This window comes from Ambystoma mexicanum, chromosome 4q (genome assembly GCF_040938575.1).
Source record: "Ambystoma mexicanum isolate Mex_15411 chromosome 4q, UKY_AmexF1_1, whole genome shotgun sequence".
In the NCBI taxonomy this organism is placed as follows: domain Eukaryota; kingdom Metazoa; phylum Chordata; class Amphibia; order Caudata; family Ambystomatidae; genus Ambystoma; species Ambystoma mexicanum.
This window is the reverse complement of record NC_090928.1, coordinates 1,016,763,781-1,016,907,959: the sequence shown is the minus strand read 5'-3', so window position 1 is coordinate 1,016,907,959 and position 144,179 is coordinate 1,016,763,781.

Below are 144,179 nucleotides of genomic sequence, written 5' to 3'. Positions count from 1 at the left end.
CCTGAAACCAGACATCCACAACAAGAAGTGCATATTGGTCACACACTCCATTCACCCAGGTACCACCCACAGGGTGTACCCACAATATACAGTCACTGGGAAGGCTCCAGCCAGTCTGGCCTGGACTTCACAACAACACCATATATGGAGTTTCCACCCAACAGCCAGTCAGGGGGAAGGGACAGAGTCAGGGATTCCCAGGACTTTGGGAAAACAAGGTAACAGACATTAGAAAGCAAGAGGCTACAGCGGCCATCTTGTTTCCTATCAGGAATCAACTGATTCCAATGGCAGGGCCTGGGTATCCCAAAATGGAGGATACTCGGAGCACCTGTCAAATTCAGCATGGAGCTGCCACCAGCCCGTACCCTGCTCTGTGGGCCACACACATGTGCCCGAAAACATACACTAGGGGCACAGGGTTGTAACCCCACCCATGAGTGCCATAAGGGTATCCCATGGGTCTGTTAACCAAAACCAAAAGAGAGAGCGGCACCAACAGGAGTCCCACATGAACTCCTTCGCAGAAAACACGACAGAACACATGATAAAAGGCAGTAAAGGACAAGGATACAGAGGCTCTGTCCCTGCGATGCATTTCCAGCATCACAATCCTTCTCTTTGAGTCACTTCGTTCTGCCATCCCCACTGCCATGCTGGGGAACATTAACCTTCCCAAGCCCCCTGCAGCCACCGGACTTGAACCTAACTCTCTTGTATCTGACTGACCACTCCCTCTATGACCGGCCTACCCATTCTTCTGGGAAGTCTCTTGACCTTACCTTTCTCTCTAATTCACTCTCCCTCTCTAACCTGTACATTGACCCCTCTATCTCCGATAACTACATTTTTCAGTCAGTGCCTCCACCTTAATTTCCTCATCCCCCCTTTTCAATGACTAAGTGGAACTTCAGGCAGAACTTTCTTTCACCTTACTTTGATGTTGTAGGAATTCACTTCAGCTTTTTTCCCCTATTCATGCCTCTTCATTTGACTGTGCTTAATATGACTTTCAGTTATGACTCTATTTGACCAACACTATCCTGCTAACACATTCACACTTTCCTTTACCCATCCTCAACCTGCATCACCTAAGTAATTCAGACCTTCAAAACCAACATGCACCATGACCTACGATGCTGGGACAAATTACAGACACCTACCCACCACTTAGCTTACGCAAATTCCTCTGCTGCCATAACCTCTGCATTGGACGAAAACGTTAATCTACCCTCCAATCTATGCTCACTCCTTCGAAGCCAAAATTCCTCTCTTTCTCCTAATGGATTTGAGCACTACTTTTTCCTCTAAAATTCATGAAAATCTAGCAGTCCTCCTCTTTCTACCTCTCCAACCCTCCTTCTGTCCCCCACCTCTCCCCACCTCTTCTACTCTCAACTACTTCTCTCCTACCTCTCCTATTTAACTTGCTCCCATCCTTTGCAGTGCTAACCCATCTTGTGCTCCTATCAAACCTTTTACTCTCCAAATGGTCAAGGATTAAGTCTTAATCACTTGCCCTCCCATTAAAAGATTAGCAGCCCAGCTAAGACATTCTGATCCGGTTCCACTGCAATGCATCCGCTGTTATAAAAAAAATGCAAACAATAAGCCTATAACGGCTATGATGATGGCTGCTGATATTGTTCTATAGTTATGAAAGCTATGCAGAGAAGTGCAGGTAGCTTTCCAAACTTCCCTTCTGTGTGCAACATAACTGCCCAGATGCTCTGCCGAGGGAGTGGGTGGAGGTTGGTGATAGGAATCCATGTTTATTTGGAATTAAAATAAGGCTCCAGGCAGTAAATCAACTCCACCTCCACCAAATATATATTATCACCTCGGGTCGGGTCCTGCAGCCAATCAGGTTGCTCGGTTTGTGGGCGGATTTGCAATATCCATGCCCATTTTCTGTGCAACCTGGAGCATGTTTGCACCAGCCCCTGCCATTTTACCCCACATCCTTCTCCTGTCTCTGTCCTCCCTCCTGTCTCTGTCTGTCCTTTCACCCACCACTCTTCCCCACTGTACTTACCTTATTCCTCTGGCGTCAGTGCCACCAACGCTGCCACATCCCACCATCATGGAAATGGAAGAGAGGCACCGCACAGAGTCCCATCTTCCATCTCCACGGAGGCCATCTTAGGTAAGTATTTTGTTCGAATGAACGGGATGCCACAGGCACATTCCATTCATTCAAACAAAATAGATTGCTTTCAGAACCCAGGTTTTTTTTATTGAAAAACCCATGGTGCTAATAGCAATAAAACAGGTTCCTACGTTTTCATCCTGATTATTTTAGACGTTGACATTTTCACTGTGGGGTTTTCACCATGTTCGTTTTCACCACCATTCTTTTGTAAAGGGGGTTTCCCCCAAGCCACTTTTAACTCACACTGCCACTCCCTTATCCCCTACCCCAAACACGCAACACATTTATATATTTTAAACAGAAATCCCACAAAAACGGCCACGGTGAAAACACCACGGTGAAAAAGACAATGGGCCTCATTACGAGTTGGGCGCATAGGGATACCGGGCACCGGTAAGGACACCAGTGCCGGTAATCCCTTTGCGCCCTATTCTGAGTTCCCTTAGCGGGTCCCTTCCTTAACGCCTGGTCTTACCAGGCGTTATGGATGGGACCCGTTAAGGGACTTTAGAGCTAATAACGGTACCACAATTTGCGGTACCGTTATTAGCGCCTTCCCATTGAGCCCTATGGGGGCACAAATGGGAATGGGGAATGGCTTTTTCAATGGGGACTTACCGGTCCCGCAAAGGTCGGAATAGACCGGTAAGTCCCCATTGAACGAGGGCGGACTCGGTACCGGTATTGGAGGTAGCCATGGCGCTAATAGCGCCATGATTACCTCCATACTCGGAATGAGGCCCAATGTTTGAAATACCTGCGATGAAAACACAGTATGAAATAAAACCTGATATGGTCTGCTGGATTGGGTGATAATGGCACAGGGGACCATCGTTAAGGACCCTGCAGTGCTCAGGCCTATAACTTGGGCCGGGCCTATGACTTAGGCGGGCCATTAACACCCTGCATGCCAGATCAGGTTTTGTTGCTATATTATTGCCTTAGAAAATGCAGTGGTTTCCCGTGGGCCTATCCTACTATATAATACAGGCATTGAGAAGCAGGGGCTTTTTTGTTTTACCTTTCATGCATTGTTGATTTTTTTTTAAAATCTTCACCTGATGCTGTTCAAATGTTTACTGCTCATGTTTTTTACAGTGGCATTTACACCCATATGACTTATGTGACTGTATTTTTAATTGTGCTGCTCTGAGACAAGGTACATGACGACCCCTTATGAAAAAAACAAGCATTGAGAAAAATGAAAGCAATTCTCAGTGGCGCAACAACAGAATTATTATAGTGATGATAGTGAAAATAAATCTGAGAAAAACAATGGGCTTCTGAATACATGATTTGGAAAGGATATGTTGTGTTCCGTAGTCTCACCAATATGCAGCATTGTTCTGCTTAGCGGTGAGACTTGGTAACACACTCCTAAAGGAAATACGAACAGTAGATCACCTGTAATTCAGGAAACTGTTAAAAACATTTTTACTGCCAAAACCTCCAACACAATAAGAAACTCCAAAACTGGGTCACCCAGAGAAATGAAACACTTAACCTCAAACATCATAAAATAAGACTAACCCAACGGATCAACACAACACACAGAAAAAGATACAGACAAACCCCCACTAATCCTACTAAAAACTCTCTAATGCTCGCTTACCTACCACCCAACACTGAAGAAACAAGACAAATACCTTCTCCAAAAAAACAAAACCCCTGCCGACTACCAGCACTCTACTGACTCTCCACCACACCCAAGATGCACATAAAACACCCACATACAACCACCCACTAAACGCCACACAATGTCGATCAACAAAAAGCATACCAAAACACAGTGACCGGTTTTTCCGAAATGAAGCCACCAACAGCACATCAAATCTTTCTTGTGCTTTTCCCTCTCAATCCCACTAACCCACCCAACTCCCCTTCATTTTCAAATCCGCCTGGGTAGGTGGAGACCACAGAAGATTGCTGTGGTGTGTGGCACAAATCACAATACAATAGCATAACAAGCTTAAAATATGAAGCTTCAGTTAACACAGAATTACTAATTACTGAATACATTTGCTACAAACAGGTATTTGGAAACTGGATTAAACTACTTATGAGCGACAGCACCGGCAAAAAAAAACCAAGTACACTTGTACTGGCTTCAAAAATACCAATTGTAACCAATTGCTTCATTTAGGCATCAATAAATTAATCACGTACATTAGAAACCAGTTGCAAAATGAAAAATTCAAACACTGATATTTTGTAAATAAGAATATAGGTGTGCGATTATAGATTGCATGATATCCAGGGGGAAGAGTTTCCTTTCTTTAATGATTTTTGTAACACTACATGGCGCAATTATGTGATTGCTGCATGCTGTATGGTTCTAGGAAGTGCAGGCTGGCATGCAATGGAAACCAAGGGGAATAAAAGCAATACAAACCATGACGGTACTATCAACCAGTGAAATTGGAGTGATGAGACTCGACCTCGGTATCCAAAAACACCACTGACAGATAAAAACCGTCAGCAAGATAAAGGCAGAGGTGCACCCTTTGCAGGACCTGGTGTGCTTGGCACTTGCATACGCCTCCTACCTGAGCTTTTTGCCAACAGTAGCGACATAAATGGCATTAGAAACCAGGGGCCTGATTTACAAAAATGTTTTCAATGGGACTTTCCCATGTTAAAACATTTTTGCATATAAGACACCAGTTCCATAATGTTCCAGTATGCATGCACTCATACATTGTAAAGGGTGAAAAACAGCATGGCAGTGATATGGGGCAGACTTAGGGGCGGATTCATGGAATTTAGTGCAGAAATCATGCAAGGACTGCATACAGAATTGCATGCTGCATCATTTATGAAATTGTTTGCGGAAAGTAACCGTATTCACAATTCACGGTTGGAATGCCCCTGACATGCCCACATGTGTTGGATGTCCTGACCCACGTTTGAGCTATCATGCTGCAACATTTGGTGCTGTGGGCTTAGAAAATCCAAGATGGCCAAAAAGCCCCCATGTGCGCCAGAATCCAGGAGAACCACGCAGTTTGTGCACACACCAAAAGGGTTGCCTAACTTGCCACCCATTTTTGCCGATGTTATGGGCACAGAAGGGCACTGCCTAAAACCACCATTGGGCTACACACAGTAGCCTGAAACCATTGCAAAAGGGGCAATGCTGATTGCCAAAAGCAACACACAACTATTGGGAATTCATTCCTTCAACGGGCACAAAATTATTTTACTGCAGAACCACACCAGTGCCATGTGCTGAACCTGGATAATATACTTCCATATAAAATCTCTTGTTTGGAATGCATTCATTCAAGACTGATCCAAAAAATGGACGCAGTACCGATAAATACCTCAAGGCGGCGCTAACGGTCTAAACTCTGACAGGGAAACTGCATGTCAGGAGTTGCAGGAGAGGCCTTTACATCAAAGGCTGGGAGTTAATTAAAATCTTAACCACATGCTGTTCCCAGAAGACAATCTGATTTAATTAACAGGCCAAAAGGCTGGGAACCCTTCTCACCTCAGGAAGCCCAGGAAACCACATGGTCATACTAACCAAATGCAAAGTGGCTCCCTGGTCTGCTGACCTCAGCCTTCCAGGGACCACACAATAGGCTCTTGCACTTGAATAGAATATGCTGATGTTGACTGTTGACTGTACACAAAGAGCTCCCAGCAGAAGAGACATGTGATCACTGACCCACCCAAGTCTTGGAGGCGGACTCCAACACTCTGAGAACTGAATTGAAAGCAAAATATATATTTTCCAGAAACACTGATAACTCTTGGTAACCGGATGACAGAAATGTGAAATGTGGGGAACCTTAAAATGGAAACTTTGCCTACAAGTCAAGCCCACATTCTAATTTGTGTGATGTTCTGGGGCAAAACCCTGCTATTTATTGACACCACAGACACTGTAATTAAGCTAGACAAATGGAAAGTTACTGAGATATGTGTAGTAGGAGGGTGTATATGTGTATCAATTTTAATGAAGAACCAAGGTTGCATAACCCACTAAAATCGAAAATAAGTTGCCATTTTTGAATGCAAGCCCTCAGGAAGAGCAGATTTGGGACAGAGACTACCTCATGTGATAGGTAATATGTACATGCAATGACAAACCACTATGTATTTGAGAAATGTGTATTTTGATCAAATATAGATTTGTGTGCAATTTGACAGGGGAGTGTCCTTTCTGCAGGCCATATAATGACATCGCTCTGACACTCCACTCCCCCAATCAAGAGAGAAAGGAAAGCTTGACCAATGATAAATTGAGAGAGGGGCTGGCTTAGTGATGCTGCGCACACACCCACTTTCAAAACATATAAAAGGAACATTGAAACCCAGGTGGAGACATTGAAAATCCATTTGCTGCAACGCGCTCTGCCGGACCACACAACATCCAGAAGGCACCAGATCCAACACTTAGACTTTAAAACTCCAAAGAACTTGATCCAGAACTCAAAGTAAGGGCCTAAACCCACAGACTGAGAACTCTTCTCAGCAGGCCTCAGCACCCAGCAAACCTAACCAACTATCAACAGCCAGGCGAGCTGTTTGAATTCCCTGCCTAGAACATTGCCGGGACTGGTAGCAGTGTCCAGGAGCCGTGCAGATCAGCGCTGTGTCCGGTGAAAGCGGGACCAGGAGCCGTGCAGACCGGTGCTAGACCAGACCAGCAGAACCCAAGATCCAGGAGCAGTGCCGGTGACCCAGAAAGCAGCGCTGTACTCGGAACCGGAAACCAGATCACTGTGAAGTGCTGTGTGCAGTGACAAAGTCACCTTCCTGTCCAAAATCTCTTGTGAGTACTCAGCAAAACTTAGAACATATCCCTTAGTTTAATATAATATAATTCAATCTATTTAACCTAAGTAGAACTGTCACCTGTCATTTTCTAGCTGCAAGCTGTAACCTGTCGCTTTGAACTTTTAAAATTTCAAATCCGAAAAACAACCTTCACAAAATCGTCCATAACTCCGTAACCGTTTGTGTTAGGAACTTGATTTAACGTTCCTCTGAAAAGCTTAGAATCAAGGCTTTCCAGAGAACCGACTTCCTACTCCTTATAGTGCCTCCGTAATCACGATTCACGCACTCACGAATTTTACTGCGATTTGCGATTTGGCCTGATTTCAGCCACCTGTAAAAATCAGCAGCTTTTGCCTGAACTGTTAAAATTTCATTTGCCTCCTAAGAACCATCCCTGAATCATTGCTAGAGTGAGCCTGAACTAATATTAACTAGATACCACTCTCCCTGAACCTCCTGAAGGGAATTAAAAGCATTTTCAGCATATTTCTCACTGCATTGTCACCATATTCAAAGCATTTTGCCTATGTTTCAAAACTCCTATCTGTTGTATAAGCTGCTGGGGGGGAATAGAACTGAATTCTTTTTGATTGCATTCCTAAGAACTCTGTGCTCTCATCTTCATCTCCTTACATTGCATAAAGGGGGGGGGTGAATTGTCCAAGAAAGTGATTACATTGTCTTTTGCTGAAATCCTATCAAGTTATTTTCTGTACTGCATTTTCATTCCACATTGCATCTATTTGAAACCATAAAAGTATTGTTGCTATCTTATCCATCCTATAGCCACTCATCATTGATTATAAAGAAGTGTGCTAGTGCCAGACTATCCATTATTGATTACTGCTCAGATTAAGTGTGATATTCAATTATTAATTAATTATAAAAGTATGTAAACTGCCAGATCAGCTACCTTTGCATGCTCCCCCAGGTGCAAATACACAGGCCCTCATTACAAGTCAGGCGTTAAGGGCTTAACGGCACCATCGGTGCCGTTAACCCTTAACGCCTGATTAAGAGGTCCTGGGTTTTAACGCCTGCTTTTTACAGGTGTTAAAAGCCATGCCGCAAAGTGACCTTGGTGCTAAGTACGGTGCCGCAATTTGCGGCACCGTACTTAGCGCCTTTCCCCATTCCCATTATGCCCTATGGGGCAAAAATGGGAATGGGGAAGGGCAAATGGTGAATGGGGAATTACCGCCCCACTCACCTTGGAATGGGGCGGTAATTCCGCCATCCACCATGCCGGAGTCCGGCATGGACCATGGTGCTAATATCACCATGGTCCACCGCCTGACTTGTAATGAGGGCCACACACTCTTCAAACAGTGCATGGTGTCCCCCGTAAGCAGTCCTGCAAATCGGGGATTCTGCGCGGCACCCCGACAACATGCATATGAAAGGTGGCGGATCCTATGCATGACTTGCATGGGCGTTTCTCAGCTGAGACATTGCGCAATCATTTCCATGAATATGTCTCTTGCCACGCAATAGTGGGAGTGCGAGGGACTGTCTGCAGGCTGTTCCTCAGAACACCCATTTCTTCGCAAGTTAGTTCCCATTTTTTTTGTTCTACCACCTTCCCATCCCTCTTCGCAGGCCATGCCCACCCTCTGCTCGGAGTTTTGCACAAGGGCCTCGAAGGCTCACACAGGCATGCCAGGCAAACACGAAATCCACACAAGCCCAGGTAAAGTGCTGTGCATTCGATTCCATGAATCAACAGAGTTGTGCGTGCAAGTTGGGAGCAAGTAGCCTATTTTCTGTGCAATAAATTCCACTAATCCGCCCCTTACAGTATACTGACAGTCACTGTGTTTCAAAGAGAGTTTATGCTTTCCTCCAGTGCTTGCCCACACACGGCTTTGGTGCAAGTAGGCAAATCAGAATGATTTGCTGCCTAGGGCTGGAACATCCCAGGCATGAGCATGCCAACTACGCATGTGTGAGGTACATTTCTGTGGACCTTAATTTACCTCAGAAAATTGTAATAGGGAGACTTTTAGGCATTGGATATTTGTTATTTTGTGCATGCTTGTGTTAAGGACAAATGTGCAACAAGAACAGCCAGGCCCGCCTCATTCACCCCTCCTGTGTTGATGACACTGTGGAGGGGTTGTCCCTTGGCCAGGCAATAGCAACTACGGATCCACAAGAATTAGAGGGTCTGCACTCCGGGAGGCCTGCGCATGATTCATGCTCCACAGTCACCAAAGGACGAAGGTAGCAGTATGATAGAGGGATATGTACACCTCTAATCAAAGTATCACACTGTTGCTCAAGCCGGCTGCCTACAAATATCAAGAAAGAGCCTGTGTTTTTTACTATTCTTTTTAAAAACCAACAAAAACTGCACGCTTTGTCTTGCTTAGAATGCAAACGTTCCTGTCGCAAGATACAAGTATTTTCTCAAACCTAAAATTATCAATTGACGTCAGTAACTCAATTTATGTTTAGTTTTGGGAGAATTGGACATTTATTGACAGCATGCATACTCAGATGTATAACTGTATCAAACAATGAATAACAGCAGCTGAGGTTAACAGTGATGTATAACCCAGAGGAGAGATTAAAGACATCTCGAGTTGGCTCATTTCTGTGATATGTTCAGCCAGTTTTATTTCTTAGGCTCCAATCAAATTGCATTTTGGTGGCTAGCTTTTATAGTAGGAAAATTAAAACTGCAAAAGATTTGAAAATGATGTGAGCTAACAAAAGCTCAGTATTTTCAAAGCATCTCAATCCTTACCAAGAACAATATTAGATAAATATCAGTATGTAAAACTGATGCCACTCCGCAGCACTTTAAGTGGGTTGGTCCTCCAGTTCCATACTTGCAGAATTCTGGAATATTCAGGAACGAAGGATGGGGAACCGTTGGCCATTTTTATGTTCAATGCAAAATAGGGACTCATTTGAGAAATTAATACATGCTTTGTCCCCAACAGCTTTACACTAACTGTACATGTTTGGGACACATTGGCCTTTCACATTTTGTCAGATCTAGCTTAGTCAAAGTTTCTGCTTTAGGAGTCAGCCCCCTCCAGCCAACACAGAAAATCTATAGGTTGGCCTCCATGCAAGGACTACTAGCATAGCCCTTTCAAGACTACAATGCAAACAACTTTTTGTGTTGGTGCACAACTAAAGTCCCAGTGAGAACATGTGTAATCTGAAACCTACACAATTCCAAACTCTGCAATCAGAAAAACGGGCTCACAGCCAGGTTTCCTTACTTGACAGATACATGTGATCCTGGTAAAATCCTTCTACCTAAATGGGTCTAATTTTGTTTGGCTGCCCACGTTGGGATCACCAGGACACAGTGTTAAGAAAGGCTCAAGTACACCAATAAAGAGAAAAACTCATTAACAGAGTAACCCCACGTGCATGAGAAAACCTAGCTTTATTCAGATGCAAACGGCCGCTGAGAGAGAATGCAAAGGGCAATCTCAATATGGTGTTAGGAACAAGGTTTGAAAGTAAAATAAATGTCATAGCTAAAGTCATAGTTAGTAATTATCATAAAAACCTCTGCTGTCTCATTTAATTGGTTAGTAGCATTTTAAACATATTATCTCTAAGTGAACCTTTTACTATTGGTTCTTTCACAACTAATAACTCCTCCAAGATACATCCTTCTACAAATGATATATTTCAATCTAACATGCCATTGGTTGCAGCTTTTCTACACTAGTCGATAAGTAAAACATTGTTTAATTTGTTAGTTATTTGTTTATTCGGCCGGTGCTGTGGGATATATTGACCCACTTGATGGCATTGCCCACATCACTAAGCTGCATTTGCACAGAAACCACCTGGTTGCGCTGGCTCCTGTGCACACCCGGACCTCAAAACTGCGTTTTGGCAAGCAACAAAAAGATGGCTGCACCATCCTGCCTAGCCCACTTCAGGCAAGATGGAACAAGGGGATACACTGAAAGAGTATGCCAGTGTGTCCTGAACCATAGAAATGAAATCAATTGAAAAGGTAGCACTGCTTTGCAGAAAACCCAAACTTCCCCTTCAAAATGAAACATTTTCACCCTTTAGAAATGCTGCTTTGACATTAATTCATCCAGTTCATTTAGAAACCATTGTGATTAATAAGGCCCTGCCCTGCCCATGCATATCCCCACTGTCCCTCAGCAAAACCAAGCCTTATTCCAGAATGACAGGCTGTGCCAGCCAAAACCAGAAAACCAACAAAAGCTGTACTGCATCAAACACGGAAAAGCGCTTAATTTTGGCTAAAAAGTGTCAAACTCACTGTTTAAAAAGGAATCAGAGCTGTATGTACACATGTCAAGTTTATGGAGACATTTGCCTTGTCCAGACTGTTGTGTAAACCATGTTGGAACGGCAGTTGCCAAACCAAATTTCAAGGAAGAAATGCTATCAGTTTTCACACGTGTAAAAATGTGTTTTGCTAACTGTAAGACAAGCCTATTTTAAAAGTTAACTGTTGAAGGGAAGCCTGCCAGTACCTAGCAATGTGAAGGGGTTTGTGGCTGGTGATAATACACACATAGGCTATGTTTATTCCACATGTTTGTTTTAATTCAAGACTCAAAATAAGAAAATAAAGATTAAGACACATGTGTTGAGTTTGCAAGCTCCAAGAAAAAAAAACAGTTATTCAAGGGCAACCCCTGAAACTTCCCCCAAGGGGAAGGGGACTCTCATAAAAACTCCCAGCAGATACTGGCAACCCTCTGATGATTATGGGGTTGAACAGACTTTTGTCTCTGCTGGGACCCAAACAATGGAGCACTAAGGGAAGGAAGCCAGAGGTGTGAAGAGGGCAATATAACTCCAGTCAAGGGAGATGCCTCCACCCTGCTCTAAAGGAAATGGCAGTTGGCAGCAGTTGAAGTTAAAGAAAAAAATTGACCCAGGAACTAAGAGACTGCTATTTGTCCACAAAGACTATTTCAGAAATACACTTTAAAGACATTTATCTCTGCAGCAGGACTTTGGAAAAATGTAAATATTTCACTGTTTGGAAATAATTCTGTGTGCTTTCTTTTAAAACCTAGTAGAACTCATTGCAGCATGGGGAACAGAAGTTACAAAATATGGCAGATTCCAAGGAAAGTATCAATGTTGAAAACATAACCTTTTGTACATACTACCCTGGGGATAATTCACATCTGTGTATAAAATTGTGTAATTTTAGGCAAAATCTTTCATGTTTAAAATTACCAAAATGTATCTGAAAGGCGAAACAAGGTCGCACAGACTGGAGGATTGGACTGATATGTGCTGCACATAATATGTAATCTGTGTGTATCATTTGACAAGTGATTACAATTGTAGAAAATGTATGTTTTTTGAAAAATCGGATTTTCAGTAAAGTAAATGTGGGAGTTTCTGGACATTGTAAACCTCTCCTCATAGAACTGACATCATTGCCTTAGAAATCCAACCAGTGGAGAGCAAGGCGGGGATTAGCACCCCTGCCCAATCCAAGTAGTTTAGGGACATGCGTAGTTAACCTTGCCCAGCCTATACTTTGATGATGTCATTTTACACTATAATTAAGGGCCCCTGACACAGACACACACCCACACACACTCTTCTTTCCTGCGCTGGTGTCCTGTTCATGATTCATCTATCCAGATTCCAAATCCCAACTACAAGGCCAAGCATTGCTGATCCTGCTCCAGCAAGGCCTAAAATATTAAAAACCCATTCATTTCCCAGTAACAAGGGGAAAACTGTGGTACTTTTGGCATCTTGATCCAGCTTGGCTTGCCGCCACTCACTGCATGCTGCTGCCACCCTGCTACCCTGGCGACCTGTATTATCCAATGAATTGCCAGTCCAGAAGTGCTATATGGTAACCAGTCCCTGCCCAGCTTATCCTGTCCCGCTGATTTTGTCCGGCTGTCCTTTGTTAGACCAGATCTGTGTGGTGACCAGAGCGCTGACTGTCCATAATCCAAAAATGAAAAAGTGGACTGTTAGTATCAATAGGAACCATAGAAAACCATAGTATACCTTGCCTTGCCCATAGTTACCCTCTCTAAGTAATTTTATCCATATCCTCATACCTTATAATATTGCCACAATCATTCTTGACACCTTGTCATTGATTCCTTGCATTAGCGCCATCTCTGTCGTCATTCTGTCTTGTGTAAATCCTAAACTATCAATCCTATTTCGAGTGATCGGATTGGTTTCGTCAGGGTGGGCACTGGGGAACTAGGGTTGAATTCGCGAATCAACCCAGGAGCTTACTGTGTTCTTCTTTGGTATTCTAGCCTGAATGCTCTAGTATAGAGTAAAACTGTTCTTGTCAAAACTGATTTCCTTTCCTTTTTCACTGCTTTATTTTACTCAAAACGTACCTCATTATATCTTCTATAACTCACTCAATTTACCAGCTAGAGACCTAATTTCACTTCCATATTTTACCTCTGATATATAGCTACACGCCAACATAAAATCTGATTTACCATATTTCACCCGTTTTTATTAAAAAACGCTTTTGTAAATTCAGGCGGGAATTGCAAAATCTTATTTATTAAAATTTCTCAAAGTACATGCTTCTTCTCACATAGCACAGTCTTAATAAATTGCTTGCACTTTACTCACTCTCCTCTCCCACCTTCCATTACCCTCCCTCTAAACGACCCTTCCCATGTGGCCACAATAGGAACAACAATTCAACAATGCAATGCATGTGTGCTCATGGGCTACTTTGGCATAAATGTCCTCCACATTCTGCTAATATTCCAAGATGTCGATGAACTTATAAGGTCCTCCATTAGGCCTCCCACTATGTGTTAACTTATTAGGGACACCTCAGGTTCTAGCTTTTGAGGCTGGCTTTACCTTTCCATGCTAATCCTGACATATTTCCGTAGGAAAGTGGACCATTCCATTTCTCTGGATCGCTGTGTATCATTTTCCATCTCATATATTTCCCTAGCCTTCCACAACCACAATTTCTCCCCAGGGATCCCTTTTGCAACCTATAGCGACTCATGCTCTATCTGGAAGAAGAGAGAAGTGCACCATATGAGGAAGGCAATTCCACCTCTCCACTCTTACCTCTATACCAAACAGCAGCAACAACGGGCCTCATTCTCTGTCAATCCCATCTAGGAGTTTAATCCAACCAAGCACCCCTTTCGAAAAACACTGAATCCTAGGGCAGTTCCACCACACATGCCAGTATTTGGCCAATTCTACACATCCTCACCAACACTTTGGGTTCACCCCCGAGTACATTTCCAAAAAGGTGGACTAGGTCATACTGACATCTGTGTTACAGTTTCATCTCATGCAGTTTATATTGGCATGCTATAGATGTCTTTTGAGCATTCAAGCATAGAGCCCTCCATTTTTGGTCATCTAGCTCCAGCTCAAAATCTTGCACCAACATGCACTTGAAGTATTTGACCCTCCTCCCCATTCCTTGCAACAGAGATATGTATATAGTTGTGATCAGACACGTTGTTCCACTGTTATCATTAAGGATACATTTGGTTTCCGTGAGTTCATTTTCCAGCACCGTTTTTCACTTTTTAAACTACATTTTCCAATTTCTTACAGCTATTTACTTAAGAGTCTGGGTAAATTTTGTTTAGTTAGTAATATGCTGCTACGTAGGAGATAGCAAGACATGCAGCAATTTACCACACTTCATGAATATGCCCTTCCATACTTGACATTTGTGAGTTTGTGGTACAACTGGATAGTGACAGTCATGTTGTGCATGAGAGATGTGAAAAGTAGTGTGTCCCTCATATGAATGTGCAGAACAGCATAGCTGCTCAGTAATTTAAAACTGAAGTTCAAGCTCTAAGTCCATTCACTTCTTGGCCGCTTTGCTCAATTGTCAAACAGGAAGTGGTACTGTTTACAGAAATACTGTATGGCAGCCCTAGGTGAGTTTATCATAGCAGCCCTTCTGGGAAGCCCAAATATCACTCCCATTAAAAGATTAGCAGCCCAGCTAAGACATTCTGATCCTGTTCCACTGCAATGCATCCGCTGTTATAAAAACATGTAAACAATAAGCCTATAACACCTATGATGATGGCTGCTGATATTGTTCTATAGTTATGAAAGCTATGTAGAGAAGTGCAGGTAGCTTTCCCAACTTCCCTTCGGTGTGCAATATAACTGCCCAGATGCTCTGCCGAGGGGATGGGTGGGGGTTGGAGATAGGAATCCATGTTTATTTGCAATTAAAAAAGGCTTCAGGCAGCAAGTCAACTGTTAATGACTTCAATTCAGCAATCCCACTAAGTCAGTGCCTCCTCTGGGACGCCCATGGGAAGCCCTTATTTATATATTTTGATGACAAGTTATACTCTGGATGATAAACCCTTATATAACGCCCCTCTCTGACCTCACTGAGCCAATAAGTAGGTGTTTTTTGCAATTGAAAAGATTTATTGGAAAAATTAAACAATATATATATATATATATCACACTTTTATAATAAATTAATATTTGATATCACACTTAAGAATATGACAGTGATCAACAATGGATAATATTACAATTGTACGCTTATTTAATTACTTTGGAGTTGGTATAGGAAGGAAAAGGTAACTGAGAATGCGTTTATGGTTTCAAGCAAAAACAATGATGGAAAGAATGCAGTACAGAAGTAAACTGATAGGGTTTCACAAGAGATAATATGTTCCCTTTTCCCCTGGTGGCAATTCACTCCCCCCCCCCTTATGCAATATAAAAAGATGGAAAGGAGAGCACATAGTTCTCAGGAATACAATAAAATGTAGTTTGGTTCCCCCTAGCAAGCTTAGATCACAGGGATGATTTTAAAACACAGGCAAAATACTTTAAATGTGATTTGTAAAGAAGGGAAACATATGCTAAAAATGATTTTAATTCCCTGTAGGAGGTTCAGGGTAGGTGACAGCTACTTTGAATTAGTTCAGGTCAACCTAACAATGATTAATGAGGGATTATCAGGTTGAAACGAATTTCAGCAATGAAAGCCAAAGCAGCTATTTTGACAGAAAACAAAATTGTGCGAAATGACAATTCGCTGCAATTTTTCCGAATGCGTCGAGCGCGATTACGAAAAAACTATAGGGAGTAGTAAGTTGGGGCTTTTTGGAAAGCTTAGATTCTTAGCTTTAAAATGAAAGTTAAATCTCGTTCCTAGCACATGCGGTTCCAAAGATACGGACGATTTTGTGAAGGTAGTTTTTCAGAAATGAAATAATCATTCAAAATGGTAAAATTACACTTTTACAGGTTTAAAATCGGAGATGGGACACAAGATTCTATGATGCAGTTCTGGACAGGTTAAAATGGTTTGAATCAGATTATTTTAAACTAAGAGATTTGTTTGCAAAGTTCTGGCTGAGTACTCACCCTATAAATTTGAAATAGGCCATCAAGGTCTGATCAGGTTTGGACTGGACTCCTGGCGGGTGGTTCTGAAGTCACAGCTCCCTGGGTCAGCTCTGCTGTGCACTTCACAGCAGTCTGGTCTCTGGTTCTGTCAAAAGTTCTTGGCACTGCAGAGCGGTCTGGTCTCTGGTTCTGCTGGTCTGGATCAAGTGGATTCTGGATATAGCACTGCTTTCTGGGTACTGGCACAGGGTTCTAACCAGAATCAAACAGCTCAGCCCAGCTGCTTGAATAATTTGACAAAAGATTTTGAGGCCTGCTGAAAAAGTTCTGAAGTCTGGATTCTAAGTTCTGGAGATGGTCCTTCTGGGTATTGTCTGGTCCGGCAAAATGCTTCGCAAGAAAATGGAAAGTGAGTGTGTTGCCTGTCCAAAGCAGTCTCTTTTTATGTGTTTTGAAAATGAGTGTGTGCGTAGGCATAACTAAGCCTGCCCCTCACAACTTATCATTGGCCAAGCTCTCCTCTCTCCCTTGATTGGGGGAAGGAATGGAGCATAAACAGGCATCAATTTTATGGCATACAGAAAGAACACTCCCCTTGTCAATTTGCACACAAATCTATTTTTGATCCAAATACATATTTATCTATGTACCATTTTTCTAATATTATATGTCCAGTTAACATGTTTTCTGTAGCACCAAATCATCCGATCCCGGTCTTTGTAAGATGTTGTGTCCACTTATGACAGAATTCTGCCCTTTTCATCAAGAACACAACCTCTAAACTTTTCCAGAATTTACACAAACATGCACAAGGAATATGGGCATCAGATGATAAAGTGTCAGATTTTTAACATACAGACATTCGGATTAATACCTTATTTTCCGCTACTACCCCCAGAACATACCACAGAGTCCTAACACCTCTTAAAATGTGCACAGACAAGAATAATGATATTAATTATATAATTTTGACAAGTCCGTACTATGAATTATCCATCTTTTTAAAATTATGCTTTGACCCAGAGGGGTGTGGTTTCCCAAAGCACATGGTGGAATTTCTGGTTTATCCACTTCCTCCAACTTAGGTTGCTCACAGAGGCACTGCTCCTCCCAGTTTCTCCCAAGAGGAAGCCATTTACGACACCCCCTAATTTAACATTTGCCTGAGCCAAGGAAAGCTCATTGTTCTGTTTCCCTGCTCCCATGTGCTCCTCCCCTGATTCAATCAGAGAGGTGTAATCTCCTTTTGGTGGGAAGAGCAGAAGGCAGCCAGGCCTGCGAATGCAGTGGCTGGGCTAGTTTCAACTCCTGTCGGGGGTAGTTGCCGGGCAGAATTCAATCTCTTCAAGCCACTCTTCAGCCAAATGTCACTTTTGTTCCCAGTTTTCTTCATTCAAATCAAACTTACAATTTTTACACATGCAGCTAGAACGCTGATTCTAAGTTCAAAACTATGACATTTAAACAGTTGCAACCTATGTGACACTCAAAGTAGGTCACTCATTTATTTTAAACATTTCGATTTAAGTGGCTTTAAGTCCAATTTCACTTCAGCTGCTGACATCCACACCTCAGCCAGTTTTGTTATAAACATTGTTTTAGGCTCTTCATCTTTTCAGATTTTGTATGCACACAATACTACATTTTGCCAAATGTCTGCTGGTGTTCAGTGAGATTTTTGAATATCTTGCAATGTTTAAAATAGGCATTTTTAACTTGCATTTCAGAGAAACAAAGGTGATTTCAAAGGGCTTTTTTTTAGCTAACAGGCACTGCTGTTTTTCCTTTGGCACCACGTTTCACTCATGGCGCTTCTGGCCCATCACGCTCGCACCGGCGGGTGGTGGGTCAGGCGGCCATTTTGGTGTGCACAAAACTGTGCGGTTTTCCTGGATTCTGGTGCAAATGTGGGCTTTTTGGCCATCTTGGATTTTCTAAGCCCACAGCACCAAATGTCGCAGCATAATAGTTCAAACGTGCATCAAGACACCCAACAAGCCCCCGCCCGACTGCACTTTGATTTCGAGTCGAGGGGGAGTCGGGTGCAAAGGATGTTTTGATCCACGCGCTGGTATGTCCGCATCATCTTCTTCCGATTCCGCAGATGGCACAGTTCAGCATCTTTCCTTCATCAGGGTCCATCGATCAGTTCTCCTTGCCGGTCCTGATGGGAGTATTGGGCGGTACCCCGGGCCACTCGGATCTTTGCTCTCGTCCCCGGGTCGTCCTCCTTGGTCAGTCTCCATGGTTTCATCTCTCCTAAAATGACAAAGCAAAGCGGCAATACCTATTCATAGACATTTCTCCCCCACTATTGATATAGTGGGGTGCACATATACATGTTATACATCAGGAAACATTTGCATTCAAGAATCATAGAATTTTATAGTCTATATGTGGAATATTTTAGGGTTGGAACTGTATTACTCTTGAGCGGCCCCCTCTAGGATTGCAGAGGACTCCTCCAGTTGCTGCCGAGTGTGCCTGGGATGGCAACACTTTAGCTGATTTATATGGACCCACTTGCCTTCCCCTTCCGCCAAACTACCCATGGGGATGCGCATCTTGTAAGCGACTGGGGAGATCTTGTCTACAATTTCAAAAGGTCCCTTCCATGTAGGCAGACATTTTCGCTGTTTGGCCTGGTTCCTCTGGAAATTGTATAGATAGGCCCGGTCTCCCACATTGTCTTCTTTCATGGTGGTTTTCAAATTGTAATGCGTCTTCATGCTATCAGCTGATCTTTCTAGATTCCGCTGAACATAGGCAAAAGCATGTTGAAGGTGTTTCCTTAAATTCTCCACATGCTCATGAGTTGTGGAGACATTTATTAATGTCTGCTCTTGGGTCCTGTAGAGCAAATGCTGGGGAAGCACCATCTTGCGTCCAGTCATCAGCTCAAATGGTGACATTTTAGTTGCAGATAAAGGGGTAGATCCGATGGCCATTAGGACCAGAGGTAATCGGATATCCCAACTTGGCCCACAATCTGCCACAAAATTTTTTAAGATGCTCACAATGGTTCTGTTGTATCTCTCCACTGCACCAGAAGAGGCCAGCCGGTAAGCAATATGTAGCTTCCTTTTAACCCCCAGTATCTCCCACATCTTAAACATTACTTCGCTGGTAAAATGGCTACATCTGTCTGACTCAATCCTTTGCGGCAGATCAAAACGCAAAAAGATGTGGTTGATCATCAGGGCAGCTGCTGTTTCTGCCTTGCAGTTTGGGGCTGGGAGACATTCCACCCATTTAGTAAAAAAGCATGTCACCGTCAACATGTACTTATTTCCCCTAGAGGAGCGAATCACGGGGCCTATGAAGTCGATTTGCAAATCTGACCATGGCAGTGTCATCCCCCTCTTTTGGAGAGGTGCACGGTGTGTGAGGGATGTTGGCTGAAATTGTGCACACACAAGACACCCCTTCAAGTATTGGTCGAGGTCCTGCCCCATGTGTGGCCAGTATGCAACCTCTTTTAAGATCTCAAGTGTTGTGTGAAACCCCCTATGAACGGCGGTGGCAGCATCATGGGCGTGACTTAACATCAGGCTTCGGAATGAGGTAGGGACCACCCACTGATCATGGCCAGCTTGGGATTTCCTTACCAACAAACCGTCTTGGATTCGGGGTCTCTTTACTTCATTGTGCAGTTGAAAGATCATTGTGAGCATTTGGGAACTAGTGATATCAGTGACCTGGATTTCCCCCAACAGGGACTCAATCTCTATTAGATTCCCTTGGATGGCCCGGTTTTGGTCAGTTGATCAGCTAAGTCATTTCCAGCTTTGTCTGGTCCCTCTACTTTGGAATGACCCTTGATCTTTTTCCAGTAGATGGTCATCTCGTTCGAGGTGACCAGATCATCAATGTTTTGAATTAAATTCCCATATTTCAAGGGTTTGTTATTAGCACATAACATGCCTCTTGTATTCCAATTAACCAAGTGCTCCACGAACCCGTTCCATACATAATCTGAATCTGAGATTATGACCAGTTCGTGGAGATGATGTTGGAAAGCAGTGAGGATGGCTTGATGCACAGCCATCAACTCTGCCACCTGACTACTTCAGGGACCATTTTTGTTCCCAGCGGAGGGTTCTGGGGACTCATTCACCCATGCATTCCCTACGCCAGCCACCAGTTCTTTTTCCCCGTTGTTGTCAACATGGTAAGAGCATCCATCCACATAGACAGTGGGCATTCCCTCACACTTGTCTTCTTCAAAGACTTTGTGAGAGGAATAAAGGTATGCATCCATGTTGTCCTTGATTTTTAGACTTTTGTCCTCGAGAAAGTTTTCTCTGGCACAATCATGCAAGTCAGCCAGACCTTGCGCGAGGGGACTCTTCTTGTTTTGGCCATATCGGACCTCCACAGGAAAGCCTTGCATTGACAAAATCCAGGAAGTAATTCGGGAATTATTCACATTTCCAGCCCGGATTCTGTCACTTTGGAGATATTGCAGAGGCTGGTGTGGAGTCTCCACTATGATGTGTTCCCCCTGGATAAACGGGCGGTAATTCTCCAATGCCCACCCAGTTGCCAGGAGTGCCTTCTCACACACGTTGAATATTTCCTCCACAGAGGATAAAGTTTTACTCGCATAGGAGATTACTTTATTGACCATGTCATGCTTTTGATATAATACTGCAGTCAAGCATGTATTAGAGAACCCTGTCTCCAGGAAAAACTCCTTGTTTCTGACAGGGTAAGCTAGGCAGGGCGTTTGTGAGAGGCTTCCTTTGAGCTGTTTTACTGCCTCGGATTGTTCTGGACCCCATTCCCACTTGACCCCCCCCCCTTCAAGAGATGAATCAGGGGTCTGGTGATCTCTGCTTAGCCCTCAATGAACTTTCTGCTGTAATTAGTCAGTCCAAGGAGGCTCCTTAGTTCCCGCAAAGTTGTGGGGCCTTTCAGTTTCTGAAGTGCTTCCACTTTCTTTTCCTGGGGACAGAGACCCTGAGGAGTAATCTTATGCCCAAAGAAATTGACACGGGTTCTACACCACTGTGCTTTCTGAAAGGAAAGTTTTGCTCCGGCGGCCCTCAACTGTGTCAGAACATAACAGATCTCCACTATGTGTTCCTCCACAGATGAACTTTTGATGAGGACATCATCTACATAAGCCAGGTTACCTCTTGCACCCAGGTCGGGCATGGCCTTATGTAGGAAAATGTTGAATTCATTGCCGGAGTTGAGGTAACCGAAGGGAGTCCGGATCCATGTCTACTGCTGGCCCCCAAAGGTAAAAGCCAGCTTGTATTGGTCCTCCCTATTGACAGGCACGGTCCAGTATCCATTGGTCAGGTCTATTGCAGTGAATACCTGTGACCCCTGGATCTGGGCCAGCCCTTGGTCAATGTAGGGAAGAGGCCATTGGGAAGAATGGACCCGTTTGTTGAGCTCCCTAAGGTCGGCGCAGAGTCTCCACTGGCCGTTTGGCTTCAATATTCCCAGCACTGGATTATTGAAGGTGCTGTGTACAGGACGGATTATTCCCCGGGACTCAAGGTTCTTAATTATTTCAGTAAGGAACTCCATGGATGCGAGAGGCAAGCGATATTGTTTTACAAACACTGCAGTCATGCCAGGGTCCGTGGGAATTATTGTTGTGTGGATATCGGTACGGCCACAGTCATATGAGTCTACCGCAAAGAGATCTTGAAAATCCAAGAAAACTTGTTTTAACTTCTGCTTCTGTTCCAGAGTCACACAGGCATCAGCTAGGTTGACTCTCTCTTCCACCATGTGCCTGAAGCCTGGAAAGACTTCTGGTTTTGCTATCTCAGCGGCCTCCTCCAGCTGGGTGGAGAAGTCCCTGGTCAGAGTGCTGATTTGGACTGGAGGCTTCAGGTGGGAAAGGCAGCCCTCATGGACCTGGAAAATCACCTCATCCCTTCTGAAGTCACAAGTCACATCTTCCTTACCATAAGGGCAGGAAGTGTACACCACGAAGTTCCCCCTATGCCGGGTAAAGATCCTGTCTGGTGTAGTATTGTCATCACTGTCACTGTCAAAACAGTCCTTGGGGATTGGTCCTAACAGTTAATTTCCTAAATCAATGGAGAAATGTCGGTCATCAACCGCCATTCCAATAATGGTGCCTGCAGCTAGAGTAATATTCTTTAAGTCGCTGTTATTCACCTCTATTGGAATGGTGTCATGTTCTATGTTGACTAATGGTGTTGGGTTTACCCCCAACCCTTGCTGTTGGAGAGAAGCATTTAGATGAATATAAGCATCAGGGTTTTTTAATTTTTGTCCTCTTTTAACATTCACTTACACAGAGAATTGCCGGGTCCTTTCTGGGATGGTGACTTCCTCTTTAATCTGAATTTCAACTACATAGGGTAGCAATTGAGCTGACCTAAATGCTTTTTCTGGATCATCAAAGCCCATAGGATTATCCGCTAATCGGGACCAAGCTTTAAAGTTCATTAGGTCCAAATTAATGACAAATCGATTGAGAATGTCACTGCCTAAGTAAAAGGTGGCAGTGACATCTCGCACGACCCAACAATTATGGACTATGCTCTTGTTGCCAATGGAGATTTTGAGCATACACCTGCTTGGCAGGAGATGTTTCGAATTGGGTGTTTCCAGATCCATTTCCCATTTGTCTATCAGTTTCAATGTGGGAATGGTTGGATCTTTTGGGAGTTGGCGGAACATGGCTTCGCTGATGAAGCTCTTACCGTTGTTCACACACACTCGGGTGAGAACAGAGTCCTTCCCATCATTTAACTGAACAGGGATGAACAACTGCTCTCCAATTTGCTGAACATCAGCCAGGCTCTGAGCTGATTTCACATCTTTCTGGACTATCGGAGTGGGGATGACTGATTGTGGATTAGTAAAGAATTTCAGAGTGTTTCCTTCCAGTGTGGAATACCACCTTAACCTGGAGGGAAGGTTGATTTTCAGAAATAGAGAGGACCCCCCATCACCAGTCTGTTGTCGTACTGCTATTACTGTCACATCTGGAATTTGGTTGTTCTGGAAGTGAAATTCTACTTGGTCAGATTTTTGTTCAACCATGTGGCAGGTGCCGTTTAAACTAACATGGTTGACGCTCTGTTTTAATTTTATTGGTCGGCTAGTCTGGGTCCAGAGGACCTTGTTTACAGAATCTATTGGGGGTGACAACCTTCTCAGGAGGTCATTCCCTAGTAAACAAGGGGTGCCGTCTGGAGTCACTACTATGACCGGGTGTTTCACCTTGTGTCGCCCAATTTTGATGTCCAAATCTGCAGCCCCTTTGACGGGAATTTCCTCCCCGTCAAAGTTCCGAAGTTGTCCAGGAAGCGAGGTGAGAGGAATTTGGTAATTCTCCCCCCTTCCTAAATTTAGCTCATCAAAGGCCCTTTTGGACAGAAGAGTAGCTTGGGATCCAGTGTCCACCAGTGCCAAAATTGTACCCTGCCCGTGTACTTGTACCGGGGCATAGTATCTTCCCTCCTTCTCCTCAAGGGGGCATAGATAATGCACATTTTGGACAACTGGTGGGCTAATTTTCTGGTTTTGGACATTGAGAGAGAAGAGATTTGGGCAAAATTCTGTGGAGAGTCTCGGGAATCTGAAAGAAAAAGTTGGAAACTGGATATGGTTTTGGGTTCCCATGGTTCGGTTCTGGGCCGCCCCCCCCCTTTTTGGAGGTAACCACCAGGATGGGTTTGGACCAGGGGTTTTTGGTATTGTTGGTTCTGGGATAGGATGATGGGCGGCGACAGCTCGATCCCCACATCTACCCAGTCTATTGATGGGGTATTGGGTTCCCCTGGTTCCGGTTCTGGGCTGCCCCACCTTTTTGGAGGCAGTCACCAGGATGGGTTTGAATCAGGGGTTTTCGATATTGTTGGTTCTGGGATAGAATGATGAGCGGCGACAGCTTAATCCCCACATCTACCCAGTCTGGGTTGGAATCCCTTGGGACCCATTTTTCCTTGGGAGGTGTTCCCCCATCTCTGAAGGAGAAGATCCTTTTCCCAGGATCCTCTGAGGATCCCTCTCCCTCAAATTGGAAGACCTGTACCTCCTCCACAAAATGGGTCTGTTTGGGTCCTTTGTTTCTCCTACCTCCTCTCCGCTCGTTGGGTGGCAGACTTTCAGGGGTAGGAGATTTTGTTTCCGGTTCCTGGGTTTCCAGGGGCTGTTTACAAGTGGGGAAGGAAGCTTCCTCCAAGGATTTACACCCCCCTTCCCCTTGTGCCTCCTCCCTGGGAACTGGTGGGTTATCGGGGTGCTGCCCCCGTCATTGTTCTGGAGCACCAGGCCCAGAGTTTGGTGCATTCTGTGCCGGCATGCCCATCTGAGGGTTCTGCTGAGCCCTCAGCACGCGACCCAGCTCCTTTGCCAGATTTTGGACCTGGCGCTCTAACTGTGAAACCCGCTCAGGCTGACACGGGGTTCTGTTTTCTCCCCTGGGCTGATCCCGGGAAGGGTAGCTATCCCTTCTCTGGTAGTACCCCGGTGTCATGATGCCTACCCCCAGAGCACCAGGCCAGACCCAGCACCCCCGGAAGCAGGCATCATGCCCTCGGGTAAAAGCCCAGCGGCCCCTTTATAGGGGCTCTTTGATCTCAGTCCTGGCGCCTTTGGCGCCAGGCTCATGTTGGACATCAGTCCTGGCGCCATAGACGCCAGGCTCATAAAGGGAGGTGTTTTTTGCACTTACCTGATGCAGACCATGCTGCACGCTTCAGGCCTCTCTGAGACCTGAAAGGGACTATTTTTTCATAGGGACTATTTTTTCACTTGGGCGTGGCCAGGGAATGATACATACCTAGTTGGGGAAGGATACATACCTGGAACGTCTTTGGAGGCTATTTAAGCCACGCCCAGACAGCAGCTCATGCTTTGCGTTGTTCTACTTCCTGCAGCTTAACGCTCACCGTGTCTGCTCCTGCTCCTGGACTCCAGCCACGCCGCCTCGAACCTGGAAGACCTGCAAGGAAGGAAGAGAAGAGAAAGGTGAAAACCAAGGACTATTTCAAACTTCTTACCTGCATCCGGAATCTTCTCGCCAGCATCCCTGAAGAAAGACTTCCATTTAAAAGCATCGCGTTGCTCGCTGCAGCGCCACGCTTCACTCACCTGTCCTCGAGACATCTCCCGGCTCCATCGCGGATGTCAGCATCGGACGCCACACCTCTGCACCTAGGGGAGAGAGGAAGAAACAAAAGGTGAGCAGAAGGAACACAGAAGGAAAGCTTGATTAACAGCCATAATACTTACCGGCTTTTCTTCCACATTTCGGGTCGGCGCCGCCCTGTTGCCAGGTACCGTACCCTGGCCCCTATGGGGAAAGGACAAGAGACATTTCTGGGGAATGATAAGGACATTTAGAGGGATCGCCCTCATCACTACTCACCTCGGCAGTTTAACCCCTCGACGCATCGCCTTCATTCTGCACCTGAAATGAAGGACAGATCACAGGTTAGAAAGACAACATAAAGGGGGCCTCACTTGAACTTTGAACTTTCATACTTATGGCGCATCGCTCAGGAAAGTCAAGTGGATTTTGCCAGCGCCATTCTGAAAGCCAGTGAAGTAACTGGACGAACGCGTGCCCCTGCACCAGAAGCAGGATGGAGAGTTCATCCTTCCAAACCATAAGGTGAGCTTAAACCGGGGTTTGGAGGAAGTTAGAGAGGAACGAAGGGGGAAAGGGGGGAGCTAGCACACTATTCTGCAGACTGTTAATCCCCTTTCTCATCTGCAGAAGGATATTCCTATGGGCCAGGCAAGCACGATTTGGAGGTCCTGTCCAATCGGTGTTCCGGGTCCTGCGCATCACGCTAGAAGATGCCACAGCAATCCAGACTAGACCAGCGCCCCCGTGGGAACCAGGTGAGCGTTACAGAACGCGAAGCCTTCCTACAAATTCCCACCCAGGCGCTATGGAAACTTCCGAAACTGACCAGTTGGCCCAATTACTGGGGGAATTACGGGCCGAAGTACATGCCGCTCGTCAAGAGACTAGTGCCGTCAGGAGGGAAGTGATTGTAATAAAGGATAGAGCTGATGACCTGGCTAGACAGCTTTTGCAAGGTCAAGATGGACAAACTCCTTTACCCGGTTCCGGGGGAACCCCACTCCTGTGGTTTCCAGTAACCCGGTGCAGATTAATCTACCTGGAAACATGCCGCTGGCCCCATCTGAACGCTTTGCTGGGGACCCCAAACGATTTGCCGTATTCATGAATCAGTGTCGTTTGCACTTCCTATGCAGACCTGGGGCCTTCCCTAATGATCAGACCAAGGTAGCCTTTGTGTTGTCATATCTCAGCGGCTGTGCTGCCGATTGGTCAGTCCCACTGGTAACTCAAGATGACCCGATTCTTCATGATTTTCAAGGATTTCAAAAAGCATGGAAAGGTTATTTGCTCTACACTCCCAGGGACAGGCTCTGGATGACGAACTTCTATCTCTGCGACAGGGCAATCAAGACTTTCTATCCTACATTGCAACCTTCAATAGACTAATTGTAGAAACTGGTTGGCCAGAGGATAAAAGAATCACGTTATTCTATCGAGGTCTACGCGGAGAACTTAAAGATGCACTGAATATATAGACTTAGTGGTCCAATTGGATCACAGGCTGCAAAACAGAAAAGCAGATCGGTCCAATTTTGAAACCCGGGTGTTGGCCAAGACCCACGCTAACCCCAAGGGGGCTGATGGCTCGGAGCCTATGCAAATCGGAGGGGTTAAAGGACCCCTAACTCAAAAAGAACGGGAAAGAAGACGACAGATGCAATTATGCCTTTATTGTGGGTCCTCTGGACACTTTCTACGAGATTGCCCGGTTAAGCCGCCAAGAAGGTGGTAGGAGCCGCTGATAAAATCCATGGAAACTCTGTATCGGGAAACGACCACGCCCGGCAAGCGTAGGGGTCCGCTTGCCGAGCTTGAAAACTAACTCTCAGACCTCGCATTTCATTGTGCCAATGGTCCTCATAGATCCGGAACAGCCTAAACGGTTGCATGCGATAAAGGCATACATCGACAGCGGGGCTATAGGAAACTATGTGGATCGAGAATTGGTCTCTAGGATAAACCTCCCTCTGCGTCCTAAAACCAACAAAGATGTCATCACCACAGTAGATGGAACCGAAATTGCCTCTGGACCGGTAACACATTCCACAGCTGAGGTGACACTTGTAGATCTGGATGGCCATCGGGAGGCAGTTGTGTTTGATGTAATCAAGGCTCCACAGTTTCAGCTTATTCTCGGAATCCCTTGGTTAGAGACACATAATCCTCCAATTGATTGGCAAGCGAAGAGAATAACCTTCCCGGATTGTGCACAAACCTGCTACCCAGAAAATCCAAAGATTAATCTAGCATCAGTAACCTCTGTCCCCGTGCATCTACCTCCAGAGTACAAGACTTTCAGGACGTCTTTCAAAAGGAACAGGCCAACACGTTACCTCCCCACAGATCGTACGATTGCCAAATCGATCTGGTGCCCGGTGCACAACCCCCTTGTAGCAGGATTTACCCCCTTACTGAACCAGAGAATCTGCATTTGAGACAATATTTAGATCAATACCTCGCCAATGGTTTCATTCGCCCGTCAAAGACCCCGGCATCCTCAGCTTTATTCATCGTGCCTAAAAAAGAAGGCGACCTTAGAACTTGTATCGATTACCGCGCATTGAACCAGATAACTGTTAAAAATCGTTACCCTCTGACTCTGATCCCTGAACTCCTTGACCAGGTGAAGGACGCTTGCGTATACACCAAGTTAGATCTCCGGGGGGCTTATCATCTGGTACGAGTAAAAGAAGGCGATGAATGGAAAACGGCTTTCTGTACAAAATATGGACTATTCGAATACCAGGTGATGCCTTTCGGGTTGTGCAACACGCCTGCAGCCTTCCAATTCTTCATGAACGATGTCCTTCGGGAACTCATCGATGTCTGTGTTGTCGTGTATATCGATGACATTCTTGTGTACTCCTCTTCGGAATCTGATCACAGAAAGCATGTCAGGGCCGTCCTAGAGAAACTGCACCAGCACAAACTGTTTGCCAAGCTGGAAAAATGTGTTTTCCATACCACCGAGGTTGAGTTTCTCGGATTCATCCTGACACCTAAAGGGGTCCGAATGGATTCACGGAAAGTGGATGCCATCCTCAAATGGCCATCACCTAGTTCGGTGAAAGGTGTCCAAAGCATGCTTGGTTTTGCCAACTTTTATCCAGGTTTATCCCGGAGTTTTCACGTGTGGTGCAACCCATCACTGCACTCTTGCGAAAAAATAAACGTTTTGAATGGACCGAGGAAGCCGAACAGGTCTTTCAGGAGTTGAAAGCTAAGTTCACGTCCGCACCTATTTTGAAGCACCCGCGTCCCGATCTCTATATAGTCGAAACTACGCGTCCAGCTTAGCCATGGAAGCTGTCCTGTCTCAGAGAGACCCTGAAACCAATCAACTGCAACCCGTAGCATTTTGGTCCAGAAAGTTCTCACCGCCGGAGATCAATTATGCAATCACCGATAAGGAACTATTATCCATTAAGTCCGCCTTTAAGGCTTGGCGGCATTATCTCCTCGGCGCCCGGCATACCATCACCGTGATCACTGATCACCGAAATTTACAATATTTAAAAACTGCCAAGGCTCAATCGTCTCAACAGCTCCGATGGGCTTTGTTCTTTGCTGAGTTCGATTTTGTAATCACCTACCGCGTCGGCTATAAGAATGGTAAGGCGGACGCTCTATCCCGAATTGGAATAGAAGAGATAGACACAAACTCAGAACCTGTGCTGATAATTCCTGAACAAAGAATTTTGGGGATAACCACTTTACAAACCCTTGAAGACATTCAAGCACGAGTGAAACAATTCCTGGACTCTTCAGCCTTGCAGGATTGGATCAAAAGGGGGTCTAACTTTTCAGTCAAGGATGGCTTACCTTACTTCCAAGGACACTTATTTTTTGCCAGAAAAGGAATTGCAAGAACTGGTCATTTCCCGTCATCATGATACCCTGATGGAAGGACATCCTGGCATTGCCAAAACAGAGGAAAAGGTTAAACGACAATTCTGGTGGCCTTCCTGGCGAAAGGATATTAAATCTTTCGTGATGTCCTGTGGAGTTTGTGCCCAAAACAAAGGTCAAAAGACAAGACCCGCCGGTCTTCTTCAGCCCTTAGACATCCCACCAGCACCTTGGCACACCCTGTCACTAGATTTTATCATGGACCTGCCCTCTTGTAATGGTTACAATACTATTCTGGTCGTGGTGGATTTATTTTCCAAAATGGCCCACTTTATTCCGTTGAAAGGATTACCTTCAGCATTTGTTCTTGCCAAGGAATTCCTCGAAAATATCATCCGTTTGCATGGATTCCCGTCCATACTAGTCTCCGATCGGGGAAGCCAGTTTATTTCTCATTTTTGGAAAAAGTGTTGTCAACTGGCACAAATCGACGTAAAACTCTCGACCAGCCACCACCCACAGACCGATGGTCAGACGTAGAGAACGAACCAGACCCTTGAACAATATCTACGATGTATGTTGCACCAATCGGAGGGTAATTGGAAGGACATTTTATGGGTGGCTGAATATGCATACAATAACTCGATACACTCTGGAACTGGTCAGAGCCCCTTTTATACCATATATGGACATCACCCTCGTACTTCAGACTTGGACTCACCTCTGAGCCTTAAAATGCCCGCAGTGGACCATTTGCATTCTACGATTACTCAAGCCTTCAAGGATGCAACTGCACATTTGCAACATGCGAAAGGGAAATACAAAAAGAATGCGGATCTGCATCGAAGAGAGCCGCCTCCATACCAAATAGGGGATCAAGTATGGTTGGCTACCAAACACCTATCACTCAAGGGGCCTCGAACTTTTAATCCAAGGTATTTAGGCCCTTACTCGATCAAAGCTATAATCAACCCAGTGGCAGTCAAGCTCGATCTACCAGCTAACATGCGGATTCACCCCGTTTTTCATGTGTCACTTTTGAAACCAGTGCACCCAGGAACCAGATTAACAAAGCCACCAGAACCGATTCAGATAGATGGGGAGCCTGAATTCGAGGTGAAGAACATTTTGGATTCTAAGATCTCAAAATCAAAACTTTTCTATCTAATTGATTGGAAAGGGTACAGGCCTCAGGAAAGGTCTTGGGAACCCAGAGATCACGTACATGCACCTCGGCTGGTAAAAAGGTTCCATCGGAATTTCCCAAACAAACCGAAGCCTCCAGAAAGAACGACCTTGGGAGGGGCCTTGGGGGGGAGTGCTGTCATGATGCCTACTCCCGGAGCACCAGGCCAGGCCCAGCACCCCCGGAAGCAGGCATCATGCCCTCGGGTAAAAGCCCAGCGGCCCCTTATAGGGGCTCTTTGGACTCAGTCCTGGCGCCTTTGGCGCCAGGCTCATGTTGGACATCAGTCCTGGCGCCATAGGCGCCAGGCTCATAAAGGGAGGTGTTTTGTGCACTTACCTGATGCAGACCATGCTGCACGCTTCAGGCCTCCCTGAGACCTGAAAGGGACTATTTTTTCATAGGGACTATTTTTTCACTCAGGCGTGGCCAGGGAAGGATACATACCTAGTTGGGGAAGGACACATACCTGGGACTTCTTTGGAGGCTATTTAAGCCACGCCCAGACAGCAGCTCATGCTTCGCATTGTTCTGCTTCCTGCAGCTTAACGCTCACCGTGTCTGCTCCTGCTCCTGGACTCCAGCCACGCCCGCCTTGAACCTGGAAGACCTGCAAGGAAGGAAGAGAAGAGAAAGGTGAAAACCAAGGACTATTTCAAACTTCTTACCTGCATCCGGAATCTTCTCGCCAGCATCCCTGAAGAAAGACTTCCATTTAAAAGCTTGCGTTGGTCGCTGCAGCGCCACGCTTCACTCACCTGTCCTCGAGATATCTCCCGGCTCCATCACGGCTGTCAGCATCGGACGCCATATCTCTGCACCTTGGGGAGAGAGGAAGAAACAAAAGGTGAGCAGAAGGAACACAGAAGGAAAGCCTAATTAACAGCCATAATACTTACCGGCTTTTCTTCCACATTTCGGGCCGGCGCCGCCCTGTTGGCAGGTACCGTACCCCGGCCCCTATGGGGAAAGGACAAGAGACATTTCTGGGGAATGATAAGGACATTTAGAGGGATCGCAGGGATTCTCATCTGCAGAAGGATATTCCTACGGGCCAGGCAACCACGATTTGGAGGTCCTGTCCAATCGGTGTTCCGGGTCCTGCGAATCACGCTAGAAGAGGCCACAGCAATCCAGACTAGACCAGCGCCTCCGTGGGAACCAGGTGAGCGTTACACCCGGGTTGGAAAGATTTGGGTACCCCTCCACCCCTGGCCTCCCCTCTCCCGGATTAGGTTGTCTGGACTCAGCAAAGTGGGGAAAGAAGGATGGATGATTTTGGGGCTGGAAGTTGGGTGGATACCTGGGGAACAAGTTCTGCCCAGGGTTTGGGGGGAATTTCTGCCCTCCTGTTGGAAGTTAGGAGGGAAGTTCCCCGGGTCAGGTGCTTGGCTGGATCCCCCCCCCTTGGGCTGGAGGAGTCCACACATAACCCAGGATGGGTCTGTTCCCCTTGTAGCGGGGACTTACATAGTCAGGGGAGCGAGGGACCCCATTTGTGGGATTACCTCCTTGACTCCCTGTCTGTGACTGGCCTGAGGGCCTTCTGGGATGTGAATTATTCGGTGCAGGCAGGTTTTTAGGCCCCCCATCCTCAAATCTAAAATGGGGGCAACCTTTACCTCTGCCACCTTAGCAGCAGCAGGGGTGCTGTTGGTTTTGGGGTTTTTGGGCTGATTCTTATTTTCCACAGGTTTCTGCACCTCATAGATGTGGGTGGCTTGCTCAATGACCCAGTCTAAATATCTTTTCTCGTGAAAGTCTCTCACGAGCTGGGTCATTATATATTTGGGTAAGGCATGGAAAAACGTATTAACAAATTCTTTACTATCCGTGCGTACCCTTTTTGTAGTCTGTGCAAAAGCACACTTTAACTCCTGCACAAATTCTTGTGGGGCCTGATCCTTCCCACATTGCAAATGGTAGGCTGCCTTGCAAGCATCTTGGAGATTTCTGTGAACAGAAAAATGTTTCAAGATGGCCGCCCTGTAGGTGGACCATCTTGAATGATTTTGGTCCTCCAGCCCCGCAAAGAAACTGGAGTATTCTGGGGAGAATGTCCATTTGACATACTGAATGCAGCTACTGCTGTCCTTCAAATGGAAAGTCTCCATCATTTGCTCATAAAGCTCCAAGTGTTCCCAAACAGAATACTTGCCGTTCTTGTGGTAAGGCGTGATAACACTCCTTATTGCCTTGATCTGCTTTAAGGGGTCCTTAAGCAAGGCCCTTTTTGCCTTATTGGCCTTATTGGTTCGGGTAACCCTGGTCCACTCATCCTCTGACTCAGAGGCACTGCTCCCAGAGGTGCCCGTCTGATCTTCCAGGTTTTCCCGGATTCTGCGAGCCTGGGAATGGCTGGCAGAATGTGGGGACCTAGTCTCCTGTGTCCTGGGCCGCTCAGAGGAGTCTTCAGATCCCTCCTTGCTGCCAGGATTTGATGGGTACCCCCCCACCCACTAACCTAACTGGGCAGGGTTTTTTAAGATGCCCTTATTGGGACTACTTTCCTGGGGTTCCCCACTAAATTGCACTGTGCTTGGGTGCTCATACCCGGATGCCCGCCCATCCATTCCTGGGAGGTACTGGCCTATGAACCCCATACTTTTGGCTGGATAGTAATCTGCCCTCCCTGTGGCCCTGTGCTCATGTGCGCCTGGGGACATGGGGTGGCAGAGTCCAAGGACTGGGAGAGATGAAGGCCTCTGGTACTAGGGCTACTGAGGTTATGCTCAGGTGTTTCCCTTTCCCAGCGAACATCATCTTTGTCAGCCCCTGCTTCCTGTTGCAATGCAAGAGCCTGTGCTTTCAGTTCCTCAGTTAAGGCCTTACTAGACTCTATCAGTCTCTCCTGCATGGCTACCTGTTGCTGGAGCCTATCATTGTGCTCACAGAGAGCCTAATTTTCTCTCTGCGCTTCCTGGTTGGTCCTGGAATACTAGGCCAGACTTTGCTGCAGGAGGGTTACCAGCTGAGTCCCATCCCTACTGGCCTGTTCCTTTCTTGTCAGAGCATCTTCCACCCTCCTGGTGTGCTGTAGCAAGACCTGATGTTCTTTTTGGAGGTCACCCCGCCCCTGGAGGGCCATGTGATTTTCTTCAATTTTTTCTTTTAATTGGCAGACTTCCTGGCCTAAGGTGTCCCTTTTCTGACTAAGAGCCTGCATCTGTGCCGCCAGGTCGTCCCTCTGCCTTTGCAGGGCACAAGCTCTCTGGCGCTCCTGATCAAACTCTGCCTGGGTATTCAGGTCTTTAAGGATCAGTTTGTTGCTCTCTGTCTTCTCCCCATCTAGGTGGCTTTGCAGGGTGACTACCTGCTCTGAGCATGCCCTATTGAAGTCCAGTTGTTGCTCCAGCTTTTTCTGGCTCTGCAGTAGGGCGATCAAACCTTCTTGGTACTCCTTCTGCAAGGCCAGGAATCTGGTATCCTGGTCTGACTTTTCCTGTTGCAGGATACCCATATCCTCTTTTATCTTAATGATATACTGCCTACTATCATTTTCTGACTCCTGGCTCCTCTGCAGCCTCTGCTCGGAAGAGACCAGGTCAGATTGGGCCTTCTCTCATGCCATCAGTTGCCTATTTGCCAGATCTTGGCCTTCAGCACATTTGTCCTGTATGGCTCCCATATATAAATATAAATATGCCGCTACCCTGGCAATCTTGTTGTGCTAATCCTTGACCTTAGGGGCCATATATAGTTCACTCAGGGCCGCATGTAAGGGACCCTGATCTCTCCATTTATCTGACCCTGTTTCAGTGATCTGGGGTGCGATTGCCTGCAACCAGACCGCCTGGTCCTGATGAGCCCACTAACCTCTCGCAAATAGCTTATGTAAGAGGTGTTCTCTGGCTATTTTGATATCTACCAAGGTCGTCATTCTGGAAATTGATTTCCTTCCTGACTTACAGAAGTTTGTATATTATTTTGGAAAACAGACCGTTTCCTTAGAGCGTTCCTTTGAGGGGTGTTTTTATAGTGTAACACGGCATGGTGATCCAACAGGATTTTTGTATCCTGTCAGTTAGCACACTGTATCAAGCTGCACAAGTGATAGATCTAATCCAGAATCACCGGCTCGAGCCCCTAATCTGTTAATGACTTCAATTCAGCAATCCCACTAAGTCAGTGCCTCCTCTGGGACGCCAAAGAAAGCCCTTATTTATATATTCTGATGACAAGTTATACTCTGGATGATAAACCCTTATATAACTCCCCTCTCTTTGAATCCCCCTGACCTCACTGAGTCAAGAAGTAGGTGTGGTTTGCAATTTAAAAGATTTATTGGAAAAATTAAACAATATATATATATCACACTTTTATAATAAATTAATATTTAATATCACCCATTAGAATATGATAGTGATCAACAATGGATAATATTACAATTGTATGCTTATTTAATTACTTAGGAGTTGGTATAGGAAGGAAAAGGTAACTGAGAATGCTTTTATTGTTTCAAGGAAAAACAATGATGGAAAGAATGCCGTACAGAAGTAAATTGATAGGGTTTCACAAGAGATAATATGTTCCCTTTTCCCCTGGTGGCAATTCACCCCCCCCTCATGCAATATAAAAAGATGGAAAGGAAAGCACACAGTTCTCAGGAAAACAATCAAATGTAGTTCGGTTCCCCCTAGCAAGCTTAGATCACAGGGATGATTTTAAAACACAAACAAAATACTTTAAATGTGATTTGCAAAGAAGGGTAACATATGCTAAAAATGATTTTAATTCCTTGTAGGAGGTTCATGGTAGGTGACAGCTACTTTGAATTAGTTCAGGTCAACCTCACAATGATTAATGAGGGATTATCAGGTTGCAACGAATTTCAGCAATGCAAGCCAAAGCAGCTATTTTGACAGAAAACGAAATTGAGCGAAATGACAATTCGCTGCAATTTTTCCGAATGCGTTGAGCCCGATTACGGAAAAACTATAAGGAGTAGAAAGCTCAGATTCTTAGCTTTAAAATGAAATTTAAATCTCGTTCCTAGCACACGCGGTTCCAAAGATACGGACGATTTGGTGAAGCTAGTTTTTCAGAAATGAAATAATGATTCAAAATGGCAAAATGACACTTTTACAGGTTTAAAATCGGAGATTCTTAGCTTTAAAATGAAAGTTAAATCTTGTTCCTAGCACACGCGGTTCCAAAGATACGGACGATTTTGTGAAGCTAGTTTTTCAGAAATTAAATAATGATTCAAAATGGTAAAATGACACTTTTACAGGTTTAAAATCTGAGAAGGGACACACGATTCTATGATGCAGTTCTGGACAGGTTAAAATGGTTTGAATCAGATTATTTTAAACTAAGAGATTTGTTTGCACAGTTCTGGCTGAGTATTCACACTATAAATTTGAAATAGGCCGTCAAGGTCTGATCAGGTTTGGACTGGACTCCTGGCGGTTGGTTCTGAAGTCACAGCTCTCTGGGCCAGCTCTGCTCTGCACTTCACAGCGGTCTGGTCTCTGGTTCTGGCAAAAGTTCTTGGCACTGCAGAGCGGTCTGGTCTCTGGTTCTGTTGGTCTGGATCAAGTGGATTCTGGATACAGCACTGCTTTCTAGGTACTGGCACAGGGTTTTAGCCAGAATCAAACAGCTCAGCTCGGCTGCTTGAATAATTTGCAAAAAATGTTGAGGCCTGCTGAAAAAGTTATGACATCTGGATTCTAAGTTCTAGAGATGGTCCTTCTGGATATTGTCTGGTCCGGCAAAATGCTTCTCAAGAAAATGGAAAGTGAGTGTGTTGCCTGTCCAAAGCAGCCTCTTTTTATGTGTTTTGAAAATGGGTGTGTGCGTGGGCATAACTAAGCCTACCCCTCACAACTTATCATTGGCCAAGCTCTCCCCTCTACCTTGATTGGGGAAAGGAATGGAGCGTAATCAGGCATCAATTTGATGGCATACAGAAAGAACACTCCCCTTGTCAATTTACACACAAATCTATTTTTGATCCAAATTCATATTTATCTATGTACCATTTTTCTAATATTATATGTCCAGTTAACATGTTTTCTGTAGCATCAAACCATCCAATCCCTGTCCACTTATGACAGAATTCTGACCTTTCATTAAGTACACAACCTCTAAACTTTTACAGAATTTACACAAACATGCAGAAGGAATATGGGCATCAGATGATAAAGTGTCAGATTTTTAACATACAGACATTCGGAATAATACCTTATTTTCCGCTACTACCCCCCAGAACATACCACAGAGTCCTAACACCTCTTAAAATGTGCACAGACAAATCACAAGAATAATGATATTAATTATATAATTTTGACAAGTCCGTACTATGAATTATCCATCTTTTTAAAATTATGCTCTGGCCCAGAGGGGTGTGGTTTCCCAAAGCACATGGTGGAATTTCTGGTTTATCCACTTCCTCCAACTCAGGTTGCTCGCAGAGGCACTGCTCCTCCCAGTTTCTCCCAAGAGGAAGCCATTTACGACCCCCCCTAATTTAACATTTGCCTGAGCCAAGGAAAGCTCATTGTTCTGTTTCCCTGCTCCCATGTGCTCCTCCCCTGATTCAATCAGAAAGGTGTAATCTCCTTTTGGTGGGAACAGCAGAAGGCAGCCAGGCCTGCGAATGCAGTGGCTGGGCAAGTTTCAACTCCTGTCCGGGGTAGTTGCCGGGCAGAATTCAATCTCTTCAAGCCAGGCTTCAACCAAATGTCACTTTTGTTCCCAGTTTTCTTCATTCAAATCAAACTTACAATTTTTACACATGCAGCTAGAACGCTGATTCTAAGTTCAAAACTAAGACATTTAAACAGTTGCAACCTATGTGACACTCAAAGTAGGTCACTCATTTATTTTAAACATTTCGATTTTAGTGGCTTTAAGTCCAATTTCACTTCAGCTGCTGACATCCACAGCTCAGCCAGTTTTGTTATAAACATTGTTTTAGGCTCTTCATCTTTCCAGATTTTGTATGCACACAATCCTACATTCTGTCAAATGTCTGCTGGTGTTCAGTGAGGTTTTTGAATATCTTGCAATGTTTAAAATAGGCATTTTTAGCTTGCATTTCAGAGAAACAAAGGTGATTTCAGAGGGTTTTTTTAGCTAACAGGCACTGCTGTTTTTCCTTTGGCACCACGTTTCACTCATGGTGCTTCTTGCCCATCACGCTCACACCGGTGGGTGGTAGGTCAGTCGACCATTTTGGTGTGCACAAAACTGTGCGGTTTCCTGGATTCTGGTGCAAATGTGGGCTTTTTGGTCATCTTGAATTTTCTAAGCCCACAGCACCAAATGTCGCAGCATAATAGATCAAACGTGCATCAAGACACCCAACAAGCCCCCCGCCCGACTGCACTTTGATTTCGAGTCGAGGGGGAGTCGGGTGCAAAGTATGTTTTGATCCACGCGCTGGTATGTCCGGATCATCTTCTTCCGATTCCGCAGATGGCACAGTTTAGCATCTTTCCTTCATCAGGGTCCATCGATCAGTTCTCCTTGCCGGTCCTGATGGGAGTATTGGGCGGTACCCCGGGCCCCTCGGATCTTTGCTCTCGGTCCCCGGGTTGTCCTCCTTGGTCAGTCTCCATGGTTTCATCTCTCCTAGGATGACAAAGCAAAGTGGCAATACCTATTCGTAGACATTTCTCCCCCACTATTGATATAGTGGGGCGGACATATACATGTTATACATCAGGAAACATTTGCATTCAAGAATCATAGAATTTGATAGGCTATATGTGGAATGTTTTAGGGTTGGAACTGTATTACTCTGGAGCGGCCCCCTCTAGGATTGCAGAGGACTCCTTCAGTTGCTGCAGAGTGTGCCTGGGATGGCAACACTTTAGCTGATTTATATGGACCCACTTGTCTTCCCCTTCCGCCAAACTACCCATGGGGATGCAGATCTTGTAAGCGACTGGGGAGATCTTGTCTACAATTTCAAAAGGTCCCTTCCATGTAGGCAGACATTTTCGCTGCTTGGCCTGGTTCCTCTGGAAATTGTATAGATAGGCCCGGTCTCCCACATTGTACTCTTTCATGGTCGTTTTCAAATCATAATGGGTCTTCATGCTATCAGCTGATCTTTCTAGATTCCGCTGAGCATAGGCAAAAACATGTTGAAGGTGTTTCCTTAAATTCTCCACATGCTCATGAGTTGTAGAGGCATTTATTAATGTCTGCTCTTGGGTCCTGTAGAGCAAATGCTGGGGAAGCACCATCTTGCGTCCAGTCATCAGCTCAAATTGTGACATTTTAGTTGCAGATGAAGGGGTAGATCTGATGGCCATTAGGACCAGAGGTAATCGGATATCCCAACTTGGCCCAGAATCTGCCACAAACTTTTTTAAGATGCTCACAATGGTTCTGTTGTATCTCTCCACTGCACCAGAAGAGGCCAGCCGGTAAGCAATATGTAGCTTCCTTTTAGCCCCCAGTATCTCCCACATCTTAGTCATTACTTCGCTGGTAAAATGGCTACCTCTGTCTGACTCAATCCTTTGCAGTAGACCAAAACGCGAAAAGATGTGGTTGATCTTCAGGGCAGCTGCTGTTTCTGCCTAGCAGGTTGGGGCTGGGAGACATTCCACCCATTTAGTAAATAAGCATGTCACCGTCAACATGTACTTATTTCCCCTAAAGGAGCGAATCACGGGGCCTATGATGTCGATTTACAAATCTGACCATGGCAGTGTCATCCCCCTCTTTTGGAGAGGCGCACGGTGTGTGAGGGATGTTGGCTGAAATTGTGCACACACAAGACACCCCTTCAAGTATTGGTCGAGGTCCTGCCCCATGTGTGGCCAGTATGCAACCTCTCTTAAGATCTCAAGTGTTGTGTGAAACCCCCTATGACCGGCGGTGGCAGCATCATGGGCGTGACTTAACATCAGGCTTCGGAATGAGGTAGGGACCACCCACTGATCATGGCCAGCTTGGGATTTCCTTACCAACAAACCATCTTGGATTCGTAACATTTTTTGGACATTTCATCAAAACTCTAAGGTCCTCTTTCCCAATGTAATCGTTATCCGTCAGGGGAAAGTTCTCAGGGTCCTCAATGTGTTGGTAAAACTTACCAATTATTGGATCCCCCTTCTGAGCCGTGATCAAATCATCATCTGGGGTCTCCTTACTCCATTGTGCAGTAGAAAGATCATTGTGAGCATTTGTCTGGGAACTAGTGATAGCAGTGACCTGGATTTCCCCCAACAGGGACCCAATCTCTATTAGATTCCCTTGGATGGCCCCGGTTTTGGCCAGCTGATCAGCTAAGTCATTTCCAGTTTTGTCTGGTCCCTCTACTTTGGAATGATCCTTGATCTTTTTCCAGTAGATGGTCATCTCGTTCGTGGTGACCAGATCATCAATGTTTTGAATTAACTTCCCATGTTTCAAGGGTTTGTTATTAGCACATAACATGCCTCTGGTTTTCCAATTAACCAAGTGCTCCACGAACCTGTTCCGTACATAATCTGAATCTGTGATTATGACCAGTTCGTGGAGTTGATGTTGGACAGCAGTGAGGATGGCTTGATGCACAGCCATTAACTCTGCCACCTGACTATTTCAGGGACCAATTTTGTTCCCAGCGGAGGGTTCTGGGGACTCATTCATCCATGCATTCCCTACGCCGCCCACCAGTTCCTTTTCCCCGTTGTTGTCAACATGGTAAGAGCATCCATCCACATAGACAGTGGGCATTCCCTCACACTTGTCTTCTTCAAAGACTTTGTGTGGGGAATTAAGGTATGCCTCCATGTTGTCCTTGATTTTTAGACTTTTGTCCTCGTGACAGTTTTCTCTGGTACAATCATGCAAGTCAGCCAGACCTTGCACGAGGGGACTCTTCTTGTTTTGGCCATATCGGACCTCCACAGGAAAGCCTTGCATTGACAGAATCCAGGAAGTAATTCGGGAATTACTCACATTTCCGGCCCGGATTCTGACACTTTGGAGATATTGCAGAGGCTGGTGTGGAGTCTCCACTATGATGTGTTCCCCCTGGATAAACGGGTGGTAATTCTCCAATGCCCACACAGTTGCCTGGAGTGCCTTCTCACAATCGTTGAATTTTTCCTCCACAGAGGATAAGGTTTTACTCGCATAGGAGATTACTTTATTGACCTTGTCATGCTTTTGATATAATACTGCAGTCAAGCATGTATTAGAGAACCCTGTCTCCAGGAAAAACTCCTTGTTTCTGACAGGGTAAGCTAGGCAGGGCGCTTGTGAGAGGCTTCTTTTGAGCTGTTTTACTGCCTCAGATTGTTCTGGACCCCATTCCCACTTGACCCCCCTTCAAGAGATGAATCAGGGGTCTGGTGATCTCTGCGTAGCCTCAATGAACGTTCTGCTGTAATTAGTCAGTCCAAGGAGGCTCCTTAGTCCCCACAGAGTTGTGGGGTCTTTCAGTTTCTGAAGTGCTTCCACTTTCTTTTTCTGGGGACAGAGACCCTGAGGAGTAGTCTCATGCCCCAAGAAATTAACACGGGTTCTACACCACTTTGCTTTCTGAAAGGAAAGTTTTGCTCCGGCGGCCCTCAACTGTGTCAGAACATAACGGATCTCTGCTATGTGTTCCTCCACAGATGAACTTTTGATGAGGACATCATCTACATAAGCCAGGTTACCCCTTGCACCCAGGTCGGGCATGGCCTTATGTAGGAAAATGTTGAATTAATTGCCGGAGTTGAGGTATCCGAAGGGAGTCCGGGTCCATGTGTACTGCTGGCCCCCAAAGGTAAAAGCCAGCTTGTATTGGTCCTCCCTACTGACAAGCACGGTCCAGTATCCATTGGTCAGGTCTATTGCAGTGAATACCTGTGACCCCTGGATCTGGGCCAGCCCTTGGTCAATGTATGGAAGAGGCCATTGGGAAGTATGGACCCGTTTGTTGAGCTCCCTAAGGTCGGCACAGAGTCTCCACTGGCCGTTTGGCTTCAATATTCCCAGCACCGGATTATTGAAGGTGCTGTGTGCTGGACGGCTTATTCCACGGGACTCAAGGTTCTTAATTATTTCAGTAAGGGACTCCATGGATGCGAGAGGCAAGCAATATTCTTTTACAAACACTGGAGTCATGCCAGGGTCCGTGGGAATTGTTGTGTGGATGTCGGTGCGAACACAGTCATATGAGTCTACCGCAAAGAGATCTTTTAAATCCAAGAAAATTTGTTTCAACTTTTGCTTCTGTTCCAGAGTCACACAGGCATCAGCTAGGTTGACTCTCTCTTCCACCATGTGCCTGAAGCCTGGAAAGACTTCTGGTTTTCCTATCTCAGCGGCCTCCTCCAGCTGGGTGGAGAAGTCCCTGGTCAGAGTGCTGATTTGGACTGGAGGCTTCAGGTGGGAAAGGCAGCCCTCATGGACCTGGAAAATCACCTCATCTCTTCTGAAGTCACAAGTCACATCTTCCTTACCATAAGGGCAGGAAGTGTACACCAGGAAGTTCCCCCTATGCCGGGTAAAGATCCTGTCTGGTGTAGTATTGTCATCACTGTCAAAACAGTCCTTGGGGATTGGTCCCAACAGTTCATTTCCTAAATCAATGGAGAAATGTCGGTCATCAACCGCCATTCCAATAATGGTGCCTGCGGCTAGAGTGATACGCTTTAAGTCACTGTTATCCACCTCTATTGGAATGGTGTCATGTTCTATGTTGACTAATGGTGTTGGGTTTACCCCCAACCCTTGCTGTTGGAGAGAAGCATTTAGATGAATATAAGCATTAGGGTTTTTCAATTTTTGTCCTCTTTTAACTTTCACTTCCAGGGAGAATTGTCGGGTGCTTTCTGGGATGGTGACAGCCTCTTTAATCTGAATTCCAACTGCATAAGGTAGCAATTGAGCTGACCTAAATGCTTTTTCTGGATCATCAAAGCCCATGGGATTATCCGCTAATCGTGACCAAGCTTTGAAGTTCATTAGGTCCAAACTAATGACAAAGCGATTGAGAATGTCACTGCCTAAGTAAAAGGCGGCAGTGACATCTCGTACGACCCAACAATTATGGACTATGCTCTTGTTGCCAATGGAGATTTTGAGCATACACCTGCTTGGCAGGAGATGTTTCGAATTGGGTGTTTCCAGATCCATTTCCCATTTGTCTATCAGTTTCAATGTGGGAATGGCTGGATCTTTTGGGAGTTGGTGGAACATGGCTTCGCTGATGAAGCTCTTACCGTTGTTCACACACACTCGGGTGAGAACAGAGTCCTTCCCATCATTTAACTGAACAGGGATGAACAACTGCTCTCCAATTTGCTGAACATCAGCCAGGCTCTGAGGTGATTTCACATCTTTCTGGACTATCCACAAGGGAATGTTTGATTGTGGATTAGTAAAGAATTTCAGAGTGTTTCCTTCCAGTGTGGAATATCACCTTAGACTGGAGGGAAGGTTGATTTTCAGAAATAGAGAGGATCCCCCATCACCAGTCTGTTGTCCTACTGCTATTACTGTCACATCTGGAATTTGGTTGTTCTGGAAGTGAAATTCTACTTGGTCAGATTTTTGTTCAACCATGTGGCAGGTGCCGTTTAAACCAACATGGTTGACGCTCTGTTTTAATTTTATTGGTCGGCTAGTCTGGGTCCAGAGGACCTTGTTTACGCAATCTATTAGGGGTGACAACCTTCTCAGGAGGTCATTCCCTAGTAAAGAAGGGGTGCCCTCTGGAGTCACTACTATGACCTAGTGTTTCACCTTGTGTCGCCCAATTTTGATGTCCAAATCTGCAGTCCCCTCGACAGGAATTTCCTTCCCGTCAAAGTGCCGAAGTTGTCCAGGAAGCGAGGTGAGAGGAATTTGGTAATTCTCCCCCCTTCCTAAATTTAGCTCATCAAAGGCCCTTTTGGACAGAAGCGTAGCTTGGGATCCAGTGTCCACCAGTGGCAAAATTGTACCCTGCCCCTGTACTTGTACCGGGGCATAGTATCTTCCCTCCTTCTCCTCAAGGGGGCATAGGTAATGGACATTTCTGGACAACTGGTGGGCTAATTTTCTGGTTTTGGACATTGAGAGAAAAGAGATTTGGGCATAATTCTGTGGAGAGTCTCAGGAATCTGAAAGAAAAAGTTGGCAACTGGATATGGTTTTGGGTTCCCATGGTTCCGGTTCTGGGCCGCACCCCCCTTTTTGGAGGCAGTCGCCAGGATGGGTTTGGACCAGGGGTTTTTGGTATTGTTGGTTCTGGGATAGGATGATGGGCGGCGACAGCTCGATCCCCACATCTACCAGTCCATTGATGGGGTTTTGGGTTCCCCTGGTTCCGGTTCTGGGCTGCCCCCCCTTTTTGGAGGCAGTCACCAGGATGGGTTTGAACCAGGGGTTTTCGGTATTGTTGGTTCTGGGATAAAATGATGGTCGGCGACACCTCAATCCCCACATCTACCCAGTCTGGGTTGGAATCCCTTGGGACCCATTTTTCCTTGGGAGGAGTTCCCCCATCTCTGAAGGAGAAGATCCTTTTCCCAGGAATTGGAAGACCTGTACCTCCTCCACAAAATGGGTCTGTTTGGGTCCTTTGTTTCTCCTACCTCCTCTCTGCTCGTTGGGTGGCAGACTTTCAGGGGTAGGAGATTTTGTTTCCGGTTCCTGGGTTTCCAGGGGCTGTTTACAAGTGGGGAAGGAAGCTTCCTCCAAGGCTTTACACCCCCCTTCCCCTTGTGCCTCCTCCCTGGGAACCGGTGGGTTATCGGGGTGCTGCCCCCGTCATTGTTCTGGAGCACCAGGCCCAGAGTTTGGTGCATTCTGTGCCGGCATGCCCATCTGAGGGTTCTGCTGAGCCCTCAACACGCGACCCAGCTCCTTTGCCAGATTTTGGACCTGGCGCTCTAACTGTGAAACCCGCTCAGGCTGACACAGGGTTCTGTTTTCTCCCCTGGGCTGATCCTGGGAAGGGTAGCTTTCCCTTCTCTGGTAGTACCCCGGGTTGTGAACCCCTCCACCCTTGGCCTCCCCTCTCCCGGATTAGGTTGTCTGGGCTCAGGGAAGTGGGGAAAGAATGATGGATGATTTTGTGGCTGGAAGTTGGGTGGATACCTGGGGAACAAGTTCTGCCCAGGATTTGGGGAATTTCTGCCCTCCTGTTGGAAGTTAGGAGGGAAGTTCCCTGGGTCAGGTGCTTGGCTGGATCCCCCCCTTGGGCTGCAGGAGTCCACACGTAACCCATAATGGGTCTGTTTCCCTTGTAGCAGGGACTTACATAGTCAGGGGAGCGAGGGACCCCATTTGTGGGATTACCTCCTTGACTCCCTGTCTGTGACTGGCCTGAGGGCCTTCTGGGCTGTGAATTATATGGTGCAGGCAGGTTTTTAGGCCCCCCATCTCAAAATCTAAAACAGGGGCAACCTTTACCTCTGCCACCTTAGCAGCAGCAGGGGTGCTGTTTGTTTTGGGGTTTTTGGGCTGATACTTATTTTCCACCGGTTTCTGCACCTCGTAGATGTTGGTGGCTTGCTCAATAACCCAGTCTAAAGATCTTTTCTCGTGAAAGTCTCTCACGAGCTGGGTCATTATGTATTTAGTAAGGCATGGAAAAACGTATTAACAAATTCTTTACTGTCCGTGCATACCCTTTTTGTATTCTTCGCAAATGCACGCTTTAACTCCTGCACAAATTCTTGTGGAGCCTGATCCTCCACACATTGCAAATGGTAGGCTGCCTTGCAAGCCTCTTGGAGATTTCTGTGAACAGAAAAATGTTTCAAGATGGCCGCCCTGTAGGTGGACCATCTTGAATGATTTTGGTCCTCCAGCCCCGCAAAGAAACTGGAGTATTCTGGGGAGAATGTCCATTTGACATACTGAATGCAGCTACTGCTGTCCTTCAAATGGAAAGTCTCCATCATTTGCTCATAAAGCTCCAAGTGTTCCCAAACAGAATACTTGCCGTTCTTGTGGTAAGGCGTGATGACACTCCTTATTGCCTTCATCTGCTTTGAGGGGTCCTTAAGCAAGGCCCTTTTTGCCTTATTGGCCTTTTTGGTTCGGGTAACCCTGGTCCACTCATCCTCTGACTCAGAGGCACTGCTTCCAGAGGTGCCCGTCTGATATTCCAGGTTGTCCCGGATTCTGCGAGCCTGGGAATGGCTGCCAGAATGTGGGGACCTAGTCTCCTGTGTCCTGGGCCGCTCAGAGGAGTCTTCAGAACCCTCCTTGCTGCCAGGATTTGATGGGTACCCCCCCACTGACCTAACTGGGCAGGGGTTTTTAGGATGCCCTTAGTGGGCCTACTTTCCTGGGGTTCCCCATTAAATTGCACTGTGCTTGGGTGCCTATACCCGGATGCCTGCCCATCTATTCCTGGGAGGTACTGGCCTATGAACCCCAAACTTTTGGCTGGATAGTAATCTGCCCTCCCTGTGGCCCTGTGCTCATGTGCGCCAGGGGACATGGGGGTGGCAGAGTCCAAGGACTGGGAGAGATGAAGGCCTCTGGTACTAGGGCTACTGAGGTTATGCTCAGGTGTTTCCCTTTCCCAGCGAACTTCATCTTTGTCAGTCCCTGCTCCCTGTTGCAATGCAAGAGCCTTCGCTTTCAGTTCCTCAGTTAAGGCCTTACTAGACTTGCCAGAGCATCTTCCACCCTCCTGGTGTGCTCTAGCAAGTCCTGATGTTCTTTTTGGAGGTCAGCCCACCCCTGGGGGGCCAGGTGATTTTCTTCAATTTTTTCTTTTAATTGGCAGACTTCCTGGCCTAAGGTGTCCCTTTCCTGACTAAGAGCCTGCATCTGTGCCGCCAGGTCGTCCCTCTGCCTTTGAAGTGCACCAGCTCTCTGGCGCTCCTGATCAAACTCTACCTGGGTATTCAGGTCTTTAAGGATCAGTTTGTTGCTCTCTGTCTTCTCCCTATCTAGGTGGCTTTGCAGGGTGACTACCTGCTCTGAGCATGCCCTATTGAAGTCCAGTTGTTGCTCCAGCTTTTTCTGGCTCTGCAGTAGGGCGTCCAAACCTTCTTGGTACTCCTTCTGCAAGGCCAGGAATCTGGTATCCTGGTCTGACTTTTCCTGTTGCAGGATACCCATATCCTCTGTTATCTTAATGATATACTGCCTTACTATCATTTTCGGACTCCTGGCTCCTCTGCAGCCTCTGCTCGGAAGAGACCAGGTCAGATTGGGCCTTCTCTAATGCCATCAGTTGCCTATTTGCCAGATCTTGGCCTTCAGCACATTTGCCCTGTATGGCTCCCATATATAAATATAAATATGCCGCTACCCTGGCAATCTTGTTGTGCTCATCCTTGGCCTTAGAGGCCATATAAAGTTCACACAGGGCCACATGTAAGGGACCCTGATCTCTCTATTTATCTGACCCTGTTTCAGTGATCTGGGGTGCGATTGCCTGCAACCAGACCGCCTGGTCCTGATGAGCCCACTCACCTCTCACAAATAGCTTATGTAAGAGGTGTTCTCTGGCTATTTTGATATCTACCAAGGTCGTCATTCTGGAAATTGATTTCCTTCCTGACTTACAGAAGTTTGTATTTTATTTTGCAAAACAGACCGTTTCCTTAGAGCTTTCCTTTGAGGGGTGTTTTTATAGTGTAACACGGCGTGGTGATCCAACAGGATTTTTGTCTCCTGTCAGTTAGCACACTGTATCAAGCTGCACAAGTGATAGATCTAATCCAGAATCACCGGCTCGAGCCCCTAATCTGTTAATGACTTCAATTCAGCAATCCCACTAAGTCAGTGCCTCCTCTGGGACGCCCAAGGGAAGCCCTTATTTATATATTCTGATGACAAGTTATACTCTGGATGATAAACCCTTATATAACTCCCCTCTCTTTGAATCCCCCTGACCTCACTGAGTCAAGAAGTAGGTGTGGTTTGCAATTTAAAAGATTTATTGGAAAAATTAAACAATATATATATCGCACTTTAATAATAAATTAATATTTAATATCACCCTTAAGAATATGATAGTGACCAACAATGGATAATTTTACAATTGCATGCTTATTTAATTACTTAGGAGTTGGTATAGGAAGGAAAAGGTAACTGAGAATGCTTTTATGGTTTCAAGGAAAAACAGTGATGGAAAGAATGCAGTACAGAAGTAAATTGATAGGGTTTCACAAGAGATAATATGTTCCCTTTTCCCCTGGTGGCAATTCACCCCCCTTATGCAATATAAAAAGATGGAAAGGAAAGCACACAGTTCTCAGGAATACAATCAAATGTAGTTTGGTTCCCCATAGCAAGCTTAGATCACAGGGATGATTTTAAAACACAAGCAAAATACTTTAAATGTGATTTGCAAAGAAGGGTAAAATATGCTAAAAATGATTTTAATTCCCTGTAGGAGGTTCAGGGTAGGTGACAGCTACTTTGAATTAGTTCAGGTCAACCTAACAATGATTAATGAGGGATTATCAGGTTGCAACGAATTTCAGCAATGCAAGCCAAAGCAGCTATTTTGTCAGAAAACGAATTTGAGCGAAATGACAATTCGCTGCAATTTTTCCGAATGCGTTGAGCGCGATTACGGAAAAACTATAAGGAGTAGGAAGCTCAGATTCTTAGCTTTAAAATGAAATTTAAATCTCGTTCCTAGCACACGCGGTTCCAAAGATACAGACGATTTTTTGAAGCTAGTTTTTCAGAAATTAAATAATGATTCAAAATGGCAAAATGACACTTTTACAGGTTTAAAATCTGAGAAGGGACACACGATTCTATGATGCAGTTCTGGACAGGTTAAAATGGTTTGAATCAGATTATTTTAAACTAAGAGATTGGTTTGCACAGTTCTGGCTGAGTATTCACACTATAAATTTGAAATAGGCCGTCAAGGTCTGACCAGGTTTGGACTGGACTCCTGGCGGTTGGTTCTGAAGTCACAGCTCTCTGGGCCAGCTCTGCTCTGCACTTCACAGCGGTCTGGTCTCTGGTTCTGGCAAAAGTTCTTGGCACTGCAGAGCGGTCTGGTCTCTGGTTCTGCTGATCTGGATCAAGTGGATTCTGGATACAGCACTGCTTTCTAGGTACTGGCGCAGGGTTTTAGCCAGAATCAAACAGCTCAGCCCGGCTGCTTGAATAATTTGCAAAAGATTTTGAGGCCTGCTGAAAAAGTTATGACGTCTGGATTCTAAGTTCTAGAGATGGTCCTTCTGGATATTGTCTGGTCCGGCAAAATGCTTCTCAAGAAAATGGAAAGTGAGTGTGTTGCCTGTCCAAAGCAGCCTCTTTTTATGTGTTTTTAAATTGGGTGTGTGCGTGGGCATAACTAAGCCTGCCCCTCACAACTTATCATTGGCCAAGCTCTCCCCTCTCCCTTGATTGGGGAAAGGAATGGAGCATAATCAGGCATCAATTTTATGGCATACAGAAAGAACACTCCCCTTGTCAATTTACACACAAATCTATTTTTGATCCAAATACATATTTATCTATGTACCATTTTTCTAATATTATATGTCCAGTTAACATGTTTTCTGTAGCATCAAACCATCCAATCCCTGTCCACTTATGACAGAATTCTGACCTTTTCTTTAAGAACACAACCTCTAAACTTTTCCAGAATTTACACAAACATGCAGAAGGAATATGGGCATCAGATGATAAAGTGTCAGATTTTTAACATACAGACATTCGGAATAATACCTTATTTTCCGCTACTACCCCCCAGAACATACCACAGAGTCCTAACACCTCTTAAAATGTGCACAGACAAATCACAAGAATAATGATATTAATTATATAATTTTGACAAGTCTGTACTATGAATTATCCATCTTTTTAAAATTATGCTCTGGCCCACAGGGGTGTGGTTTCCCAAAGCACATGGTGGAATTTCTGGTTAATCTACTTCTTCCAACTTAGGTTGCTCACAGAGGCACTGCTCCTCCCAGTTTCTCCCAAGAGGAAGCCATTTACGACCCCCCCTACTTTAACATTTGCCTGAGCCAAGGAAAGCTCATTGTTCTGTTTCCCTGCTCCCATGTGCTCCTCCCCTGATTCAATCAGAGAGGTGTAATCTCCTTTTGGTGGGAACAGCAGAAGGCAGCCAGGCCTGCGAATGCAGTGGCTGGGCAAGTTTCAACTCCTGTCGGGGGTAGTTGCCGGGCAGAATTCAATCTCTTCAAGCCAGGCTTCAGCCAAATGTCACTTTTGTTCCCAGTTTTCTTCATTCAAATCAAACTTACAATTTTTACACATGCACCTAGAACGCTGATTCTAAGTTCAAAACTAAGACATTTAAACAGTTGCAACCTATGTGACACTCAAAGTAGGTCACTTATTTATTTTAAACATTTCGATTTAAGTGGCTTTAAATCCAATTTCACTTCAGCTGCTGACATCCACAGCTCAGCCAGTTTTGTTATAAACATTGTTTTAGGCTCTTCATCTTTCCAGATTTTGTATGCACACAATACTACATTCTGCCAAATGTCTGCTTGTGTTCAGTGAGATTTTTGAATATCTTGCAATGTTTAAAATAGGCATTTTTAGCTTGCATTTCAGAGAAACAAAGGTGATTTCAGAGGGCTTTTTTTAGCTAACAGGCACTGCTGTTTTTCCTTTGGCACCACGTTTCACTCATGGTGCTTCTTGCCCATCACGCTCGCACCGGTGGGTGGTAGGTCAGGCGACCATTTTGGTGTGCACAAAACTGTGCGGTTTCCTGGATTCTGGTGCAAATGTGGGCTTTTCGGTCATCTTGGATTTTCTAAGCCCACAGCACCAAATGTCGCAGTATAATAGTTCAAACGTGCATCAAGACACCCAACAAGCCCCCCTGCCCGACTGCACTTTGATTTCGAGTCGAGGGGGAGTCGGGTGCAAAGGGTGTTTTGATCCACGCCCGCATCATCTTCTTCCGATTCCGCAGATGGCACAGTTCAGCATCTTTCCTTCATCAGGGTCCATCGATCAGTTCTCCTTGCCGGTCCTGATGGGAGTATTGGGCGGTACCCCGGGCCCCTCGGATCTTTGCTCTCGGTCCACGGGTCATCCTCCTTGGTCAGTCTCCATGGTTTCATCTCTCCTAGAATGACAAAGCAAAGTGGCAATACCTATTCGTAGACATTTCTCCCCCACTATTGATATAGTGGGGCGGACATATACATGTTATACATCAGGAAACATTTGCATTCAAGAATAATATAATTTGATAGGCTATATGTGGAATGTTTTAGGGTTGGAACTGTATTACTCTGGTGCGGCCCCCTCTAGCATTGCAGAGGACTCCTCCAGTTGCTGCAGAGTGTGCCTGGGATGGCAACACTTTAGCTGATTTATATGGACCCACTTGTCTTCCCCTTCCGCCAAACTACCCATGGGGATGCGGATCTTGTAAGCGACTGGGGAGATCTTGTCTACAATTTCAAAAGGTCCCTTCCATGTAGGCAGACATTTTCGCTGTTTGGCCTGGTTCCTCTGGAAATTGTATAGATGGGCCCGGTCTCCCACATTGTATTCTTTCATGGTCGTTTTCAAATCGTAATGGGTCTTCATGCTATCAGCTGATCTTTCTAGATTCCGCTGAGCATAGGCAAAAACATGTTGAAGGTGTTTCCTTAAATTCTCCACATGCTCATGAGTTGTGGAGGCATTTATTAATGTCTGCTCTTGGGTCCTGTAGAGAAAATGCTGGGGAAGCACCATCTTGCGTCCAGTCATCAGCTCAAATGGTGACATTTTAGTTGCAGATAAAGGGGTAGATCTGATGGCCATTAGGACCAGAGGTAAACGGATATCCCAACTTGGCCCAGAATCTGCCACAAACTTTTTTAAGATGCTCACAATGGTTCTGTTGTATCTCTCCACTGCACCAGAAGGGCCAGCCGGTAAGCAATATGTAGCTTCCTTTTAACCCTCAGTATCTCCCACATCTTAGTCATTACTTCGCTGGTAAAATGGCTACCTCTGTCTGACTCAATCCTTTGCGGTAGACCAAAACGCGAAAAGATGTGGTTGATCTTCAGGGCAGCTGCTGTTTCTGCCTTGCAGTTTGGGGCTGGGAGACATTCCACCCATTTAGTAAATAAGCATGTCACCGTCAACATGTACTTATTTCCCCCAGAGGAGTGAATCACGGGGCCTATGAAGTCGATTTAAAAATCTGACCATGGCAGTGTCATCCCCCTCTTTTGGAGAGGCGCACGGTGTGTGAGGGAGGTTGGCTGAAATTGTGCACACACAAGACACCCCTTCAAGTATTGGTTGAGGTCCTGCCCCATGTGTGGCCAGTATGCAACCTCTCTTAAGATCTCAAGTGTTGTGTGAAACCCCCTATGACCGGCGGTGGCAGCATCATGGGCGTGACTTAACATCAGGCTTCGGAATGAGGTAGGGACCACCCACTGATCATGGCCAGCTTGGGATTTCCTTACCAACAAACCGTCTTGGATTCGTAACTTTTTGGACATTTCATCAAAACTCCAAGGTCCTCTTTCCCAATGTAATCGGTATCCGTCAGGGGAAAGTTCTCAGGGTCCTCAATGTGTTGGTAAAACTTACCAATTATTGGATCCCCCTTCTGAGCCGTGATCAAATCAGCATCTGGGGTCTCCTTACTCCATTGTGCAGTAGAAAGATCATTGTGAGCATTTGTCTGGGAACTAGTGATAGCAGTGACCTGGATTTCCCCCAACAGGGACTCAATCTCTATTAGATTCCCTTGGATGGCCCCGGTTTTGGCCAGCTGATCAGCTAAGTCATTTCCAGTTTTATCTGGTCCCTCTACTTTGGAATGACCCTTGATCTTTTTCCAGTAGATGGTCATCTCGTTCGTGGTGACCAGATCATCAATGTTTTGAATTAACTTCCCATGTTTCAAGGGTTTGTTATTAGCACATAACATGCCTCTGGTTTTCCAATTAACCAAGTGCTCCACGAACCCGTTCCGTACATAATCTGAATCTGTGATTATGACCAGTTCGTGGAGTTGATGTTGGACAGCAGTGAGGATGGCTTGATGCACAGCCATCAACTCTGCCACCTGACTATTTCAGGGACCAATTTTGTTCCCAGCGGAGGGTTCTGGGGACTCATTCATCCATGCATACCCTACGCCGCCCACCAGTTCCTTTTCCCCGTTGTTGTCAACATGGTAAGAGCATCCATCCACATAGACAGTGGGCATTCCCTCACACTTGTCTTCTTCAAAGACTTTGTGTGGTGAATTAAGGTATGTCTCCATGTTGTCCTTGATTTTTAGACTTTTGTCCTCGTGACAGTTTTCTCTGGCACAATCATGCAAGTCAGCCAGACCTTGCACGAGGGGACTCTTCTTGTTTTGGCCATATCGGACCTCCACAGGAAAGCCTTGCATTGACAGAATCCAGAAAGTAATTCGGGAATTACTCACATTTCCGGCCCGGATTCTGTCACTTTGGAGATATTGCAGAGGCTGGTGTGGAGTCTCTACTATGATGTGTTCCCCCTGGATAAACGGGTGGTAAATCTCCAATGCCCACACAGTTGCCTGGAGTGCCTTCTCACAATCGTTGAATTTTTCCTCCACAGACGATAAGGTTTTACTCGCATAGGAGATTACTTTATTGACCTTGTCATGCTTTTGATATAATACTGCAGTCAAGCATGTATTAGAGAAACCTGTCTCCAGGAAAAACTCCTTGTTTCTGACAGGGTAAGCTAGGCAGGGCGCTTGTGAGAGGCTTCTTTTGAGCTGTTTTACTGCCTCAGATTGTTCTGGACCCCATTCCCACTTGACCCCCCTTTCAAGAGATGAATCAGGGGTCTGGTGATCTCTGCGTAGCCTCAATGAACTTTCTGCTGTAATTAGTCAGTCCAAGGAGGCTCCTTAGTCCCCACTGAGTTGTGGGGTCTTTCAGCTTCTGAAGTGCTTCCACTTTCTTTTCCTGGGGACAGCGACCCTGAGGAGTAATCTCATACCCCAAGAAATTAACACGGGTTCTACACCACTTTGCTTTCTGAAAGCAAAGTTTTGCTCCGGCGGCCCTCAACTGTGTCAGAACATAACGGATCTCCGCTATGTGTTCCTCCACAGATGAACTTTTGATGAGGACATCATCTACATAAGCCAGGTTACCCCTTGCACCCAGGTCGGGCATGGCCTTATGTAGGAAAATGTTGAATTAATTGCCGGTGTTGAGGTATCCGCAGGGAGTCCGGGTCCATGTGTACTGCTGGCCCCCAAAGGTAAAAGCCAGCTTGTATTGGTCCTCCCTACTGAAAGGCACGGCCTAGTATCCATTGGTCAGGTCTATTGTAGTGAATACCTGTGACCCCTCGATCTGGGCGAGCCCTTGGTCAATGTAGGGAAGAGGCCATCAGGAAGTAAGGACCCGTTTGTTGAGCTCCCTAAGGTCGGCACAGAGTCTCCACTGGCCGTTTGGCTTCAATATTCCCAGCACTGGATTATTGAAGGTGCTGTGTGCTGGACGGATTATTCCCCGGGACTCAAGGTTCTTAATTATTTCAGTAAGGGACTCCATGGATGCGAGAGGCAAGCAATATTGCTTTACAAACACTGGAGTCATGCCAGGGTCCGTGGGAATTGTTGTTGTGTGGATGTCGGTGCGACCACAGTCATATGAGTCTACCGCAAAGAGATCTTTTAAATCCAAGAAAATTTGTTTCAACTTTTGCTTCTGTTCCAGAGTCACACAGGCATCAGCTAGGTTGACTCTCTCTTCCACCATCTGCCTGAAGCCTGGAAATGCTTCTGGCTTTGCTATCTCAGCGGCCTCCTCCAGCTGGGTGGAGAAGTCCCTGGTCAGAGTGCTGATTTGGACTGGAGGCTTCAGGTGGGAAAGACAGCCCTCATGGACCTGGAAAATCACCTCATATCTTCTGAAGTCACAAGTCACATCTTCCTTACCATAAGGGCAGGAAGTGTACACCAGGAAGTTCCCCCTATGCTGCGTAAAGATCCTTTCTGGTGTAGTATTGTCATCACTGTCAAAACAGTCCTTGGGGATTGGTCCTAACAGTTAATTTCCTAAATCAATGGAGAAATGTCGGTCATCAACCGCCATTCCAATAATGGTGCCTGCGGCTAGAGTGATACGCTTTAAGTCACTGTTATCCACCTCTATTGGAATGGTGTCATGTTCTATGTTGACTAATGGTGTTGGGTTTACCCCCAACTCTTGCTGTTGGAGAGAAGCATTTAGATGAATATAAGCATTAGGGTTTTTCAATTTTTGTCCTTTTTTAACTTTCACTTCCAGGGAGAATTGTCGGGTCCTTTCTGGGATGGTGACTTCCTCTTTAATCTGAATTTCAACTGCATAAGGTAGCAATTGAGCTGACCTAAATGCTTTTTCTGGATCATCAAAGCCCATGGGATTATCCGCTAATCGTGACCAAGCTTTGAAGTTCATTAGGTCCAAACTAATGACAAAGCGATTGAGAATGTCACTGCCTAAGTAAAAGGCGGCAGTGACATCTCGTACGACCCAACAATTATGGACTATGCTCTTGTTGCCAATGGAGATTTTGAGCATACACCTGCTTGGCAGGAGATGTTTCGAATTGGGTGTTTCCAGATCCATTTCCCATTTGTCTATCAGTTTGAATGTGGTAATGGCTGGATCTTTTGGGAGTTGGTGGAACATGGCTTCGCTGATGAAGCTCTTACCGTTGTTCACACACACTCGGGTGAGAACAGAGTCCTTCCCATCATTTAACTGAACAGGGATGAACAACTGCTCTCCAATTTGCTGAACATCAGCCAGGCTCTGAGGTGATTTCACATCTTTCTGGACTATCCACAAGGGAATGTCTGATTGTGGATTAGTAAAGAATTTCAGAGTGTTTCCTTCCAGTGTGGAATATCACCTTAGACTGGAGGGAAGGTTGATTTTCAGAAATAGAGAGGATCCCCCATCACCAGTCTGTTGTCCTACTGCTATTACTGTCACATCTGGAATTTGGTTGTTCTGGAAGTGAAATTCTACTTGGTTAGATTTTTGTTCAACCATGTGGCAGGTGCCGTTTAAACCAACATGGTTGACGCTCTGTTTTAATTTTATTGGTCGGCTAGTCTGAATCCAGAGGACCTTGTTTACGCAATCTATTAGGGGTGACAACCTTCTCAGGAGGTCATTCCCTAGTAAACAAGGGGTGCCCTCTGGAGTCACTACTATGACCGGGTGTTTCACCTTGTGTCGCCCAATTTTGATGTCCAAATCTGCAATCCCCTCGACGGGAATTTCCTTCCCGTCAAAGTTCCGAAGTTGTCCAGGAAGCGAGGTGAGAGGAATTTGGTAATTCTCCCCCCTTCCTAAATTTAGCTCATCAAAGGCCCTTTTGGACAGAAGCGTAGCTTGGGATCCAGTGTCCACCAGTGCCAAAATTGTACCCTGCCCCTGTACTTGTACCGGGGCATAGTATCTTCCCTCCTTCTCCTCAAGGGGGCATAGATAATGGTCATTTCTGGACAACTGGTGGGCTAATTTTCTGGTTTTGGACATTGAGAGAGAAGCGATTTGGGCATAATTCTGTGGAGAGTCTTGGGAATCTGAAAGAAAAAGTTGGCAACTGGATATGGTTTTGGGTTCCCATGGTTCCAGTTCTGGGCCGCACCCCCCTTTTTGGAGGCAGTCGCCAGGATGGGTTTGGACCAGGGGTTTTTGGTATTGTTGGTTCTGGGATAGGATGATGGGCGGCGACAGCTCGATCTCCACATCTACCCAGTCTATTGATGGGGTTTTGGGTTCCCCTGGTTTCGGTTCTGGGCTGCCCCCCCTTTTTGGAGGCAGTCACCAGGATGGGTTTGAACCAGGGGTTTTCGGTATTGTTGGTTCTGGGATAGAATGATGGGCGGCGACAGCTCAATCCCCACATCTACCCAGTCTGGGGTGGAATCCCTTGGGACCCATTTTTCCTTGGGAGGAGTTCCCCCATCTCTGAAGGAGAACATCCTTTTCCCAGGATCCTCTGAGGATCCCTCTCCCTCAAATGGGAAGACCTGTACCTCCTCCACAAAATGGGTCTGTTTGGGTCCTTTGTTTCTCCTACCTCCTCTCTGCTCGTTGGGTGGCAGACTTTCAGGGGTAGGAGATTTTGTTTCCGGTTCCTGGGTTTCCAGGGGCTGTTTACAAGTGGGGAAGGAAGCTTCCTCCAAGGATTTACACCCCCCTTCCCCTTGTGCCTCCTCCCTGGGAACCGGTGGGTTATCGGGGTGCTGCCCCCGTCATTGTTCTGGAGCACCAGGCCCAGAGTTTGGTGTATTCTGTGCCGACATGCCCATCTGAGGGTTCTGCTGAGCCCTCAACACGCGACCCAGCTCCTTTGCCAGATTCTGGACCTGGCGCTCTAACTGTGAAACCCGCTCAGGCTGACACAGGGTTCTGTTTTCTCCCCTGGGCTGATCCTGGGAAGGGTAGCTTTCCCTTCTCTGGTAGTACCCCGGGTTGTGAAGATTTGGGTACCCCTCCACCCTTGGCCTCCCCTCTCCCGGATTAGGTTGTCTGGGCTCAGGGAAGTGGGGAAAGAATGATGGATGATTTTGGGGCTGGAAATTGGGTGGATACCTGGGGAACAAGTTCTGCCCAGGATTTGGGAAATTTCTGCCCTCCTGTTGGAAGTTAGGAGGGAAGTTCCCTGGGTCAGGTGCTTGGCTGGATCACCCCCCTTGGGCTGGAGGAGTCCACACGTAACCCATAATGCGTCTGTTTCCCTTGTAGCGGGGACTTACATAGTCAGGGGAGCGAGGGACCCCATTTGTGAGATTACCTCCTTGACTCCCTGTCTGTGACTGGCCTGAGGGCCTTCTGGGATGTGAATTATTTGGTGCAGGCAGGTTTTTAGTCCCCCATCTCAAAATCTAAAACGGGGGCAACCTTTACCTCTGTCACCTTAGCAGCAGCAGGGGTGCTGTTGGTTTTGGGGTTTTTGGGCTGATTCTTATTTTCCATTGGTTTCTGCAACTCATAGATGTGGGTGGCTTGCTCAATGACCCAGTCTAAAGATCTTTTCTTGTGAAAGTCTCTCACGAGCTGGGTCATTATGTATTTGGGAAGGCATGGAAAAACGTATTAACAAATTCTTTACTGTCCGTGCGTACCCTTTTTATAGTCTTCACAAAAGCACGCTTTAACTCCTGCACAAATTCTTGTGGGGCCTGATCCTCCCCACATTGCAAATGGTAGGCTGCCTTGCAAGCCTCTTGGAGATTTCTGTGAACAGAAAAATGTTTCAAGATGGCCGCCCTGTAGGTGGACCATCTTGAATGATTTTGGTCCTCCAGCACCGCAAAGAAACTGGAGTATTCTGGGGAGAATGTCCATTTGACATACTGAATGCAGCTACTGCTGTCCTTCAAATGGAAAGTCTCCATCATTTGCTCATAAAGCTCCAAGTGTTCCCAAACAGAATACTTGCCGTTCTTGTGGTAAGGCGTGATGACACTCCTTATTGCCTTGATCTGCTTTGAGGGGTCCTTAAGCAAGGCCCTTTTTGCCTTATTGGCTTTTTTGGTTCGGGTAACCCTGGTCCACTCATCCTCTGACTCAGAGGCCCGTCTGATATTCCAGGTTTTCCCGGATTCTGCGAGCCTGGGAATGGCTGGCAGAATGTGGGGACCTAGTCTCCTGTGTCCTGGGCCGCTCAGAGGAGTCTTCAGAACCCTCCTTGCTGCCAGGATTTGATGGGTACCCCCCACTGACCTAACTGGGCAGGGGTTTTTAGGATGCCCTTAGTGGGCCTACTTTCCTGGGGTTCCCCACTAAATTGCACTGTGCTTGGGTGCCTATACCCGGATGCCCGCCCATCCATTCCTGGGAGGTACTGGCCTATGAACCCCATACTTTTGGCTGGATAGTAATCTGCCCTCCCTGTGGCCCTGTGCTCATGTGCGCCAGGGGACATGGGGGTGGCAGAGTCCAAGGACTGGGAGAGATGAAGGCCTCTGGTACTAGGGCTACTGAGGTTATGCTCAGGTGTTCCCCTTTCCCAGCGAACTTCATCTTTGTCAGCCCCTGCTCCCTGTTGCAATGCAAGAGCCTGCGCTTTCAGTTCCTCAGTTAAGGCCTTACTAGACTCTATCAGTCTCTCCTGTATGGCTACCTGTTGCTGGAGCCTATCATTGTGCTCACAGAGAGCCTCGTTTTCTCTCTGTTCTTGCTGGTTGGTCCTGGAATACTGGGCCAGTCTTTGCTGCAGGAGGGTTACCTCCTGATTCCCATTCCTACTGGCCTGTTCCATTCTTGCCAGAGCATCTTCCACCCTCCTGGTGTGCTCTAGCAAGTCCTGATGCTCTTTTTGGAGGTCACCCCGCCCCTGGAGGGCCAGGTGATTTTCTTCAATTTTTTCTTTTAATTGGCAGACTTCCTGGCCTAAGGTGTCCCTTTCCTGACTAAGAGCCTGCATCTGTGCCGCCAGGTCGTCCCTCTGGCTTTGAAGGGCACCAGCTCTCTGGCGCTCCTGATCAAACTCTGCCTGGGTATTCAGGTCTTTAAGGATCAGTTTGTTGCTCTCTGTCTTCTCCCTATCTAGGTGGCTTTGCAGGGTGACTACCTGCTCTGAGCATGCCCTATTGAAGTCCAGTTGTTGCTCCAGCTTTTTCTGGCTCTGCAGTAGGGCGTCCAAACCTTCTTGGTACTCCTTCTGCAAGGCCAGGAATCTGGTATCCTGGTCTGACTTTTCCTGTTGCAGGATACCCATATCCTCTTTTATGTTAATGATATACTGCCTATTATCATTTTCTGACTCCTGGCTCCTCTGCAGCCTCTGCTCGGAAGAGACCAGGTCAGATTGGGCCTTCTCTAATGCCATCAGTTGCCTATTTGCCAGATCTTGGCCTTCAGCACATTTGCCCTGTATGGCTCCCATATATAAATATAAATATGCCGCTACCCTGGCAATCTTGTTGTGCTCATCCTTGGCCTTAGAGGCCATATATAGTTCACACAGGGCCACATGTAAGGGACCCTGATCTCTCCATTTATCTGACCCTGTTTCAGTGATCTGGGGTGCGATTGCCTGCAACCAGACCGCCTGGTCCTGATGAGCCCACTCACCTCTCACAAATAGCTTATGTAAGAGGTGGTCTCTGGCTATTTTGATATCTACCAAGGTTGTCATTCTGGAAATTGATTTCCTTTCTGATTTACAGAAGTTTGTATTTTATTTTGCAAAACAGACCGTTTCCTTAGAGCGTTCCTTTGAGGGGTGTTTTTACAGTGTAACACGGCGTGGTGATCCAACAGGATTTTTGGATCCTGTCAGTGAGCACACTGTATCAAGCTGCACAAGTGATAGATCTAATCCAGAATCCCTGATCGAGCCCCTAATCTGTTCATGACTTCAATTCAGCAATCCCACTAAGTCAGTGACTCCTCTGGGACACCCAGGGGAATCCCTTATTTATATATATTTTGATGACAAGTTATACTCTGGATGATAAACCCTTATATAACTCCCCTCTCTTTGAATCCCCCTGACCTCACTGAGCCAAGAAGTAGGTGTGTTTTGCAATTTAAAAGATTTATTGGAAAAATTAAACTATATATATATATATATATATATATATATATATATATATATATATCACACTTTTATAAAAAACTAATATTTGATATCACACTTAAGAATATGACAGTGATCAACAATGGATGATACTACAATTGTACGCTTATTTAATTACTTAGGAGTTGGTATAGGAAGGAAAAGGTAACTGAGAATGCTTTTATGGTTTCAAGGAAAAACAATGATGGAAAGAATGCAGTACAGAAGTAAACTGATAGGGTTTCACAAGAGATAATATGTTCCCTTTTCCCCTGGTGGCAATTCACCCCCCCCCCCCCTTATGCAATATAAAAAGATGGAAAGGAAAGCACACAGTTCTCAGGAATACAATCAAATGTAGTTCGGTTCCCCCTAGCAAGCTTAGATCACAGGGATGATTTTAAAACACAGGCAAAATACTTTAAATGTGATTTGCAAAGAAGGGAAACATATGCTAAAAATGATTTTAATTCCCTGTAGGAGGTTCAGGGTAGGTGACAGCTACTTTGAATTAGTTCAGGTCAACCTAACAATGATTAATGAGGGATTATCAGGTTGAAACGAATTTCAGCAATGCAAGCCAAAGCAGCTATTTTGACAGAAAACGAAATTGAGCGAAATGACAATTTGCGGCAGATTTTCTGAATGCGTCGAGCTTGATTACGGAAAAACTATAAGGAGTAGAAAGTCTTGTTGGTAAGCTCAGATTTTTAGCTTTAAAATGAAAGTTAAATCTCGTTCCTAGCACACGCGGTTCCAAAGATACGCACGATTTTGTGAAGCTAGTTTTTCAGAAATGAAATATTGATTCAAAATGGCAAAATGACACTTTTACAGGTTTAAAATCGGAGATTCTTAGCTTTAAAATGAAAGTAAAATCTCGTTCCTAGCACATGCGGTTCCAAAGATACGGATGATTTTGTGAAGCTAGTTTTTCAGAAATTAAATAATGATTCAAAATGGCAAAATGACACTTTTAGAGGTTGAAAATCGGAGATTCTTAGCTTTAAAATGAAAGTTAAATCTCGTTCCTAGCACACGCGGTTCCATAGATACGGATGATTTTGTGAAGCTAGTTTTTCAGAAATGAAATAATGATTCAAAATGGCAAAATGACACTTTTACAGCCTTAAAATCGGAGAAGGGACACACGATTCTATGATGCAGTTCTGGACAGGTTAAAATGGTTTGAATCAGATTATTTTAAACTAAGAGATTGGAATGCACAGTTCTGGCTGAGTACTCACACTATTAATTTGAAATAGGATGTCAAGGTCTGGTCAGGTTTGGACTGGACTCCTGGTGGGTGGTTCTGAAGTCACTGCTCTCTGGGTCAGCTCTGCTCTGCACTTCACAGCGGTCTGGTCTCTGGTTCTGGCAAAAGTTCTTGGCACTGCAGAGCGGTCTGGTCTCTGGTTCTGCTGGTGTGGATCAAGTGGATTCTGGATACAGCACTGATTTCTGGGTACTGGCACAGGGTTCTAGCCGGAATCAAACAGCTCAGCCCGGCTGCTTGAATAATTTGCAAAAGATTTTGAGGCCTGCTGAAAAAGTTCTGAAGTCTGGATTCTAAGTTCTGGAGATGATCCTTCTGGATATTGTCTGGTCCGGCAAAATGCTTCTCAAGAAAATGGAAAGTGAGTGTGTTGCCTGTCCAAAGCATACTCTTTTTATGGGTTTTGAAAATGGGTGTGTGCGTGGGCATAACTAAGCCTGCCCCTCACAATTTATCATTGGCCAAGCTCTCCTCTCTCCCTTGATTGGGGGAAGGAATGGAGCGTAATCAGACATCAATTTTATGGCATACAGAAAGAACACTCCCCTTGTCAATTTGCACACAAATCTATTTTTGATCCAAATACATATTTATCTATGTACCATTTTTCTAATATTATATGTCCAGTTAACATGTTTTCTGTAGCACCAAACCATCCAATCCCTGTCCACTTATGACAGAATTCTGACCTTTTCATCAAGAACATAACCTCTAAAGTTTTCCAGAATTTACACAAACATGCACAAGGAATATGGGCATCAGAGGATAAAGTGTCAGAATTTTAACATACAGACATTCGGAGTAATACCTCATTTTCCGCTACTACCCCCAGAACATACCACTGAGTCCTAACACCTCTTAAAATGTGCACAGAAAAATCACAAGAATAATGATATTAATTATATAATTTTGACAAGTCTGTACTATGAATTATCCATCTTTTTAAAATTATGCTCTGGCCCAGAGGGGTGTGGTTCCCAAAGCACATGGTGGAATTTCTGGTTTATCCACTTCCTCCAACTCAGGTTGCTCACAGAGGCACTGCTGCTCCCAGTTTCTCCCAAGAGGAAGCCATTCACGACCCCCCCTAATTTAACATTTGCCTGAGCCAAGGAAAGCTCATTGTTCTGTTTCCCTGCTCCCAGGTGCTCCTCCCCTGATTCAATCAGAGAGGTGTAATCTCCTTTTGGTGGGAACAGCGGAAGGCAGCCAGGCCTGCAAATGCAGTGGCTGGGCAAGTTTCAACTCCTGTCCGGGGTAGTTGCCAGGCAGAATTCAATATCTTCAAGCCAGGCTTCAGCCAAATGTCACTTTTGTTCCCAGTTTTCTTCATTCAAATCAAACTTACAATATTCACACATGCAGCTAGAACGCTGATTCTAAGTTCAAAACTATGACATTTAAACAGTTGCAACCTATGTGACACTCAAAGTAGGTCACTCATTTATTTTAAACATTTCGATTTAAGTGGCTTTAAGTCCAATTTCACTTCAGCTGCTGACATCCACAGCTCAGCCAGTTTTGTTATAAACATTGTTTTAGGCTCTTCATCTTTTCAGATTTTGTATGCACACAATACTACATTCTGCCAAATGTCTGCTGGTGTTCAGTGAGATTTTTGAATATCTTGCAATGTTTACAATAGGCATTTCTAGCTTGCATTTCAGAGAAACAAAGGTGATTTCAAAGGGCTTTTTTTAGCTAAGAGGTATTTTGCTGTTTTATGTCACCACGTTTCACTCATGGCGCTTCTGGCCCATCACGCTCGCACCGGTGGGTGGTAGGTCAGGCGACCATTTTGGTGTGCACAAAACTGCGCGGTTTTCCTGGATTCTGGTGCAAATGTGGGCTTTTCGGCCATCTTGGATTTTCTAAGCCCACAGCACCAAATGTCGCAGCATAATAGTTCAAACATGGATCAAGACACCCAACGCAACTCCACCTCCACCAAATATATTGATATAGATAGTTTATTTGTATAGCACCTATACACACATGTGTTTCAAAGCGCTTCAAGGCAAGGGAGGGAGCAAGGGAAAATACAATGACATTCTTAAAAGGCCTTGAGACATTAAGAATGTGAAATTAACTATCATACTAGGCCTGATGACATTTCAGATAGTGCAAGAGCTTTGCAAATGATAAGGAGGGGAGGGAGGGGTAGATAGGAGATGAGACAGACAATGACTATCATACTAAGCCTGACTACATTTCTGGTAGTGTTGGATATTGACTAAAGGTGAGGGGGGGACGAACATAACAAGCCACCTACATACTATGGCCTGATGACATTTCTGGTAGTGCAGGGGGATGACAAAACGTGAGGGGAGGAGAACAAGCGACTATCGTATTAGGCCTGATGACATTTCTGGTAGTGCTGAAGATTGACAAAACGTGACGGAGGAGGTAGAGGGAGAGGGACAAACAAGCGATTATCATACTTAGTCTGATGACAATTCTGATAGGCTAAGTGCATAGAATATAGTGAGGAGATGGGAAGAGGAGAGAGGGAAAAGACAGGGCGAGGAAGAGAAGACTGAGAAGCAGTGAGTGTGGTGAAAGAGAGGAAGAAGCAAAGCCGGCGAAATACAGTGTTGTAGAGCACGTAAGCAAGTGGAGAGAGCACATCAACTTGCAGAGGTCCGTAGTGAACTCATAATGTTGCAAGAGATCAGCAAGTGCAAGCCAGGATTCAAGTCGTAGATGGGCACAACATGACTCATGGTCACCATGATTACGTGATGCTTAACCAGCATGAGAACGACGAGATTCGAGATGGGTGAACCAACATGAGTCCAAAAGTCAAATCAAAGCATCAGCAACAAGGCAGTGATGGTGTCACCATAATGTATCAATACAAACTCCCACAATGGGCTCGGTTTGTGGCTGATTTACAAAATCCATGCTCATTTTCTGTGCAACCTAGAGGATGTTTGCACCCGCCCCTGCCATTTTCCCCCACATCCTTCTCCTGTCTCTGCCCTCCCTCCTGTCTCTGTCCTTTCACCCACCACTCCTCCCCACCCCACCCCACTTACCTTTTTCCTCTGGCGTCAGTGCCACCATATCCCACGCCACCTTGGAAATGGTAGAGAGCTCTGCACAGAGCCCTGTCTTCCATCTCCACTGAGGCCATCTTAGGTAAGTATTTTGTTTGAATTAACAGGACGCCACAAGGACATTCCATTCATTCAAACAAAATAGATTGCTTTCAGAACCCAGGTTTTTAAAGTGAAAAACCCATGGTGCTAATAGCAATAAAACCTGGTTCCTGTATTTTCATCCTGACTATTTTAAACAGTGGTGTTTTCACCATGTTGTTTGTTTTCACCACCATTATTTTTTTAATGGGGGTTTCCCCAACCCCCTTTTAACTCACCCTGCCACTCCCTAATCCCCTACTCCAAACACACAACCTATTTATATATTTTAAGCAGAAATCCCACAAAAACAGCCACAGTGGAAACAACATGGTGAAAATGACAATGTTTCAAATAACTGTGATGAAAACATGGTATGAAATAAAACCCGGTCCGGTCTGCTGGATCGGGTGATAATGCCACAGGAGACCATCGTTAAGGTCCCTGCAGTGCTCAGGCCTATAACTTGGTCCCGCGCCTATAACTCGGGCCTGGACCATTAACACCCTGCCTGCCATATCAGGTTTTATTGCTATATTATTGCCTTAGAAAATGCAGTGGTTTCCTGCGGGCCTATCCTAATATTTGATACAGGAATTGAGAAGCAGGGGCTTTTTTTGTTTTATCTTTCACGCATTGTTGATTTTTTTTAAATGCTCACGTGATTGCGTTCATATGTTTACTGCTCATGTTTTTTACGATGGCATCTACACCCAGATGACTTGTTATGTGACTGTTTTTTTAATTGTGCTGCTCTGAGAGAAAATGCATGAAGACACCTTATGAAAAAACAAGCATCGAGAAATATGAAATATGAAAGCAGTGGCGCACCAACAGAATGATTACAGTGACAATAGTGAAAATAAATCTGAGAAAAACAATGGGCTTCTGAATACATGATTTGGAAAGGATAGGTTGTGTTCCTTAGTTTAGTTTAGTTTATTATTTGTATAGCGCCGCCTGGCCCTAGGGCATCCAGGCGCTTGCGATGAATACAACAAGAATAATACAACAGAAATGTACAAACCGATTACATATTTACAAATTTACAGTCTTGGTGCATGCTAGTAAGGTAGGGCTAGGCAGTTTACGTTTCTTTGGATAGAAGCCAAGTTTTGGTGTTGTGTCTAAATCTGTGAAAGGAAGGTTCTGATCTCAGCTCGAGTGGAAGTGAATTCCAAAGTTTGGAGGCAAGCACGGGGAAGCTGGAGCCACCTGCTTTTTGGAGCTTAAATCTTGGGATATTTAAGCAATGTGTTTGAGCTGATCTGGTAGGGCGCGCTGGGGTGTGGTGATTGAGATTGTCGGATAGGTATCTGGGTGCTTGGTTAGCTAGGCATTTGTGTGTGAGTGAGATGGTTTTATATTCAATTCTTTGTGGTATGGATAGCCAATGGCAGGTGCGTCTGGCGTCCGAAATGTGTTCATGTTTGGGTATGTTCAGGGCTGCTCGCAAGGCGTTGTTTTGTATGACTTGTAGTTTGTTGATGTTTTTCTGACTGGTTCCCAAGTATAACGCATTGCAGTAGTCAACTTTGGAAAGGACTAGCGCTCTGGCTAAGGTGATGCAGTTGGATGGTGAGAGGTAAGGTCTGCTGGCATTGATGAGTTTACAGGTGTAAGCAGTGGCTGATGAGATGGAATTGATCTGTCTTGTCAGTGTGAGGGAGGAGTCGAGGTAGATTCCTAGGGTTTTGACGCTGTTAGAGACGATGATGTTATTGCCGTCAATAGTGAATGCTTGATAGAGTTTGTCGAGTTTATTAAGTCTGGGTTGGGAACCTAGGAGAAGAAGTTCGGTCTTGTCGTCATTGAGGCATAGGCCATGCTTGGCCATCCATTCTTGGATAATGGAATAAATGTTGTTGAGAGCAGTGAGGTCGGTGGAGTAGTCGCCTGTTAAAGGGATCAGTATTTGGGTGTCATCTGCGTAGTTGGTGTAGATGACACCCAAGCGGTCCAATATGTCAAAGAGGGGTTTCGTGAACACATTATATAGAGTGGGGGAGACGCAGGAGCCCTGGGGGACACCGCAAGTGACTGGGGCTGGGATGGCAGAGGCTGTGGGTGCGTAGACTCTCATGGATCTGTTGTTAAGGAAGGAATGGATCCATGCGTTGGCGTTATCTGAAAATTTGGCTGCTGAGGATAGATGTTTGCAGAGGATGTCGTGGTTGACCAGGTCGAAGGCGGCCGATAAGTCAAGAAGGAGAAGGATGGCTAGTTTACCATTGTCTTTAATGTTGTCCATCTGTATCTTAAGGTCAATCAGGGCGGTCTCAGTGCCGTGTTTGGGGCGGAATCCTGATTGTCTGAGTCCTAGTAAGTTATTTTTCTCAAGGTGGTTCTGTATCTGAAGATAGGCAGCTCTGTCGAGGATTTTTAGTAGGAAGGGTACGGTCGTAATGGGTCTGTAGTTGGTGGGGACATTAGGGTCAAGGGTGGGCTTCTTAAGTAAAGGAAGAACCCAGGAGTCCTTGAGGTTGTTGGGCACTATGTTGGAGGTGAAAGATGAGTTGATGAGGGAAGTGATGAAGGGAACAAGTTGTTTGGCTGCATCTTTAATGACTGGGGCTGGGTAGGTATCGCCTTGGCATTTGGACGGTTTAAGAGAGTAGATTATTTCTTCAACCTCTTTGATGGTTATGGTGGAAAACTCAAAGAGGTTATTGTCATCATTTTGGGGGGTGGTGTGGGTGTGTGTAGAGGGGGTGATGTTATCAGTGAGGGTGAGGCTTTCTTTCTTTGTCAGGATTTTGGCTTGTAGTGTGGCAATTTTGCCTAGGAGTGCTTCCTGGATGCTCGTGCACCAGTGGATGTCTTTGTTACAAGTGTCTGGAGTGGGGGAGGGTGATTCGAGTTCTCTCAGGATATTGAAGAGCTCTTTGGTATTAGATTTGGCGTTGCTGATTCTTTCATTGTACATGTTTTTTTTAGACTGGATGATGGCTGATTTATAGATGTTCGATGCCAGTGCGTAAGATGTCTTATTAATAGTGGATGGTGACTGTTTCCATGCTAATTCAGCTTGTCTTTTGGATTTGCAGAGTGTTTTTAGTTTGGGGGTGAACCAAGAATTGAGGTGTGCTCGTGGTTTGGCTTTCCGAAGCTTGAGTGGTGCTATGGTGTTTATGGCCTTAAGGATAGTTGTGTTGTATAACTCTACTAGTTCAGTAGGGTTGGTCATGGTGGGTGAGAAGTCGATGATGGGTTGGAGTAACGGGAGGAGTTTCTCTAGTGTGATATTTTTGTTGTTTCTTGTGAGTGTGGGTGGGGCATTGGAGGAAGGCCCTGGTGTTTGAGTGCCTTTGTTGATGGTGAAGGTAATAAGGTGGTGATCAGTCCAAGCGCATGGAGTGTTGGAAAGGATGGTAGTGTTGCAGTTGAGGTCAGCTATCCAGTCAAGGATGCGGCCTTTGTTGTGTGTGGGTTGTGTGATATGGTGGGTGAGTCCTAATTCTGAAATTGTGTTGGCGACAGTGTGAGCTTTGTCATCTTTCTCATCGAGACCTAGATTAAAGTCTCCTAGGATGAGTAGTCGAGAGTTAGGTTTGATATTGTCAGAGAGTAAAAGGGCTATGTCGTCATTAAAGGATAGTATAGGGCCTGGCGGTCTGTAAATGAGGTGGATGGTGATAGTGCTTGTGTGCGTTGTGTATAGTTTGAGGGTGAGTAGTTCCGCTGATGGCCGTGATTGGTTTTGTATGTGTCTTATGTTGATGGAGCTTTTTGCAATAATGGCTACTCCACCACCTTTAGCTGTTTGTCTGTCTGCACGGTAGATGGTATAGTCATTGGGTATAGCAAGTGATAGAGAGGGGCCAGACGCTGGGTGGAGCCAGGTCTCTGTAATAGCTATGAAGTCGAGATCATTGAAGGAAATAATGTCGGCTATGTCTAGGGCATGGGCGACTACAGATCTCGCATTGATGAGTGCACCTTTGATGGTTTCGGTGGTGATGCATGATTTTTTGATGTGGGTGCGGGGGGAGGGTGCGTTCAGGCCGTGTGATATCTGGTCTGACGGAAGTGTAGGGCGTGTGCAGGGAGGGGCAGATTTGGTTAAGGTTATATTTTGTTTGTTGCCTAGATTGAGGAAGGATAGGGGTGTGTGTGTTCTGGATCTGAGTCGGGTGAGTCTCGATAAGCCTGAGCAGGGATAGGATTTGCTGGTAGTGAGGTTCGTGATAGTGGATTGGCCGATGGGAGTAGTTTGTGATGCTTCTTGGGGGCTGGAGGTGTCTGCTGTGCGATGAGAGTCGATGGAGGAGGTAGGCTGGAAGGGGTTGATGTTGGGTAGGAAGGGGGTGGGGCAGGGTATGGGATAATGTCTGGGGCAGGCTAGTCTGCTGAGGCCATTGGGGTGTAAGCGAAAGTGTGGCCCTGTACAAGGGGTGTCATGGGGGACCAGGCAGAATGGGAACATAATGAGGAAGGTCCAGGTTATCATATCATATTAATATTTACACATGCAGCTAGAACGCTGATTCTAAGTTCAAAACTATGACATTTAAACAGTTGCAACCTATGTGACACTCAAAGTAGGTCACTCATTTATTTTAAACATTTCGATTTAAGTGGCTTTAAGTCCAATTTCACTTCAGCTGCTGACATCCACAGCTCAGCCAGTTTTGTTATAAACATTGTTTTAGGCTCTTCATCTTTTCAGATTTTGTATGCACACAATACTACATTCTGCCAAATGTCTGCTGGTGTTCAGTGAGATTTTTGAATATCTTGCAATGTTTACAATAGGCATTTCTAGCTTGCATTTCAGAGAAACAAAGGTGATTTCAAAGGGCTTTTTTTAGCTAAGAGGCATTTTGCTGTTTTATGTCACCACGTTTCACTCATGGCGCTTCTGGCCCATCACGCTCGCACCGGTGGGTGGTAGGTCAGGCGACCATTTTGGTGTGCACAAAACTGCGCGGTTTTCCTGGATTCTGGTGCAAATGTGGGCTTTTCGGCCATCTTGGATTTTCTAAGCCCACAGCACCAAATGTCGCAGCATAATAGTTCAAACATGGATCAAGACACCCAACACAACTCCACCTCCACCAAATATATTGATATAGATAGTTTATTTGTATAGCACCTATACACACATGTGTTTCAAAGCGCTTCAAGGCAAGGGAGGGAGCAAGGGAAAATACAATGACATTCTTAAAAGGCCTTGAGACATTAAGAATGTGAAATTAACTATCATACTAGGCCTGATGACATTTCAGATAGTGCAAGAGCTTTGCAAATGATAAGGAGGGGAGGGAGGGGTAGATAGGAGATGAGACAGACAATGACTATCATACTAAGCCTGACTACATTTCTGGTAGTGTTGGATATTGACTAAAGGTGAGGGGGGGACGAACATAACAAGCCACCTACATACTATGGCCTGATGACATTTCTGGTAGTGCAGGGGAATGACAAAACGTGAGGGGAGGAGAACAAGCGACTATCGTATTAGGCCTGATGACATTTCTGGTAGTGCTGAAGATTGACAAAACGTGACGGAGGGGGTAGAGGGAGAGGGACAAACAAGTGATTATCATACTTAGTCTGATGACAATTCTGATAGGCTAAGTGCATAGAATATAGTGAGGAGATGGGAAGAGGAGAGAGGGAAAAGACAGGGCGAGGAAGAGAAGACTGAGAAGCAGTGAGTGTGGTGAAAGAGAGGAAGAAGCAAAGCCGGCGAAATACAGTGTTGTAGAGCACGTAAGCAAGTGGAGAGAGCACATCAACTTGCAGAGGTCAGTAGTGAACTCATAATGTTGCAAGAGATCAGCAAGTGCAAGCCAGGATTCAAGTCGTAGATGGGCACAACATGACTCATGGTCACCATGATTACGTGATGCTTAACCAGCATGAGAACGACGAGATTCGAGATGGGTGAACCAACATGAGTCCAAAAGTCAAATCAAAGCATCAGCAACAAGGCAGTGATGGTGTCACCATAATGTATCAATACAAACTCCCACAATGGGCTCGGTTTGTGGCTGATTTACAAAATCCATGCTCATTTTCTGTGCAACCTAGAGGATGTTTGCACCCGCCCCTGCCATTTTCCCCCACATCCTGCTCCTGTCTCTGCCCTCCCTCCTGTCTCTGTCCTTTCACCCACCACTCCTCCCCACCCCACCCCACTTACCTTTTTCCTCTGGCGTCAGTGTCACCATATCCCACGCCACCTTGGAAATGGTAGAGAGCTCTGCACAGAGCCCTGTCTTCCATCTCCACTGAGGCCATCTTAGGTAAGTATTTTGTTTGAATTAACAGGACGCCACAAGGACATTCCATTCATTCAAACAAAATAGATTGCTTTCAGAACCCAGGTTTTTAAAGTGAAAAACCCATGGTGCTAATAGCAATAAAACCTGGTTCCTGTATTTTCATCCTGACTATTTTAAACAGTGGTGTTTTCACCATGTTGTTTGTTTTCACCACCATTATTTTTTTAATGGGGGTTTCCCCAACCCCCTTTTAACTCACCCTGCCACTCCCTAATCCCCTACTCCAAACACACAACCTATTTATATATTTTAAGCAGAAATCCCACAAAAACAGCCACAGTGGAAACAACATGGTGAAAATGACAATGTTTCAAATAACTGTGATGAAAACATGGTATGAAATAAAACCCGGTCCGGTCTGCTGGATCGGGTGATAATGGCACAGGAGACCATCGTTAAGGTCCCTGCAGTGCTCAGGCCTATAACTTGGTCCCAGGCCTATAACTCGGGCCTGGACCATTAACACCCTGCCTGCCATATCAGGTTTTATTGCTATATTATTGCCTTAGAAAATGCAGTGGTTTCCTGCGGGCCTATCCTAATATTTGATACAGGAATTGAGAAGCAGGGGCTTTTTTTGTTTCATCTTTCACGCATTGTTGATTTTTTTTAAATGCTCACGTGATTGCGTTCATATGTTTACTGCTCATGTTTTTTACGATGGCATCTACACCCAGATGACTTGTTATGTGACTGTTTTTTTAATTGTGCTGCTCTGAGAGAAAATGCATGAAGACACCTTATGAAAAAACAAGCATCGAGAAATATGAAATATGAAAGCAGTGGCGCACCAACAGAATGATTACAGTGACAATAGTGAAAATAAATCTGAGAAAAACAATGGGCTTCTGAATACATGATTTGGAAAGGATAGGTTGTGTTCCTTAGTTTAGTTTAGTTTATTATTTGTATAGCGCCGCCTGGCCCTAGGGCATCCAGGCGCTTGCGATGAATACAACAAGAATAATACAACAGAAATGTACAAACCGATTACATATTTACAAATTTACAGTCTTGGTGCATGCTAGTAAGGTAGGGCTAGGCAGTTTACGTTTCTTTGGATAGAAGCCAAGTTTTGGTGTTGTGTCTAAATCTGTGAAAGGAAGGTTCTGATCTCAGCTCGAGTGGAAGTGAATTCCAAAGTTTGGAGGCAAGCACAGGGAAGCTGGAGCCACCTGCTTTTTGGAGCTTAAATCTTGGGATATTTAAGCAATGTGTTTGAGCTGATCTGGTAGGGCGCGCTGGGGTGTGGTGATTGAGATTGTCGGATAGGTATCTGGGTGCTTGGTTAGCTAGGCATTTGTGTGTGAGTGAGATGGTTTTATATTCAATTCTTTGTGGTATGGATAGCCAATGGCAGGTGCGTCTGGCGTCCGAAATGTGTTCATGTTTGGGTATGTTCAGGGCTGCTCGCAAGGCGTTGTTTTGTATGACTTGTAGTTTGTTGATGTTTTTCTGACTGGTTCCCAAGTATAACGCATTGCAGTAGTCAACTTTGGAAAGGACTAGCGCTCTGGCTAAGGTGATGCAGTTGGATGGTGAGAGGTAAGGTCTGCTGGCATTGCTGAGTTTACAGGTGTAAGCAGTGGCTGATGAGATGGAATTGATCTGTCTTGTCAGTGTGAGGGAGGAGTCGAGGTAGATTCCTAGGGTTTTGACGCTGTTAGAGACGATGATGTTATTGCCGTCAATAGTGAATGCTTGATAGAGTTTGTCGAGTTTATTAAGTCTGGGTTGGGAACCTAGGAGAAGAAGTTCGGTCTTGTCGTCAGTGAGGCATAAGCCATGCTTGGCCATCCATTCTTGGATAATGGAATAAATGTTGTTGAGAGCAGTGAGGTCGGTGGAGTAGTCGCCTGTTAAAGGGATCAGTATTTGGGTGTCATCTGCGTAGTTGGTGTAGATGACACCCAAGCGGTCCAATGTGTCAAAGAGGGGTTTCATGAACACATTATATAGAGTGGGGGAGACGCAGGAGCCCTGGGGGACACCGCAAGTGACTGGGGCTGGGATGGCAGAGGCTGTGGGTGCGTAGACTCTCATGGATCTGTTGTTAAGGAAGGAATGGATCCATGCGTTGGCGTTATCTGAAAATTTGGCTGCTGAGGATAGATGTTTGCAGAGGATGTCGTGGTTGACCAGGTCGAAGGCGGCCGATAAGTCAAGAAGGAGAAGGATGGCTAGTTTACCATTGTCTTTAATGTTGTCCATCTGTATCTTAAGGTCAATCAGGGCGGTCTCAGTGCCGTGTTTGGGGCGGAATCCTGATTGTCTGAGTCCTAGTAAGTTATTTTTCTCAAGGTGGTTCTGTATCTGAAGATAGGCAGCTCTGTCGAGGATTTTTAGTAGGAAGGGTACGGTCGTAATGGGTCTGTAGTTGGTGGGGACATTAGGGTCAAGGGTGGGCTTCTTAAGTAAAGGAAGAACCCAGGAGTCCTTGAGGTTGTTGGGCACTATGTTGGAGGTGAAAGATGAGTTGATGAGGGAAGTGATGAAGGGAACAAGTTGTTTGGCTGCATCTTTAATGACTGGGGCTGGGCAGGTATCGCCTTGGCATTTGGACGGTTTAAGAGAGTAGATTATTTCTTCAACCTCTTTGATGGTTATGGTGGAAAACTCAAAGAGGTTATTGTCATCATTTTGGGGGGTGGTGTGGGTGTGTGTAGAGGGGGTGATGTTATCAGTGAGGGTGAGGCTTTCTTTCTTTGTCAGGATTTTGGCTTGTAGTGTGGCAATTTTGCCTAGGAGTGCTTCCTGGATGCTCGTGCACCAGTGGATGTCTTTGTTACAAGTGTCTGGAGTGGGGGAGGGTGATTCGAGTTCTCTCAGGATATTGAAGAGCTCTTTGGTATTAGATTTGGCGTTGCTGATTCTTTCATTGTACATGTTTTTTTTAGACTGGATGATGGCTGATTTATAGATGTTCGATGCCAGTGCGTAAGATGTCTTATTAATAGTGGATGGTGACTGTTTCCATGCTAATTCAGCTTGTCTTTTGGATTTGCAGAGTGTTTTTAGTTTGGGGGTGAACCAAGAATTGAGGTGTGCTCGTGGTTTGGCTTTCCGAAGCTTGAGTGGTGCTATGGTGTTTATGGCCTTAAGGATAGTTGTGTTGTATAACTCTACTAGTTCAGTAGGGTTGGTCATGGTGGGTGAGAAGTCGATGATGGGTTGGAGTAACGGGAGGAGTTTCTCTAGTGTGATATTTTTGTTGTTTCTTGTGAGTGTGGGTGGGGCATTGGAGGAAGGCCCTGGTGTTTGAGTGCCTTTGTTGATGGTGAAGGTAATAAGGTGGTGATCAGTCCAAGCGCATGGAGTGTTGGAAAGGATGGTAGTGTTGCAGTTGAGGTCAGCTATCCAGTCAAGGATGCGGCCTTTGTTGTGTGTGGGTTGTGTGATATGGTGGGTGAGTCCTAATTCTGAAATTGTGTTGGCGACAGTGTGAGCTTTGTCATCTTTCTCATCGAGACCTAGATTAAAGTCTCCTAGGATGAGTAGTCGAGAGTTAGGTTTGATATTGTCAGAGAGTAAAAGGGCTATGTCGTCATTAAAGGATAGTATAGGGCCTGGCGGTCTGTAAATGAGGTGGATGGTGATAGTGCTTGTGTGCGTTGTGTATAGTTTGAGGGTGAGTAGTTCCGCTGATGGCCGTGATTGGTTTTGTATGTGTCTTATGTTGATGGAGCTTTTTGCAATAATGGCTACTCCACCACCTTTAGCTGTTTGTCTGTCTGCACGGTAGATGGTATAGTCATTGGGTATAGCAAGTGATAGAGAGGGGCCAGACGCTGGGTGGAGCCAGGTCTCTGTAATAGCTATGAAGTCGAGATCATTGAAGGAAATAATGTCGGCTATGTCTAGGGCATGGGCGACTACAGATCTCGCATTGATGAGTGCACCTTTGATGGTTTCGGTGGTGATGCATGATTTTTTGATGTGGGTGCGGGGGGAGGGTGCGTTCAGGCCGTGTGATATCTGGTCTGACGGAAGTGTAGGGCGTGTGCAGGGAGGGGCAGATTTGGTTAAGGTTATATTTTGTTTGTTGCCTAGATTGAGGAAGGATAGGGGTGTGTGTGTTCTGGATCTGAGTCGGGTGAGTCTCGATAAGGCTGAGCAGGGATAGGATTTGCTGGTAGTGAGGTTCGTGATAGTGGATTGGCCGATGGGAGTAGTTTGTGATGCTTCTTGGGGGCTGGAGGTGTCTGCTGTGCGATGAGAGTCGATGGAGGAGGTAGGCTGGAAGGGGTTGATGTTGGGTAGGAAGGGGGTGGGGCAGGGTATGGGATAATGTCTGGGGCAGGCTAGTCTGCTGAGGCCATTGGGGTGTAAGCGAAAGTGTGGCCCTGTACAAGGGGTGTCATGGGGGACCAGGCAGAATGGGAACATAATGAGGAAGGTCCAGGTTATCATATCATATCTCACAAATATGCAGCATTGTTCTGCCTAGCGGTGAGACTTTGTAACACACTCCTAAAGGAAATACCTGTAATTCAGGAAACTGTTAAAAACATTTTTACTTCCAAAACCGCCAACACAATACAATATGAAACTCCAAATCTGAATCACCCAGAGAAATAAAACACTCAACCTCAAACACCAAAGAATAAGACTAACCCAAAGGATCAACACAACACACAGAAAAAGATTCAGACAACCCCCCACTAACCCTACTAAAAACTCTCTAATGCTCTGCTTACCTACCACCCAACACTGAAGAAACAATACAAACACCTTCTCCATAAAAACAAAACCCCTGCAGACTACCAGCACTCTACTGACTCTCCACCACACCCAAGATGCACATAAAACACCGACATACAACCACCCACTAAACGCCACACAATGTCGATCAACAAAAAACATACCAAAAAACAGTGACCGGTTTTTCCAAACTGAAGCCACCAACAGCACATCAAATCTCTCTTGTGCTTTTCCCTCTCAATCCCACTAACCCACCCAACTCCCCTTCATTTTCAAATCCACCTGGGTAGGTGGAGACCACGAAAATTGCTGCGGTGCGTGGTATAAATCACAATACAATAGCATAACAAGCTTAAAATATGAAGCTTCAGTTAACAGAGATACCAATTACTGAATACATTAGCTACAAACATGTCTTTGGAAATTTGATTAAACTACTTATGAGCGGCAGCACCTGCAAAAAAACAAGTACACTTGTACTGGCTTCAAAAATACCAATTGTAACCAATTGCTTCATTTAGGCATCAATAAATTAATCAAGTACATTAGAAACCAGCTGCAAAATGAAAAATTCAAACACTGATATTTTGCAAATAAGAACATAGGTGTGCGCTTATAGATTGCATGACATCCAGGGGGAAGAGTTTCCGTTCTTTAATGATTTTTTTAGCACTGCACGGCGCAATGATGTGATTCCTGCATGCTGTGTGGTTCCAGGAAGTGCAGGTTGGCATGCGCTGGAAACCAAAAGGCAATAAAAGCAATCCAAACCATGACTACACTATCAACCAGCAAAATTGTAGTGATGAGGCTCGACCTTGGTATCCAAAAACACCACTCGCAGATAAAGACCGTCAGCAAGATAAAAGCAGAGGTGTACCCTTTGCTGGACCTGGTGTACTTGGGCACTTGCATAAGTCTCCTACCTGAGCTTTTAGCCAACAGTTGCAACATAAATGGCATTAGGTACCAGGGGCCTGATTTACAAAAATATTTTCAATGGGACTTTCCTATGTTAAAACATTTTTGTAAATAAGGCAGCAGTTCCATAATGTCCCAATATGCATGCACTCATACTTTGTAAAGGGTGAAAAATAGCATGGCAGTGATATGGGGCAGACTTAGGGGCCGATTCATAGACTTTTGTGCAGAAATCGCACAAGGGCCGTACGCCAAGAAGCACACTGATTGAGCCTGCCCGCAGAAACAAAAATTGCGCGAAGCGTTTATTTATGGAATTGTTCACACAAAGTAACCGTATTCGCAAGTCACGGCTGGAATGCCCCGACACGCCCACATGCAAAGCAGTAAACTGTCAGATCAGATACCTTTGCGTGCTCCCCCAGGTGCGAATACACACACTCTTCAAACAGTGCATGGGGTCCCCTGTAAGCAGGCCTGCGACTCGGGGAGCATGCGCGACACCCCAACAACATGCACATGTAAATTCGTAACTCTGCAATGACTCAGGACATGTGCATGCAAACCCATGAAAATCCTATGCGCAAGTGTACCTATGCCATCTTTCGGGTGGCGCATCCTATGCAGTTCTTGCGTGGGAATTTCTCAGCCGAGACGTTGCACGATCAATTCCATGAATAGGACTTGTGCCACATAATAGTGGGAGTGCGAGGGACTGCCTGCAGGCCATCCCTCGGAACGCCCACTTCTTCGCAAACTAGTCCCCATTTCTGGTGTTCTGCCCCTGGCCAGCCCTCTGCGCAAGCCACGCCCACCTTCTGCTCAGAGTCTCGCGCAAGGCCCTCAATGGCTCGCACAGGCATGCCAGGCAAACACGAAATCCACACAAGTCCAGGAAAAGTGCTGTGCATTCGATTCCATAAATTGACAAACCGAGTTGGGCATGCAGGTTGGGCGCACATAGCCTATTTTCTGTGCAATTAATTCCATAAATCCGCCCCTTACAGTATACGGACAGGCAGTGCATTTCAAAGAGAGCATATGCTTTCCTCCAGTGCTTGCCCACACATGTCTTTGGTGCAAGTATGCAAAATAGAATGATTTGCTGCCTAGGGATGGAACATACCAGGCATGAGCATGCAACTACGCATGTGTGAGGTACACTTCTGTGGACCTTAATTTACCTCAGAAATGTGTAATAGGTAGACTTTTAGGCATTGGATACTTGTGATTTTGTGCATGCTTGCACTAAGGACAAATGTGCAACAAGAACAGCCAGACCCGCCTCATTCACCCATCCTGTGTTGATGACACTGTGGAGGGGTTGTCCCATGGCCAGGCAAAAGCAACTACGGATCCACAAGATTTAAAGGGTCTGCACTCCGGGAGGCCTGCCCATGATTCATGCTCCACAGTCACCAAAGGACGAAGGTAGCAGTATGATAGAGGGATATGTACACCTCTAATCAAAGTATCACACTGTTGCTCAAGCCGGCTGCCTACAAATATCAAGAAAGAGCCTGTGTTTTTTACTATTTTTTTTAAAAACCAACAAAAACTGCACGCTTTGTCTTGCTTAGAATGCAAACGTTCCTGTCGCAAGATACAAGTATTTTCTCAAACCTAAAATTATCAATTGACCTCAGTAACTCAATTTATGTTTAGTTTTGGGAGAATTGGACGTTTATTGACAGCATGCATACTCATATGTATAACTGTATCAAACAATGAATAACAGCAGCTGAGGTTAACAGTGATGTATAACCCAGAGGAGAGATTAAAGACATCTCGAGTTGGCCCATTTCTGTGATATGTTCAGCCAGTTTTGGTTCTTAGGCTCCCTTCACATTGCATTTTGGTGCCCCAGTTATTATAGTAGGAACATTAAAACTGCACAAGAATTGAAAATGATGTGAGCTAACAAAAGCTCAGTATTTTCAAAGAATCCCAATCCTTACCAAGAACAATATCAGATAAATATCAGTATGGTAAAATTGATGCAACTCTGCAGCACCTTCAGTGGGTTGTGGAATATTCGGTAAGGAAGGATGGGGAACCATTGACCATTTTTATGTTCAACGTAAACTAGGGACTCATTTGAAATTAATACATGCTTTGTCCCACCACGTTTACACTAACTGTACATGTTTGGGACACATTGGCCTTTCAGATTGTGTCAGATCTAGCTTAGTCAAAGTTGCTGCTTTAGGAGTATGACCCCGCCAGCAAACACAGAAAATCTAGAAGTTGGTCTCCATGCAAGGACTACTAGTATAGCCCTTTCAAGACTACAATGCAAACAACTTTTTGTGTTGGTGCACAACTAAGGTCCCAGTGAGAAAATGTATAATCTGAAACCTACACAATTCCAAACTCTGCAATCAGGTAAACTGGGCTCATAACCAGGTCTCCTTACTTGACAGATATATGTGATTCTGGGAAAATATTTCAACCTAAATGGGTCTCATTTTGTTTGGCTGCCGACTTTGGGACCACCAAGAACAAACGTGTTAGATGTGCACTGAACACAATGTTAAGATAGCCCATGTACACCAATAAAGAGAAAAACTCAATAACAGAGTAACCCCACGTGCATGAGAAAACCTAGCTTTATTCAGATACAAAAGGCCGCTGGGAGAGCATGCAAAGGGCAATCTCAATATGGCTTTAGGAACAACAAGGTTTTAAGTAAAATAAATGTCATAGGTAATGTCATAGTCAGTAATTATCATAAAAACCTCTGCTCTCTTATTTCACTGTTTAGTAGTGTATAAAACATATCATTATCTCTAAGTGAACCTTTGGCTATTGGTTCTTTCACAACTAATAACTCCTCCTACATACATCCTTCTACAAATTATACATTTCAATCTAACATGCCATTGGTTGGCACTCTTCTACAATAGTCAATAAGAAGAAAATTGCTTAATTGGGTAGTTATTTGTTCATTCAGCTGGTGCCAAGGGAGAGATGGGCAAACCACTTTGATCTCGATTAAAGAAGTTACTCCCTTCAAGTTCCCAGGCTTGAGGCCTGATCTGCCAGTCTGCCTGTGGCCTTGGCATGTCATCTCTATGTCTGAGTGTACTAAGGGAGTGGCAGGTGCATTATCTAATTGGGCCTGGAATAAATGACTATTGTCTCGAGCACGTGGTGAAGGACCACGGTTCAAAATATCTTTCTTTATTCATTGGATTTTCTGCTTTCCTAACGTGTGTGCTTTCCTTTGGCAGCTGTGTATTTATTTGTCACAGGATCAATTGGCGTGGTAGCTACTTGCACCTGACATTCACGATTTATTTCTCACTGCTAACAACTTAAACTAATAACTTTGATAATTCCATGCGGCGTGCCCTGGAAAACATTATCTGGCGAGGTTTCAGATTTTAAGCAGAACTCTTCTCGGCATACTGACCTTGGTGCTTGGGCTACTGTCTGAGCATTGCGAGGCCTGGAACCTAGTATTAAGAAATTTTATGTCAGGATGCAGTATTTGAGAATTGAGGCCTTGCAGGGTTTGGTCTCAGTATTGGTGCTACGGTAATTATTCCCTGTCCATATATATAGAAATCTTTCCCTACCTTCCCATCTATATACTACTTGCATAACCCTGTCTGGGTATTCTGCAACCTTTCCCTTCTTCTGTGAATGAACACTTCTCCTTGCCCTACTTGTGTCACACATCCTATTCTATTCTTATGGCGGCTACATGATCGCTAGTGTTTAATGACCGTTTACATAACCTTTCTCCTCTTATACTTTTGTCCATGATTGGGAACAGGTGGAAGCGTGGCCAGACCCAGAGTAACTCTCATCCCCACCATCACACTCACCGCTCAGGTCAATTTATTGACCACACCTTCATTTTCTTTCTTCCTGTCATATCCATCATTAGGTATCCATATTTCACACCCCCGCCACATCAAGCTACCTCCCTCTTCTACATGCTCCTTTGGCCCACATGTCATAAAGCAACAATCCCCAACTCCTTCACAATCGGCCCAGTGTTGTGTGTAGTTGTCAGGGTCGAAAGGGGGAATGGAACTGGTGCCAGGAGCTCAATAATTCTTTCAATCGCATGCATCTGAGGTGTTTCATCTGTTTGAGTATGAAAGTGTACCAAATTATTGTTACCCAATAATACTTCCATCATGTTTGCTCTACATCCTTTCTCCCCATTTTCCTACACAGTGCTAGTATTATTTTTAAGATGCAGAGACATGCTAGTACCAATACCAGAACTGCTATTATTATTTTGAACATGTTACTCAGCAAGGCAGGCACCCTTGAGAACAGTGCCTCAAGCCAGTCCTCATCTACAGCCCCACTACTTTCCTGGACCATTTTTGTGTGCACATTTTGTGGGGATGTTATTGCTTTCTTCAAGCTCTGATTCTGCCCATCGTGTGCTGGTGTAAATGTTCAGCAACTTGAGACCATGTTTGCACATACACCTCCATCCATGGCAGTGAGGAGGTTGGGGACAGACCTATTTTGGAGAGTCATCAATCTGATAGCTTTCAGCTTCTCCTCAATTGCATTGAGCCCTTGCTCGGTGGCATTTATAGTCTGCCGTAACTTCCATCTAGATATCTGCAGCCACTTGGCATTCACTGCCGTTTGCAAGCCAGGGGCAAGAAGGAATAAAAAGAACATTGATGCCTTACTAAATAGCCTGTGTTCAGATGGGATAGAGTCACATGCGTGATTAGATGCCGTAGAAAAATAATTTTCTCTTTTTGTGCATTGTAGTATTTTGTATACCTTATCTTTCTGTTTCCCTTTCACCATAGGCTAGTCTCCTATTTGCATCACATCACTTTGAGGCAACCACCAGTGTCGGGGCACGTAACTCTGCTAGTGAGCATATGCAACCCCGATTTGGCAGGAGCTTCCTATAAGTCCATGAACCACAGGCCCAAAGTGGTCCATAAGTACTGCTGTGCTTACTTTGATGCCTGGCATGTGCATGATTTGTTTGCAACCAACATTGACCCCTATGCGCACTGTGCCTTTGTTTCTGATACACAACAATGATTGTCTATCTTTGTTATGTGCACTGGCCCGTCTTCCTACTGCACCCAGGTTAACAGTCTGGCATATTTCGTTCCATTTTTCTAGGCATATCTTTTTAGCATTTTCCAAAGGTCCTGACGAATATCCTATAAATCCTTCTGCTCTAAATCCCATTATACCTTACACCCAACCCAGGGAGGGAAACACCTCTCCTGTTAAGTGTAAAAGTGGTTTGTCCCAGCAGAAAGGCGTCTCATTTCCTTGATGGTCAGTACATTTCAACAATGGATGTTCATTTATTTTTTGTATTTATTGTACATTTGTATGGCGCCTATACACAAGTGTTTTCCTGGAGCCACAAGGCAAAAAAAGGGCGCAGCATAAGGAAAAAACAACAGTAAACAGGCGTTCTAGGCCTTGTGATGTTCGTACCATGCAAGTGCAGAGACAAAAGTGCACAATGGGAATGGGGAACGACTCAATGGGAATGGGGAAGTGGAAACACCGGCACCATCTAATTTTGCAATACATTCCTTCAAGAGGCTGTTCAGACGTTCAACAACACTGTTGACCTGGGGATGATAGGCAGCACAAAGCTTGTCACAATGCCAAGCAGGGATGTTATCTGACTGCACCACTTCACACACTCCCCATCGGGGAAACACCTCACGTACGAGGAACTTAGCAGCTGACTAGGTGTCTGCATAGGTACATGCTCCTGCTTCTATCCAGTGCAAAAAAAGACACACCACCACAATCATGTATTGATATCCATTACAACTTTGGAGCATATCAACATAATATATATGCAAATGCCAAAATGAGTCTGGTTGGTGGGGTATGGCTACTCTCACCATTCTCAAGTATGTCCAACAGTATATTGCTGGCATGTAGCACAGTTAACAGTACATTTCACAACATGTTTGTGCAGGATGGGAACGAACCACTCTTCTGAAATATCTGCTGCGTGTGTGCTGGGTAGTGCAATTCTTCTAACGCCACTGTAACGAACTCAAAGGGCATTACAGGATTCCCCATGCTATTCGGTCACCATACCAGGTTGGTGGGGGATAATGAGCATCCCTGCCTTATCCACAGATCCTGTGAGCGTCCCTGCATTGCCACTATTTGTGTCAATGGTAATACACTATAGACCCGCTATACTTTAATGTTCAGCAATATTTTGTGTGGGGCAATTGTTATCTCTGTTATTTGTGTGAAATATACTGCCCTGTTTCCCCCTGCATATGCTGGTTCGTTGCCACAGGAAATTAGGTCTGTGCCTCTAGTGTGGGCTGTGCACTTCACCAAGGCAGATGCTGGTGGATATGCAAATGCATCTAATAATCTTCCTAGTAATAGGGCATGCTATACTGGTGTTCTGTCAGCTTTCTGGAAGCCCCTCTTTCTCCACTGTGACAGTCCTGAATGCACTGTAGCACTGTATATGTCATGTAGGGGGAGTCAGAATATATCGTCACTACCTGGTCCTCATGTTGTTCTAATGCCAATATCATTGCTACTAGCTCAAATTAGCTGGTAGCATGACACTTGTCAAAATATCAAAATCACCCCTCTTACTCCTTACCACTGCTGCTCCTGGATGCCTCAATCCAGTTCTTCAATCTATCATTGCAGAACCGTCAACCAAGACCACCTATTCCCACTGTAACATAGTTTCTTTTACTGGGGGTACTTCATCATGTATGTTTGTATATGTAGAACAGTCATGAACCCCTTCTCCTCCCTCTACTGGTTCAGCAATCAATCTCACAGGATTCACCATGCAACATCTAACAATGTGTATTGGTGGACTTGATATTATAACCTCATATCCAGACACTTGCTGTGTAATGAGCGTGGACTTTGGTTTTTCTAGAATGGCAAACAGGGCATGCTCTACATGCAACGTTACTGCACAGCCCATTGATGCTGTGGATGATTTCTCTATTGCAAATGCTGCTGCCATCAGTGCTTGTTCACATGGGAAATACCCTCTCATTACTGGATCTAAGATCCCACTGTAGTTTGCCTGAGGGCAGCCGCCATCACATATCCATTTGAATGTGAGCATACATACAATTCTTCCTTGTAATTTGGTATTCCCAACATGGGGGCTGTACTTATCACTTGTTTCAGTTCCACAAACAATTGATCATCTTGTCTGTCTACACTATGGGGCTCTTCTCTTTCTGTGCTTCCTTCATTCGTTTTTAAAAGGGGCCAAATGTATGTGCGGTAGTCAAAGACCCACAAGTAACAATAATTACATAGCTCCATGAATTGCTGTAATTCTTTCACTGTGCCTGGATGAGAGGTATTTGTAATTGCCTCTGCTCTTTCAGGTGTCATCCTCCCCACTTCCTTTGATAGTATCTTGCCCAAATATAATACTTCTTCCTAGCAATACTGCAATTTTTCTTTGTCCACCTTGTATCCTTCCTCATCTAACATGGTCAATAACATTACTGGGTCTGTCCTGCACTCTTCCTATGTGGTGTTGCGCATTAGCAAATCCTCACTATACTGTATAATGTTACTGGATGTCTGTATGTTTCCCAGGTCCATTTGTAGCACTCTGTTTAAGACACTGGGGGACTCACAGTACCCCTGTGGGAGTCTTGTGCATTGGAGCCTAATTCCGTGATACCTAAATGCTGTAAGATAATGAGACTCTTTGTGCAATGGAATGGAAAAGAAGGCATTCTTTAGGTCAATCACTGTACAATTTGTAGCATTAGGCGGTATGTTACACAGAATAGTAGCCGGGTTGGGCACACTTCTAAACTTCACCTATGCAATATTGTTTAAGGGGCATAAATCTTGTATGAATCTCCAAGAACCTCCTTTTGCTTTTTTCATGGGCTAATGCTTTCTTACATGGGGATTCAGATAGCACAATAATACCCTTCAAGGCAGCAATTATTTCAAAAATGCCTTTGTCTGTCACCATTGATATGGGATACTGGTTAACTCAGGGTAAGATTGCTCCCTCCTTCAATTGTATTCATACTGCTCCAATCCCTTTCAGCAGACCTACATGGTAAGGGCAGCTAGTCCATAGCACAGTTTACCAAATCTTGTTCCAGAAAAGATGGTACCTTTTTAGTCAACAGTATTAGCTGAGGTGTTGCCCACACTGTATTTGCAATTGGTATGGAATAGAAATTTCAAAAAGTACTTTCTTCATCTGTATCACTGTCTTCGAATAGATCATTACATGGCAAGTCGTTCAACCGCTGTGTTGAGTCCAGTGCTATTGCTGTGCAACAATGAACACCTTCCTTAATTGTCCTGTGTAGCACTACTCCGTCCTCTCACACCACCTCTGCTTCTAAATGTATTTTTATTATCTCCCCTTTTGCCACATCCATGCTCTGACCAAAAACTCAGTGGGTAATCATAATAATGTTTCCCATATCCACGGAAGGTATCCTAGAAACCCTGTACCCCATATATATATCATTCTGTAATTAAAGGCATCCCTCATAATGACTTCTGAACGTAGAATGCTTGTATAAAGTCTTTTGCATTTGTTTAATGAATGCCTGGTGTTCAGCATATGATCCTTTCCTCTGTAAACAAGAAATGTCATGTTTAATTTACTCATCAAATGTCATTCCAATATGTTAACCGATGTCTTTCGAGAATACAGCAATGTCGCAGCCATCATATCTTCTCCCACTGTTATATGTAGCTCTTCTGTGAATGGATCCTTTGCCATAGCCCTAGAGAACCCTTGTGTGTCCATCATTCGTTGTGACAGTGGCAACCCTCCTTTCTTGATACAAGATCTGGTCACCCCTGTGTCGACCTAAAAAGAAAACATAATTTCCCCTATTCTGACCCCTACCCAGGGTTCCTCTTCCGGGTCAGGAGTTACTGATAGCATTGGACACATCAAGCTTCTCTGTGGGCTGTCCTATTGGGGTTAAATGCTGATTTCTGTTTCTGTAAAGGGATTCCCTCCAACACTTTCACCCCACCTGTCTTAGGCACTAGAGTTTGTCGCATTATGTTCCTGTCCCACTGTCCGGACTGTTGTTTTTGCATTTGTAATGGATTCAGTGATTATTATTGTACTTGTAGCTGCTGTATTTGGGACATGAGCTGCTGCGGTGTCTAGTGGATCTGTGGCTGCATCTGTGGCTGTGTGTTATGTTGTGGAAATGGTTGCTGTTGCATGTGTTGAAATGCGCCCTGCTCTTGTTGTGTCTGTGTATAGAATGGGGTGGGAAATGCATGCCCTCCACCCTCTTGGGCCAGGTTGTTGCCATCCTTTGTTCACTGTTCCTCTCCCCCTATAAGCTTGTGCATAATGCCAAGTCCTTCCACATTTCTGGCAGGGTCCCCCTGTAACCTCCAAATCCTCCAAATCACAGCCGCATCCCATCAAACCCTCCTCCACATCCGCCTCCAAACCGATACACTCTTCCCCTTGGTATATAGCCCCCCCCGGGGTAATAGTTATGTTCTCCTCTTCCTCACAAATATCCGCTTCTTCTGATGTGGATATTCATGCTCATAATTTTATCCCCCCGTGTTTATTATCATTCTTCCCTCTACCATTATTTTTGATGATTTCTTTTGCACCTATTTACTTTCCTCTCTTTGTGTCTCTTCTACCTTATTCGGCTCCTTTTCTTGTTTCATTCAACAATAATGGTCAATATTCAACTGTATCTCGGTCCATTGTTTCATCTCAATCCTTACAAATTTCTTGTGCTGTTTCTGCACTTCTTCTGGAAGACCCTGGCATAAAATGTCATAAAACACAGGTATATTTTTGTCACAACACTCTCTTGTTTCTAAAGGCACGCCCTTGTTTCTAAACATAACTTCTCTTGTATTTCTTGTATATATGTTGCTGGATCCTCCTCTATCCTAATTTTGTGTATCTGGGTATTGCACCCTCAATGCCCTCCAAATGCCCGTTCTGCAAAACATCATGTGCGTTATTTTGTGCCATCACATCAGGATAACCTACCCTCTTCCATAGATCATCTGATTGCTTTCCTAGTATTGAAGCAAATAAACTCTTCACATCCCCAATTGCCAATGTCATTCCTGCCATCGTTTCTCCAGCTCCTGCTGTCAATGATGGTAAGTTAGCTGTCAAATTGTTTTTATCTGTTTGTGGCCATGGTATGTACTGAGTGAGCCTTTTGGGGCAAGGGTAACTATGTTATCCCTGCCTTGCATACGGGCGCCACTGCATTCTTCATCCCTTGTGATGCTGTTGCCATGTGGCTTTTTCAACGGCTTGGAAAATTCCTTAATCTGTTCACATATGATGTTTTATTTCTTGGATTTATTGGGAGAACCTCCAGGAGCGGTTTGTCATCCTGCAAATCTATTAGTGGATACTCTAGTGTTTTAGCCGCACTTGCTTGAGGAGCTGGTGTCATCTCTTCTTCTTCATCCACCTCTTCATCTTCCCACTCTTCTTCCTCTTGCTCCACCACTTCCAGCATCTTGTTGCTGACACCTCCAAGAAGTTCCCTAACATACACTCTCCTTTCTTTCTCCTCTATTATGCTTCTGCTGACACTGTCAGTAACTTCCCTCATGCTCTCTTCTCTATCCTCTGTCACCCTTGTACTAATGCTAGCATTAACCTCTCTCCTGTACTCTTCTCGTCTTCTCTCCTGTTCATCCTCTTGTTCCAAGACCATCACATTGTCATTGTCAATTTTCTGTACATCTATTTTAAATGATATCTGTCCTCCCACCCATTTGTCTGGTGTAACTGCTGCCCATTGTGCCCCTCCCTTTATGCTAGTCATACTTTTCACTTCCTTTAGCTGTACTTCTAAAGTACGCCATTTATCATTTTGTACTCAAATTGCTAATGTTTTTTTTGCCACCTGTTTTTGTTTTCCCTTAACATTCCCTTCCACTTCCAGGGACACATATCAGGGATTACTGTAACCTGCAGCAGTTTACAATGGATTTAATCCTGGCACAGTTGAAAACGGAACGCATGGTTGAGGGAGATGAGGTGCTGTGGGCTGCACATGCCCTTCATCTTCTCTTTTACCTATATCTTCTTTTTTGACCTACTCCTCTTACTCAAGCATCTTCCATAATTCGAGTATGCTCAGTCTGCTCTGTAATTTCCTTCCCTTGTGAGTGGCATATTGGTGCATGTATACATGTTGCAGCAGATATTTCATGCTTCCCTTCTTGAGGCAATGGCTGAAACATTTTGGCTGCCTTTTTTGATGCATTGTACATAGTATTTAAGGATCTTTTCTTTATACTGGGCAAGCAAGTTTCACACATGAATAATGGTGTTTCTGCCATTATAACAATATAAAATACAATTTACCATTAAATTCAACAATCGCCATTTCAAAACACTCTCCCTCACCTCAGCCCCTCCCTCACAATTCTTTGCAATGTCAACACAATGTCCTCACTAAATCACACCAACAACCCACAATCCCAATCTATTCCATACTTACCTCAAATCCTAACTGCTACTCTATCAACACACACAAAATACCTTTACCATCCTATTATATACCAAAACATTACCAAAAATGATCAACATCAAATACAATCTATTCTACACAGCTGTCTGCCCTTTAAACAGGGTATTTCCTCTTTTATAGCTTTTACCACCCCCCCAAACGAGGCTGGGCTTTTCGCCACACCGTGCAGCCTTCCCAAACTACTGTCGGAAGTATCTCTTTTTTCTCTCTCTCTTCAATACATTTTTCAACTTAAAGAACAACAAACTAAACCCTCCCCTTCAGGTATTTTTTTGCACAGATATACTCACATCCTATGATCACCGAGGTCCATCGGCCTCAAGTCTCCTCTATCTGCCTGCTCTGCCCTCTGCGCCCAGTGTACCGCCTGCAAGACCATGCAGGACTTGCCGGAACTGGGCTCCTTCCTGCAAACCTCCTCTTAAGTAAGCACTCAAACCGCTCCCTGTAGCCCTTTTGGCGGTCTCCGCAGCCAAGGGAGATGCAGTGAGTAGTCCTCAACCCTCTGCCAGACACTGGGTCTCGGGGCAGTGCATTCAAATGTTAAGGCTCAAGTGTAAAGGCCCACTCCCCAGCTTACATGTGCAATACTAATAAATGAGATACACCCCAATGGAGAATGAGACTAAGAGAACAGGCTGCGAGAGTTAAGTTTTGTTTATATAAAATTGGCATCCAGAGAACTCTGCTGCCCGAGAGCGCTCTGGAAAACAATACAGCTACATGGAATTATAAAGTAAAATCTCATCATAGATGATGCAACTAACATATGGTACTACAATATTGCAGGATTGGCTGGCTGGAAGGTGAAGGCACATATGTCGTTGTAGGCACTGCTTCTTCTGGATTGGTTGCCAAGTTGGTGGGAGGGTGAACATCACGTGGTCTGGCTGCCAGCATCCAGGAGGGGTGAGGGTCATGTTGCGGTGTGGTAGGGCAAGTCCTAACTATGCTAACGCGGGGTACTATCACTAGACATGCACTAAATAATAGTCACTACAGTTCCTTTTAGCATAACACCATAGGTCTATAAATCGTGCACATATAATCACAGCATTATTCATTAGGATTTGGGTGCAGTACTGGGCTTAGTGTCCTGGTCAGTAAGATAACATTGGCTGTGGGGTGGGTCCAGATGCACCAAAGAGGCCATAAGACATTGTGATATTTGTTAGCTCTAGGGTGCAATATACTGCGAAAGAGGCTTGGGGTTAGTGGCGGGAACACTGGGGTTAGATTCACAGTGGGGTCACGCGTCTGGTACATCAAGAGAATGCCTTGCAGGGACACAGGGTGGTGGCGGCAGTAATTTTCCAACAAAGGGTGTAAGAGGGCACGGGCAGGTTTGTGGAGATAGATGAGCTACAGGGCATGGTTTGAACAGGTTCACACATGGGGCAATGATCTCAGAGGAAGAGTGAGATGCTACATAGGTGTAATTGTTGCAATTATCTCAGGCCCAGCCGTGAGAACGGAGTTGCAAAGCTATTGAGCACAGTGAGAAAAGGTGGGGGCCATGAGTGCAGTGTGTGCGGCGCTGCAGAGTGGAGAGAAGCCTTTTCGTATTATCACAGTGAGGCCTAGTCCAAAGATGGAGTTGAGGGTACACAAAATGGACACCAAGTATCTTGCACAATAACCTCACCTCTGCCACTGCTATGAAACTGCTAGTGTGCATGCGAGCGAATGGAAGCGTCACCCATTATTGTACGAGCAAGTAGTTCACATCATGTTGAATGCATGAGGGGGGCCTAAACGGCCCCTCACTCCCACACACAAGTACACCAAAAAAAGAAGAAATAAAATAACAGAGTGCATGATAAAACCCAGCTTTATTCAGATACAAACAGCCACTGGGAGAGCGTACGAAAGACGGTCTCAAAATGGCATTAGGAATATCAATGTTTTAATTAAGAAAAACATCATATCTAATGTTATAGTTAGTAATTATCATAACAACCTCTGCTCTCTTATTTAATAGGTTAGTAGTACTTAAAGCATATAATTATCTATACATAAACCTTCTAATATTGGTTCTTTCACAACTAATGCCATTGGTTGGCACTCTACTACTCTAGTTGATGAAAAAGAACATAGTTTAATAGGTTAGTTATTTGTTCATCTGGTTTCTGGCCCTTTTATGTGGTCCCAAGGTATGTGGTGAGGATGGAGAGGTAGGTGAACTGCTGTGATCCAGATTAAGATGTTAGTGCTTCTTGTTAGAGGCCTTGTTAATGTGTATATATTTGTGTGTTCACATGTATCCATGCATTCAATGAGTTGTCTGAATGCTGTATGAATGCATGGATGAATGAGAGGATGTATGTTAGGTGCATGCTTGTGAACGAGAGCATGTGTGCTGTATGTTTTTGTGTGTCTCTGTGTGTGAATCGGAAGCAGGCCTCTAATTTTAGAGAGGGCTACTGGTGGCATGACAGCATCAATGGTAGGGCAAAGTTGATAAGTTTTATTATTTTGCTACACTGGCCTGCATTGGTAGAGCCAGTCTGCATATATATTCTTACATTGTGGCATGGCATTTTTACTGAGCAGCAAGGGTAAAGCAAAGATGATAAGGGTTATTATGTGCCTAGATTGGCCTACTTTGGTGCAGCATGTACCTCAACTCGAGACCAAAACAACACCCTTAACAATTGCCTCATGGACATATACACCTGAATGACAAACAACAATCTCAAACTAAACCTGACCAAAACAGAAATAATGACCTCCTCCCCAGCAGATAATGATAATGCAACACAGACACACTTGAGCTGGCAACCGTGCATGTGAACCCAACCTCGGACATCATCGGTGATCAAAACCTGGGAATACTCATGGAAAACAGACTCTCACTAGAACCACAAGTCAATGCAATAGCAAAAGAATGCTTCTATCTCCAGCGGCTAATCAGAGGGATGCTCCCATACCTCATCTTCCCACATAGAACACCTGCAATCATCTCCTTGGTACTATTGAGACTAGACTATGCAAAGAGCTTCTACTTTGGATTTCCAGAACACCTCACAAAAAAACACCAACACATTCAAAATACTGCAGCAAAACTACTCCTGTGACTAAACAGAAGAGACCACATCACACCAGCCCTGAGAAGCCTACACTGGCCACCAACAATAAAAATACATTAACTTTAAAACCTTCGACATTGCCCACAAATCACTACACAGACATGGAGCCAAATTTCTCCATGCCAAAATCAACTGCTGCCAACCAGGAAGAAATCTAAGATCGAGCAACGATGTTCAAGTCGAAATTAAACACTACAAGAAAATTAAATTCTGAGGAACCATATTCTTCTGTTTTGCAGTAAAACTACATACTTCGTCACCAAAGGAAATAAGAACAACAGAAGATCTCTTAACCTTCAGAACACTACTGAAAACATGGCTATTCAACTCACAGAGGCAGCGGCGGGTCTGAATAAGTGCCTGGCAGCTATTGGTGAGTGGATGGGCCACAACTGGTTGAAGCTTAATGGTGACAAGACTGAGGTGATGGTGGTAGGTTCCCCCGCCATGTCCCTTCACTCTGGAGCCCTTCTTTCTGCCCCTCCTCTCTTGGCCCACTCCCGGGGCCCTCCATTAAGGTACAAATCGTGGGGGTCCTTGTGACTAGCAATCTGTCTATGGCAGCTCAAGTAGCAGCGGTTTGCCAGTCAGGCCATTTTCAATTAAATACACTGAGAAAGATCCTCCACCTGATTCCTAATACTCTTCACCCTTCTGTGGTAACTGTCATGATTATGAGCAAGTTCGACTACTGAAACTCGCTATATTTGTCTTGGCCTAAGAGCTTGATATGCTGGCTGCAACGACTTCAAAATATGGCGGCTCATGTAGCAACCGGGACCCGTAACGGGGCTCACATTACCCCCGTGCTACGTGCTTTGCACTGGCTCTCGGTATCCCAGCGCATCCAGTTTAAATTCCTATGTATTGTGCATCACGCTGTTCATGATCAGGGAGCTGAATATCTCTGTACTAAGTTTGCATGCTATGTCCCTAATCGCCCTCTACGGTCTGCAGCCTCTGGGCTGCTTTTTGTGCCACCTTTTCGGCTCACTCAGGTGGGGGCTCAAGCTTTTTCAGTGGCTGCTGTGCAGCTTTGAAATAGCCTCCCCCTCTCTTTGGGTTATCCACCAACCATCTATCTTGCCGGAAAGCTCTTAAAACACTTCTGTTCTGAGTTCTTGATGCCGCTCTGTCCTTTGTTCTGGTCCCGGGGGTTTCCCCTATCTAGCGCCATGATGCCTTTGGGTGACCGTGTGCTTTATAAATCCACATAACATAACATAACATAACATAGCATAACATAACATAACAGAGACAGGCATAAAACAGGCACTCCCACAAATCATACTATGGACCCAAAGCAAACATGGAACAATACAGATCGAGGAACCAACAATAAAACAACCACACACCCTGCTCGAAAAGCTTACTAACCTACTAATCACACCCTTCTCCTCTCCCGCATACCTCCCACTTACTACACATGCCAGCTATACTACTCACAAAAACACACAAGACACACATCCACCACTAACGATGCCACAAGTACAAACATTCACAAAGAACAAACAACCCAGACACTGGATGTTACCCCTCTGGACACAACAAGCCCAGTGCACACAATAAAGCACACTCAGAAAGCTGAGGCACACAGATGCCAGTTTCTCCTTGTTCTACAAGCATCAACAGAAGATCACGACTGCTATCCTATGCCTTTTCCCTCACTTACCAACCCCACTCACTTTCTTACAGATCTGTGGAGTGCCATGAGACATTCCAAATATCAGCGGTGCATAGTGTTAATCAACATAACATATACTTTCTTGCTGTGGCATGCATCACATTTTTACAGGGCATCAACTGTAAAGTCAACATGATAAGAGTTATTACATGGCTAGTCTGCCCTACATTGGTGGAGCTAGTATGGCCATATATTCATACTGTGGCATGGTATTTGTAACTGGGAATCAAGGGTTAAAGCAAACATGAGTGTCATTATATAGCAAGAGTGGAATATATTGGTGCAGCCAGTCTGGATATATATTCTTACTCTGGCATGATATTTTTTAATGGCATCAAGGGTAAAGCCAGCACAAGGAGAGCTCTTTCATGGTTAGAGTCTGGACATGCTTTCTTTTTGTGTTATGGCATATTTACTAGTAAAGCCAATCCTGAGTATATTCTTACATGGGGAAACTGGCATATGTTGGCACAGCCAGCATGCACATGTTTTCTTGTATTAGCATTACTGTAATTAGGCACAAAGCAAATATGAGTATGTTTTTATATGGGAAAACTGGCAGATATAAAGAGAAAAGGAGCATTATGGAAATCAGAGTGATTGACAGTGTCAAAGATAGTGAACAGATATTGGTTGGAGAGCTTAGCAGAGGAGATGAAGTTGGAGACATACCTACGAACAGTTTCCATGGAGTGAGAGGAGCGGAAACATGCTTAGAGAGGTCTCGAAGGTTGTGGATGTCTAAGAAATGTGTAAGACTGTTGAACATAATCCTTTTGAGCACTTTAGAGTAGTACAGAAGGAGAGATACAGGGTAAAGTTTAGCCAGTAGATTTGGTTTAGCCACTTGCTTTTGTAGGAGAGGGTTAACCGTGATCGTTTTGAAAATAGATGGAAAGCAAGTGAAATCTAAGGACAGATTGAAGAGTTCAGTGAGGTGAGAGGCCATTGAAAGGGCAATAGGCCTTACTAGCTGAGGATCAAGAAGGCCTGATGGGGCACAAGAGGGGTTGACTTCATCTGTAGAGACAGGATTTCTTCAATATTAGTGTGATTAAAGTGGTAGATAGAAGCAGTGCATGGTGGTAGAGTAGGCATAGTGTAGAGTGTAGGGGGAGAGAGTGTGAGCAAGGTCAGGAGAGAGTCTCTAATTTTGGAAATGTTAGCAGCAAAGTATTCAACTAGGTAATTTGCTGTGAGAGTGAAGTTTATAGTGCTAGGTGTAGGAAGAGTGAGCTTTGGGTGCACTGGAGCCAGTGAGGATGGTTGGAGTGAGAGTCAATTAGGATGTAGTAGAAATCCTTTTTGGTGTTATCAAGAGAGGACTTGAGAGAATTCAGGGCAGAGAGTTAGAGTTTCAGGTCCTCATGTGAGTGGGTACGCCTCCATTTGCACAGCAGCCGACACAAGTCTGTTTGGAGACAGTGGGCCTCATTATGAGTGCGGCGCTAAGGGCTTAACGGCACAGGTAAGGATGCTGGTGCCGTTAACCCCCTACTGCTGCATTCTGAGGTCCCTTAGCAGGTCCCACTAAGGCTGGCTGGTTTTACCAGCCGCCCTTAGCGGGACCTGTTAAGGGAACAGGAAGCTAATAATGGGCCCGCTGTTTGCGGGCCTGTTATTAGCTCCTTCTCCATTCCCATTGAGCCCTATGGGGGCTCGAATGGAAATGGGGAATGGTTTTTAGAATGGGGACTTACCGGGTCCTCCAAGGTCGGAATGACCCGGTAAGTCCCCATTCCGACTACACGGACCCGGACACGCGTTTGGAGGCAGCCATGGTGCTAATAGCACCATGGCTGCCTCCAAACTCGAAATGAGGCCCAGTGTATGAATGGAGTGACCAATGGTTGAAAGGGATGAGACTTAGGGGTGAAAGTCAGCAGTGGGATGTGAGAGGAGAATGAGCCATATGGTAGTTACTGGAAGCTGGAGAGGCATCAGGTGTGAAGGAGAATAGTGTGAACTGTAGGTCCGAGAGAAAGGGATGAATGGCAGAAAGTTTACATTTCTTTTTAGCAATAGGTGAGGAAAGTGGTGATGAGAGGTCAGAAGGTGGAAAGGAGATGGTGGTGGAAACAATGGAGTGATCAGTTAAGGATGGTGTGACAGTAGTATTAGTGGCATAGAGAGAGGTGGTGATGCATAAGAGATCTAAAGAGTTAGCCCTGGTGTGGGTCGGTAGGGTATGGAGAGAGAGGAGAGCATGGTCACAAAGAAAATACTGAAGTTCAGATGTCTAAGAAGTGGTTGGAGAGTGAAGGCTAAAGTCACCTGAGTTAATGAATTGAGGTTTGGTGGAAAGAGAATCAAGGAGTTGCCCCAGATCATCAATGGATGGTCCAGTGGGACCAGGAGGGTGATAGATGGAGATGATGTGAACCGAGTGAGGGGGATCAATAGTAGAGATGGTTAATTCAAAAGCTGTAGGAGATGAGTTTCTATTGGAAATGTGTGAGGCATTGAGGTGAGAAGAGAGGAGGTATCTAACACTGCCACCTCTGCCAGTCAGATGAGGAGAGTGAATGAAGGATGTGGAGTAATGCAGGGCCATCAGGGTGGCAGTGTAAGATGGAGAAACCCAGGTTTCAGTGATGGCAAGGAGGTTTAGGGGAGGAGAGTTGGAGTGAAAGTAGTCAGTGGAAAAGGAGGTTTTGCTGCATACAGACTGAGCATTCCAGAGTGCAATGCTCAGTTGATGCAGAAAGGAAGAGTAGAGAAGTTGAATCTAAGTGGAAGAGAGCCCAGGTAGATAGGTGTTAGGGGAGGAATGGTTAGCTCGTCGGTTTTCTTTGTTGGAAGTAGGAGGCGCAATGGAGATGGAGTAGTGGGAGTGTCACGATGTGAGTTTTATGTTAGGGATAGAAAAGGATACAGCATAGGGCGAGCTGAGTAGGAAGATCAGCAGGAATGAATGCATTGTAGGCAGGTTCTGCAGTGTGGAGAGACAGCACAGTAATTAGCAAGCTAGCAATACTCACAGGTGCAGCAGTGATGAAGGCAAAAACAAAGAATCAAAGGTGAAGAGGCCAAGAGGCTGGTCTTCACCTTTCACTGTTCCACCCTTAACTGAGACGCCCCTGGCTGGATGTCCCTAGGGAGTTTTGAAGTGATGAGACACGCTCTTGCCACCTGATCGCCTAGTACATCATGGGTTGGTCTGATTTTCCCCTGGTGTTGCTGGGATCAGGCAATTTCCTTTTGACTGGAGTTCCCAGTGGAGTCTTGTGTGGCCTTCAACTGGAAATGGTCAAACAGCCTACACTTGATCGCACCAAGATCCTCCTCTAGAATGTGTGCTGCCCAGTCTGGTGACGGCCCCGCCACTCTGGGATGTACCCTTCTTAGTCATCTTCTCCAAGAGGTGGAGACGGTGGGGGCCCAGCTGCCCAACCGGCTCCTCCACCTCTCCTGCCTCCCTCAGGATGGCTTGGTTGCCTGCACAGCTCCTGACATTCCCATGTGAAAGGAGGAAAGGGCTTGCTTCACAGCCACAAGGTTGCCGCCATATTCGTTTCACCACTCGCTGCTTCTCCTTTCCGACAGGGCCTTGCACTAGGCTTTGTGACCTTGTAGTTCAGGCAGGACTGCACACATTAGTGGCAGCAGCAACATTGATTTGTAAATAACAGTATATAATACTGGACAGAGCAATGCCAGTGGTTATGATTGATTAAAATCCTTCCAGACATCCTTTTTTAGTTTTGGTTTATCTCCCTCAGTGAGAAATGATATGTTATGTTATGTTATGTTATTTGGCATTTATATAGCGCTCTATATCTCATTGGTATGACCTCAAAGTGCTGGTAGGTTGAACGCCCTTGGGGACCGTAGTTCAGGTCAGTTGAGAGAATAAGGTGTCATAGGGTGCTTTGATGCACCAGTTATGTGTGCAGCTGATGTACTTGCCCGATGGTAGCTGCATCCTAGCATTAGGTGTCGTGATATTGATAACAGTTGAATGTGTGCAGTCTGGAGGATGGACACCAAGACTGGGTTCTGTCTGTGTTAGGCCTGTGTAGGCCGCTAATGTGTGCAGCTATGCTGGTTTGTCATGGGCTGTAGCTGCGTATTATTCGAATGATGAGGGGTTCAAGTGGTAATTTCTGTATGTGAGCAGCGAGGCCGAAATTGATCGAGGGGTCTAGCTGCACTCTAATTGTGTGATGGTGTAGAGTAGAGAGTAAGCATACCGATATGGGAGGTGAGTGTTTGGGTGGAGTTATCTAAGGAGTACGCTATTCCAGATATCAAGCGTGTGCTTGCTTAATAGTGACTTAATAAGCGTATTCAGTGGCATCATTGCTCGGGATATCATTGAGCATTAGTCATCGGGATAGAGGTTCAATCGCTTCAGGTGGTCAACATTATGGAAAGAACCATGTTTTTAGAGCTTTGTGGAATGTCAAATAGTCTTGGGTGTGTCAAATATGTGGGGCGGAGTGAGTTCAACAGAGTTGGGGCCAAGGTTGAGAAGGTGGATCCTCCAATCCTGACAGAGTAAGAGGTTGGAATCACTAGAAGGAGGGCAGTGGTTGATTTTAGGGTGCGGGATGGAAGGTATGGTTTTATCTTTTTTGTAGGTACAGCAAACCGGTATGTGCACTGCTCAGTGAGTGATGCATCGCGTCTTGAAGGTGGCCCTTCGTTTGACTGGGAGCCAGTGGAGGGTCCGGAGAGCTAGTGAGATGTGGTCTCTTAGACTCAGTGCAAGGAGCAGTTTTGCAGCAGCGTTTTGGGCTCTTTGGAGTTTGTTGAGTTGGTATGTCGGAGCTCCTGGGTATAGGGAGTTGGCATAGTCCAGTCCTGACATCACAATAGACATAACTGCAGCAAGTCTGTTCGGGTAGGAGAGGTAGGAAAAAATACATCTGAGAAGTTTGAGGTGGTAGTGACAGCATTTTGATATGGTGTTGATCTGACGGGAGAGTTAGGTTAGACCTGAGGCCATAGTGCAGCCTAGGTTTTTTACTATATCGGAGGGGGAGTGGGCCATGGGGGGGCCATGGGAGCGGATGTGGTAGAAGGGCAGTATTGCTGCACACCATGATTTCAGTTTTATCAGGGTTCAAAAGGAGGTGGTTTAATGTCATCCATCGGTCAATATCGCGGAGACAGGCTTCAAGGTCGGGAAGGGGGGTTGGTGCCTAATTCTTAGGATAATGTGTGTATTGTCACCGTAGTTGTAACAGAAGATGTTGTGCATGCAGATGATTCCTGGTAGAGTGGTCATATAGAGGTATATCTATGCTCACATTTGAAAGCCTTGGTTGTTCTGCCTATGGAATCAAGCTGCACCTCACAGATGAAGTCCAACAAGGCAGTGGCAGAAAATGTCAAGGCTAGAATTGTGAGTATGAACCACTTTCAGCTCTTCCTGTCATGCCTTCATACCCCAGGCTTTCCAATCTAAATGAGATACATCTGTGTCTGTGTGGATGCCTGACCTGCCAGAGGATGACATGTTTCGGACAGATACATTTTGACATGATAACCCTTATACTGTAAGCGCAGTCTGTATGCAAGAGAATCTATCACTTGCATTGTGGGACATGTTTGGAAACCTTTACAATGTAACTCCTGTGGGATTAAGCTGCTCGTACACCCAGCTGAAATTGGCCCTCCTTCTGGTTGCAACTCTCTTGCACACCCATATAAATATCCAGGAGCCGGGTTTCAAAACACCAGGGAACGAAGGCCTCTGTTCCTGTGTCTTCTCCTTGATAATAACAAGTTTTGTCAATTATGCTATCTCCATTTTGTAATCCTTCTCCCTTTTGTAATGTGAAAAATAAAACAGCATCCCAACTTTTTTAGAATGAGGAACGTTGAGAGAGTATTTTGTTTACCTTGTCATTGTGCGTATCTCCTTCTCTTTGCTCTGGTAAACGCCGTGCGCGCGCCCGCGAGCCGGTGCTGCCTGCAGACACAGACCGCGCCTGGCTTCTGTAGACAGCTCGGGGGACTCTAATGAATTGGCCATCACTGTTCCAAACACTTTATTTGCCCCACTTTATGCGAGCCGCTTGACGGAGAGGCATATTTATCGTCTGCCTGTTGAAAATGAAAGGCTTTTACATTTTAATGAGCACTAAATAGGCGCGAGGAAATATTGTTCATTAGCTGTAATCTGTGGAATTGCTTGAGTGAACTTCCTTTGGAGGCCGCTTTAAACCGTTCACTCAAGTAAAGCAGTTTGTATGGTAATTAAGGGAGCGTTTTTCTGTCAACATCTGTGCAGCTATTTATAAAACGGAAGGTATCTCTTACCACTCCTGGCACAGGAGTGTGCAGGGAAGGGAGGGGCTTTCTTTCCTTGTTGCCAACATTTGTGTTGTGTTCCTATTTTATACCCGCTGTCCCAGAAAAATAAAATCATTCTTGGGTCCGTTCTTTTTTGATAGGAAGAATTATCGTTTTGACGTGGCTCATTTATCATTTTCCCTGCTCAGGGACCGGACAGGGGAGCTCGTGCTGCTCAGCAGACGCGAGACGCCTGCTGGTGTGGCAGCATGGCAGCATCTCTTCCAAGTCACCTGCCATAGAGTCGCTTCCAGTCTAGGGCCAGACATGACTTCCTCCCAACAGAACAGTGACCGTTTGCTACCGAACGACGGTGACACGTCCCAAGACCACTGGAACAGGGAGGGGTTAAGCTCTGGAATTTGGGACCCATCCAGCACTTGGCAGGGTGTGTTTCGTCTGAGAAGAATATTATTTTTCCTTAGGCATGTCCCAGCACATGGTGCTAACCAATCAATGCATGGTTTGACTGGATTGGTGCATCCTCATGTTATCTTTTTCCAACTTTCAAGAAGAAACACGCATGCTGGCAAAGCCAATAAGTCTGACGTTTTTCACAAAAGGAAGGAAAGACGTAAGCGTGGGCTTTGCTGAGCGGAAGCGTCGGTGGTTGGGAGGACAGAGCGACTAGTGTTCAGCCGAGTGGATGCATGAGCACATGCGTGTGAGCATACATGTCTGTGTGGAAACATTGATGGACCGAAAAATGGAAGGATGGTTGGGTGCATAAGTGGGTGTGTGCACGGATGGGTGAGTAGGCAACTGGAAGATGAGTGAGTAGGGGCTATGTGGAGGGGTAGGTGAGTGGATGGATGGGTTGTGATTATGTCCATGAACAATAGCATGTTTGGGAATACTATCAGGGATTGTAACCTTGTATTCCCAGAAAACAGACATTAATTGGATTTGAGAACACCAAGAAGTCTAACAGTATGATGTGATGGGAAACACTTCTTTTTTCCACCAAGAGATATGATTTAATCTCAGAAGCAATATATGACTGTCCTTTATTTATTTATTTATTTATTTATTTAATTTATAAAGCGCACAACCAACCCAGAGGCATTGTTACTGATAAAAGTTGTTCAGAGTAGGGTTTAACAGGTTATTTTCAAAAGGTTTAACATACACTACATTTAGGTGTGAAGAATAAAGCCCAGAAGTGCTTCATACTAGGCAAACAGCTGTGTTTTTAGCACTTTACGGAGTGACCAGTAGGAATTTTCAGCTCTCAGTGAGGGGGGAGGGAGTTCCACTGTTTGACTGCGATGTAGGGGAAGTTGGAGCCACCGGATTTTGCTTGTTTAACTTTCGTTAGGAGTAGGCGGTCAGCCTACAGGCTCCTGGTGGGACTTGTAGACTGAGCTTTGGCAATTTTCTGGGAGAGGTAGGGGGGGCTGTGTTGGACAGTCACTTGTGGGTGATGGACAGGGTTTTGAAAATGATGCGTTCTTGGGTGGGCAGCCATCGACCGCAAACATCATTTGCCACCCTTGGCTAAAGATGAAGTTCCTTTGCTCAGGTCTTGCTATTGCGGATGAAAATGGCGTAGTATGTTATAAGGGCTTGTATAGCGCAGCTGTCCACTTGATAAGGTATCTTGGCGCTAAACAGGATAGAGGCTGGGATCACAGTGTGGAAACAGGAAAGTCTTTAGTCCCTCCTAAACTCCGAAATGTTTCACAATGAGGCACTCGCCAATTGGCAATACACGTCAAATATTTGGCTGCCTGGACCACCCCATCTACTATATGTTACACTTAGGCACAATAAATAGTAAACACTGAAAATAGTTTTTGGGAGAGCTTATACTGCATAAAGTGGTTACCTAACATAGAAGAGCCTGATTATGGTAGGATTTGTGTATCAGAAACACAATTTTAAACTGAACACATATTTCTACCGGGAGGCAGCATACCATCCACACAGCCGGGGGGATTGGAACTCTGTGCCTCAAGGGGAAAATCAATCTGGCTGCAGCAGTCAGAACAATTTGCAACATGGGGGTCTTGGGAGGCCAGCTCAGGGTCAACATGTTTGCCTTGGAAGCAAGACGACACAGAGCAACACAGGCTCGATCCCCGGGTCCACGCTTAGAAACCTCTGGGTATTAAGTGTGTCATAAATAACCAATCATATCATATATTATATCATATCGGTGGTGCCATTTTAGGCAATCCCAAATAAACTGTATTATAACGTCCAAACGAATGGCGACAGAGGCATTTAACAACTGTATTTTATGCAGAAAAATGAAATAATCTAGAAATATTTTTCAAGTGAGGAAGTGAAAAAAACAACTACTACAAGTCATACTTATGTGAGAATCCGAGGATAATAGAGAATTAAGGCCAACCTCCAGGTTCCTTACTTTCTGCGATGGAGCAGAACAAGGCACAATGTGGTGGGCGAATACTGCTGAGACCACAAATTAAGAGCCGATGACTTTGGGGTTCCACCATAAAAAGAGTAGCTTGCGGACAAATAGGAGGATTAGTGCATAACAACATTTTACTACATTATATACTTTTAATATATTAAACTTCAGGCAATTAAAATTCATCCATTGGCTAGCTTGTGGCAGACACACTTTAAAATGCTGTGCCACCTTCCCCTCACAGTTTTCTAAATTAAAAATCAGCTGAGTGTTACCTGCATACATGAAAAATGTAACACCAGATTTCTGGATCAAATCTGCAAGCGACTTCATATAACTATTGAACAGCAGCGGGTTAAGAAAAAAGTCTCTTGGTACGTCACATGTTAATATGTTTGGGAGAGTTTAAATGGGTCAATCCAACAGTCTGAACTCTGCCTGTAAGAAAGGAGGAGAGCCAGGCCAATGCTTTATCTCTAATGCTTCATTTGTGAAACAGCGCTAGGAGGATGAATTGGTCGATGGTGTTAAAGGGTGCGGTAAGATCCAGCAGGCCCCCCACACCACCATCATCCACCACTTGTCTAATGGCATCCATCGCTGCCACAACCACTAATTCAGTTCACCCACTGGGTCAGAACACAGCCTGAGAATCATCCAAAAAGACTCCGCTCTTCCATTGCACACCTTACCTTTTTATTTTTTCAATAACCCCTTATCCTTTTTGCATACCTTTTTGGCGTGTGCCCTGAAAATGAGCAAGGCGGATGTACATGCACAGATGTAAATGAATAAAGATGCAAATGCTTTGATGAAAAGACATATCACCACCTATGCTATTGCATAAGCGACTGACCTAGCAACATATTCTGGAAAGACCCGTTACGCTATTGAATCTACAACTACCTTTACATATGTGGAATGCATTGGGGATTATACAGCTCCTAATAGAGCACATAGAATGGTGCTGCGTGCTCCTCCATTGGCATCACATGGGGAATATCCTTAGGCAACAAAGCCTCAACAGTAATTAATGCAGCAAGCTATGTGCAGCCTCAGAAAATGCAGAAGACGGCGGGAGTTCAGACCATTCACTGCTACCAGAGTAGAAGTTGGGCTGCTCTTGGTGGAGGGTGATATGATATGATATGATAGTTTCTTTATATAGCACCTACACACAATGGGCCTCATTCCGAGTATGGCGGTAAGGGATAGCGGCCACCGCTAACGAGAGCGGTGGCGGTAATCCCTTACCGCCATACTCCGAGTTCCCTTTGCGCCATGGAGATTTTAACACCTGCTTTTAGCAGGTGTTAAAAACCATGGCGCTAAGGGACCTTGATGTTAATTACGCCACCGTAATTTACGGTGGCGTAATTAACGCCTTCCCCACTCCCATTATGCCCTATGGGGCAAGAATGGGAATGGGGAAGGGTAAATGGGGATTGGGGAATTACCGCCCCGCCAACCTTGGAATGGGGCGGTAATTCCGCCATCCACCAAGGCGCTGCCGGTCCGGGTATGGCGTCAACCAAGGCGTTAATAGCGCCATTGGTTAGCGCCGTACTCGGAATGAGGCCCAATGTGTTTGAAAGCACTTCAAGGCAACGGAGGGAACAAGGGAAAATAATGACATTTTTACAGGCCATGCACAGTAAGGATGTGAAATTAACTATCGTATTCGGCATGACGACATTTCAGATAGTGCAACAGCTAAGACATAGATAAGGAAGGGAGGGGGAGAGCGGGAAAGAAATGGAAACAGACAGGCGACTACCGTACTAGGCCTGATGACATTTCTGGTAGAGTCTGAGAAAAACAAAAGGTGAGCGAAAAGGGTGCAGAAAGGGAGGGAAAGAGCAAAACAAGCGACTATCATACTAGGCCATACGACATTTCAGATAGTGCTTAGGGGGCAACAAAAATAAGTAAGGGGAGGGGGAGGAGACAGACAAGGTTGCTATCATACTATGTGCAGGGACAATTCTGATAGAGTAAGTGCATAGAAGAAAGTAAGGGGAGGAGAAAGGAAAAGGGAGAAAAGAAGAGGAGGAGAGAACAGAGAGTATGCAGTCAAAAAGAGTGGAGAAGCAAGAGGGGACAGTGAATACAATTGCAGAAGTCAGTAGTAACATATAATGTTGCAAGCCAGGATAAAAGATGAAGATGGGAACAGCATGATTCAGGGCCACCATGAGTACAAGATGCAAAGGAAGTCCAGCATGAGAGTTAAGAAAGGGTGACGCACCGTGAAGCAATGAAATCCATAAAAGTCAAATCCAGCATTGGCCACAAGACGGTGATGGTGAAACCAGAATGTATCAGGACAGACTCCTGCAGAAGTAGGATGGAAAGGGATAGCAGGGTAGAAAAGACGAGCAAAACAGGCAACACCTGAGTGCGAGAAAGGAGGGGGGCACAAGGGAACATAACAGGGGTCCAGAGGGGGTGGGGATGGCCTGTGGGGACAGAGGGTGCACATCAAATGTCCTATTTGTGCACTTATCCACCAGTAATGTGTGGGGCACCATTTTGTGTTCTGCTGAGGGGAGAAGCCATCAGTAGGAAGCAGCGCAAAGAAGCACCCGACTTTCTACAATGAGGTAAAAGTAGGCGAACACGGTTAGCTCATAAAGAAAGGCGTTGCTACTAGTTCCTTCAATACATTCAATACATAGCTGCATTGTTTTTATTTCCACTATTTAATGATGGGGAAGAAACTTGGCATTTTGATCCCCTGGTTCAGAGGATTCAGTCAGGCATTGTCCTTGACTCATGTTTTCTTGATGCTACTAGTCAGTTGCCCACTAAGACATAACAGAGTACAACCTAACACATCTTCCTAAAATGTATTCAGAAATGCCCCCAAACAATACAACACAGAAATACGTGGCTGTTGGATGCGCCAGTCTGAGTGCATTCTCCAAGGAGCACATCATTCCCCAAGAAAAACATACTTCGACCTTTCAAACATCTGGTACATGAATTCAATTATTGCTGGTATATTAACACATTGGGCCTCATTATGAGTATGGAGGTAGCCATGTTGCTATTAGCGCCATGGCTGCCTCCATACCGGGCTCCAATACCGGGTTCTTGCAATGAGGAATTACCGGGCCATTCCGACATTGGAGGATCCGGTAATTCCTCCTTGCAGGAACCCATCCCCATTCCCATTTGAGCCCCAATAGGGCTCAATGGGAATGGGGAGGGAAATAATAACGGGCACATTCCAAGTGGCCCGTTATTGCCTCCCTCTTCCCCTCGCGGGACCTGGAAAGGACGTCTGGTTTTACCAGACGTCTTTTTCCGAGTCCCGCAAAGGGAACCTCGTAATCAGCGCTCCCGTAATGAAAGGGTCCGGTCCCGTACCGACACCCTTCATTACCGGAGCGCCAGGGTCGTAATGAGGCCCATTGTCTAAGAAAGCCCTTCTTCTACCACGTGCATTCCCAGAGCTCCTTTTCGTGTTGCATAATGTGTTGCATAATGTGTACCCAGCAGTTTTGCACAATTCCAGGATGTGAAATACACTGCAGGAATTCCTGCCTTTTAATGTAGAGGACCTCGTCTGCTTTTCTTTTGTCTGACTGCTAACATGGGGGAATGCCAACATACATGTTCTGCTTCATCTCTGCGATTTCTCGACCATCGGTGAGGATGTTTGCAGGCAGATAGGAAAGCGGCTTGGAACATTTTTCATGTGTCGGGTGTATTATACGGTCTTCAGGGCAGGGACGTCAATTCACCAAAATGCCAGGGGTAGCAGCAGTGACATAACACAACCTTTGACCTCTGATGACATCACAGGAAGTGATGCCTTGACGCCATCCTGAAGTGACATCACAGGAAGCGATGGAACCCAACCTTTCACCCTGTGACAAAACAGGAAGTGGCATTATATAGCATTTTTCCTAAGTACACTACGAAAAATATGGTACAATATCGCTGTAATAACATTTCACACAAGAATGGATCATCATATGGCTAATATCAGTGTGTATAGGCCCATATTACTAAATTACTGTGAATGCAAGCAGATGTCCAAGGCCAAATGATAATGATGTGTTATTATATAGCACGCTTAAACACTTTAAATTGAGCAAACATACAATATCACCAAACCTGTGTTGGTACCCATTTATCAACCTCAGCAGGATGAAAGGCTGAGTTGGCCTTGCTGAGATTCGAACCTGCAACCCGCAGATCATACACACATCGCAGCAGCGAACGCTCAACCCACTAAGCTATCTTACCGACCATCGCTTTCTTAGCAGCTATAGTAAAATGAGCAATTACGTGTCTGAATGTTCTTAAAGTCAGAAAGCAAATTACACTTTTTAGTGGATGCCATTAAACTGGTAACTGAGATTGAACAGCAAGCCAGATCATTTGCAGGTGCAAAATTGGAGACATGTCAAACCTTCGTGGACCTTCGTTTCAGGCTTAATTCATACTATTGGGAGGTTTCATAACTGTGCATTAGAGTAGCGCAGGGAAAGAAGCGCACTCACTTGGCATCCCGTACTCTGGACACTCGTTACCTCATGCACGCTAACAAACATCCGGAACAGCATGCCATGGAGCCAGGAAAGATAGACACATTACAGCAAGGCACAATGAAATAAAGGGCCACTTTATGTGCTATGGCCAAACATTTCTACACCGTACGCAAGCTTTTAGGCACAAGGATCTTGTCAAATGATCGAGGACACTGAGATGGAGTGTCTTGTGATGATCGTAACAGAGACAACGGCAGAACAAACATGCTATAACTGCAACTTGCAAAAAGGATCCTTATTCTACTCTAAATGCTTTTTGGAAGTTTTGTAAGAATTGTGAATTTGAGGTGTTTAAGAACAGACTAAATCAGTGACTCACCCCCTGAATTGTGCCTGAAATTAACCTTTAAGGAGTCTAGCAATTAGTGTATAGAATTCCAGAAAGACAAATTATTTGCTATTCCTATTTTTTCTTATTTAGCGTCACCACTAGTAATGAGTTCAATTTAAATTAAAAAAAATACAAAAACATTCTTACTAAGCCAGGTGACAATGAGATTGCGCAAGTGCAGGGGAGGGAGGGAGGGGGAAAATTGCGGGGGGGAGGTGCGAGGGGGCAGTGCAGTACATAGGATAACAGTAAAAATAGATAAAACAATAAATAAATAAAAAGTGCGGCCAGCTGGTGGCAAGTCCAAGGGTAAGGGCAGAAATCTGGTGTCGAGTGCTGGTAGGGGGCTGTACAGATACAGAAGCAGCCCCCTAGTGCAAGGGTTGCCTGGAGGGCAGTGCAGGTGTGCAACTTGCGGGGAGGGGACCTGGGCCCGAGAATAGAGGGTAGCCAGGTAACCAGTGCAGTTTCATTTTCAGCCAGGAGTTCAGCAGGGTAAAGGAAGAGAGAAAGCAGAAGCGAAGAGGAAGGTCTTGAGGTGCTTCCGGAACCGGAGATGGTTCTCCGCAAGTGTCATAGTACTATGTAGTTTTATGACATCCTTCATAGTTTACCTAGATCCATTAAGGCCAGGTGGTTACACACATTCCACTGCAGGAAGCACAATAGGTGTTGCTTGGTTGCCCATTGGGAGAAGTCCTCTTTTGGATCCTGAAGTAATAATGGTTCCATAACGGGCGGAGCTTTGCTCCTTAGTCTGTATGGAATAATGACATGTTTGAGTAAGTCACCATCTACTTTTTAAGGGTTGTTTTTTCTACTTATTTACTAGATGTTGCAAAGTAACTTTGTTTTGTACAATTCATGTGTTGGCCCATTTCTGGCAAGTGCAACACAGGGACTCGAGAGGTTTTGTCCCTGTTAGGCAGAAACCTGTGCAGTTCCCTCTGGGACCACTGCAAAAGATTTAGGACTACAGGTGTTTGGCAGTAAACCCACTTGGTAGCAGTCTGTACCACACAGATTCACTTGGTAGCTGTGGCTGAGCAGTCAGACTTCCCTCAAGAAGAGTTAGGCAGTATGTGGAGTATACAACATAGGGCAATTCTTCACAGTAAGACAAGCAAACACGCAACAAGGCTTCAGTGTAAAGATATAAAGGTATTTATTTATAACAACACATCTATAGAAAACACTCTGGCACTATCACGGCAAACACTTCAATTACAATTACTCTACGAAGAAAAAGATCAATCCCCCTAACAATAGTTCGACAAGTCTAGGTTTACCAGCATCACTTATTTGCGGACAGAGGTGTATGCTTCAATCTAGATGGCACTCTAGTATTCGTTAGGACGGGAGAGAAAAATAAGCAGGTTACGAAATCAACACGGTTCCAATACTTAACGGATAAATGCAAGGCAAGAAGACAAGAACCACGGTAGATCATAAAGTTCAGAGGCCAGGCCCACTCGGAGAGAGGCGAGGCGATATGTCCCAAAAAGTATCTTAGTGGAAATGCGTTCGAGTCTTTGCAGCAAATTGTTATCGGCAGATTGGACCAGTTCAGAACAACACGCTAGAGAAAGCTTGGAGGCGACCCTATGGAGAGGCGAGGATTAAGACACCTCACTCTATCCGGCAACAAGGGAAGCCAGGCGGACACAGTACCTTAATTGTGGAGAGACAGCTCCGGCGGGGGCAGTTGTTCCTGGTGGTGGATGCACGTCCGGTCTTTGCCAAGAGAAGAGATGATCTTGTCGTCGAAGGAAAGTTGAAGATCGTTGCACCACCAGGGAAGAGACCAGCCGCGGAGTGCTCCGTCACAAGGCACCACCTTTTGGTCGCGGTACAGGGGTAGTGGCTATCCGGTTACCAAGGTGCTCTGCACGGGCAATTCGACCACTGCGTCCTGAGGCGAAGAAAAAGCAAAAGGGGACTGGTTGTTCCCACCAGTCAGGGGAAGAGACTCTCCGGCAGGGAGATCTCCTCTGTTATCGGGAAGTGGTGAGTCGGTTCAGCAGGGCTCCACCGCAGGTGACGTCGTTGCAGGTCAGCTCAGCTTTACCCTCGTCGGATTCTTAGGTCCTGTGGCGACTTCTGAAGATCCAGTCCCAAAAGCCCTGCTTTTATGCAGAAAACCCCCATTCATTCAGCCTAGCTGTCAATCAACACACGCTAAGTGGTGAGCGGGGAGGCTCACCACTTGGGCCAATCACACCAGAGTGCGACCGGAGTTGGCAAGGCAACTCGGTCCAGGGTGCCTAAACCCCCTCCCACACCCCTGTGGTAACCCAGACAGAATGGCACCACTTTGGAGGGTCTCTGCACAGAAGCCTGCCAAAAGTGGAACAAAGGGCTCGACCTTTGGTTTAGGAGTCACAGAGACGAACACAGACGCCATTTTAAAAAGCAGAGTTCTGGCAGAAAATACCATCCGATAGACTTATTTAAGATAAGTAGACCGGTGGTATGTTAGAGACTAACGAGAAAAAGTATCAATCTCCAACAATGGGAAGAATCCCATAGGGTTATATTCGGGGTCGAACATAACAAGTAGTTTCCACTGCCACCATCAAAACTCGACGAGTGGGGACGGGACAGTGCCCCCTCGAATAACAGACCTAGGAGTAATCGAATTACCCCTACTAGTACGTCCACAATAGGATGGTTGGTACTAGTTCTGTTAGTAAATTTAGGTCTAGTAAAGCCAATGGTGACTTTACATGCCCGGGGAGACAGTAGTCAGTCCCCGGGTATGGAGTCTATGATGGAGGTCCGCTAGGACGCCCCAGTGTTACGGCACGGAGGGTGCGGTGTAACACACATAGCAAAACATATGAGACCCTATGGAGTAAAGGACCCCATAGCCCATAGAACACATTGACATTCAAAGGAATTACACACATTCATGTCCAAGAGTGGGAGAAAAAGAGTCTCACTCTTGGCAGGATGGAAAAAAACAAACTCCAGAAATCCAGCAAAGCTGCTGGGGGACTCACTAGGTTAGGAAATTCAGCCTAAACAGAGAATTCTCCCTAACAGTCCCTAATGTGTGATTTCCATTGTATGGGTCTGTGTGATCTCTAGCATGATCTCTCATCTTCCAGTCCCCCTACAGGGATGAAGGAGAGGCCCTCCTATTACTTTTAATGGGCAACACAAATGCCTTGGTTTTGCCTTGTTATTTTCTTGGTCTGGGATTTGGTCCACTATTGTATTCTCCAGGGATTATCGATGGGACTTGTGGGGTCCAATTCTCATATGAAGGCATAGATAATCAATGCCAAATTCCAAATGCCAAATTCTTCTATTCCTGGTCAGATGCATTGCTGAGCTGGTGTTTGATTAATTTCTATTTATTTTGCTTTTCTTGTGATAATTTGCCCAGTAGGGATTTCCCACTTTTCTAAACTGTTACATTTTCTAAACTCTCATAAATAATAAATGACACTGTCCTCCACTGCTCATTCCATCTATGTGACTTCTTCCTTCGGAAACAGTGGGAATCCATTCTGTACTTTAAAGGTGCACCCAGGATCACACAATTAGTTAGGATAATACTCACTGATGGAGGACTCAGGTGCCCGTCAAAACCTAGCTTTATTCAAACATTGAATCTCAGCTGGGACAGCATGCAAGCATTTAGTTCTCATAGCGCTAAACATTTTCTAAGATTGCAAGCAGGTTTTTCTTACCACAATTACATCAGCATTGACATCCCACTACACTATCAGTTTACAAAACCTACGGGGAAGTGTGGTTGGTTAATGGCTCAAACTACATATAGTATGGATAGGGGTTAGTCACTCTCTTGGTCTATACATATCTGATGTCTCTGCCTGGACCTTTCCTACTATATATAATATTGCTAATACATCATTAAGTTGATCACAGATTGGTTGGCATTGTCTATCATAGGCGGTGTGGCACGGGGAAATTCTATTGGTTGGCATTCAGCTCACCAGTCTTGTACACTTCTGACGGGGCATCAAGATATGTGCGAGCCATAAGTGGGGGATGAGAATTCTGCAGTTTGCTATAATTCCAATGAAAGAATACTTCTGGTCATCCTGAACTGATGGGGCCTTCCTTTTCCTTTGTACTTGGCCTAGTTTGCCATTTGGTGTCTCTGCGTCTACTGAGGAAGTTCTGCAGGTGTCTTATCTGTGTTTGGCTCATAATAAATAGCTAGGATACTACATTTCTGGATCACATGTTAGGGTACCCTATTTGAGAGTAGATTTCCTTCTATTTACTAAGATTGTAGCTAATTGCATGTTGTGTTCTTTGTGGTCACTTGGGGTGCTAGTCAGTTACATTCCATAACATTTTTTGGCTTCACTGATCTTGTGCACTGGGACATAAATGGGTGCTTATGCTCTTATAAAAATTTGATTAACTTGGGAGTCTAGCCCTGGTTGTCCTAGGAAATTTTATCTCATGCCTGCGTTCCATTGATCTACTACTCCCTTCGTTGTTCCTGATCTTGGCTGTGCCCGTGAGCTACTGTCTGGGCTCTGCATGAGTTTCTAGAATACACATGTTTTTGTAAATTCAGCATCCTGGGTTCTGAGGGCTTGCTAATTCTGAGACCTGTAGCCAATAGGAAAATGGCTGCACTCCTGTCTTCCTGTTTCCATATTGGCAACGTATAGCCACACCTGTTCATCTTGTACGTCTACCATACGACAATATCCCTGCCTGTGTATTCAGCATCTTATCTACCTATGCTCCGACTGCACTTTTGGTGTGGTGAGTCCCTTTCTTGGTACACAGGAACCTCCTGTCCCTTTCTACTATGTTGCACTATTTATACTGCACACTATTTGTGCATTCTACAACTACTTTTAATCCGTACTTGTGTCGCGCCACCTACCTAACTCTTTATGACAGATTGCATGTATATTGACTTTGGACAAGCATTTTCTTTCATGGAGCTCAGTTTATCTCATATTATCAACCACCCCTCGGTTCATGGGGTGGTAAGGCTGTCTCAGTTTGTAACATCACTCGCTTTTGGGGTACTGGGACGGAGTCAGGGCAGAATGTATCTCTAACATATTCATCTGCGTCATCACAGCACTCCGCAGGTTCATCCCATACATTTCTTCTGCGTATTCTCTCTGCAGAGTGAGTTTAGGGCACCTCAGATCCCAGCTTGCCCTATTGTTTATTCTTTTCTTTTCAGGAATTCTACTCATGTGTTTTACACCTCGTTTCCTCATTCATTTTCATTTCAAGCTAAATCAGGATGATCCCAGTTTTGGTACTTATTCCTAATCCTTCATAGATTAAGGGCTCCGACCAGGAAGACGAATGGAGTAGCAACACCTGGATACTTACATGACATTATCAGTACACTAGTTCCTTCTCTTCTTCGTCACACTCCTTCATCTCCTCCATCATCCCTGCATGATGGTTTTAATCTTTGTCAGGGTGTATTGCTAAAACAGTTGGCAGAATTTTGTTCGGGGAGGTGGCCCTTCTAGTAGGAACCAGCAAGGGGTGCTTTGTGACAAGGAAGAGAAATTAATAATGTCCATGCCAATTGTTTGCCTCTCAGAGGCGGGCACACCACACAGATATAAGTGCTGTTTCAAGGAAGAGAAGGTCTAAGTGTCACTGTCCCATCTTCTTTCTGACTTCTTACCTTGATATGTAATATGTGTTATTTCTTTGCCAATTGTGGCCCCCGGTGGAGAAGCGGCCCTCTGAGCTCAGTACTCTCAGGCAATGTAGATAGTTCTCCCCCCGCCCGCCCCCTGTATGCCCCGTATATTACCCGCTGCCCTTAAAACACAAGGTAATTTCGCAATGCCAGCTTGCATAAAAATGAGATAATGAGACAGACTGTAGAAAAGCAAGAGGGAAATAAATTCTCAAGGAAGCATAGCCCGTTATAAAGCCCTTTTAAACATGGTTGCTTCTTGAATTATACTGTTAGCATTAACTACTTTGCTAAATGTAATTTCAGAGCAGCTTGGCTATGCTGGGACCAATAATGTTCCAGCAGATGTTAACAGTGAGGGAATTTAAAGATTACAGAGTTTCCTGGGTGTAGTAAAGGTGCGGTGGGACCAGAAAAATTGCCGTAGCTGTTATGTTCTGAGTGCTCTGCATTTACTGACAAGTAATACATGAGTGATAGTGGGGGCCAGGGGAATGGAACTTTATACTTACTGGTCAGCACCGCATAAATCCCATAAATTAGGCAAAGTTTTATGCAGCTTTCATTCCTTCACAGTCGGATCCTCTCAATGGATCTTTGTTTGGAGCTAATTGTTTCCCCGTTGCGCTGCTGCAACATGGCGCGATGAAGGAGCGCCCCGCGCCTCTCCCAGATGCGATGCGCAGACCCTTACTTATCCTTCTCTATTTATGTACCTATGCGTATATTGTTCGCGGAATTACCACTTCAGCTGGATTATAAACGTAGTGGAATGAGCTAACAGTATTTAGTAGATTTGTTTACATTTTTGATTTTAAATGTTTAAATGTTACAGGTTTTTTCAGACATATATGCATCTTGCAATGACAAATAAAATCGGATTCTATTTAAAAAAAAAACAGTTGTTTGAATTGAGAGTCTAAATAATAAATTGAAAACCAATACACGTGAGACGACTTGACTACTGATGTCTTCCTGTTAGGAGACGAGTAGAGTACATACATAAGTAGCGCCTTGAAGTAAGCATGTGGCACTGTGCAATGCCTGCTAACATTGTTATCAAGTGAAATGTGTCTGCGGCAAAAAGTTGGGTCGCAACATATGCCAGGAACATAACCTAGATGAGTGCAAGAATTTTCCTTGCTGGATGAGTGTATCTAGAAATATATATTTTTAACAATTTGAAGCTCATTTCCCACCAACATTCGATGCATTGATGAAATCCCACCAGTGCTAGAGCCTCCCATATGAGTGGGTACTTTTTATTAGAAGCTCTGGTGCTTGGAACCCCCTGGCTTCACAATTCGTGTTTAACGTATTACTGATAAGGATTTCCTGCATACAGATATTCAATGGGATAATTGGCACAGAGATGAAATTAAAATAGCTTTTAAACAATAGCTATTAATACTCCTTTATAAAGTAAGCTGAAACAATGCACAAATAAACCACATTACAACAATTTGAGAACAGCAACAATATTAGTTCAATGTATGGCAAACGTACAGCAATCGGTTAAGAGAAATAAGGATCCTCTCTAAAATCCCACAGCATAAAAAAAGGATATTAAACAAATTGACCTTTTACAATTGACCTTTTTTCCTAGTTGACTTAATTATAGTGGTCCTATTTGACCTTCCGCATAATTGACCTTTATATTATTTAAGTTATTTTATATATGTATTGGGTTGGTTTTGGAATATAAATAATATAAGGGGATTGGGTGGGGGGTTGCAGGTTTTTTGGATTGGACAGAAGTTGCGGGGGGTTTCCCTTACATATATGTCCTAATTGACCTTTTAAATTAGGTCAGTTCTCTCAAGGTCAATTCTCCCGAGGTCAATTGTGAAATGGTCAATTAGTATACATCCAAAAAAAGGAGGGTTAGGGCACAAAGCGATACATAAGCCATACCATGCACAACGATATTAAGCAAAGGAAAAGGATAACTAGTTGAAAGAGGTGGGAAATACTATTTGGTGAGACCTATCCACTGGCTGATAGTTATAAAGACAGAAAAGAAAGTGTAGTCACAGCAGTACTCAATTTTAGGGTACAAACATAAGATAAATAAAGGGGACTGCTTTTGTTTAGGGGTTGTGCTTATTCAGTGATGGCTGGTGACATTTTTTCCTGTAGGGGTGCAAATGTTTCCCACTATGGAGCATGGGCGACTGAGTGCAGTGGGGGAGCCACAACCAATCAAAAGTAAATCTGTGTGGTTTTCCCCAAAGAAACATTTTGTTAAATGTATGCTTTTTACAGCACATGTTTTGAGGAAAAGGAGCCATACATTTACAACTGGTTTTGTAGGGTATCCAGTGAAAAAGAATAGGTGGAAGCCTGGTCTCCACGAGTGCACAGCTACATTTGCCAATTTTATTCATGATGCCCTTGATGTATGCCAGAATTGTCAATGTAAAATACATTTCATGAGGCATTTGCCCACAGTATATGCTAAATATTTTGCCACTGCAAGAAGACCAATTTGATACTGTATGTGTATATATTTGGCTGCATTGTCCCCGTAATAAAACACTTATGATGGTTGTACTCAATAATGCCAATATGACCACTGTAAGTACACACTGGCTGTGTCCAAAACTGCTTGTTTTGCCACTCTATGAACACACTTAGATTTGCTGTGACTAATAATGTCAATATTGCCAAAGTAAGAAGACACTCATGATAGCTGTAAATAATGCCTGTATGAACTCTATACGAATACACTCATGTTGGCTGTGGCCAAAGATGCCAGTGTAAACATTGTAACAATACATTCCTTTTGGTGCGCCCACAAAAATAAATGCCAGTATTGCCATTGTAAGAATAGATGTATGTTGGCTGTGCCCAATAATCACCATTGCCACTCTAAAAACTCAAAAGTGTTGATGAAGCAATGAAGCATAGTGTTTGGTGATCACTGTGCATTAAGAAAATGCATGGCAGCCGCATGATCCATTCTGCACACTATCATTGTGCTCCGGAATGGCTTATATTTGTTCATTTATTTTAACATTAATAGCAGCGTACCAAACCCTCGGGCATCGGGGCACTAGTTACATAAGTGTAGTCGAAAGCCAGACATCATAGAAAATCATACATTGATAACTTGTTCAACAAATGAAGGTACACAGCATTTTTGTGTGTAGGACCAAGGGAAGGAACATCTTGGACGAGTAGCAGAGTCTTGAGATACTTCCGAAAAGCCCAGTACGACTGTTCAGATCTGAGGTGGTGTGGAAGGAAAGGCGCTCCAGTTCTCAGAAGCAATGACTAGGAAACTCAGTCCACAGATCTGTTCCATCTGAATCTTGGTGTAACCAGTCTGTTAGCATGTATTCATCATGAAGGCCTGGTAGAGATGAACTTCAGGAATTTCTTCTACAGGTACCTGAGTGCAGTGTTGACTAGGCACTTGTACATGATAGCCAGAGTAAGGGGTGTTGCTAGGTCTGGAAAATATCTGGGGCTATGCTATTGTCGGGGCCGTCTGGGCTTGGGGCTAGCTAGCCTTTTGGTTGTTGCCCCTGAGCTTCTATCCTGGGCTGCAATCAAAAGACCCAGGGCTATAGCCCCCTGAGCCACCCACCTACCAACGCCTCGGGCCAGAGTGTTGAAGATGATCCACTGTCTAATAGGGAGACAGTGCTTCTTTATTCTGGCAACAGAGATATGATCCTGCCTAGTGATGTTCAAGGCAGCCCTGAGAGCAGTAAGGTGTTGTAGTAGTCCAACCTGGACCTTATGAGAGCCCAGGCAATAGTGAGGCAGCTGTCTGCGGAGAGAAAGAGCCTACAAGTATTGAACAACTTCGTGGTGTGGGCAGTAGAAGATGCAATGGTGCTGACCTGCCTGTTTAAGGATAAAATAGAGTCAAGGTAAATGCCCAAGGTTTTAGCAGAACTTGATACTGGTATTGTGATGCCATCAATGGTAAACAATTTTTTTTTGGGTCAAGTTTGTTGAGAGTGATTTGTGAGCCGGTCATAAGGATTTCCATCTTTTCATCGCTGAGGCATAACACGTTGGTGGCCATCCAAGCTTAGGTGGTTTGGTAGAGAGCGACTGTGCATTGGAGTCAAATCTGTAGTTACCCGTGAGGGGCAGGAGTATTTGCATAATTTGTATAGTAGATGCCCAGATCATCTAGGTGTCAAATAGGGGTTTCGGGACTATATTGTACAATGTGGGTGAGACACACAAACCTTGGGGGCAACTGTTAGACAGGAAGAAAGAGATCCAGGTAGTGGCCTGGTCTGAGAAGTGAGCTGCTGATGATAGGTGTCGACATAGGATTTGGTGGTCCACAAGGTCAAAGGCTGCTGATAGGTCCAGCAGGAATAGCAAGGATGACTTGCCAGCGTCTTTGACCTTGTTCGCTTCATGGAATAACTGGATATTGATGTATGCTGCTCTGTTCAGTATTTTGAGTAGAAAAGGGATGGTGGTGATGGGCGAAATTTAGTGGGGATGTCTAGGTCAAGAGTAGTTTTTTTCATTAATGGGAGGACCCAAACATGCTTTAAGATAGTTGGGACAGTGCTAGAGGTGAAGGAGGCATTGATCAGAGAAATGACAAAGGGTCCCAGTGCTTCTGCCCAGTCTTTAAACACAGCTGCTGGGCAGAGGTCCCCTTGGCGTCTCGAGGGTTTCAAGCCGTTGATGATTTCTAAGGTCTCTGCTTCTAGAACTGGCTTGAAGTTAAATGCTGGAAGGGCTGTAGGGACAGAAGCTACCCTATATGTAGGGGTCAAGGTAAGGGCATTTGTTTGTTGAGAACATCTTCTTGGAGCAAGGCCAATTTGTCCAGCAGGGCATTTTGGATATTGGCACACCATATGCTGTCTTTAGTGCGGCTGGGTTCAGGAGGTGGAACTAGCGCTGATATACCTGAGGGTTTCGTGCGCTGTAAAAAATGAATAAATAAATAAATACATTTGGCTTACTTCAAGAATTCCTGTGCACTTTCCTGCCCTTAGGAAGTGTTGCAGTCTACATCTCAACACAGCTCTAGTGGCTGCAAGTACAAAGATCTTCTTGGCATCTTGGCAGAACCAGATAATAAATCACAGACACATATGATTCAGATGCTTCCAATTGTTAAGCCTGCACATGTGCCTGATTTAGATCTACAAGAATCACCTGGGCATTGGCCTAGGTTTACTGCAAAAAATATACCAGCAAGCGAAGCAACAGGGGACACATTCATGTTAACTCTGCCCAATAATGCCAGTAGTGCTCCTGTAAGAACAAACCCGTGTCTACTGTGCCTGCTAATGCAAATATTGCCATTTTAAGAAGATGTGTTTGTGCTGGATGAGCGAATATAAATGCAATTATTGCCCAACAACATGGAAGCAGTGTTTTCAATTTCAAATCCACCATGCTCCTGCAACAATGACCTTGTTGCCACACACACACACACACACACACACTCAACGCCATTCTGTATCATTGAAATGTCTCACCACAACATCTAGCCACATCTTTGATTTCCCATCCTTCCTGGGTACAGCATCCCCCATGGGGACTGCAGAGGCCAGTTGGGGGAAGAGTGACAGGTCTACACAAACTAGATTGGGCCTTACCATGCTTAGACAAACAGCCATGAACTCCTTTGAGGTTCTTTCACGACACCTTCTATTCTCTAATACACAGAACACCACACAACTTCTGTTATACACCCACCACATAGGGGTGGGATATTCTTCAGTGATATTTCTAACCTCATCACCTTAGCAATAGTCACAAATTCAACATACGTTGTCCTTGGCTTTTACAATCTGCCAGAGACCCATGCCACTAAAAGCACCAAGGATGCTCTCCTCCACATCCCACCTCATGGATTGCCTAGACATAGAATAGTACCTTCTAAACTCCACCAACATCAGAAGACATTTAACTGATGTTGTCTTCTCAACATCATTCCTGATACAATGTTTTAGCCCTATCATGATAGTCTAAGAGACCATGCTACTATCACCATCCTCCTTACACATATCCTTAAACCTAGCAAAGGAAAGGATAATCCCACAAAGTCATTGAGTGGCTCCATTTAGGACTTACCCTTGTACTAGAACACTAACTAGCAACTCTAACCAATCACACAACCCCCAACATTGATCCTCTCTTATCAACTCTCAACAAAACATAATGGAATTGGTGGACTCACATGCCCTTTGAAATAATGTTACATCAAGTTTAAACACCCTGCACCCTGGTACATGGAAGAAATAACTGTAGAGGGGAAGCCAAGTACTCCAAACCAAAGCCCCTTTTGCCAGTGAGAATACCTATACCAAAGAGAATCCTGGAAGTACATTTTCCATTGAGAAAGCCGAACATGCATATACGACAATATGATGGCCATTTGAATGAAATCCTGGAGAAAATGGGAGAAGCAAGTGAGAAAGCAGACTGGTGATGTCATGAAGAGCAGAATCGACACACCCAGTAGAGATACAGAGACGAGAGAACATAAGGATTCTATAAGCACTATGTTCAAAGTGTTAAAGATGAGCAACATTTCGGGCTCGAGATGAAGCTGCTCATGCTACAGAATAAATAAAGAAGATATTGAGTCGTTTCACAATTGTACAGAAGCAGCAACACAAGTAGACAAAGTATTCTTTAAGGCTGGCTATGTAGTGAATAGATTGTGGTAATGCGCCAATTTATATACATGGGAAATGTAAGGACTATGGATTATTCCACAATGCGTTTTGGAAGAGCTAGACTCCGAAAGCAGAACATTTTTTTCAGTGTGTCGCAGTTAGAAATTGGAAACTTAACAATGGAGGTGGATCAAAGAAAGGTTTGGTTGGATAAACACCAACAAGTCAAAGCCGTCTTGGGCCTGGATGTGAGTACAAACAATTAGAGATCGTGTGAAAGAACAGAGCTCTTGTCTCTAGTGAGAGGCGAGAACATTGAAGACGTCAGAGGTTCATCAAATAGTAGTATTTCAAATACAGTAAGACTTGAAATCGTGGTCTACAGTCACGTGGTCAGATGAAAATAGACACTACGATGAGCTGCATCGAAACCGCAAGGACAGAGTATGCTATACTCCCTCATTTTCTTCAGCACAGAGAACATTTCCAAGCCCGATTTCAAAGCCTTAATTGACAAGTAGGCAGCAAGGGTGATGATAGATGATTTGTGGGAAGCTATGGTTGTGACCAGCCTACAGGCACCTGGATGCCAACCTATGTGCTGTTTACGCATGTGGAATATTACAGAGGAGTACAAGGGTGCCAACCAATTATAGAGGGACACGTAATAGAGAGCCCTATAGTTTGTATAGTCAATCAGAGAGCGTGTATTTGATGACTTTCATAGTGACCTGCACTAGAGGAGGGCTTAGTTGCCCCACCTGATGTTAGAGACCCAATCACTTTCCCTGACCCGTATGGAATGCATACCTAGATGTTCCTTGTAAGCCTATCACCATTCCAAATAGGTTTTTGTAGTTTGCAACGTAGATTGATGTCAATAGTTTGTAGTACATAACCTGCTTTTTTATGTGTTAAATTGAGTGTGAAGATCAAGCGAAGGTGTTGAAGTTCATTGTAACTCCGTGTTTAAGATAATTGATATTAGTACCTGGCGAGAGTCAAGCAGAATGCAACACGCATTCTGATTGGCTCTCGCCGGGTCCTTAACCGGACGAGAATCCTTCGATTCTCGGCCGGGATTCCAGCCGTGTTGTCCTTGGCGGGGGGCGTGGCAGCCCCTCAGGCAATGAGGAGGCTGGATGCGGGGCCATCCCCGCTTCGAGCCTCCCCGCGGCTGAGAGGCTGCCTTCGCCCCCCACCGGGGACTCGGGTAAGGCTTTCTTTTTTTAAACTCCCTTTCCTCCCTCTTCCCCCCTCCTCCCACTTACCTGCTTGTTCCTGCTTCCCCAGCGAGGGACGAGGGAAGCCTCCAGCCGTGTGGAGACTCGGAGCGGGGCCATCCCCGCTCCGCGCCTCCACACGGCTGGAGACTTCCCTCATCCCTCACCGGGGACACAAGTAAATTTTTCTTTTTCCCTCCCAACCCCACTTACCTTCTTCTTCTTTTTTTTCTTCGCTCGGGCCTATAACTATGGGCCCGGGGCAGTACCTGAGTCGGTAATGCCCCTGCCGCGAGAGTTATATTGCTTTATTAAAACAGTCTCATTTTACCAACTTTCTGAGTCAGTTTATATTATTGTTGTTTGAGTAATATTCTGCATCCCCATCTGTCTCTAAGTATTGGTACCTCGTTTTAAAGGTCTCGGTCGGATGTTCCAGTTCATAACCAACAATAAGTACACCATCTGGTCGCTCAGAAAATGCTGGCGTAAAATGGAGGTGAAAAAAGACCTCCAACCCCTCAGTGATTCATGCTGTATGCACTGATCTCTCATTATCGAAGCCAAAACCACATTCGACTTACCAATTCAAACCCACTTACCAACCTGGTAAATTACTGAGCCTAAGGAAAAATGCAACTTTAACAACTTTTTGATCAACAAGATAGGTAACATATAACAATAAGTGGATACCTCTCCCCAGCTCTTGATCCCATAGCACATAACACAAGTTTGGACCAACTTAGTTTGTCTTAGTTACGTATTTATAACGCGCTTAAACACCCATAGGTTTCTAAGCGCGGACCCGGGGATCGAACCTGTTGTTGTTTCATGTCGTCTTGCTTCCAAGACGCGCACGCTGCCGCTGAGCTATCCTCCCGGGACTACCCTTATATCAAAGGATCTTTCTAACACTCTTGCAACACTTAACCCATTCATATATAAAGATGCAACCAACTTGGCTGTCATCCTCAAGCTGATAAAAGGGGCTGCTCTCTCACCCTTCCTCAAAAGAACAAGACAACATCAAATGCACCTGAAAAACAGGGCTCATTCACACTCTGTGCAAAAAAGCCACCGTGAGCCCAGATAATTTCACAAACTACCAACCTATCAGTGAGAAGTCAATTGCCTACCAAGTCCATGGTCAAATTGCCTACCAACTCAGAGGTTGAATTAACCAACAATACCTGCTTCACAAATACCAATCTCGCTTCAGACCAAATTGAAGTAATTAAACACCTGCCATCCAGATCATGGATGATGGTCTTCAAACCATGGACGAAGGTGACTTATGGCACCTTATCCTTCTTGACCTCTCTGCTGTGTTCAGCACTGCTCACAACCTTACACTTACCAGCCTACTCACAAATAGAATTAGATTCCTGGGCACAATTCTCAATGGTTCACATCATACCTCTCAGACAGTCACCAAGCCTGAGGCACGTAAACCAGGTATTGTGACCACACACAAAAGCAAGCAAATGAGCTTAACGACAACTTTGTTGTTGACCCAAGGGAAAGTTAAGAACTGTTATTTCTAACTATAAATACTTTATAGACCCCTCTGACATGGACATTTTGGTAATGGCAACACATGAACACATTTTCATTCAATGCACGTTCTCGTGAATCAAAGCATCTGATCCCAAGCTGTAGTATTAATCAACCATAGGCAAAAACCTTAAGAATATTTCTTTTTAAATGTAATGAAAAAAATGTATATTAAAACCACCTATTATTTTAAACTTTTCTTAAGTGACATGTGCATCCGAATGATAAAATGGATGATATGATCTAGCTAACAATTTTAGTTATGAGAAACCACAGTCTTGTGGCTGTATATGGTGTTATTCCATTAATGTTAAACTATTTTGTGATGTTACCCATTATAACACAATAGAACAACAAAGAATACAGGGGAAAGGAAGAACCCTCTGGAGCAAGGAAATCTATCATTGAGAAACTTCTTTTTGTGGAAATTCCACATCTTTTGTTTCTTTTGAACATTTACCAAACACTTAAAGCCCTCATTACAAGTTTGCCGGTCCGGAAACAACGGTGCCGGTAAGCTTTCTGGTAAGCTTACTGGCACCATTGTTTCCGGACCAGCAAACTACGAGTCTGTGGGTGGGTTGCCTTCCCGTCCGCCAGGTCTGCCTGGCTGGCAGAACGGCACCCAGCTGCAGATTTTCACTGAAACACCGTCATCGTCGTTGACGGTGACAGTGTTTCAGTGGGCCCAACTCCCATAGAGTTGTGGGATGTTCTTACCCATGCATCCAAGCCCTACAATAAAACAGTGCAGTACTGGCATGGAAAACATCATGATGGCCAGAACTCCCCAGAGAGTGCACAGGGAAAACATGAAGAATAGGCTGCCACCCATTTTTGCCTATGTTGTGAGCACAGGAGGGCACTGCCTAAAACCACCATTGGGCTACACACACAGTAGCCTGAAACCATTGGGAATGGCAATGCTGATTGTCAAAAAAGCAACTTAGAACTGTGAGGAATTCATTTTCTTAATCCCAAAAATGGTTGCATTACCAGTACTCACCACTATCAGAAAGCCGGCGTTTTAAAACCACCAGACTTTTGTGTAAAACTGCACAAATGAAACAAAACCAGACCAAGGAAAGACTTGCTAAGAGGTGGAAGAATGTAAAACCATATTCTGAAATGACTTGAAGGAAGTAATTATTTAATGTATAGGTACAAATTGTCAGTTTGATTTGAATGTAGAAAACTGGGAACAAAAAGTGACATTTAGCTGAAACCTGGCTTAGTGAAACTGGATTCTGCCTGACAACTACCCCCGACAGGAGAAACCTGTTCAGCCACTCTTCCCAGGCCTAGCTGCATCCTGCTGCCCCTTGCCAAAAGGAGTTGTCACCTCTCTGATTAGATTAGGAGTGGAGCACCTGGGAACTGGAAGGAACAGAACCATGCAACTCCCTTGACTAAGGCAAATGTTATATTGGGGGCGTCGTAAAGTGGCTTCCTCTTAGGGGAAACTGGGAGGGGCAGTGCTTCTGCTAGCAGCTGAGCTTGGGGGAAGTGGATAAACCAGTTATTCCACCCTGTGATGTGGGAAGCCACACCCCTTTTTGACCAGGGCATAATTTTAAAAAGATAGATAACTCATAGTGTGGACTTGTCAGAATTATATAAGTAATATCATTATTTTTGTGATTTTTCTGTGAACATTTTGAGAGGCGTTAGGACCCTGTGGTGTATTCTGGGGGGTTGCTAGCGGAAAATAGGGTCTCACTCCAAATGTCTGCATGTTAAAAATCTGACACTTCATCAATTAATGTCCATACTCTTTGCGCACATGTGTGTAATTTTGGGTAAATGTCCGATATTGCAAAACCAGTTAAAAAGCGCAAAATGTTGTCATTTTTTAATGCAAGCCCTCAGGAAGATCAGAGGCGGACAAGCATGGACCATAAGGATTATATAATGTGCACATGTAATTTCAACAAATTGTATATCTGGGAAAGATGTATTTGAATCAAATATAGATTTGTGGGCAAACTGACCAGGGGAGGATCCTCTGACCCATAAACAGACCTCATCATGATGACAATCCATTTCCTTCCCCCAATCATGGGAGAGGGGAGAATTGGGCCAATGACAAGTAGAGAGGGGCAGGCTTAGCTAGGCCCAGGCACACACCCATTTTCAAAACACATAAAAAGAGACTGCTGGGACAGGTAGAGACATTCAATTCCATTTGCTGCGGAGCATGCTGACGGACGACTTCACATCCAGAGATTCAACACTTAGACTTCCAAGCTAAACAGAGACTAGAGAACTTTGAACCAAGAAGGCCCACTGCAAGCAAAAGTATTTGTCAGCAGGCCTCAAAATCATTTGCAAACTATTCCACAGCCGGGCGAGCTGTCTGAATTTTTTTGCCAAGAACTCTTGCCAGTACCTAGAAAGCAGTGTTACATCCAGAATCCACTTGATCCGGACCGGAAAGCAGAGCAGTATCCAGAACCAGAGGCCGCTGAATCCAGAGAGGCTAGACCAGCAGAGCAGTGCTGACCCAGATCGCTGTGAGCAGAACCGGTGCCTGATTGACCCGCCGAGCAGACAGAACCGCAGCCGGACGTGTTGACCAGATCTGTGACGAGGCCTAGTTCAAATTTATATTGTGAGTACCTAGCAGAACTGTGCAGAACCAATCTCTTAGTTAAAATAATCTAATCCAAACAATTTTAACCTAAGTAGAACTGCCTCCTAGAAATCGTGTCATCTGTCATTTTTAAAGCTGCACAACTGCCACATGTCAATTCTGAAGCTGCAAGCTGTCACAAGCGTGGTCATCCAGAGTACTGATCTGAATATAAAAATACAGCAATAAGGGTTTTCCTCAGCCTCCCAGACTAGGCATTGACTTAGCTGTAGTGTTGATTGAATATCGCTTACAGAGTCCTATGAGACTCTATGGGAATGGGGAACAACATAGTTACCACCGCCTTATTTACCAGCAGCCCGGGTTGTAATACCCAGGTGTTACCGGCAAGCCAACTGCCAGTAACTGTTTACGGGTCTGGCGCAGCCTGCCGGATTTACTGGCATGGCTACCGCCGGACTCGTAATGAGCCCCATTGTCCTTTTCACTTTGGAATTCATTTGTTTGAAATATGAGGGTCACTGTAATGCTGGAAATGTTTTATGGAGGGACAGGGCCTCCTAGACCTTGTCATATCAATTCTCTGTGTGTGTTTTCCTTATGTTTTTTGCCACTGAGGTCTAGCTGGACCTCTGGAAGTGCAGCTCTTCATTTTATCTTTTGGTGAACAACACCAATGGGACACCCTTATGGCACCCATGGGTGGGGGTACACCCTTGTACCCCGTATGTGTTTTTGGGCATCTGTGTGTTGCCCAGAGAGCAGGGTATGGGCTGGTGGCAGCTACATGATGACTTGGCTCTGAGTGCCCTCCATGTTTGGCATACCCAGACCCTTCCATAGGAATGAATGGATTCCAACACAAAGGCAAGATGGCAACTGTGGCCTATTGGTTTCTTTTGCCTTTTACCTTTTTTCCCCAAAGTCCTGGGAAACCCTGAATATGTCCCTTCCTCCTGAGTGACTGTTGGGTGGAAACACTATATATAGCTATGGGACTGCCTCCTGTTATGCTGACTGGATCCTTCCCAGGGGCAGTGTATTGTGGGTACACCCTAGGGTTGGGACCTGTATGAACGGAGTCGGACGGGAGCTTCCATTCTGTGTTATGGGTGTCTGGTTTCTGTGTGTATGAAACAATGAAGGAGACAGTCCTGACTGAAAATTACATGAAGTCTAGTGTACTTAAAGGCTGGATACTTACCCCAATCCACATTCTTTGGTATGGGTGTCTGGGTGAAGTGAATGGCCTGAATGCCTGTGAGCCTGATTGGCTGCCTGCATGAATGCCCTTCTGCGTGATTGGCTGACTGAGCCTGGCTCAGCCAGAGTGAATGGGGAACAGATGTGTATATCTGGGGACCTCTCACTTACCAATTTGTTCAGAAGCTGAAGTTGAAGCTGAAGCAATAAGAATCTGTTCTTTGAAGCCCAGCTGGAGGAGAATTCTGCTTCTGCATTTCTTTACTGTTATCCGAAAGCTGTTGTTTCTCCCAAGGACTGATCCAGAGAGCTACGAGGCACCATCGTGCAAACTGCGTACCCTGGAAGCCAGTCCTGTGTGCCTACTGGCCAGAGAAGGGGTCTTCGTGAGTCCTGAAGAGGAGTACCCGGACATCTCAAGTCAAAGAAATCCATTGGTGTCGCCCAGAGTCTGGAGGTGCATTTCGGGATCGCTGGAAGCTGTTGATCTCTACCGCCCAGATGAGAGGGTACACTGGCATAGTGCTGCCGGACACCCAGGGCTGTGAAAGTTCCAATCTGCCTAAGATAATTTCAAGGGACATCCTTGCCATCATCACTGACCACATTTTCACACCAGAGAGAGTCCAGAGTTGCTGGGTGCAGTGGAAGGCCTGCCTGTGGGTTTCTCGCCACCAGAAGCGAATTAAGATGTCCCGAGGGTCTAGACTTGGTGAGGGTCCGAGGTCCACTCCAGTGGGCAAGTCCAGGTCACCAGTAGCCATCCAGAGGTCCGTGCTGTGGCTGCAGCACCAAAGAATTGAAAGTTGGAAAACCGTGATATTCCAAAACCCGACACCAAAGTGACCTGTGCACCGTCACAGCCAGAAACAATCATTGGGTCCCAGGGGTCTTACTCTCCATAACAAAGCCTTTAAGGAGCACACAGTAAATGTCATCTTCACAGGACTTCTGCAGTCGTAGGAATCATTGACCAAAGGAGAACACTGTAGCCAACTCTGTTTAATGGCCTATCTGCCTACTACCTCTATTTTCACTAAACCCTACATCTAGACTAAGGGCTCTATCATGAGTTGGTCAGTATCCCGGTGCTAATTGCTAATTCCGCCCAACGCAATTAGTATTACCGAAACTCGGTCCGGTGCAATTGGCGCCGGATCCCAAGTTGAGGGGGCAGGGGGCAGGCGGTCAGTGCCCATTACCATTGAGACCATTACATTTTCCCTCTCCGCCCAAATAGTGATGAACCCCTAAATGACTCTACGCTTCACCAGCCTCAAAAGGAAACGTATTTAGGGATATTTGCTCTACACATGGACACAGGGCGAAATAAGCCCAAAAGAAGGCCAACACCCAGAACATCCACCCACGTCTAACCTTCCTCATGCAACAGGCTTGTTCTGTTGCCCTAAAGTTCACACAATATACCAATCAGTAGCCCTGATTACTTTGCTTCAATCTGCACTTTGAGCAGGGAAGAGACGAGAGACCGGAGCTAGAGTGAAAGGTGTATTCATTCAATCAGGGTCTGCCTGATTCTGTTATGTAAGGGTCGGAGAAAAACCTGTTTGTATAAATGCCAGGAAGAATACAACAACGTGAAATACTGTGTATTCTTGCATCTAAAAGTCTACAGTAGACAGCAGTTAAATTTTGGTCAAACTGGATTTGCCAAACATCAGCCAAAATGAAAAAAGTTACAGAGGGATGCTCACAAAGGAGATGGGAAGGATCATGATAACAAGGCAATTTTTGATGCTGATCTATTCATGCTCCTATGTACTGAGCATTCATAAAAACGTCACAATAGCAGTATGATGTGCAGTTCCACCCTCAAAGCGAGAGTGGAAATGAATCAAACCATTATGTTTAAATTGCATGCAGATTTTCAGAAATACCAATGGCAAATTAGCACGGTGTAAAACCCATTAAGATGACAAAACGTGCAGTTTTCTCCGAGAATTTGCAGCCGCATCCACCAGCCATCACTGTAATCACTAACGTAATTACCACATGCAATTACTACATTTACAATTGGGGGCAGAGTCTTCCAGTGTCCAGGTATAATGGTGGGGGTGAGAGCGGTTAGGTAAATAGATTTCTGCGCTGATCATACTGTGTATCCAATGTGGATCCTGCTGCCGCTTGCTGGGTTCATAGGGGACAGTGCTACATCGAAAGATCACCATGACCGCTCATCTTGTCTGCAGAGGCCTCGCTGGCCTTCTCGCCTGCTAACCAGCATCCATTCTTCACTCTGGTGCCCTCCACCAAGACTCCAGGCCCAGCACCCCTAACTACTCGCCTTGATGAAGACCTCCATGGTCGAAACACGTGTCGGCACATTTTATGCTACAATGCACTGTATGTTATCACTACAGGGCAGAGTATATGCTGAAAACAATCAGCACTTATATTCCAAACGGGAGTGACAAGACTTCTCATTTCTCCACTTTATACACAAAACCCAAACAGATCCCACTATCCGAGGTCCAGCGCCTGAGTGCACGTGGTTCTTACCACCCTCTTCTTCTGGTGGTCAGACATTTTCTAAACGCGCTTTACACCTGTCCTGCCCATGTCCTAAAAAGAGATTTTGCCTGACGTTGATTTTAAATACTGCTGACTCATGCTACCTTAAACATAATTGGTAGTGTACATTATGTGCAAATTATGGTACTGGAAATGTATGTTTAATGGCATTACCCCAGTGTACTGAGCACAGCAGCTGAATTCAAGTTCCAGATGAGCTTTCTTTCGTGAGCTATAAACTGTCTATTCATTCAGCATATAAAAAATACTCTCATGATGGCATTTTATATCCCAAATATCCTGTACATAAGCTCGCTTCCCTGTGTTTCTGCTCCTTTAATTCCCTCTCAATATGTGAAATTGAGTGCCAAAACAAACACGCTAAAACATTAAAACTGAAAATTGCCTTGCTGCAAGCAGATCATTGAAATCTAATATCTTGAAGTTATCTTTGCACATTGTGATGGTAAATTCAATGACAGAATTCTACGGGATGCACAAAGACAAAATGGCCCTTATTATAAGTTTGCCGGTCCGGTAACAACAGTACTTGTAAGCTTGCTGGTACCGTTGTTACCGGACCGGAAAACTACGAGTTCTGCTCACGGGTGCCTTTCCTCCCGCAAGGTCTGACCTGGCGGGCGGGACGGCACCCACGAGCAGAGCATGTTGGATGCACCGGCACCATTCTGAATCGTGTCGGTGCATCCAACCTCCCCATTCCCACATCCAACCTCCCCATTCCCATTTAAGCCCTATGAGGCTCAAATGGCAATGGGGAGCATTTCATTCGGGCGCCTGCGAATGGGCAATTACCGGGTCTGGCAGGGCCGTAATGACCTGGTAATTGCCCATTCGCGGGTGCCAGAATTATTCACAAGTTTTGCAGCAGCCTGCCGGTTTTACCTTGTAATGCGGCCCAATGACCTCATTCTGAGTCAGCTGATCCGGTAGAAAAGTGACAATATTCATGGATACAGGCACTTTAACGGACCGGCAGACTATGGGTTTGCCGGTGAGGCACCTTGTTTGCCTGCAGCTAAGAGCTGGAGGTAAGCCTTACTGGCAAAAAACAGCTAATTTCTGTTATCGGCACTGGTGGTGCCATTAATGATGGCAAATCGTCTCATGGAGGTATGGGAGTCCATGAATGGGGATGTACACCCGTCAATCCGGTGCCGGAAGCAGTATCTACATTTGCTGGTATCCTGGCGTCTCTAGCGCCAGGATACCGACAGCGTCACAATGAGGTCCAATGTGCCTTTGTATCAGTCATAGTTACAGAACTAACACACTGCTCTAGACCTCTGCTGAATAAAAATGGGGCCTTCCACAGAGCGTACTGTGCAATGAAAGGCTTTAATTCTTATAACACTGTTTCTCTGTCTATCATTAAACTTGGCCAAGCAGCTTTTTCCACCCACCTATGCTTTTATTGGGTGTAAATCAGCCATGGCAGGATGTTTTATGCCTAGATCCGTTTACTGTCCTTGTTGGTAGTCTTTAAATTAATATTTATAAGTTGAGAGACGCCTAAGAGGATACAGCAGTAAAATATCTAAATGCCTCAGCGTGCTTCGGTCTGATCTTCCCTCCTTGACCACTGACATGCATTAATTGCAAGTGACCCCGGCAGTATTGTCTGCGCTGTCCCAAGCTCACAAATCACTGTGCTCTATCCTAGCTGACACGGGCAGGGCTCAAAAAGACCTTGTTGATTTGCATGACAAATTATATGACTACTCAGAGAACAACAGACCAAGCAGGGCCTGCTAGAGCCAGAATATACGAGACACGCCAGTTTATGTGTGTGATAAGGGTACAAGGGAATGAGATTTCAGGATTTTGCATTCTCGAAATAAGGAATTATTTTTCTAAGCATGTTGTTAACGTTGTCTGCATCAGCATGAGCATAACTATGGATGCATGAAAACAGATTGGCATACTTTGAAGAGCGTTTGAATTGGCTCCGACAATCAGAAAATGGCGATATTTGCGAATTCCGAGTACTATGAGCCGGTATTCGATATCAATCTTGATTCTTGTCTGGCTGGGCAAAGTTGAGTGTTATTAGGCCTGCCACCTCACCTCCTTTTTATGTTTTGTTTTGTATGTGTGGGTGTAGTCATTTGAAGAACATGGATGTCAATTGCGATTAGAAATTACGTACAATAATACAGATGGCAGAAGCATTACCAAGAAGGCGGTACAATAGCACAAAGTATAGAACAAGTGGTGAGCTGGTGTATGAGGGTGTAAAGGAGTGGGGCATATACCAGGGACCAAACAAAACAAACAGAAAAATTAAAAACATATATGAAAATAGGTGACTTACAAAAGTGACATCAACCTAGGGGGCAAGTGCTTCAAAGTACTATTTAAATATACAAACGTTCATTATTAAGCATCTCTGGAGGAAGGAGGGGGTTCAGGTAGGGAGGATGGGGGAGAGGGCATGGATAGCTCCCTCTTTACCAAGTAAGTGAAGTTTAAGCTGAGTTTGGAAGAGATCCACAGTTGGGCTGGCTTTGATTGGTTTGGGCAGTGGGTTCCAGTAGAGTGGGGTTTAGGAGGGAGAAAGTGCAGAAGCAAGAGGAGACACATGGAGGTTATGGGACGGTGAGGTTAAGTGCAGGAGCTTTACTGCTTAAGTGACAAACATTAGGGTAGGTTACATTACATGTTTACAGATTGCTGCCGACAAGCTCCACACATTATGTGAATTCATCATAACCATGCATGTGTGAACGTCTTAAGACTTTCAATAGTAGAAGTTTCTCCATGTATTTTCACACCCTGATGTAAATGGGAAGCAAAATGACGAGGAATATGCATTATAAATATGTTTTGTATCGTCAATAAACAGGGGCTTCAGCAAACTGGAACTGAACATGGGGCTCACTATGTACTGTGTTTGCTAGTAGTAAATGTGATCTTCTAACGGCATGTTTTCTTGTGTGGTGACTGCAAAACTGTACTCACACTCCCCACACACTCACACACATGAATACACATACATCACAACAGATTGACACAGTCTATCAGAGTGCAGGTTGAAGGCATGTATGTGTTCAAGCATGCATGAGTTCTTGAAGTTCAGATGCCACAAAATGAGCTTGAAGGATTTGTTTACCAAAAACTTGAGCAATTCTCTTCATTCATGAGTCATGGGCAAAGCAGAAAATCATGACCTAGTAACAATCACTGGGAAAGAAGTTACTCTCCATATTTTGAAATATGAAAAATTATCATGTGCAAAATATGCCCATCGAAACGTGTGCTGAATCCTATTTGTTTGCAGAATTAGTGCATGTGTTTATACAGTAATATTAGAAGAACTTAGGTAACAGTTAAATGCATCAAATATTATCAACAAGTATAAGAACCAAAGCCGGTGTCTCTGACCAAGTACTAACCTGTTTTCACTCTTTTTTAAAAGATGGTTCTCAGTCTCTCTCTCTTTCTCTATTCCAGTCTGCTTCACATGTGGTGTTCGCCTCTGGTTCTGCCCTTTCTCCTATTTTATTTAAAGTTTCTGTTCAACCTTTGCCCAAACTGATAGCATCTCATGGCTTCTGGTGTTATACCTATGCTGACAATGCCCAAATCGTGGTTCACATTGACATTGGTCAACCGGAGGCAGCAGCCAGCTTCCACTCTTGTCTTGAGTCAGTTGGCAATTGGATGTGCCATAACTAGCTCAAACTTAACAGTGGCAAGACTGAGGTTTTGGTAGTTGGTCCCTCGACCGCTCCTTCACTTTGGACCCCCGCCATTTGGCTCTCTTCCTTAGGTTATTTCCCTTTACCATTGACTGCAGTCAAAGATCTTGGTGTAAAGATCACTGCATCACTGTCAAGCGAGGCTCAATTTGGCTCAGTTTGCCAAATTGGTAATTTTAATGTAAAAGTTGTGTGGAAAGTTCTTCTGTTTCTGCGCTGTCATCGCTGTGCTCCTGTTGTTGCATCTGCTGTGCTTGGACACCTGGATTACTGCAATTCTCTGTTCCTTGCGCAGCCTTCCTATATGCTCTTTGCCTCCAGGTTTCACAGAATTTGATGTGAGAGTGGCCTCTGGCTCCTCACGAGCCAGGGGCTCATGAGCATATCTCTCCCATTCTGCGAGGACTGAATTGGCTTCCCAATGTTGACAGAATAAAATGTAAAGCTGTGTGCATCGTACATCATGCCGTCTATGGTAGAGGCGCAGCATACTTACAGGATAGAGTCCGTCCAGATGTCCTTCCCAGGCTGCTTCGCACCGCCAGGACCCTCTCCATCCACTTTCTTTTTCTGTGGTGGATGCCTCTCTTTGGAACAAGCTAGCGCATTGTATCCGTGTAATTGATGACCATCTCATGTTTCACCAGTGGGTGAAAACGTTTCTCTAGTAGCTTGCCACAATCACCACAGCATAATACAGCCATATACCCAAGAATCTGCCCAGTGGCCACAACCCACACACATAAGCCAGCCACCTGAGGCCCTGTCCACTTCTGTACACATAATAATGCAGTACTTGCAACCAGTGGGCAGACTCTTGGCTGCAATAAGCCAGCCACCTGAGGCCCTGTGCACTTCTATACACATACTATAACAGTACTTGCAACCAGTGGGCAGACTCTTGGGTGCATGGCCTTACAAAATTTACAATTTACAAAAGAAAGCTTTTGGGAACAATCCGCTGCTCCTGCCATAAATGTGGTGAAAATCCGTCCAGCGGGTTGCAGCTGTAGACATGAGCAAAGTTCTTTTCCATTGCGTCTATGGAAAAAAAAAGTTTTAGAGCACCCAATAACATTGTCCCCCTAGTCGAAACCTCACCAAACTTACTTAAATATTCAGAGCGGGCCATATACTGCAAAATTTGGTAAGAATTTGTCCAGGGGGAGCAAAGTTATAAGCCACCCAAAAAGTGCAACTTAACCATAACTACACGCCTGCTACCGCCGGCCGTGTAATAAACACTTTACATATTTCTGTGGCCATCTCTCTACTCCTGTGCATGACCATATCCCCCCTTCTCTACACGCACCCAACTTGCCCCGTCTCTCTACTCCAACCAGCCACCATATTCCCACCATCTTTATCCTCTTCCACCTTATCTAACCGTGGCGACCCCCACCTACTCACCATACTGTTTTGTACCACCATCGTACCCCCACTATCTTTCCCCATCCATGCACGCTACCAACATCCTCTCTACCCATACCCAGCCTACCGTCATTCTCTTTACTTATTTTTGCATTTATAAAGTGTACAAAACCTCGAGGCATCTCGCTGCGGTTACAGGGTACCAGTTACATGTGGCCATTAGGCCTAAGGTCTTACAAAGCATATACAGTACAAGAATATCCTTTGACACAATTAGTTTCCTCAAGTCAGTTTGACAGAACAGTAGAAAGGGTCAAATGTTGGTGTAAGGCATATAAAGTACAAGCTGACACTTGGGGCACAGTCAGTTGTATCAAATCAGATTGGTAGACAGTCACGCAGTGTATGGGCTAGGGGGGACCAGGGGTCGGAGAGGGGGAGGGGACATAGGCAGTGGTCGAAGGATGGGGAGTGAAGGGGTACAAGCTCAGGGGAGGGAGGTGGGCCGATGTGTTTGTTGAACAGCCAGGTTTTGAGCGCTTTACAGAAAGTCCAATACGATTCTTCTGCTCTAAGTACAGTGGTAGGCTGTTCCATTGTTTAGCTGCAATGGATGGGAAGCTGGATCCACCCACTTTGGAGTGTTTGACTCTAGGCTGGACTAAACGGTGTGACTAACCCATTCTTGTGGGTCTAGAGGAGGAGGCCTTGGTGAATTTCTGGGAAAGGCATGTTGGGGCTGAGTTGGATATGCATTTGTGCGTGAGTGAGAGGGTCTTGAACTTGATCCTTTTTTGGATGGGAAGCCAATGGACAGCTCTGCAGGTTGCTGAAATGTGTTTGTGCTTTGGTAAATTCAGGGAAGCTCTCAAAGAGTTGTTCTGGATGGTCTGCAGTTTCTGCAGGTTGTGTTTAAGGTTCCCGCAAAGAGGGCATTACAGTAATTCAGTCTGACACCTACAACTGCATGGGCAATTGTGATGCAGCTTTGATGGAGAGGAATGGTCTAGCCGCATTAATCAGTTTGCTGGTGTATGCTGCTGAGGAGAGCGCATTGACTTGGCAGTTCAGGTATAGGGTAGAGTCTAGATAGACTCCCAGCGTTTTTACTGCATGGGAGACTGTGATGATGGTACCATCAATGTTGAAGGTGGCGTATTGTGGATCAAGTTCTTTTTAGGAGCATTGTAGGGCTGACAAGGAGGAGTTTTGTTTTCTCATAATTAAGACAGAGACCGTGCATTGCCACCCAGGCTTGGACGGTAGCGTAGACTTTGGTGAGTGAAACCGTATCCTTAATGTAGTTGCAGGAGAGGGGGAGGAGTATCTGGGTGTCGTCGGCATAGTTGGTGTAAGCTGTGCCTAGTGAGTCCAGGAGATCAAATATGGGGCTTACAGAAAATGTTGTAAAGAGACAGGGACACACAGGAACCCTGAGGTACACCGCAATTTATTGGCATGGGGGAGGCATTTGCTCTGTCAGAGAAGACTCTCATTACTCTGTGCCATCAAGGAAGGAGGTAATCCACATAGTGGCTTCAGGGGAAAAGACGCCGATGTAGTCAGGTGGTGGAAAAGGATTTTGTTGTCGACTAGATCGAAAGCACCAGAGAGGTCTAGGAGAAGTGCGGGTTTGCATTAATCTCTAATCTCATCCATCTGGTTTTTAAGATCGATGAGTGTGGATTCAGTGCCGTGCAAGGGGCGGGATCCGGATTGTCAGATTTCTATGATTAGGTTAGCTTCCAAATGTCGTTGGATTTGTAAGTACGCTTCTCTAGCTCGAATTTTTAACAGAAAGGGGACCGTGGTGATAGATCTGTAGTTGTTAGATAGAGATGGGTCAAGAGTTGTTTTTGAGTAAGGGAAGAACCCGGGCTTCCTTACAGCAGGAGGGTACAATGTTGGCCTGGAAGGAGGCGTTAATGAAGGTGGTGATGAAGGGCGTGAGCAAATCTGCGCAGTCTTTTATGAGTGGGGCTGGGCATGCGTTGCCTTTGCATCAGGAGGGTTTGAGGCTTTTCAGGATGTCCATGGTTACTAGGTCGGTGACCGCGTTGAAATGGGACAGGGGGATTTTCGGGCTGCTGGCGTAATGTGGGATGGGAGCACCAGGGGCTTGTGGGTTTCAAATTCAGGCATTTGCATTGGATTTTCTTGTGTAGAGAGTACATTTTTAGCGACATCATAGTCTGAATGTTTGTGCACCAGGTTTTATCCTTGATGATGATGGAGGGCAGAGTATTGGGTGTTTCAAGTGATGGTGAATAGTTCTCTTGAATTGGATTTGGCATTGGCTATTCTTGTGTGGCAGGCTGTTAGGGAGAATTCTCTGTAAGGCTAATTCCCCAAACCTAGTGAGTCCCCCAGCAGCTTTGCTGGATTTTTGGGGTTTTATTTTTTCTCCTGCTAAGAGTGAGACTCTTTTTTTCCCACTCTTAGGCATGATTTGAGAATGTCCTTTGACTATGTACTGTGTTTTATGGGCTATGGGGTCTTTTACTCCATAGGGCTTCATGTGTTTTTGGTATATGTGTTACACAGCACCCTCAGTGCAGTAACACAGGGGTGTCATAGTGACCCCCAAACATAGACTCCATACCTCGGGACTGACTACTGTCTCCCAGGGCATGTAAAGTCACCATTGACTTTACTAGGCTTAAATTGTGAACAGAACCAGTACACACCATCATATTGTGGAAGTACTGGTAGGGGTAATTCGATTGCCCCTGGGTCTGTTTTCCAAGGGGGCACTGTCCAGTCCCCCCTTCTCGAGTTTCTGGCTGGTGGCAGTGGTTACCACGCAAAATATTCCACTGGAATATTTCCTATGGGATTTTCCCATTCATTTTAAAAGCACCATTTTTTTGGTGCAATGTTAAAGATACCGCCGGGTTATTTATTTGATATTTATTCCCCGGTTGGGTCTTTTTGCCAGGACTCGGTTTTAAAATGGCGTTTGTGTTCGCCTTTGTAACTCCAACCCAAGTTGAACCCTTTGTTCCACTTTTGGCAGGCTTCTGCACAGAAGCCTCCAAAAGTGGTGCCACTCTGTCTGGGTCTACAAGATGTGTGGGAGGGGGGAATAGGCACCCTGGACTGAGTTGCCTTGACAACTCAAGTCGCACTCTTGTGTAATTGGCCCAGTGGTGAGCCGCCCGGCTCACCACTTAGCATGTTTGATTGACAGCTAGGCTGGTGAATGGGGGTTTTGCTGCATGAAAGCAGGGCTTTGGTGAATGGAACTTCAGAAGTCGCGACATGACCTAAAGAATTCGAAGAGGGGAGAAACTGAGCCATCTACAACGACGACACCACCGGTGGGGCCCTGCTGTACAAAACTCACCACTTTCCCGATGACAGAGAAGATCTTCTTCCAGGAGAGTCTTCTTCCCTTTGAGCTGGTGGGACCAACCAGTTCACCTTTTTCGCCTTCCTGGATTGTCTTGTGGTCGAATCGCCCGTGCCAAGCACCCCGGCGGCCGGAGAGCCACGCTTCACCACTACAGCGAATAAAAGGCTGGTACCTTTTAACCGGGGAACTCCGCAGCTGGTTTCTTCCCTGGCAGTGCAACAACCTCCAGCTTCCCTCCACATCGAGATCTTCTCTTCCCCTGGATGAAGCCCCGACTTGCACCCACTGCCAGGAACAACTGCCCCCACTAGAGCTTTCTCACCATTTCAGGTACTGTGTCCCGCCTGGTCTCCCTAGCCACAGACTGTCCAAGGTGTCCCGTAAATCCTTGACTCTCTATCCTGGGGTGACCTCGGACCCGTTAACATTACCTTTCTAACTTGATCCAACCTCTTTTTGACTTTCCTGCAAAGACTTTGAGTGCATTTCCACTGTGTGATCTTGGGCACATTCCGCCTTGCTCTCTCCAAGAGTGGGCCTGGCATATGAACTTTTTGCTCTACAGTAGACTCTGCCTTTCTTGACTTGCTGTGGTTCTTTAAAAGTGTTGGTACTGTGTGATTTTCCTATTCTGTCCTTTCTCTCCCTTTTTTTTAAATAATTTATTGGAGTGCCATATACGGTTACGTGCTCACCTCTGTTTTGCTAAATAAGTTGTCTTAACATAGACTTGTCCGATAATTAATTAGGGAGGCGTATATATTTCTAGTGACTGTGTTTGAACTTGCTTGACATATTAGTGCCTGTGTATTTATACAAATGTGTTTTTAAATAAATAATTATATACTTTTATACCAAAGCTCTGGTCAGTGTTTGCTTGTACTACTGTATTTCTAGCCCTATTGTGTATACTCTATATGCGGCCTAACTCTTCTTGAGAGAAGTCTGACTGCTCAGCCACAGCTACCAGGTAAATCTGGGTGGTACAGACTGCTACCAATTGGGTTTACTGCTAACACCTGTGGTCTAAAACTTTTTGCAGTGGTCCCCAAGGGAACTGCACACCTTTCTGCCTATCACTGGTGTACAGCGGTGGGATTTGTATTGAGTATACATTTTAGTGTGCTGTTTGATACCTTAGTGCAACTAACCACAAAGCTGAGCACTAAAAAGTTTATTTTCTAACCTGTCAACTACGGAAAGTTATAGTCAAGAGTCCCTTGCTACAAAAACTGCTGATTGTTTAAGAGTTCTCTGTAAGCATAAGAATCTCCTGACTAAAGGCAAGAAAATGGAGCTAATAGAAAGATTGTTAGCAAACCAAAGTCTGGGTGATGGTTCAGAGGAATCCACTCTCCCAGAGAATGTAGATAACAGTGATGATATTGATATTGATCAAAGTATTGAAAATCTTGAGGCAGAGTCAGAAGAGGAGGCTGAGGCTGTTATGACTGTCCCCCCTGGGCCTCTGTCTGCTCTATCAGCTGTACGTACTGGACCTTTACCAGGTCCCACACTTAGTCCTCAATGTCTTGAACTAGAGAAAATGAAACCTGAATTGGAGTTTAAGAGACTTAATGCTCATGCAGAACAAAGACACCAAGAACTGAATCAAGAACTAAGGCTCAGAGAAATGGAGCTCAAGCATGAGCTAGAGATGAAGAAATTGTCTGTTGAAAATGCTTCTCTCTCCGTATCCTCTAGGAGTACCTGTCCCAAAAGACCCTGGATGCCTAAAGAGATTGTGGGTAGGTATGAGCCTAAGTTGGATGTGTTGGATTGGTTGGCTATGTTTGAGTATAATCATGGGCTCCAGGACATCTCAGGGAATGTGTTACTTCCCTGGTTGTTCTCTAGGCTCCCCTCTGTTGCATCAGATGTGGTGATGGAGTTGGGGGAGGTGGATAGAAGGGACTATGAACGTGTGACGCTAGCTTTAATAGCCAGATTTGGGAAGACCCCTTCCCAGTACCGTAAGAGGTTTAGGACCCTCAAAAAGAATGATGGTACCCCTTGGGCTACCTGGGTGAATGAGTGCTTGAAAAACTTAGAGGGATGGATTAAGGGTTACAAGGTGAACACTTATGAGGGAATGAGAAATCTTGTAATGATGGAGTCAATTTATAATGCCTGCTCTCCTGAGCTCAGACAGCACTTGGCTGATTCAAGGCAATTAGATTCCAGGAAGCTAGCTAAGGCTGCTGACTTGTTGGTTGCCAACAGGGCTACTCACAAGGATTCAGGGGTCACTCAGAAAAAGGATGAGGGAAAGCAGCCACCAAAAGGGAACCAAGAGACTTATAATACCTCCCAACCCAAAGAGGGCCCCAAACAACAAAATAACCAGGGTAAGCCCCAGGGTAAACCACAACAGGCTAGTGTACCGTCTGGTCACAAACCAGAAGGAGGTTAGACCAAGCCACCCTTCCAGAGAGCATTTGGAACATGCTATCTTTGTGGGGCAACGGACCACATCAAAGGAGATCCCAGATGTAAGGGTAAACCTACAGGGATCAGCACCGTCTCCTTGGCCTTCCCTCCTGAGGAGGAGGTCCAAATGGCTAGTGCTCACTTTGAAGTCTTTGCTGAAGAACCTTTGGGTCTTCAAGCAAGTGTAACAGTAGAGTCCATGGGTCTGGTTAGCAATCAGAAAAGGAGTGTGTACAACTCCATACCAGAAAACTCTAAAGTTTATTATATGGACAGTGTCCTTGTCAATGGCCAGAATACTCCTGCCAGGTGAGACTCTTGGGCCAGCAGAATAGTAGTGGGTGAAAGCTTTTTCAGGCCTGAGGATGTTGCTAAGGCACCCAATGGTCCCACTAAAATGTCTGGAGGGCCTGTCCAAATGGTTCCAATTCTACCAGCTCTCATACAGTGTAACAACATGACAGTGATGATTGCTGTCAGTGTTCAAACTGAGGTTCCTGGGAGAGTCCTGTTGGGGAATGATCTAAGAACTCTAGGAGTAGTATCCAGTACCCCCAGGCCTCCCAATATGGAGACCCAGAACCAAACCAAATTGGCTAGAGAGGCCACCTTAAGGAACCACTCTAAGCCTATGGGAACCTCTACTGAGAACCCCACTACAAGCCCTGGTGTTGGTAAGTTGACCTCTGACCCAGGCAAATTTCAGGCTAAAATGTTAGGGAAATGGGAGCCCGAACCAAGCTCCATCATTATTCCCCCAGTTTTAGAGTCCGTGACTCCCACTGCTTCTGAGGAAGAGGTGGATAGACCAACTTGACCCCTAACCAGGCCTAAGAGAACTGGTAATTCTCAGTGCTGGTGGAAAACCAGAAAAGAAAAGTCTAAGGCCAAAAACCTTCAGACTGTTGGACCTTCTACTGAAGACTCCAACTCCAATTCTAATCTTGGGAGTGAAACTCCTAAAGTAGATAAGGGTAGATCTAAGAGGAAGGAGAAACATGTACCTTGCTTATCTCCATCCCCTCCAACCCAGAGGCCCAAAACCCAACCTTCTCCCAACAGAGAGGTGGTGAGGAACTCTGGAGGCCCCTCTAGATCTAAGGGAATCCTTTATAAGGACCCCTTGAAAAAGCCTATCACAGGTTCAGAAGTTGTACCAACCTCTGAGGGACTGGTCAACCAGATCCCCTATAGTTTTAAAAAGACTGATGTTCCTCAAAGGGTTTGCAGGTCATATATCTTACAAAGGAAAACCTTTGACTCTACCATTGAACACAGGTCAGGGTGCTACCACCAAAATGCTGATGGTCTCTCTAGGGTGTTTGTAACCGACTAGAGGCATGAGATTCATTCAGGAGTGGATTAAATCCTCCTGTCCCTTAGTCTGGGGGGACGAGTGTTAGGGAGAATTCTCTGTAAGGCTAATTTCCCAAACCTAGTGAGTCCCCCAGCAGCTTTGCTGGATTTTTGGGGTTTTATTTTTCTCCTGCTAAGAGTGAGACTCTTTTTTTCCCACTCTTAGGCATGATTTGAGAATGTCCTTTGACTATGTACTGTGTTTTATGGGCTATGGGGTCTTTTACTCCATAGGGCTTCATGTGTTTTTGGTATATGTGTTACACAGCACCCTCAGTGCAGTAACACAGGGGTGTCATAGTGACCCCCAAACATAGACTCCATACCTCGGGACTGACTACTGTCTCCCAGGGCATGTAAAGTCACCATTGACATTACTAGTCTTAAATTGTGAACAGAACCAGTACACACGCTCATATTGTGGAAGTACTGGTAGGGGTTATTCGATTGCCCCTGGGTCTGTTTTCCAAGGGGGCACTGTCCAGTCCCCTCTTCTCGAGTTTCTGGCTGGTGGCAGTGGTTACCACGCAAAATATTCCACTGGAATATTTCCTATGGGATTTTCCCATTCATTTTAAAAGCACCATTTTTTGGTGCAATGTTAAAGATACCGCCGGGTTATTTATTTAATATTTATTCCCCGGTTGGGTCTTTTTGCCAGGACTCGGTTTTAAAATGGCGTTTCTGTTCGCCTCTGTAACTCCAACCCAAGTCGAGCCCTTTGTTCCACTTTTGGCGGCTTCTGCACAGAAGCCTCCAAAAGTGGTGCCACTCTGTCTAGGTCTAAAGGATGTGTGGGAGGGGGGAATAGGCACCCTGGACTGAGTTGCCTTGGCAACTCAAGTCGCACTCTTGTGTGATTGGCGCAGTGGTGAGCCGCCCGGCTCACCACTTAGCATGTTTGATTGACAGCTAAGCTGATGAATGGGGGTTTTGCTGCATAAATCAGGGCTATGGGGACTGGAACTTCAGAAGTCGTCACAGGACCTAAAGAATCCGAAGAGGGGAGAAGCTGAACCATCTACAACAACGACACCACCGGTGGAGCCCTGCTGTATGAAACTCACCACTTTCCCGATGACAGAGAAGATCTTTTTCCAGGAGAGTCTTCTTCCCTTTGAGCTGGTGGGACCAACCAGTTCGCCTTTTTCGCCTTCCTGGATCGTCTCGTGGTCGAATCACCCGTGCCAAGCACCCCGGTGGCCAGATAACCATTCTTCACCACTACCGCGAATAAAAGGGTAGTACCTTTTAACCGAGAAACTCCGCGGCTGGTTTCTTCCCTGCCAGTGCAACAGCCTCCTGCTTTCCTCCACATCGAGATCCTCTCTTCCCCTGGACGAAGCCCGACTTGCACCGGCTGCCAGGAACAACTGCCCCCGTTGGAGCTTTCTCACCATTTCAGGTACTGTGTCCCGCCTGGTCTCCCTTGCAACAGACTGTCGAAGGCGTCCCGTAAATCCTTGACTCTCTATCCTGGGGTGACCTCGACCCGTTAACATTACCTTTCTAACTTGATCCAACCTCTTTTTTGACTTTCCTGCAAAGACTTTGAGTGCATTTCCACTGTGTGATCCTGCCTTTCTTGACTTGCTGTGGTTCTTTAAAAGTGTTGGTACTGTGTAATTTTCCTATTCTGCCTTTTCTCTCCCTTTTTTTAAAAACAAATTATTGGAGTTTCATCTATGGTTACGCGCTCACCTCTGTTTTGCTAAATAAGTGGTGTCTTAACATAGACTTGTCCGATAATTAATTAGGGAGGTGTATATATTTCTAGTGACTGTGTTTGAACTTGCTTGACATATTAGTGCCAGTGTATTTTTACAAGTGTGTTTTTAAATAAATAATTATATACTTTTATACCAAACCTCTGGTCAGTGTTTGCCTGTACTACTGTATTTCTAGCCCTATTTTGTATACTCTATATACTGCCTAACTCTTCTTGAGAGAAGTCTGACTGCTCAGCCACAGCTACCAGGTAAATCTGGGTGGTACAGACTGCTACCAGTTGGGTTTACTGCTAACACCTGTAGTCTTAAACTTTCTGCAGTGGTCCCTAAGGGAACTGCACAGGTTTCTGCCTAACACAGGCCACAGCTTTCGCGTGGCTGATAGCAAGTTTATACTGTTTGGCCACTTTGGAGAAGGCTAGTCTGAGGACGTCAGGTTTTTTTTTCTTCCAATTGGTTTCCACTGAGCACTTACTGGAGCGGAGTTCAAGTAAGTCTGGGGTAAACCAGGCATTGGTGTGGCCTGTGGTTTTTTTTTTTTTGGGTAGTAGAGGTACGATGAGGTCGACCGCAGTAGTGAGAGTAGTGTTATATAGGTTAGCTAGGATCTTGGAGTCTGTGGAGTGTAGATTCTCTTCTTTAAGGGGATCCAGGTGGGGTAAGAGGCAGTCTTTGGTGAGTTTGCGGGAGTTACACACCATGGTGTGGGGAATGTGGTGGAGGGGGACTGGCCAGGTGTGCAAGCAGGTTGGTAAAGGCAATGATGTGGTGGTCATACCATGGGCACAAAATGTTGGAGGTAATGGAGAGCGGGCTGTTGATGTCAGATATCCAATCTAACGAGCGACCCTTGGAGTGTGTGGTGGCATTGATTCAGTGGTTGAATCCCAACACATTTAGCAAGTTGGCAAGTGATAGGGCCTTTAGGTCGTTGGGGTCATTGAGTCCCAAATTCAGGTCTCCAAGGAGGAGGATTTTAGAGAGTGGTTTGAGGTTGTTGTTGGTTAGGAGAAGGTCCCCCTCGAAGGAATGCGTGGGGTCTGGAGATCGGTAGATGATGTGGATGGTGATGGTGGAGGTAGGGGAGGAGTTCAGTTTCACGGCTAGGATGTTGCAGTTATCAATAGCAGAGTCAATTGGTCTGATGTTAAGGGTGTCTCTTGCTATGATGGCTACTCCAGCTCCTTTGGACTTAGTTCTGTCCTTCCTGATGATGGTGTATCCATCAGGTATGGCGAGGGAGAGAGAGGGGCCTGCGGCACTATGGAGCCAAGTTTCCGTGAGTGCCAGTATGTCGAGGTGTTTAATAGTGACGAGGTTGTGAATGTTGACAGCATGTGCTGAGATGGAGCGGGTGTTGACGAGAGCACAGCATAAGGTGGCTACGATAGTTTTGGTGGTGGCAGGGTCTCTGGTATAGAGCGAGAGGTAATAGCGGCGCAGTTGTCGGGGGTGGGGAGTGCAGGTCTACTGTCTGGGTTGGTAGGGATGCAATGGGTGCTGAAGTTGTCATTAATGTTGGATAGTAGGGTGAGCGTGGGGCGAGGTGCATCACTCAGCAGGGTAGAAGGATTAGGTATGTTGTCTATTGTCTGTTCCAGTATGATGTTCACAGCCGGGTTGAGAGCTTCATGGTGCAAAGGGGCAATGCAGTCAGTCATAGTGGCGTGCATTTTAGAGGCGATATTAGCATCAGCGGGAGCATCATTATGCATGTGTGCAGTACATATACTCAAAGTGGTGTGCATTTCCAGAAAATTGTTGTCATCAAAGGGAGCATCATGGTGCGAAGGTGCAATGCAGTCAGTCGGAGAGGCCTGCATTTTAAAAGCATTTTTGGCATTAGAGGGAGCATCATTGGGCATGAATTCAATACAGTCAATCACAATGGCATGCACTTTTGAAGCACTGTCGGCATTAGAGGGAGCATCAAAGGCAGCATCATTATGCATGGGTGCAATACAGTCATTTACAGTGTCTGGTGTAACAAGCTCATTAGTTTCAACAATGTGAGTCTCGCAGTGCGTGGGCACAGTATAGTCCATCATTGTGGCACATGCATTGGATGCGTTGGTTGTGGTTTTAGGAGCAGCATCCTGCTTTGGCCAGGTAAGTTCATCTGGGGGGCTGTTGGTGGCTGAAGTTGTGGTCCGGGCCATGCTGGGCCTGAAGCCAGGTATGTTGGCCAGATGAGTTCACCTGGGGGGCTGGTGGTGGCTGAAGTTGTGGTCCGGGCCATGCTGGGCCTGAAGCCAGGTATGTTGGCCAGGTGAGTTCATCTGGGGGGCTGTTGGTGGTTGAAGTTGTGGTCCGGGCCATGCTGGGCCTGAAGCCAGGTATGTTGGAAGTAGTACTGGTGCATGGGTATTTCTGGGCATAGTGGCGGGTGTGCCGATAGAGGGGCAGGCAAGCCTCACTAGTAGGCCAGCGCTTCTGTGCATTAATATATGTTGGCGGCCTTATCTGAGGCGTTTGGCCGAAGGTGTAGACATGGATGCAGAAGTCGGGGTTGGGTTGTGGCTTACATGTGTGGCTGGGATGACTCATTAAGTGGAGGAGTCGAACGGCATGAGGAAAGGGGTGGGTGAAGGTCATTGTAAGGTGGGATCCTGGGAGAGGCAGATGATTGCAGGTAAAGTAGGAGGGGAGATAGGGAGATTTGTGCGCATTGCAATGCACCGCTTACCTCCCCAGTAGCTATAGATGGCGGGGAATCAAGTTGGCTGAGTGGGGCAAGGTTGGGGAGTTTCGCTGCAGCCTGCGGTCTCCCTTGGCAGGGACC